Source organism: Eulemur rufifrons, chromosome 2 (genome assembly GCF_041146395.1).
Source record: "Eulemur rufifrons isolate Redbay chromosome 2, OSU_ERuf_1, whole genome shotgun sequence".
Lineage (NCBI taxonomy): Eukaryota > Metazoa > Chordata > Mammalia > Primates > Lemuridae > Eulemur > Eulemur rufifrons.
In genome coordinates, this window is record NC_090984.1 from 91,779,919 (window position 1) to 91,901,406 (window position 121,488).

Below are 121,488 nucleotides of genomic sequence, written 5' to 3' on the forward strand. Positions count from 1 at the left end.
TACATGGCATGATTTGACATGGGCAATAGCCAGAGGCTGAGTGCAGGTGGCCTCACAGATGAAAAATGCAGAAACATGAGCATCCCTGATGGTGATGACTCACTCTTCTCCCTAGGGAGGGATGGTTCCAGTCCAGACCAGTCCTAGGACAGCCTGTTCAGTTTCAGCAGTACCCCAGTTGATCGTGAGGTTTAGGCCAGTGACAGATTTGGGTCAGAACCCCTAAAACTACATGGCCCCTCCTGATTCACATCATACCCCCCACCAGTAGAGGCCAGACTTCCCCATTAGCTCCAGAAAGGGCTTTCTCTGAGTGGAGGTGATGCATGACTAGGCTGGGCATCCTGGAATCATCAGAATCACAGCACATCTCACATTCCTAAGACTGGAGTCAAAACAATCTCCTACACAGAGACTAATCCAGAATCAGAGTATCTCATCCAATTGCATTACTTCCTTAGTAACTTTTAGTTTCAAGAAAGAAAGAAAGAAGAAAAAAAAAGAAAGCCAAAAAAGAAAGGAGAGAGAGAGAGAGGTGAAAAGACTTGTTTCTTTTATTAAAGTTGCAATAAAACTGGAAGCAACCAAAGGAGTCAGAATTTTATGCAAAAATGCCTTGTTGGTATTTGGGGAAATTCATGGGAAGCCAAAGCTCAGAGAACAAGAGGGAACCAAGGAAATAAGATCTCTTGGAAAAAGCAAAAAATATCACCTAACAAGATTTCACCACATATTGGTGAGTTTGTGTAGACTTGGTGCTTGAGGTAAACCAAATAATTAATGGCTATGTAACCAGCACTCAATCATTTATGGGGCCCAAGATCCAAAACCACAAGCAGCTGGTTAAGGATATTTTAGTGAATGGTCCTCATACCACTTCTAAATTTATACCTGTAAACCTTTGGAATTAAAGTATATTCTTGACCATTCTACCTGGGCAAGTAATCATAATTCTGGGGACTCATGGACCTATAAGAACAATGCTGAGTTGTCTTGATATTTTTTTTAAGATTCTGTTATTTTGGTTCAGGCCAGTTTTTTAATATTTAAAAAGATTTATTCTCACATGGACAATGTGATCCACATAATTATCAAGTTGAGGTACTAAATTTTAACTGTTTTGTCATTTTTAATAGGCTGTCTCCAAATTTTTTCTCCATGAATATTCAATTTGTGGGCTAGTAAACAGTGACGAAACAAGTTTATTTTAAGAAATAAAGCCAGCATTCTCAATGGCCATAACCCATGTTCACGTACAATCCAATCTGGCAGCTTTGAGTTAGAGGTAAAGGACCCATAACTAGCTGCTTCAAGCCTCTTGAACATCTCAATTCATGGTCCATATAGTGATCAGAATGGGTTTAAATATCTGTGTCTGATGGCACAAGCTTTAGATTACATACAAATGTAAAAATTTCCCCTTAATCCAATTTCTCAATTTTTGCTTATGGTGGGGCATGTTTGTAGTGTAGAAATACAGGCTTTCAGTTGACCAGGATGAGCAGGCGTATTTTAGAACTCCCTGAATGGAGTACTGTGCCACATTTATCACCCAATCTTAGGGACAAGGTCAAAGGAAGAACCCCCTCCAGGTTCTGCCAAACACATTTCATCACATTACATTCACTGTGCTCAAAGTGATCTTGTTCATCTTCAGGATGAGGTTCTCAACACTGCCAGTCACTCTCTTGCCTGCAAAGACATGTTTGGCTGCTACCTTCATACTCACGCCCGTTTTCTAGAAGTAAAACACAAGTTTTCAAATTGCAATTTTATTATCACATGGTCTAGGTGTTCCAGGCAGACTAAATGAGAATAAAATTACATAAATCACATGTAGTCATAAATGTCTTCAAATGCTCTCAAATGGAACTGATAATAAATAATTCATCTTTCATACTGCATATTGCAAATATAAACTCAACTAAGCTATCTCTGGTTGCCATGGAGGCCGCTGACCAATATTGTGTTCCCTCCTTCCCAGAGCATGGTAGGATTATGCTGACTTTCCTGCTGACCCCAGCATGGGCAGGTAACTTTCTGTGGCCAATGAATATGACCAAAAGGATCACTTCCAGGAAGAAACTCTCAATGCCTCTTCAACACATCTGTTTCTTCCTCTGCCACAGTGACCATCAGTGTTCTCAATGTGACTGTGCCATTAGCTTCAATCGCTGAATAAAGATGACAACACAATACACAATACACACTAGAGATACAATATGAGCAAGAAGTACACTTATTATTTTAAATCATTGAGCTTTGGGGATTGTTTGTTACTGCAACATAACCTAGCTGAAACACCATAATCTGATTAAAACATCATCACTTCATAGGAAAGAAATACTGGGACACTGAGCACTACAGTTAATGTTACTATAAACCAAAACAGAAGAAATTTGGGACTATATTATTGGTGGCATACATATATGTATATATGATATGTGGATATATATATTGTTTTTTTATGTCTTTTTTTTATTTCAGCTTATTATGGGGGTACAAAAGTTCAAGTTATATATATTGCCCATGTACCACCCAGCCTCCCGAGTCAGAGCTTCAAGCCTGTCCATTCCCCAGACAGTGCGCACTGCACTCATCATGTAGGTATACACCCATCCCCTCCCTGGATATATATATTGTTGATAACCACTTAGTAAAACAGACTTCTCTCCTACCTTCCCCCCTAAGCACCCCCTCAAAAAAATTCTCAAAGCAATTGGACAATCTGAATTCTTCAAAATCAGTGCTCAAGAAAAGAAAAACAGAGTTCCCCCATTTGGACCCCTTTGTCAAAAATCATTTGCAGAGTTCCACTTCTTTTCTAAGACCACATACATTAATCAAATACAGAGCTTCAAAGGGGCTTCATTTTGAGTGACCCAACAGACAAATAAATTAGCTGTCAAGGGCTCCTTTGTAATTGAAAGGGGCCAGGCTGACCCAAGGGGAGAGGACAAAATCAAAAAGGGAACCATCCAAGCAAAAACAGCATCGAGGACCTTAAACAAACCAGAAAGCCGTCTTACACCCTCTCATTTCCAAGGGTGTTAAGTCTGAGCCAAGCACATGTGTGTTTATTTACTAATAAGAGCATGCAAATGTCCCCCATCTGATTGATTTCTTATGTGCTACAACCGTAACACATGTTTGTGTGCAGACTACACATTTGAGTGTTAAGCTCAAACGTGGCCGCTTATAAACCTGATCACACATATCATACCTATGACCTAAAAAAAATTTTCCCTTTGAAACAATGTAACTCAGGAAGGTTTGCTTCTTTATTGCAGGAAAGAATCCCTTAAAGTTTCTCATCTGAGTAAAGAACTGTTCGTTTTTAATTTGCAGAGCGTTTAACTGGTGACTCAGTGAGGGATGATGTCATGTTATCCTACGATTGCTGGTGTGGTTCTCTGCTCACTCAAACCATTCCCTTGTTTCTGTGGCAGACAGTACTGCCCAGCTTTCCATGCTCTCGTCAGCTTCTTCCCTCCTTCCCAGCCAGCCAGGAGCAAACAGCTTCACAAGCAGCAGATGAAACAGGAAGTCTGACAGCTTGAGTCTGCAGTGGGACCCCTAGTGTTTTCCCACTCCATGTCCTGGCATCGTTCCCCAGAAGTACAAACACACACACACAGAGCTCCCATTGTTGCAGCCTTCCCCAGCCCACTGATCCTAATATGGAATGCAGCAGGAAACCCATGATTTCCTGACACTCCGCGAGCTGGAGGAAGCGAGGGGAAAAAGCTCCATTAAAAAGCCCAGCTTTCCTCCATGTTAGATGTGCATTGGAAAATGGGGAAGATTTAATAAAATTCCTTCGTGTCTTCAGCCAGGCTGGAAAGGGGGAGAGCAGAGTAAAACCCTCAGGCTGCTGAAATTTCTAGACTGCCAGGAAGCCCCTAGAATTCTGTGAAAATGAGGGTTTCTTAACTCAAACTGATAGGGGAAAGGGACAGGACCCTTTTTATAATTCCTCCCAAGTGTATGTTACCTTTCTTTGCCAGCATGGTAAGCGACAGGGCATATCCCAGCCTCGGACATGTCTGTATGAGCCAAGGTACCAAAAGTAAGGCAGAGTAAACTCAAGCCTGGCACTGGCTTCCCGCCGCTGCATGTGCTTTGGAAGAAGCGAGAGAAGCAGCAGCAGCAGCCCCAGCAGCTGGAGCCGCAAGAATGAACTGCAAAGAGGGAGCTGACAGCAGCTGTGGCTGCGGTGGCGACGACGACGAGAGGAAGATGCTGAAGTGTGTGGTCGTTGGGGACGGTGCCGTGGGGAAAACCTGCCTGCTAATGAGCTACGCCAATGACGCCTTCCCAGAGGAGTACGTGCCCACGGTGTTTGACCATTATGCAGGTAAGAAAAAGTGGGAAACTCTCTCTGCATCCAGATGGACAGCGCGGGAGGCGATACCCCAAGTTCAGAGGGGCCTGGTTTATTTCTAATGTCAGTATTGGGTGCTGGCTTGGCAGTAACCAGGGAGCGTAGAATAACATACAACCAAGGACTTGGCTGGAATTGTTGGGAGAACAATCTATGCCTCAATTTGTACTATAACACCTTTTCCCCTTAAAGCAAATCCCTAACGCTGGGAAAATATCCTGAACTGCCCTCTAGATTTGGGGACAGAGATTTTATTCACCATTTGCTTGAAGATCATTAACTTTTTATTAGGAACATTTTTAAATGCAGGGTAATTGCAACACATTTGTTTTCTACAAAAAAAAAAAAAATCACCACTAGACACACAAGAAATTAAATGTTCTTGCCACTTTTCACATATTCACCTCATGCTATCCATAAATGAAAGTGCTAAGATTAATCAATAAAACAATCATTTTTTCCTATAACAATTGGTGCCAGAATACTATACTTTCCTTTTCCCAGGGCTGTAGATTGGGCGGGAAGTAGTTAAAACTATTAGGCAATCTGTCTGTCAGGTTAAAAGATACATTTTTCATTAATATGTTTTAAAAGTAAAAATACAAATAAAATCTGAATCATTTTAAACTATGTCCTAAAAGGGCAAAATGACCATAAAATGTTTTAAAGCATAACAGTTAAGATACTGTAGCCACAACTTAATTCGTTCAGTGGAACTTGATTTTTTTTGTTCTAAAGTTTGTGGGTGAACTTGTCGTTGTGAGATAGCATTATTCAAATGTTTCTGATTGACTCTTACTTTTTTTCCTCTTACTTCCCAAAACAAATATTATTAAGTTTATCAAATGCAAGTGTATGAAATTCTTCAAGTTTACAGTACCCTAAATTTTATGGCTTTCTTGAACATAGTGATTGGCACAGTGAGTTATCAAGAGATTTGAGATTTTGTAAGAGGAAAGTTTCTTTTCTTTCCCCTTGGCTTTGGGACAGGTTCAGCAAAGGGGAAATGGCTCACAGGAAACCAGTGTGAGTGTTTGCTTTGCTATGTAGCCATTTGAAATCCTCCTTCTATAGGAAGTAGCTTCTTTTCCAGAGCCAAACCATCACCTAAGTCCCCGCTTCCTCCTACATTTACATGATTTATGACAATATTACGTAGCAGACAGGAAGAGAACCACAGTGAATATAGTACGCATTTCCCAGCAGGTTTTTCTATATTTGTAGAAATTAAAGAGCAAATTTTCATGCTGGCTCCCTTAAGCCTTTCTGAAAATATAATGACTATGGCCAGAGAAGAACATTTTAATGAGAACAGAATAAAGAGAAGAACAGGTTGACTTCCATCTTGAGAAAAAACTAATTATAAAATTTGTGGGTCTGTGCCTTGAGAAAGTTACTCAGATTCTTGTCCTGAAAACATCTTAGCATAAGTTATTTATGCTACACCTTCTTTCTGCCAAGAAAGGGAAAGTGGCTAGTACCTTATTTCAAAAACTTTGAGATCAAAGGTAGAACCCAAAATCTAAAGAAGGAGGCTTCAAATGCTCATGAAAATTATGTATCCAAATCCCCACCTATTGGATAAACCAATTACAGTGTGGTGTCAGGAAGAAACAGGATAAAACCATCTTTAAAGATAAAGTCAGCCATTAAAAAAAACACACACACATCAGAGATCAAACAAAGGCTGAGCCACAGCTAGATTCCAGTAGGGTCAAATTATTTTATAGCTCAATTCTACATATTTACTCTAGTTTGAGCATTAAAGCATCTTAAAGATTTTGGCTAGTGTATTATTTTAGCTCCCAAGAAATCACAGCCACTGTACCCAGAGCAATACTTTGTACATAGTGAGTTGCTTTGATTTATACTTTGTACTTCTTTAAGTATATAATCATCTCCTATGCTTTCAGTAAGGTTAAAAAGGAAATGAAGACATGCGCCACATACATCTAAGATCGTAATGAAGTGATCATTTCTATAAGCAGAGGGGTCTTCTCTCCTCCACTGCAAAGACTGGAGCTGTTTTTACCACTACCCTCCTCATATGTGACCTGGTTGAACATAAATCCTTAGGCAGTCACAAGAGAATCTACAACCAATTGTAAAATAACTAAGTGCCCTTTTCTCCATTTGGATCCAGTATCGAGTTCCTGGGTCTCATGGACCCACTCTAAAATGACAATATGCAAATAAGTTACCAAGTCTTTAGAAAATTACAATTTTAAGTCATAAAGAACCTATTCTTTCAAGATTTTTCACTAATAACTGCCCACCCAAGGAAAATAGAGATGTAAAAGTAAGGATGAAAGTACAACATATGCTCAAGATGGTGAGCTCTGAAGCCAAAAAAGCCCAGTTCTAATACTGGCTCTGGCATTTACTCTGTGGCCTGGAGCACGTTACTTAACCTCTCTGTGCCTCAGTTATAACAAATGAAAAACAGGGACAATAAAAGCATTCGAATTGTTTTCAAGAACACAATGAATTAATGTATGTACATTTTATAGAACAAGATCTCATATGTGACAAGAGTTAGGTACCTGGTAGCTATTATTATTAAGAATAAGGTCTCGACACTTGCACATCACTATGGAAGGGAACTAAGATGTAATTAAAGATAAGAACCACAAGAAAAAAAATATAATTCCAAGAACATCCTCCAGGAGAGTAGAGTGTGATGGAGTATATGTATTGTCCTTATAAAACAGTTACCATGTATATTGATAATTGACAAATATGTCTATGTGAAGTAATAGTAGTGGGATGTTAACTTGGGAGGGGGAATATTAGTTTTGCGTGACTGATTGCAGAAAAATCAACAACCAACTAGAAAAAAAATTATTTTAAGTTGTATGAATCCTGATTTTATCCCTTCATCCTACCTACTAGAATCCAAAAGTACATCTTCTCCATGTAATTTTCCTTGACTCCTCAAGAAGAGTTCCTTGCTCCATCTTCAGTCCAGCTCCAGAAATTTGTTTATATCTCTAGGATACATCTTCCACCACTGAATAGTAATTTATATGTTTCCTTATCTTCCCATCCTCCACTGTGCTGTGAGCTCCTTAAGGGAATGGGTCATATGTTACCAAATCCAATGGTCAGTTCTCAGTCCTCATCTTGATCTCTTGGGAGATTTTTTTATGGTTTATTATTCTCCTTCTTAAAACACTTTCCTGGCTTGGTTTCTGGGATACCACCTTCCCCTGGTTTTTATTCCAATCACAGCAAATCTCTCTCCGTCTCTTCTGCCACCTCCTCATCTCTTCCCCACCACTAAATGCTGGCATACCTCCCTTGGTCCTCTTCTTTACTTACACTCATGTCCTGGTTGATTGTATCTAGTTTCATAGCTTTAAATGTAATTTATATACTGATAACTCCCAAATTTGTATCTCCACCCCCAAAACCCCTGAGACTCAGACTCATATATCCAACTGCCCATTTGAATATTTAACAGGCATCTCAAACTTGTCCAAACAGGTTTTTTAATTTCCCCAATCTACTCTCCCCTAGTCTTCCCCACATAAGAAAATAACCACTATTTTCCACCCAGTTGCTGAGAACAAAGACTTTGGTATTGACTCCTTTCTTGCTTTGACAACACCCCCTTCCCCTCCATTCAAATCATTAGTTATTGTCCCTTCCTCCTACCAATCAGCTCAACATTCAAAATATACCCCAAACCTGATGACTTAGCATCATCTCCATTGCCTTCTCTCTTGTCCAAGGCACCATTATCTCTCATCCAAACTACTAGAATCAACTCACAATTCCCTACTTCTAATCTGATCCCCTGTAGTCAATTGTCCACAAAGCTGGCAGAGGGACTGGCCTCGACCCCAACTCCTCCAATCACTTCCCTTAACACTCAGACCCTGTCCTTTACCATGGTGTACAAGGCACTCCATGACTTGGTCCCTGTTATCTCTCCAACCTCATCTCCTGACACTCTCCTCTTCAATATTTTTGCTGTGGCCACACTTGCCATCTTGCCATTCCTCAAACACAACAAACTCCTTCCTTCCTTGAAGAGTCTGCATTTGCTTTTACCTCAGCTTCATAAAACAGAGCTTAACATATAGTAGACTCTCAATAGATAATCACTGAATAAATTAATTAGTATGTCAATCATCTCAGTCCCTCCAGCATTTAGGTAGTTCCTGGTCCATTAAAACTCTGATGAATAAATGAACAGATTGCTGGTTCTGTACATATCTCTTTAGGAATGAATACAAAATAACTTATTAAATTCATTATATTTTTGAACTATTTCATTCACACTTTAAATAATCATTTTATATCCACTGTAATTGTAATACAGCATTGAATTTTCTTGACCTACAATGTCACATGTATCAAATAGTGTAACTCTCTAATGTGTCAATGTCACTTGGGCTGCCTCTGTTTGCATCACATTCAAAAGCTGACCTAAATTTGGGGAGGCCCACTCAAATGGTTGTAGTTTTTATACACAGCATGCTCCAGAGTAAGCCCAAGTTTGTCGGAGGGCCAGGAAGAGTAGTGGCAATAAGATGAAGGTGGAAAGGGTCAATTGTGTTTGTTACAACTGTACCTAAGAAATATTTCTGGGCCCTTCTTCCTACTCCCTTCCAGGGATGATTCAAGATGTCCTAACAACATTTAGAGTTCTCAAAGCTTACCATGGAATATTCCTTCTCCCATCCTGTCTGTACCCTATCATTAGCTTTGAGTTTTGTAACAGATCCCTTACTGGTAAAATATTCTTACCAATTAATGTTTTATATGACATAAGGCTAAGACTTCCAATTTGATTAGGTTACAGGTACACTAAAAGCCCTGACTTCACGACAATACAATTCATCCATGCAACAAAAAACCACTTGTACCCCCTAAATCTATTGGGAAAAAAAAAAAAAAACTTCCAGTTTGAGTTTAGTTAGACTGTGTGCATGGTTTGTAGGTTTGGGTGCACGAGTGTGCAAAATAAGCAGATTCCAGCTGAAACCCGTTTATGATGTACCTGCTTCACCATTTCCATCACCATCTGTATTAAACTTTATTTTGCCTATGGATCTTTCTTCCTTCACCCATCCCTCCTAGAGTTTCTTTGTCAAAAGCCATCAAATTTGGAAAATCACTTTAAGCCACTATTTGCAAACCCAGGCTGCCTATATAGGAAATTAACACAATTCATGGAAAGAAGGAAAATACAGTTACTCTATCAGCTGAGTGAGATGTAAAAGGAATTTGTTTTCACAAAAAGCTAAAAGTCGGTCCTAATTTTTTCCATCTAATTATATGGTACTCGGCCCAAGGTAGACTCAGTCACAATCTTAATGGCTGGAGGGCGGGGTGGGGGCAGAGGGGAACCATGTCCAATCCACAGGGGGAAAAAATAACATAAAAATAATGAATAAATTTTAAAAAACGTCCCAGGCCTATAAAGGGTTGTGACATGGTTCTGCCCATTTAGGAAAATTTACTCAGGAGTTTCCCTTTTGGTCTTTCTAAAGACACTTGAGAGTCTCTGAAGAATGGATGAGATTCTTTTTTTTTTTTATTTCAGCTTATTATGGGGGTACAAAAGTTCACGTTATATATCTTGCCCATGCCCCCCGCCCCCATATCCCCGAGTCTCAGCTTCAAGCATGGTGTGAGATTCATTTTTTGTAAGCCATAGGAAACCTAAAGCAACCCTCATGGGGCTATGAAATAAATCACCAGGTTCCTAATCGTAGACAGAAACATAAAAGAAGTTATGAAAAAGAAAACTAGAATGGGCCAGTTGAATCACTCACTCTGTTCCTTCTAAATGCAATGATACTCCAACATCTCATGGGTACCCAATCACCCAGCATCACTTTTTGGGGCAATGTGATGTGTGTCTGATGCTTTTTCTGTATTCTGTGAGGCCACACTAAAGACACAATGACAGAAATCCTATGTATAGTTCTTTCCACAGTCTACATTGTGATACTTACAGGAGCAAGTTCACTCAGAGGCTTCAAGGATGGAAGTTGCACACAGAAAGCTAAAATGTACTGTGGAGATGGTTGTGAGCTGCTTCCCTTAGGAGTAAGAACAAAAGAATAATACAATAGAAGAGGGAGAAAGAAAAGTAAGTATCTGTGACCAGGGTAGCATAAGAAAACCATGCTCCCAGGGTTGGAAGCTGCATCTGCCTCCATGACCCTCCTGCTCTCCAGCTTTACCCGACAACAAACCAAAGACTCTCACCAGTCGGGCCTCAGTGGCCAGGCTGCCTGTGAGCAAGACGTTCAGGTCCACACAGCCTGCCTCCCTTCACTGTCCAGGCTAGGAAATGCTTCATATATTTTACTGCCTACCTGCCCATTGAAGTTGGGCTTCAGATAAACAGTATTTTATTTCTAGGATAGCTTTTTCAAAATCTTTCATCTCTCTCTCTTCTTGTGGGGTAAATAGCGAATTTACCTCAGAGATGACTCAGTCCACAAGACGCCTGTTTGGGAATGTGGTTGTTCTGTTCTACAAAGCAGCATGAAGGTGCACAACACACATAAGGTGGCTCAGGAAAGGGCAGGTAGAAAACCTCAGCAGAAACCATCTCCCTCATTAATCCTGAGCACAAGGTCCACAGGATCTATGGAGGTCCTACCCTCTGTGTAATTCAGGTTCTGATTTGGCCGAATATTTACTTTCCCGTAAACAAAAATCCATGACACCTCTTGAGTGAGTTAGCAGAAGCCAAACAGTTAATTTTCTGGGGTTAACCCAGTCAGGATAAATTCCATTGTGAACTCAGTAGGAGCCAACTCTGAGTCACAGAGTGGCCTGGCATTGTTCCTGAATACTCAGAAGTCCACCAGCTTGCTGGATGCGCCCAATTTTCACAAAACAAAAGGACCTGATTCATGTGTATTCACTTAGCACTTTGTCTTAGTTCACAGCACAGCTTTCATCCGTGGTGCTCGTCATTCCCCGTCTCAGCATGAACTTCATTACGGCCATGTGTGAGCCTACAAGCAGTGTGGTGGCATTCACTACGCAACTAGAAGGCCGCTGGAGTACATGCTAACAACAGGAACAAGAGCACACACTTACATGGTTCTTTCTGTGACTCAGGCACATGTGAAGTGTTTCCATCCATCCATTCATTGTCTCCTGACAATCATCCTATAAGATGCTATGATTTTATTTTTAATTTTAATGTTTTATGAGTACAAAATAGTTGTACATATTTATTTCTGGGGAACATGTGCTATTTTGATACAAGCCTATAATGTGTGATGATCAAATCTGGGTAATTGGGATACCCATCATCTCAAACATTTATCTTTACTTTGTATTGGGAACATTTCCAAATCGACTCTTCTAGTTATTTTGAAATATACAATAAATTATTATTAACAATAGACATCTTATTGTGCTACTGAACACTAGATCTTTTTCCTTCTAACTGTATTTGTGTACCCATTAACCAACCCCTCTTTATCACAAGATGCTATAATATTATCTTCTCAATTTTACTCATGAAAAAACCAGGGTACAAAGATATTAATCAATTTTCCTAAGGTTAAATCACTTAAGATGGAGTAAGTGGAGGCCGTGGAATAGTAAACAATATAAGCAGCATACAGGTTTATAGCTAATAACAATCAAAAAGCCACTGTTAGGGCATACTAACCTTCTGTAACAAATAGACCCCAACATGGAAGGGATTAACTCAATAGCAAGGTATTCCTCACTAATATTATGCTCCTGGGCAGGTATTCAGGTCAGTAGGGTTACGTTCCTCTACATGGTCATTTAGGAATCCAGGCTCCTTCCACCTTGTGACCCTGCCACCCTCTAGGATTCCATAGTTATCTGCATCCACCCAGCTTCATGAAAAAGAACATGGAGAAACTTGAATGGGCCAGGCCTGGAGGTGACAGACATCATTTCCAGTCACACTTCATAGGAGGTAACTTACTCACAAGACCACATCTCACTCAAAGTGAGAGAGCCCACTTATGTGCCCCAAAGAGAGAAGAATGGATTTTGATGGAAACTAGCAATTTCTGCCTGTATCAGATTCTCTGGCCACCAAATATCCTTGCACGCTTTTTCCCACATATAAAACAAACTCACTCTTTTCCCAAGAGGGACCGCCCGGAGTCCCATTCTGCCACCTCAACCAGGTCAGAGACTGGCATCTGTAAGTGAAGCACTGTCCTCTCCATTTTGTCCAGATGTTGCCCCTTCTGGTCCAATAAAACACAAATTATCTGCCCCATAAACACAGTCACCCCTTGTACAATGGTGGAACAGGAATGGGGTAACCAAAATATTCAAACCCTTTCAGGAAGGGAGGAATGGGAGTCACAGAGCAATAATGGAATTCTGGTGACAATCTTGATTGTATCTCCTATTATTGGAATCCAGAAACAATCAATTTTCCAACTCTATAAGGTCATTAAACTCTGTATTCTATCAATTGCTGCCTAAAAATCAACCAATTCAGTTCTTCCCTTTCTTGTAACACCTTGCTAAACACATAAAGTAACAATATATACTAACATTCTGTTATTTTCCAATCTTTTCACAGAGTAGTATGGACTCAGTAGGAACTAGGTTTACCTTCTAGGTTTCACAGACGATAGTTTTACAAAACAGTTTGCCACACTTTAACATAGATCTTCGTCTTTCCAACCTGCTCTGTTTTCTCACCATCTGCCATCCAACAGCTAAGCCAACAGCACACCTTTTTTTAGGGTTTTGTAATGATGGCACCACTCTACTAGATAAGCCAGGGTGCTGTAACAAATAGACCCAAATATACAATGGTTTAAACTATTAGAATCCTAATTTTTGATCATATAAGAGGCCTTGGCAGGTGTTCAGGTTGGTGAAATATTTGTGTCCCATGTGGTCATTCAAGGATCTTTTTTTTTCCATCCTGTGACTTTACCATCAGCTAGGGCTCTGTGGTGCTCTGTATCTAGGCAGCGGAAGATGGAAGGCTATGGAGAAGTGAGGGCAGGGAGTGTGGTGTGGGCCAGGCCCACAAGTGGCACGCATCACTTCTGTCCACATTTCCTGGAGAAAATATAGACTGTAGGCCACACGTAACTGCAAGGAAGGCTAGCTATGTGCCCAAACAAGGGATAAACAGATTTTAATATGTACTTAGTAATCTTCACCACAGCCACTAGATGGAAATTGCTTTTATCAAGCATAACAGTCACAGATAATATAAACTGCCCTAGCACCATATTTAATTAACTATTTATTCAACTACAAATGACATTCCTATATTTTCCAAACTTGCCTGGTCATAAAAAAAAAGCCTGGTTTTTAAAAATGCAGATTCTTAAGTGCATGCCAGGGCTGCTGAACCAGACCCATTGAGAGAAAGAGCTGTGAATATGAGTTTCAACAGCATCCTCTGTATTTCTTATTAGGTGGAACCTGTAACACTGCCATTTTATAATTCAAAACCATTTGAATATCTCAAATTCATATCACTTAAGCTAATGTAATTTAGCAAGTTCAGGAAACCCTTCTTTATGCTGTAAAGGTGCCTATAAATCAAGCCAAAAGGAGCAACTCTGTAATCAACCATCAATCAGTAAAAAGCAATTTAGACACAGATACGCATGTAAAATTTCTTGACTTGGGAGTTTCTAACAGATTGTGTCAAACAGAAGAGGCCTTTAGAGGCTCTTAGAAATAGCTAGCAAATTCTTAAATGAGGAATCAGGGTGCTCTCAAAAAAGATATGTACCCGTGGCAGGGACATAGAGAGACTCTGGAAGAAGGAGAATACAGAAGGCTGCGAACCTGAAAGTACTGGGAGAGGGCTGGCGCAGGGGCAGAGAAGCCCCAGAGATTCAGAGCAGAGGCAGGTGCGAATTAGAAAGCGTAGCGGTAAGGAGTCTAACCAAGCAGGCGTGGGTGGACTGAGTCCCAGCTGCTGGGAGAAAAACCTTGAGCTTGGGCACGATCTGCAGAGTTGCATATGTGTGAATCTCTCTGCCCATAAAATAATCAACAAGACTGTAAGACCTTTGGAGGGACCACTGAGGGAAATTAGAGAATACTTACTCTCATGGGAAGAAGCAAAGGAGTCTTAAAAAACAGGAAAGAGCCTGGGATCTTTGGGGTGGTTTTGGTGTGGTTCTGTCTTGGAAGCTATTATTGTTCCCCCATATCCATCCAGCCCTGTGATTACGAAATAACCAGTAAACATCTGTTTCCCCTCTGCAAATCCTTCTGTTCTTCTTCATGCTTTGACCTAATATTTGGGGAAAAGGAGAAAAACACAAAAACAGAAAACCTCCTACAAATACAAGTTCTCTGGGTCCAAAAAGACCTCTGCTCAGGCTAGATTCCGGTTCCTGAGAGACAACACATAAATTTTGGGAGGGGCATAAATCTTGTAACTGGAACTCAGCTGCCCTTATCTGGTTGACAAGCACTTCTGCTAGCAGGGACCAAGCTGTCCTTTGGAGTCTCTACAGCTGTTTTAATACAAATTGGTACATCATGCCTCAGAACGTGATTCTACTTGCCAACAAGAGAGAAACAAGACTATGTGGCCTGAGCAGAATGTGCTATAATGAAAATTGGTTCCTGATCTTTTTGCAGTAATAAGTACCAAATTAGCTAGTATTAAGTAGCTGAGTATTTACTGCGTCCAGTCCTGTGTCACCTTTGTGATCTCACCTAAGCCTCACATTATCTCTAGATCGTAGGTATCCTCATTTCTCAGGTGAGAAAATTGAAGCTCAGAGAAGTAATCTGCCCAGCATCACACCACTAGGAAGTGGCAGAATTGAGATTCAAATCTATCAGTTCAAATGTCACCTCCTCAGTGAGGTCAGACCACCCTGATTAAATCAGGGTCCCTTTCAAATAAACCTGTTTATTTCCTCTGTAGTTATTATCTTCTTTATTTGATTGTTCATTGCTTTTCTCCTTCTAGAACATATACTTCCTGAAAGCAAGGTTCTCTCTGTCTTGTTTACTTTTATGTCCCCAATGCCTGGGAAGGAGCCTACAACACAATAGGCGCCCAGAAATGTTTATTGGGTGATTGAATGAATCAATGAATGAATGGCATCCAAGAGTCTCTCAGTCTTAACCACTGTACTGCCCTGAAGTAGCTCCTTATGGGAACAGTCAGGATAATTTTCTATGTCAAAATTATTTTATTCTCCTCTATCCTAAAAGGATATATCCTAAACAACATTGAATGTATATTCAAAAAGATTGTATCAGCCTTATTTAAAACTTGTAAAAAAAAAATTAGTTTTCTAGGAAAAAAATGCCAAAAGGTTTTGTTTCCAGCCAAATGTCAAGCATATGAGTTCTGAGTGAGTTAGCTAGGCATAGAGTTGTTTTCCTAATTACACTACGGATTTCTGTTCTATCTCTATTTTTTTGATACTATATCTGAGAGGCAAAAGGCAAAACTTAATTACTTAAAGTGTGTGCCACATAAAATGTTTTCAGATAATGAGATTAATTAAGAGGAAAATTAATAAGCAAGTAGTTTCCTTAATATATTCTAGGTATAAACCTCCTAAGAATTATGAAGGATGGTTATAAAATGCAACTATTCATCTCTTAGAAAGTGTCCCAATTTTCAGCTGGGGTGCTTGCAAGAGACTCAGTGAACATGTTCATATTCATTAATAACAGGGCACTTTATACTTGTCAAAGTAAGAGTTATTAGGGAAAAAAAGGCTACGCTCTCTCTCAAGTTTCCTTCTCTCTGCTCAGGTTGAATTAGCTTGCACTGGAAGTACTAAATGCTTTTTTCCTCAACTAAAATGAATTTCACATGACATTTACAATAGTTCAAGCTGGTAAATAAGAGCCTTAAGAGTTTTCAATAGTAAACATGCTTTTAACCAAACTTTCCAAAAGAGACAGAGAGTGCATGTTAAATCTTAAGTGTCAATATTAGACATAAGCTTTGCTGTAGAGCTTCTCCTCTATTCGTTTTGTTCATTTATCCTCTTAATATTATAACTCTGCATACCAAGTTCTTTCTTTTGGATAAAGCAAATCTATCAGGCTGCAGGTCAAAGCCATTCTCTTTCCCTCGGGCTCAGTAAAGATGGAGAAAGGCTCCTTATCATCCTCAGAATAATTGCTCTTAATGTATTTGAAGACCAAGCAAGTTTTCATCCTTGTCATCCTCAGACAGTACACCCAGATCCTTCCAACTCTCTTCATAGCTATTTGACTATTCGTGCTCCCCTTTTTTTAGTGGGTTGCTTCTCACATATCTCTTCAAGTCAGTCATGAACAACTTGCATTTCAAATTCACAGCCAGCACGCAGTTGCTCTTGCAACTTTTTGGTAGCAATGAATATCTTGTCAACATGGCTAGGTGTAGTCCTAACAGGTTGTAGAAGCCTAAATAATCTTCTAGAACAGCAGTTCCTTTTTGGCACCAGGAGCCGTTTTCATGGAAAGCAATTTTTCCATGAACCAGCGAGGGGAGGGATGGTTTGGGGATGATTCAAATGCATTACATTTATTGTATACTTTATTTCTATTATTATTACATTGTGATATATAATGAAATAATTATACAACTCACCATAGCTGGGGACTCCTGTTCTAGATCACCTCTATCTTTTGTTTTTTACCCTTTGGTACTCAAATTGATTTGGGTCAACCTAACTAAATGTAGAGAGCTGAAGTCAACAATATGAGAGTACTACATTTCTCTTCCAACATTTAGTAAATGTCCATTAAATTATCCCCAGCTTTATCTACATTATAATATCATGTTAAGGCTTTCAAAAGATAGGGTTTCTTTGGATCCTAGAAGTCATATAATTACAGGATCTTCATATAAGTTCAAGGGGCTACATACAGCACATGGAAGAGCTACTCAATCTTGGCTCCTTAGATCGACACACTTTTTCCGTATTATGGGAGACATTTTGGTCTCTGTGTTACCATGGACCTCTACGTTTTATAGTAATGATACTCTACTATTTTAATAGATATTCTAGTCTTACTAGATGTAGATTACAAATCATCCTGAGTTACTCATGCTTCATTCACTTCCCACAGGTTAACACATTAAAAGCTTCTAAAGAGTAGTTAGTCAGCCAAAGATCCTACTTAGCAACCTCACTAACTACTACAGATTGAATTCCAGCTTCACGGAAGACATTTTATACCAGAGTGATCTAGAATTCAGTGCATTTATCTGGACAGGAAGAAAGCTTAGTGTCCAAGTAGTAGACAAACCCCAAGGCAACTACAAGAAACCATGAGTTATTTTGGATCCTATGCCATCACTAACTAACCTTAAGTATAGTAATATACATAGCAGAAGAAATTACTTCCCATTGTGTCCGTTTCTATATGTGGTTCCTCAAGTGATGTCCCAAAACTTTAACTGAAGTCCAAGTGCTAGCACTTGCGGCAGTAGGGAAAGAGTAGAAGGGAGTTGGGAGTATAGATAAATAGACACAGAGCTTTCAATGCATCCATGTGACATTTGGGGAAAACAAACATTTTATTTGCCTTCAATGTCACAAGGAGCTAGTAAACTCACCATAGTTTTTCTTTCTGATGACATCAACAGTTCAGATTTCCTAACTTTCACCATCTCATAGAGCAGTTTAGAAGCCTGTTCCCTGTGAAATGAGGAAGAGAATTCTATTGTGTTGACAGAGGCACTTAGCTCCACTTTTATAGCCAACGTCTGGTTACTCCCACAAACCCTGCAATTAACTCAGAGCCCAGAGAAGAAGAGAACCAAGTAAAGAATTTTGAGAGTGATAAGAATCAGCCACAGAAGGATCCATTGGTCCAGTAAAAGATGATAGTATTTTTCTATTTCTTTGTAAATGGGCACTAACAACCTTTGAACAAAGAAACTCATAATTGTGACTTCAGAGGATTAAATCCGTGGTTCTTAAAATCAATAACCTGCTAATGAAGAAAACTTGTATTTGTTCTTATTTAGTCTTGCTGTGTTCTCCTACTTCCTTTGGTATGGGCATTAAGAGTTTTCCTCCCCCTCTGAGGTACCTCTGTTTGGTGAATTCTATATGGAGGGGAATACCCATCTTCTAAGAGAAAAGCAATGGTATATTAACTTGACAAGCAGCTCCCAAGAAGTCAAATTTCATGCTAATGCTATTTAGATGTTATCCTTTATTAGGGAATAAAAAGACAAAAATATTTTAATGCTATATGTAAGAATCATAGAAATTTAGTTATGGAAATTATGCTGTGATTCAAGGGGAATGAAGGACTGCATATTTCTTCTCTGGTGAATTAATCAGAGAAATAATGCAAGTCTGCCCCTGAGCAATGTCTATCAAATCTATGGAAAGAGAAAGTTAAGTAAAATTTTTCTCTGTGATTCAAGGGCAAGATTCTTTCAGCCCCAAACTCTTGGTATTTTTTCCACCAGGATCCTTTCTTTGGTGCAGACAGTGATCTCCTCTATTACTCCCCAAACTTCTGCTCTTTTCTCATTTTAATATCAAGTCTCAGAAACGAGAAGATGCCACATGTTCTAGGGAGGAAGACAAGCACAGGAACTACCCAGCCCCCAGAATCCCTGGCTGGGTGACTCCATCCCACTGCCCAGGAGAGGTGGTTTTAAGAGCAGGATCTTCCTGGAACCCTGTTCCATTACGTCACAGTAAACACTAACGTGAGCGAGCTGGATATTCTTAGAAAAGACCCAAGTGTTTCCTGAAATACAAAAGACTATAACTTTAACTTGACTTCCTAAACTCCTTCCTCCGTCTTACACCCTCCACTTCAATGGCTAAAGATACATAAATTCAAAAAGCAAAAGTATAATTGTTTTTACTGGAGAATCTGCCATTATGCTCAGTCTCTAAATATCTATATTGCTGTGCTTGGTCTCTTGAGACAGTAAGACCTCCCACGCTTTCCTACTTCTCCTTCTCTGTTGTCTCTAAGCTATGTGATACCCCCTTTACAACAGCTGCTTTTAGGAGGATGGGTTAAGCCCAGGAGTTTGAGGTTACAGTGAGGTATGATGACTCCACTCTAGCCCAGGTGACAGAATGAGACTCTATCTCAAAACAAACAAATAAATAAAAAAAAATGGCTGTTTTTATGCTCTCTGCCAGCCTGTTCCTCCTAATGAGGCAAGCCTCTTTCTTCCTGTCACACATGGGCTTATAGTAGGCACTTGGTAATATAATCAGCATTATATATGAATGCTGTCACCATTCTCTGGTGTTAGAAATGTAATCAGCATTATATATGATCATAGAAATATAGACAGCATCATATATGAAAGGATATAACACCTTTTCCAAAGTCAGGAACATAATGGATGCCCCCAGTGATGAGAACTGTGTTATATAATACGTTTCCCATGGACATGCCCAAGGAGATCATCTTCACCTACAAATGAGGAATTTAAACTGGACAGGTTTAGACATGACATCGCTGTACAATTTCCAAAGTGGTTGTGGCATCTCCCTTCAGAGGCTCTGAGAAGATTTCGGTGTGAGTGGCTTCACTACATAAAGGGAGCAGCATGGCGTCCTGTTGGGTCTGAATGCTGAGAGAACAAAGACAGAAGAATGCAACTTTAAAAAAAGCAATTTGTTTATTGCCCTCCTCAACTCTGGAGAACACAAAGGAGCCAGGGAAGGGGGAAGGAAGGACACAGAATAGCTCCTCCTGCTCTCAACTCACCTATCATTGCTGCATGACAAGTGATAACAATGAGTCAGAGCAGAGTTTGAGGCTCATAAACGAATCAGTAGACTTTGAATTCGTTCCTCACAGAATGCAGAAGTGTAAATCATTTGTGTTCTACCTAGGCACTTCCTCCAGGTTTTATCCATTCTGTTGGGTATGGCTGAAAAGTAAGAAATGGTGGTCAGCAATCTGGACTATTGGTTCTGGCAGGACCTAGGTCTAGGAAAGAGGTCCCATCATCCCCTGTCTCTAGAGCCCCACCCACCTTCTCTGTGCCGAACCCCCACATTGACAGATGGCTCTTCCTTAGTGTTACTGGTCACGTCTCTCATCTTCATCCCAGTTCCCTCTATGTGACATGTTTAACAGTTACTCCACTCTGCCGTCATCTCAGGTGATCCCCAAAGGTGCACAGAAGAGGGGGGCACATTCAGTGAGTTGAGTATTGCCCAAAAATCTCATTCTACCACCTCCTGTATCAGTGTTTCTCTTACAAGGAGGTTACTATCTGCAGAGTTTCATGGAAAAGTTATGAAATGTTTACAGAAGCTTAACTTCCATACCTATCTCATTGGTGCTGGAAAGAATGTTTTCAGTGTGAATATTCCAACCTTGAATTTCATGGACACCTCTGGAAGACTGAAATAAGTACAGTCCGATTCATTACTGTTCCTGATTGGTGGTGTGTGTGTGTGTGTATGTGACAGAGAAAGAGAAAGAGAGACAGAGACAGAGAGACACAGAGACTTCAACTCTCTTGTTCAACTCTCTTGATGGAACAAGAAGGAAGGCGATATATTAATATATTCCTCAGGTATTGCCCTCTAATGCCCCTACACAACACTGTTTTCCAGAATAGAGTTCAACCTCATTCTTGAAAGATGATTTCAACATGTTTTAATTTTTTTAAAAAAAGATGGTATTATCCATAAAAGCTCTTTAAAAGTTTTTATAGTCTCACTTTATAGTCCGATTTCACTCAACCCTGAGAGCCTCTAAAAATATCTCATTGAGAAAATTTATTACTACACTCTCTCTAATATATAATTTTATATTGAAACCAGGTCTCTAAAAAATAACCTGTCTTCCTGATAACATAATGCTCCAGGGGCCCCCAGGCAACTAATCCGTATTAGCCAAATACCCCTAAGAGATCACAAATTATAGCATGCACATGAAAGCATTCTGTGTGCTGCAAAGCACTATATGTTATTATTTCTTGTTAGTAATAAATCGCTTTATTTATTAAATGTGCCATGAGTTGGAGAATGACATAGAGGTAATTAGCCACAAGGTACGGCAAAATCATAGAACCAAAGACATCCTCTTTCCCCAACACTGCATCTCTAAGAATGCATTAATCTTGATTTCTTTCTTCACACATGCATAAGCAATATGAATACATGAGTGCCAGAAACAGGGCTCAGAACTGGAGGTCTCTGTTTCATGTTCTGTAACTCATGTGCACGGTCCTCTTGTTCCTTTTATGGGTAGAAATGCCTCCGAGCTGCTGGCATCCTCTCAGCAGCGGCTGGGGGAGGGGGATCTCCACAGCCCAGATCCCTCCGCTGCAGTAGCAGAAGAATCACTGCTAATCAAGCATGTAAATCCACTTGTATGACCTTAGAAAAACTCACAATAAGAACATTTGGATATTAAAACACTCTATTCTAAAGACATAATTGTAATTGTGCTGTGTACTGTTGATACTGTACCTCAAACAATTCATTGCCTAGTGAAAAATCTAGGCCTGCTTTATGCCAAATTCACAGAGTAGTTAATAAGTACTATTAGTCCCTACTAGGATAGATCCAGAATTTAGTTATCTGGAAGATTTTGTTTGTTCCTTTCCTGATGTTCCTAGTATTCTCTGGCTTGTGAAGTTAATGCTCACTTTTATCCCACACCCCGGTTTGGGGGGGGGGGGCTCTTGCTAATCCCCAGCCACATTCCTCAGCCTCACAATTACAACACCACAACTTCAGAAGTGAACCACGTCAATCTGTAAGGAAAGTCATGAAGTCTATCGCTTAATTAATGCTTCTCACTTACATGACTATCATTTCTGCATTTTTAAACTATAATTAGAAGTTATGGGGGGAGAAAAATGTTCCCTTTGAGCAATATAAATTGCCACTCACTTTCCAGGGAAAAGGTTATATGTTTGCTATCAAAGAAAAGAAGAGAAAGTCACTTGTAAATAATCTCATCCCTATTCCCATAAATACTGAAAATCTTTCATTTCTCAAGTAATTTCAACACTAAAATGTCTATTGAACGTTTGTAAAAATCTATATTTACTTCTGTAAAAATAATGTTTCATTGAAACTTCTGATATGACCATGATTGTATAAATCCAATTTTTTTCTCTTCTATTCCTATAAACAATTCAAAAGAAATGGAAAACAAAAACGCAAACTATATTTTCAGTAAAACTGGGACATAGACTCTAAAGTGCTTTGAAAATGATACCAAAAAAACAGTAGAATTCACAGAAGAGACAATGGCAGGAGGCAGGAAGACACTAAGGATAACAAGCCCAGTGGTGACAGGTCTCAGAAACTGCCAAAAAAATATACTGTTTTGAAGGTGAGAGACACACCTGAAGGGAAAAAGAACCATATCCCATGTGCGTGAAGGAGGTATAGAAAAGAGATTAATCTTGCAGGTATCAGAAGCCTCCATAGACCTGGTTCCCATCACAGAAACTAAGAGCTTCAGGGAGAATAATGCAGATAAAGCCATATTTACCAGAAGATGTAGGTCTTTGTAACAATTGGAAATACAAGCCTTTCCATTGTAAAAACTGGCCAGCCTGGAATACTACTTTGCCCCTTCTCAGCAACCATTTACAATAGCTTATACAGGGAAATTCACCTCTTTATATAATAATCAATTTTTAAAAGAAAAGTAGCATTGCACTTAAAGACACCAAAGGAAATAAAGAGGGGAAAGAGCAACCGATGAGACTCATTCTCAGGAAAAATAATGGCATATGGTGGATGGATATTGTGAACAAACATTTTGCTGTGACTTAGAAAAACTTAAATCACCTCTGTGAAGAAAGAATACAAAGCAAAAATGCAAGAAGGCAAGTAGAGATGGCAAGACAGCTGGAGAAAGTGGAATGTGGGCTAGCAAAGCCCAGGAAAGAATTAGAGGAAAAATAAGATCATCAGAGAAATGAAGATAAAATTGGAAAAATCACAGAAACAAAAAGACCCTGCAGAACCACAGTAAGGGATATGAGGATAGAAATATGAGAAGTAAACAAGATATAATATAAATAGTCTTAAAGGACTAGAGGGAAAATAAAGGCAGAAGAACGACTCAGCTGAGCCCAGTCAACCCACAGAAATGTGAGCGATAATAAGATGATTGTTGTTTTAAGTCACTACATTCTGGTGGAGTTTCTTATGCAGTAATAGACAACTTAAACATATAGGCATTTTCTTGATATATCAATCAATCCAAAAATCAGTATTATCTTAAAAAGAAAGGCTAAAAGTATTCCCACTAAAGTCAGGAATAAGACAAGGGCTCACATATTACCATTATTATCTAACATTTATGGGAGGTACAAGATGATGAAATTAGATAAGAGAGAGATAATACAGGTATAAAAAAGTTTAAGGAAGAGCTAAAACTCATCACTGTTTGCAGACAGTATACCTGGAAAAGTCACATGAAGTGCTACTAAAAATGTTTAAATTAGGGAACATAAAACAAAATTTATAAGTAAAAATCAATGTTTCATATATAAAAATCATTTAGGAAATATAATAAATTATTCCATTTATAATAGCAACAAAAAGGATTAGCTATCTGAAAATAATGTGTAAGATCCTTATAAAGAAAACATATATTTCTAAAGGACACTAAAACAATTTGAACAAATGGAAATACATACCAATAGAACAAAGATGTACTCCTCCCTAAGTATTTATATATTTAACACAGTCATAATAAAATTCTCGTTAAAGTTTATATAGAAAAGCAAAGCAAACTGGAATAGCCAAGAAAAATCTTAAGAACCAAAAAAACAATAGCCCTACCAGACATGAAAACAGATTATAAAATCTCTAATTAAAACAGTGTGGGGCTGACAAAGGAATAGACTGACAATTCAGAATGGTATAGCATAGAAAGTTGAAACACAGACAAATACTAATGGGACTTTGGTGGACGAAAAACAAATTATTCAACAAATACTTTTGATAATACTGGATCTGACAATGATCCAAGTTTAATAACACATTCAACTGGCAGAAATGTAGAGACATGAACACTAAAGGCAGATTTATGGGGAAGCTAATGGAGATTAAGTTTCAGGACCCCTCATTTGCAGGGACACCTTCCAAGGTCCAGGAATGACTCTAGAAGGGTACTCATATGGCCGTATGCTTCTGTAACATTTGTAGAGGATATTCTGTAAGCTATGTTAAGTGTTATTGGTAAAATAGCTCTTTTTCCACTCCAGCATAGTGTTCCTCTTATCCTTGAAATGGTGGGCATTTTGGGAATCTGGTCAGGGAAAGCTGGGTTGCAGATGAATTAGTTTGGATTAAGTCATGTCTGTGCATGGTTCAGCACTTTCATACACAGTTATCACTAGCCTTCCCAAGATAGGAATGACTTCCAAGAATACTCCTAAGGTCCACATACCAACTCCCCTAGTGCTGTAATACAAAGGTGAAGGGCCTCTATTGCCATATGAGCATATAGAAGCACCTGGCACCAGAAGCATAAATTGTGGAGCTGATACAAAGCTTGATGTGTTATGATTTTTTCTTTCTCATTCTAAATAAAAATATGCTTTCATACTAATTTTGTAGTTCTAACTTTTTCATTATCTTTCTTAAAGAAAGCTCATCCATTGACGGTGGGAATGTAAATTGAGAGTAGATTTATCAAAATTCCAAATGCATACCCGTTTGACCCAGCTATCCCTACTTCTAAGATTTTGTCCTACAGATGTGCTTGTACATATACAGAATGACTTATGAGCTTGTTCTTGGCAGTGTTGCTTGTAAGAACAAACAATTGGAAATAATCCAACTATCTAAGGCCAGGAGACTGACTCAATAAAGTATGGCGTACCCATATAATGGAATAGCATGCAGTTGTCAAAAATAATGAAGTACTTCAAGAATTGATACATAAAGATCTTAAGATAAATTGTCATTTGAAAAAAATCAAGCTACAGAAAAATGTGTATAGTACTCTTCCATGTATGTAAAAAAAAGATTAAGACAGAATAGAAACATAATTGCAATGTACGCACACTTTAAAAATATGGAAAAATAAACAGAACACTAAGACACAAGTTATCTATTGGAGTTAGCAAACTGGATGAATGAGAAACATGGGTGGAAAGTACACTAGCTGCTGTATGCATTTTATACATTTATACATTTTAACTCATGAATGTCATTATATATTCAAATTACATAATTTTTAAAGGACCTCATGGCAACATTATCTTCCAAGTTTCTTCCAAAGGCCTTTCAGAGCCCTCAGTGAGGATTGCCTGCCCTTCCAACAAGCTCCCATATCACCTTCTTCTGACCTGTCAAAGCACCTACCATGCTGCATTATGGCGGCCTATTTACTGAGGTGACTCCACTAAAACAGAAGCTCCACAAGAAGAGGAACTATGTCTCCAAGCATCTGGCACAGTGCCTGCTTCATACTAGGTGTACAAAATGCTTGCCAAAAAAAGCCAATACGAAATGAGGTGCTTCCTTTTAGAAGTAAAATGCTCAACGACAACATTTGCTTAGACAGTATATCTACAAACTTTATCCAAATGATTTGCGCCCAAATAACTGCTTTAAGCACAAAAGAGAGGGAAGAATGTTAGTTTAAATTTAACTTGTTTTAGTATTGTGTATTAGTTTTCTATTGCTGTAGAGCAAAACTATCACAATCATAGTGGCTTAAAACAACACTCATTTATTAGTTCATAATTGTGTGTATATCAGATGTCCACCAGGCATGAATAGGTTCTCTGGGCATCATAAGGCCAAAATTAAGTTGTCAGCCTTACTGGCTCTTATCTGGAGGCTCTGGAGAAAAATCTGCTTCTAGGCTCATTCTTCTTTTTCACAAAACTCAGTTCCTTGTGGTTGTAGGACTGAGGTTCCTGTTACCTTGCTAGCCATCAGCCAATGGCTGTTCGCAGGTTCTAGAAGCCACTCACAGTCTTTGATACAGGGCCCCCTCCATCTGCAAAGCAAGCAACGAAGAACTACTTTCATATCAAATTCCTCTCGTGTTTCAAATCTCTCACTTCCTCTTCTGCCATGAGCTGGAGAAAACTCTCTGCTTTCAAAGGGATCATGTGATTAAGTCAGCTCCACCCAGATAATGTCCTTATTTTAAGGGCAGCTGAGTAGTATCCTTAATTACGTCTGCAAAATCTCCTTTGTCAGGTAACAATAACATAATCAAGGGAGTAATACCAGGGGTTAGAGATCATGGGGAATACAGCTTAGAACTCTCCACCATACTGTGTCGACTTTTGGCATGTCAGCACTGATCATCCCCAGGAGACAGTTACCCAAAGTTACTCTAGGCAGCAAAGAATGTTCTCCTTTCTCCACATATTTCTCCCTGCTTTCAATTCCTGGGATTTAATGACCTGAGAATACCAGCTAGTGTTTCTCAAGATTGCTTCAACCACCGTTACAGAAAAACAGGGTGTAGGAGGGGAGAATGGGGGGAGAGATGGTGATGGAAGCAAAGGTATGTGTGTATAGACAAGCTTAAAAATAGTTACAGGAAAGTGAACAACAAACAAAGTTAAAAAAAAAAAAAAAAGAACTGGGGCATGTAATTTATATAGGTATCCAAGATGAACCAAGATATAGAGGGAAATTCTCCTTACCTAAATGGTAAGGAGACCATACTGCCTGACAAATTGGAAGTACATAACAATTCCTTGGATAAGTGAAAACAGGGATTATTTGAATATTGTCAACATTACTAAAAAAGCATCCTTTCACTTCAATATAAAATACCTGATATAAAAGAGATATGTTTTATTGGTATTAGTAATAGTAATGCCATTTTGTGGTCATTCAGATCTAAAGCCGATGGGTAAGAAATACACACACACACACACACACACACACACACATATAAATACATATACAAACCCACATAATTATATGGACTTTAATTTTGAACATGAAAGCATTTTAAACAGATAAACCATTAACATGAGATAACAATTTTTCTCACTTCTGACTTTTCACATATATTTTTTCCAAAAAATATATATGAACTTGTACATACGAAAAAAAGGTGAAGTTCCCTGTCCCCACAGATCTCCATCCACATTATTGTGCAGATAACTCTTTTTTTTAACCACAATTTCTTGTGTAAGCCCCACACCAAAATTCCCAATCCTTTGCTAAACATATCCACTGAGGAATGATGACCTGTTAAGAAATCAGTTCCCTTTCTTTTGATTTTAAAATATCTAAAATCCAGTAAACTCAGAAACATTGTGATCCCAAAATACTATTGTGTTTCCTGCCAAATTCCTTCTGTCTAATCTAAATCTCCTGGGGTTTCTATGTTAGTATGAAAGCACTTTGGTGACTATCCTTTTACTAATAAATCAAACAAAGTTCTCAGGGTTCTTCTTTCGTGACTCTAACTTATCAAAAGGCATATCAAAGCTATTACTGCTTCCAGAATATAATACATTCCAAAAGAAAACTTATCTGGACTCCAAAAAAAAGGCAATATCATAGGGAGGGGAAAAGGGGGAAGAGACTGTTCCAGGTTAAATGCTGTTTTAACCTGATTGGATCCTGATTTTTTTTTTAAGGTATTAAAGACATTTGCAGGCAATTAAGGACATTTAAATATGGAATCATTTAGATCAATGGTCTACAACCTTTTTGGCACCAGGGACCAGTTTCATGGAAGAGAATTTTTCCACGGACCAGGGTTGGGGGAAGGTTTCGGGATGATTCAAGCGCATTCCATTTATTGTGCAGTCAACCTCTCTGCTAATGATAATCTGTATTTGCAGCCGCTCCCCAGCGCTAGCGTCACCGCCTCAGCTCCACCTCAGATCATCAGGCATTAGATTCTCATTAGGAGCATGCAACCTAGATCCCTCGCATGCACAGTTTACAGTAGGGTTCATACTCCCATGAGAATCTAATGCTGCCTCCAATCTGACAGGAGGCAGAGCTCAGTGATGAGAATGATGTGGAGCAGCTGTAAATACAGATGAAGCGTCTCTGGCTCAACCGCTGCTCACCTCCTGCTGTGCAGCCTGGTTCCTGTCAGGCCATGGACCAGTACCAGTCCACAGTCCAGGGGTTGGGGACCACAGATTTGGATTATATTAGGAAATAAATGTTAATTTTCTTGGGCTTGATAATGCTTTGTTGCTGTATTTTAAAAAGTTCTTATTCTTAGGAAATGCTGCTGAAGTATTTATGGGTAAAATGTTCCATGTCTACAATTTACTTTCAGATAGTTCGGGGGGAAAATTGCATGCATATAGAGAGAAAAAGAAAGTATTTGTGGCAAAATGTTAATATTGTTGAATCTAGGTGGGGGGTATATGGCATTCCTATCATTCTTTCAACTTTTCAGTATATTTCGAAAATTTTTTAATGCAAATTTAGAATAAAATCCTCTTTGAATATTTTTTAAAATAATAACCGTTTCCTATGCTGCAACACACACTTTTTCAAATTGAGAAGGTCATTTGGTATTAGAAATAAAATTTGTTGTTGGTAATTGATAGTATAGAGATGCCCATGCTGTTTCTGATTAATAACTCTGGAACTGGGTTTAAATCAGAAAATTGAATTCCCTAATCCTATTCTAGAACTTATCAAAAGACTTGAGGCCATAATTATTCTCTCCTAGAGAAGAAATATCAAAATGTAAGTTTGTAACTTTCTCTAATAAATGTGTTTTTGCTTGAACAAGTATTTCCCAGGAGAAAAATGTGCACATGCAAACACGTGGAAGAAATTCCCCTTCATAAATTCATTTTTCCATTATTTCAATGTTTTAAAAGCTAAACATACCAAACACAAAAGTTTTAATTGTTTTTTGGTTTTCCCACATATATCAAATCTTCCCTTCTACAACCTCGTTTCTTACCCTAACCCTACAGAGTTTTTTCATATGGCCAGCAACTCTGAGAGAGGTTACAGGTTCTAACAGAGGGCTTTGTAAATCACATGACATACTCCCTTTTCTTTGAACAAAGCCTCTTCAACAGAGCCTGCTGTGTGAATCAGCTGCAGTGGTAGATGACCTAGCTGATTGCCTTCTGGAATAGTCTTTCTAAAGTCTGTATGGGACATGGAATGTTTTCTAGTAGCCAACAGGCTGTGAAGGGTCCAAAATTCTCTCTCGATGAGAAGAGGTTTAAAACACACACACACACACACACACACACACACACATACCCCACACACACCCCACACACAAAATCATGCAGTAGTATCCATGGGGGATTGGTTCCAGGACCCCCCACTGATAACAAACTCCACAGATGCTTAAGCCTCTTATAAATAATGGCATAGTATTTGCATATAACCTTTGGACATCCTCCTGTATACTTTAAATCATCTCTAGATTACTTATAATACCTAATACAATGTAAATAGTTGTTATACGGTATCGTTTGGGTAATAGTAACAAGAAAAAACAGTCTGAACATGCTCAGTACAGACACAACCATCCTCGTGCCCCTCGCTCTAATATTTTGGATCTGCATTTGGTTGAATTTGCGAATGTGAGGGTCGACTGCATACTGTGGGGAACATTATTTCAAAGGATCTTGAGTAGACAAGAGAGGATGCTTCATGAGAGATAGCTTGCCTATAGAAATAAAAGAAGACATGAGTAAGAGAGAAAAAAAATCAGTTTACTCATTGTTTAAGAAAGAGTTTGGCCCTCGTAGGAAACAAGATGACATAACCTAGAAAGCATGACCTGACAGAACATTAACCAGCTCAGTTTAGCTCATGGGAAAAAACTTTAAAACTTACAGAGAATGATTTTCTTTAGTTTCCAAAGTGCTCTGCACAACACTTGAAATAGTCTGAATGTCAGGTCAATTGCAGTTCCTGGAAGTTTTTAAATTTTAAACATTAAAAAATATCTGCTCTTGAGAGTCATTATCATTTCTTAAATCCCCCCGACTTCCTTCGTAGGACAATGACGGGAGAGTGGTATGTGACATGCACTCTGTTAGCCATGAGTCAAAAACTCCAATTACACACTCGTAAAGTCCCAGTTAACTTAAAATTTTACAGCTCCAAATGGCAATTTCTTCTTCTGGTTTTCCAAATATGGTGGACACAAGAGATAGAACTGAGAAATGCTGATGAAAACTTGGCTATACATTTTTATAAGTTTGATTTTATTATGAATTTCTACTATATTCGAAGGTCAGATGGAATTAATTGCCGTAGATCATCAGACTATCTCCGTCCCACCTGGTCTTGTTATCACAGCACAGCAAGATAAAGGGATTTTTCACATGCTTCTCATTCTTTAGCAAGTACAACTTAGGTGTGAAAGGAATTTTTCTTGCCACTTCAGCCTGGCTGTTCTCCCGCCCTGCTGGTCCTGCTCGTGCTGCGGCTGCCAAGCATTGGCAAGCTTCAGGCTACATCCCCACACTCTGGATTCACTCGAATGAGTTCATCTCTTGGCCTTGGTTTGCACCAGCAAGAGATATCATGGCTTAACATGACTAATCTTTCATGTAGGGAAAAAATTTTTCTTGATATCTCCTAAGTGAGAAATAAGAAAAAAAAATTGTAGATTTCAGGTATATTTAGAAAGCTGAAGTCAAATTCATTTTAAGAATACGTTTAGAGGTAAATCTCTGTATTTAGCTTGCTTTCCTCAGGCATAAGAGAAAAACGTAGTTCAGACCAGACCACTGTTAGGAAGCTGGGTAAACTGTGGATGCAACAGTCATTCATCGCCAGCTTGGTATAAAACTGGTTTTACAAAAATCAGGGTGAGAAGAAATTCCTGAGCTATGCAATTTCAGTGATGTGTAAGACAAGAATACGGCCAGCGTGGAGATTACAGAGCTCTGTTCCTGCTTCAGAAACTGTGAGAGGGAGCTTCATATTTATCGGTATATATTTCTGGGAATCCTGGGAGGTCACTGTGATTCCTCATTTCTGGGAATGAGGACAATGCAACACAATTCAGAAATGTGTCCCTGGTCCCATCAGGCAGGAGGAAGCAGCAGAGTTGGAATCCCATCCCACACTCCCAAGCTTAAACCACACTGCTGTGTCACACGTAACCCCTGGTTTCTCTAGGCTATTACACACTGCTGAGCATAACTTCTTTGAATGAATAACAAATCATTTTAAAGTGGAAATGGAAATGAGAGTTCATGCAACAAATTTGACCCATATTACCAGGGAAACTTCAGGGGAGCCCCATAGACTTTCTGTGGTTTCTGTATCATTCTACAAACGTTAGAAGTCAGGAGTCCACATGCTTTTACTGACTCCTTTGGGAAATTAAAAATGACTTCAAGCTGTTTCTGAAAGTAGCTTTGACTAGAACCACTAACTTAGTTGTCAGGACCTGACTTGACCGACCGGCCTCACCTGACAAGGGCTTTTTCTGTATCTCAGGGGTTAAGGAAGTCAAGTCACGGTACCTTGGCTGTCATTTTTCTGATAGCCGCTGCTATCTGCTTGCAGGACAGAGGTATAGGAAAGCAGACTTCTCTTAAGACGATTAGAAGAAGGGAAAGAGAAGGTTCTTTACCAATCAATGTGTGATATTTTCTGAAAATTAACACATTAACTGCCATGTGAGTTGTATTTAACTCACGCTAGTTTTGAGCCCGGAGCCTTGTGAAGCATATGTAACTCACAGGTTTCTTTACCTTGATTCATGTGAACTATTTTTCAAGTTGCATATAACTCACTCATAGAAAACAATAAAAAATAACAAACTTTTCATTAAATTAGAAAGGATCATTTTGTTTTCAAAGTTTTTATTCTATTAATATTTTCATAATAAAACACCATGGCCCTAGGGGAAAAAAAATTTCTTTTCTAGTGTGGTAGTCAATGTGTTAAGGGCAGACGAAAAGTGAGGTTATGGGGCTATGGGGTTATGCTAGAAGTCCAGAGATGAAACTCTGAAGAACTGTAACAGAACCCATTGTGGATATCTGAACCTCACTATTTCCAATCCTCAGGAGTAATGGCTTTAAATTGCATTTCCTTTATAAAGTACCGCAGAATTTTAGGTTTTATTTCCTATGGTAAGTACTCTATAAATATGATAGAATGATAAAATAATTCAAAACATTAAAAATAGGGCCTTTGAGAAAATCCTTAAAAAGTTGCATTTGGTTAATAGGAAGAAGGAAAGGCTGAGAGGTAACTCATAAATAAACAAAAACATTAAAATTTCTAATAGTAAGAACATGTGAATACACTTTCTTTCTGGACTAGCGTAAGTATAGATGTGTTTAAAAGAAAGAAGGTAAAGATCCCATCCTTTTCTAAGACATACATTTATTATTGTCATCAAAACCATTAAATGCTTTTTGGCATAAGATATTACCCTATTAGTTGCTCTACAGAGCAATTTGGACCAAAACGTTCCCCATTCCTTTAGGAATTATAACCTAATGCCTGCAGAGCCTGTGAAAGCACAATATAACAAATACTTGCTGGTTGATTGATCTAGAGAAGGCAAAAAAAAAAAAAAAAGATACGGCTAAAAATGTGGAGTGCTCCAGGCAGCAGAAGAGGAATAGTGAGGAGAGAGAGATACTAAAATATGTGTGGTAGAAGTGGCGAGGGAAGAAGTGGATGATCAATGCCCAAAAGAAGCTGTCAATAAAAAAAAAAAATCAAGCCCCAAACTATAGGACCATTTCTTTTATAACCCTGTTGCTAAGTCACACAGTAGATACTTCATAAATACCTACTACCTTTACAGAACAAGTAAAGAATATAATGAAATCAAGTTATATCATAATTTTCCCCATGAAATAAGGTTTTTCAAGGAAAATTATTCAACTCATTTAATGTAACAAAGACATTTATAACAGAAGTCCACTGTAATTTTTTCCTATTTTTTATAATGGTTCCCTGAAATGGCAACTATAATTCACTAAGAATGTGTTCAACAGTGGATTAAGTATTGAAAGCTTTTGATTTCAAATTTAACCCACAGCAAGTCCTAGGAAGAAATCAATTTCTTCCCAGAAAGTTCATGAGAAATAATGACTGATATAGTATAAATGCAAGATATAGTATAAATGCAAGATATTACCCAGAAAGTTCCTATGAGGTTATCATTAGTTCTAGAGTGGCTCATAAAATGCAACTCAGGGAAAAGTCAAGTGCAGTGAGAGGGCACATCATACATGCATTCATTCCATGGTCATGGGAAGTCTACTTTTTTTGAAATGCGGGTTTTAAGCACAAGTCAAAAATGCAATGCCAACCTAATTGTACTCATCATCTATCCTCTAAGTTTTCTGGGAAAGAAAGCATCAAAAATCATTTGCATCCTCTCAAGTCTTTGCTACAGCCATAAATAAGCAAGAGGCACTCGAACAAGGAGAGAGGAAGAGATCACTAATCCTATCAACAACTTGCCAGTTTTATTTTTATATTTTAAACAAATAACTTGTTCCTCTGTCTCTGGGCACACATTCAGAAGAATGACTTGCCAATAGTTTTTGGTGGCTTCAAGGGAAGGCTTGAGATTTATTGACATAGACGAAAGGAAGTACAAGCAAAACTCATATTAACTACCTTTATGTGCTTTCTGCAGCTTTGCAGATGACAGGGACATCAATATCCAGTTGACTGTGTAGAGCAGTTAGTTATGGTATTAAGAGGTTAAGAGGAAAAAGTGCAGGCTGGCACTCAGGGCCAACTGGGAAGTCAGCCTGAGGCCTGCAGGGTATCTGCAGGAGCAAAGCCTCTGTTGGCACTGGTTGATTCAGTGGCTAAATGTCAAGCTAATTTACATTCAGGCAAGGAGATTCCATGGAAAAAAGATAAATGAATAAATGGTATGAGGATGCCATTTTTAAAGACTATATTACTCTCAAGTGAATTTGGTCATGGGTGAAATCACCAGTGCCTTGAAATTTTCCACCAAATGTAGTCCTTTAGTGGAAAATGACTACAAAGTACACCCTTTGGTGATAAATCCAAAGCAAGCTGAGTGATTTGAACATGGGGGGAAGGGAAGAGGGAATGCATGGAAGTGTACCCAGCAGTGTCAAATACAAAATTTCTTCTTCTTTTTTTTTTTAGAGATAGGGTCTTGCTGTCACCCAGGCTGGAGTGCAGTAACCCAATCAGAGCTCACTGCAACCTCAAACTCCTGGGCTCAAGTGATCCTCTTGCTTCAGCCTCCCAAAATGCTGGGATTTCAGGCATAAGCCACCACAACCAGCCCAAAATTTCCTTAAAATTCCATGTTTTGCCTTTAGTATCCTTGTGAATTTGGCATTCTATCCCATAACACACCCTTGTTTAGTGTGAAAATGAAGCACTGCTATTTAGCTGCTGTTGCAAAAAGAAGCACCCTTCTCTATGCCTCACACGCAAACCCAATTTCAAAGCCTGGTTCTGATGGGACAGCACACATTAGCAATTGCCATAAGTTTCTTTGCCAAGATTCTCTTTAAATAAGCCATTCCCCACTCCCATGTTGTGAGAAAAATCCATAAGCTCTTATCCAAACCAAATACCACTGTCAACAGACCTATACAAGCAGTTAAGGGTGACAATTCAAAGATATAAAACAAAGTGGCCACAATTTTTTGGTACAAGTGGTATTTTTTATATCAATGAAAAACTCTGACAAATGATTCAAAAATAAAGGTTCCATTTCCTATTGAGTTTTATAGTTTAAATCAATATGTTGTGTCATCCACATCATCAAATATAAGGAACCCACTGGATTCCAGAGGGACTAGGAGTGTGTATTGTGGGCATAGAAATATTCAAAATGAGAAAGTGGTCAAATGGAGAACTATAGTACTTGCACCTTCTCATTTTTTTTTTTTAATTGAAATCAAAAACAAATTGAGGCCAGGCACAGTGGCTTACACCTGTAATCCCAGCACTCTGGGAGGCCCAGGTAAGAGGATCGCTTGAGGTCAGGAGTCCAAGTTGAGCCTGAAAAACAGCAAGACCCCATCTCTACAAAAAATAGAAAAATTAGCTGTGCGTGGTGGCACACACCTGTCATCCCAGCTACTCAGGAGGCTGAGGCAGGAGGATTGCCTGAACCCAAGAGTTTGAGGTTGTGGTGAGCTATGATGACACCACTGCACTCCAGCCTCCCCATCTCCTATCTGTATAAGCTCTTCTAAAAGGCAAGAGGGGCCGGACATGGTGGCTCATGCCTGTAATCCTAGCATTCTGGGAGGCTGAGGTGGGAGGTTCGCTCAAGGTCAGGAGTTTGAGACCAGCCTGAGCAAGAGCGAGAGCCCGTCTCTACTAAAAATAGAAAGAAATTATCTGGACAACTAAAAATATATAGAAAAAATTAGCCAGGCATGGTGGTGCATGCCTGTAGTCTCAGCTACTCCAGAGGCTGAGGCAGAAGGATTACTTAAGCCCAGGAGTTTGAGGTTGCTGTGAGCTAGGCTGACGCCACGGCACTCTAGCCAGGGCAAAAGAGCGAGACTCTGTCTCCAAAAAAAAAAAAAAAAAAAGGCAAGAGGAAAAAAAGTATTTCTCCTTTTCTGCCTTGAGGTAACCCAGCTGTCATCATTAACTGGCCTCTCAGTTGGAGTGATGGGCTCATGAGCACCAAGGCCAGCCCCTTTGATTCCCTTGCTCTTTGGAATAGCACGATGACATAAAACTTGGTATTTCTGATGCACCAGGAATGACTGGACCCAAGGACCAGTATCATATTTTGCCTAAATGGCAAGGGTATCCTGAAACATGTTGCCATGAAACGACTCCCCAGAAAGTGAGGAAGGCTTAACTCATGACTCCTTTAAACATGACATCAGAAACACAAGAACAGTAACTACTCTGAAATGGTGATCTTTTTTTTTTGAATGAGGCTGTGAGGGTTTGTATGCTCTCTTCCAAGGCAAGTAGCAGTCTTTTACATAGTTGTGCAAAAGACACTGTCTCTGATTTGACGCCAAAAAGGGTAACATCATGAATAGCATATTTTATAGATGAACTTCTATAACTGACTAACATTAATTGATTAACAGTATATATTCATACGCAGAACAAGCACACCTTTCATGTCTGAAACAGACAGTTCTATTCACTTCTCAGCTTCAGTCTCATCAGCTCTAAGATGGAGATGATTGAGATCTGATTACATAAGTTTGTTGGGAAGAACACGAAAGATACAACATGCTCAGAGAAAGTGCTTGGCAGTCAGCATATCACAAGAAGGCAATAAATTTTAGCTGCTATAATTGCTATTACTGCTGTTCAGCTATTAGGGACATTATCAAGGTAATACTTGGTCAAAAATGATCAGCTTTGGAAATTAATAATGGCTACCATTTTTGAACACCCATCAAATCTCAAGCATTACATTGGTGATATTTATATATACTATCCCTAGCCCTTACGACAATAAGACAAAAGTATTAAAATCTGAATTTCAAAAACAAGGAAACTGAGATGCAAATACATTAAATAATTTTCCCAAGGCCCTAGAACTACTTAAAAATTAATTTTCAACAAATAAATAAAGGAGTTTTCGGGTAAGCAAAGGCTTAGCTTTGATGTCATTATACGTGTCTCTGATTCTGTCCACGCACACATGGGTATTTGTGTGTAGATGTGTGTGCTCACACGCTGCAAAAGCAGCACAGCATATTGAAAACAGCATGACTTTGGAGTCAGACACACATGAATTTAAATACAGTGTCCAGGATATTTACTGGCTGTGTGATCCTCTCTGTATATCAGTGCCCTTAACTATAAAAGTCCCTGTGTAACTAAAAACAAACATTTCCGCATCACCTCAATCACATTTTTGAAAATAATAACCCAAAGTGTTTCCAACTTGTTCTAAAGATCTCTGTATGCATCAAGGTACTGAAGCAACTTGAACTCTTTCAGTGCTGTTATTTCTGAGCATGACTTTGCCTCACCTTTGAGTTGTCACAGTACAAACTCAATAATGGAAAAAAGTCCAAGACTGGCTTGCTTCATTAAAAAGAATGTCAGAAAACACAACTGGCTACTTCAATACATAGGGCTTATTGCTTAGGAAAAAAAAATCTTTTAACTGTACAAATCTGACCTAAGTATAGACACCAGTGTATAAATCTGGAACTATGATCTCTTTGTGGGTGAACGCTTACAAACTGAAGGGTCTGAGACACATCTAAAATCCGCAGCTACCCACGAGAGGGACCTCATAGAAGTCTACAAGCACAGTGGCTCAGACCATCAGAGTCATCAAAAGAAGGGAGTGATTAAAGCCCAGACTTTAAACACAAACAGACCTGAATTCTAGCCCTGGTTCTGTCACCTATTATCCGTGTAACTAATTTATTGTTAGATGATTTATGATCTTTTCATAAACCCAAAGGAGACCCCATAGTGCAAGGATTCCTGATGTTTCAAAGACTCGGCTTAGGAGAGGTTCACGATTCCCTCCCCCACCCTGGCTCTCTCCTGGCAACAGCCAAGGGAACTGGGCCGGGCTCCAGGGAAGGGCACAACCCCATGTCTGCTTCCCATCACCTTCAAGTACGTCCTTGCTCCTCCTTCCTTCTCTTGTTCTTACTACTCACCACTCTTCTCTAACCCCCTACCTTTCACCTCAGTCTTCAGAACGTTTCTCTTTCGGTCTCAGGCAATCTCCTCGTCTCCCATTTCACGTGTAAGTAAACAGCACAACCTGCAATAACAACAAAGTTAAAAATTAAAGTCTTTGGTGTTTAGGGAAATTGGGTTTAATAACAATCTGGTGACATCAAAAACTTTGTAGGTATCCAGAGATTCCTTCAGAATCTCTACAGATACCACATGGTAGGAAAAGCCTGGGCTTTGAAACCAGACAAACCTGTTTCTATGCCCAGCTCAAATTCTTACCACTTGTGTGTTCCTAGAAAAATTACAAAACAGAAGATTCCTTTTTCCTTTACTGTTAAAGTGAGAAATTAAATAATTCACATAAAGCAATTAGCACAGTACCTACATGGCAAGTATACAGTGAATGTTAGCTATTATTAATATTGCTCTCTCTCTCTCCTCCTATTTCTTGCACCTTGCTTTTCTTTTACCAATGGGATTCAAGACGTTGGATTTACGCTGCACTGTGGTAGCCCAGCCTAAGAACCTACACACTGACGTGGGGAAGGTGGACAAAGAAATGTATTCCAAGTTCCAAATGCAGCTTGACAAACTAGATCACAAGCTGTTTACAGGTCTATGAGAGAAGGCTTCAGAGTCAGCCCCAAGTGGAAATAGAGCTTTAGTTCATTGATTCATTCATTTTAAGTATTCCCTGGGTCCCTACCCAGCTCCATTTTATAGGTTTTGACATGGAACTGGAAGGGAATGCAGAACAAGTCTGGAATCGGAAAGAACTGGAACTAGTCAGGGAGGCTTCTAGGAGACCTAGGAACATTGGCTTCTATCTCTGGTGAAGAATGGCGTAGCCAGATCAAAGACTAAGCAAAAGTTGGTGGAATTGTGTTGAAATAATACACAGGTTTTCTCAGGGTAGACACTCAGTATTATGTAAGCTCCTTAGACCTTCAGTAAGTCTCTTAAGCAGTGGACTGGGAAGGGCACAGTTCTAGAGCAGCATCTCCAGTGGTGGTTACCTGCTCACCAAACATACCTGAATTTTCAAAGCATAAAATTCGAAATTAAAACCTTTCCCCTTTGCAGACTCTACCATCCTCTTCCCTGTAGCCCTAGAATCTAGTGTGTTCTAGTAGGTGAAAAAAAGAAAAAAAAAAATCAAGAAATTATAATCTTACAGGAAGAAATGATGAAAATTTTCGTTATAAATTGTCTGGGAAAAGACTAACAAGCTTCTATTAAAAATGCAAACTATCCTTATTCCCACTTATAAAAGTGAATTGTTTCTCTCTCATATTTGAATGTGTTCTTGGGTAAAATATTTATAGAGATTTCATCATGACTTTTGGTAGGACTTCTTTATTTTGCCTTCTTCTCACCTATTTGTTATGTATGAAATAAGATAGACACCTTATATAATGTACGACCTCCAATAAAGTATCATATTAATAAATTATGATATGATCTTTGACTAGGTATGTTAGTCTTGAGTAGTTTACCAAAACACGTACATATTTTCTTTCATGATCCACTGATTCCACAAATTCAAATATGGGCAAAATTTTGATAATTGATGTCAAGGTAAATGTGATGAAATGAAGTAGAACATTTGTAGAACTAAGGAAATGATAAAATGCTTAAGTTTGGGAACTCACTGACTTACATGCCTTAAATCTGAGTCAGACTTCCCTTGATACTAGTGTTACAGAAAAACAATTTGCTCCCTCCCCTCCGTGCCAGTGTCAGATCTATTATTTATTACAGCTCTTTTCCATTTTAGCTCCTTTTGTCATTCCAAGGTATTCAGGAGGGAATTCCACACTTTACTATTTTTAGTAGATTTCAGAGTCAGAAAAATTATAGGAGTTTGGTCCTACAATTACATAAACTCAATACTGATTTATACTTCCTAACATTGCTCTCTTTCCTCTGTTTACCATTCATTCATTTAACAAACGTTTACTGGCATACTAGAGCCACAGCATAAACGAGGCATACACAACCCCTATACCATTGCAAGTTACAGGGGTCCTCCTACCTCCAGATGAAGCTTCGTACATTATTCACACAACGTCTTTCAGCCCTCCTTTTTCAGCATTGGCTCCATTCTTGGACGGATTTCTTTTCACAGGTCCAAGATGGCTGCAAGCAGCTCCTGGAGCTACCTCCTTCCTCATGTCCACTAAAGTTTCTGTCCTTACAGAGCTAAAAGCCTCTGAAGAGTTGGCAGGATGATGGGAACTCATCAACCCAACACATACATGAATCATTTCTGATAGATGAGGGCTAACAAGTGTGTGCAGTCCTGGGAATCTTCCCATGGCAACAGGATATAGGCCGAGTGTTCTGTTTAAAACCAGCACTGAGCAGCCACCATATGCTCAAAACTGTGGCCTCTGGCAGCGATTCAGAGGTGAAACATCTCTTGCCTAATTAGCTGGCACTTTGATTCATGCAGTGCGTCAGAACTCACCTTTATTTATAAAGTTCAGGATTTCAGATAAATTTGCAAGAGCTGCTGAAAGTTAAGCATTTGCAAGAATGTTAGTTTCCTTGGTTAATCATAATTTAATTGTCCCCATGTAGCGCTGGTTAGAGAAAAATGAAAATAGCTCCATTCAAACCTCATGTTAGTAGAAATGTTCCTTCTCCACTTTGATTTCCACCTTGAATGCTGGATTTAATTCTAACCTCACATACCTCACCATCAATCTAATGCTCTATGTCAGTGGTTCTAAACCTTGGCCACACAATGGAATCACTTGGAGAGCTTTAGAAAAGACCAATACCCAAGTATCAACCCCAAAATATCAATGGTTAGATCTCAACAGATTCTGTTGTCATTGGTCCAGGGTACAGCCAAGCTCAAGAACCACTGCTCTAAGTAGAACCACATTAGAAATGAAGATATGTCTCCTAGGAAACATGCTCAATTTGTGTAAGCAACTAATTTAAATTGCTATAGCCAATCAGTTAGGAAACAGTTAAAGTTGACCTAAGAGTAAATCAAATTCAGAAATAGGGAGAAATGTTCCCCACATCAACAACAAGCCACCCATCTGTGGGTGCTTCTGCCCCACCATAGACACATCTCCCACCTCACCCACATCTCCCACATCTCTGCTGCCACCACCTGGTCTAAGCCACCATCACCGTGTCCCTGGGCCACTGCAATAAGCTCCCAAGCTGTGCAAGCTCTCCAGGCCATTGCCTGTTCACTCCTCCTCATTCACTATACTCCAGCCACATTGACCTTTCTTTTCCTCCACATCTTTCCCACCTCAGGGCCTCTGTATGCATTGCTCCCTCTACCCAGAATGTTCTACACACACACCCTTGACTTCTTCCCACTATACACACAAACACTCTTGGCCTTGCCCACTCTACTTATTGCCCAGGGCCCAGCTTCAATGTCCCTTCCTCAGAGAGGTTATCTCTGACCCCTAATCCAAAGTGAGCCTCCTGTTTTATATATGCTTAGTGGCTAGGTTTTATATTTTCCTAGTGAGGGGTTATTTGTACAATATCTGGCTCCCCCTTCAAACTATAAGTTACCTGAAGACAAGGACAATTCTGCTCACCCATGTATGCCCTGGCACTCAGCCTTACCTTGGCCCATAGTAGATGCTCAATAAATAATTATTCAGTGTAAATAAAAGAATTGTGTTTTACTGTACCATTTCCTTAAACTGAGGGATACTGTAAGAAATAGCTTATGAAGTGTATAGCCATATTTACTCAAAATGATGTTTAGAACCCTGGTCACTACATTATACAAGTATTCTCTTTACAAAACCCATAGAAAAGGGTTTTGACAATCTCAGTTCTAATAGTAGTTATGGTTTCCCTGAAAGAGAAACCTTTTACCTCTAAGCTTCAACAAGCTCTCTGCAGACAGGGCCAAAGAGAAAGGGGCAGGGGCTGACCAATGCACACCTAGTTACCTCTCCCGAATTTACCAACCAGATCATTCTCTCCACTCCCATGGGGGAAGTCAGGCCAAGCATGTTAACTAAGTGATGCCCTCACATGGAAACATTAAGTCAAGGGAAAATGTTCTCTACCCCCAAATATCATTGACTTAGTAACATTCATTTCCTATAGTAAGTATTTTATATTATAACATAAAAGCAGTGTATTAGCTTCCTATTGCTGCTATAACAAATCACCACAAACTTATTATCTTACAGTTCTGGAGTCAGAAGTTGGAAATGTGTTTCACTAGGCTAAAACAAGTTACCGGCAGAGCTGCATTCCTATGGGGTCTAGGGGAGAATCCATTCCTTGCCTTTCCAGCTGCTAGAGGCTGCCCACATTCCTTGGCTCCTGGCCCCCTCCACATCACTTCAACCTCTGCTTCTGTTCTGACATCTTCTCTGACTCTGAGACTCCTGCCTCCCTCTCTCCTTTATAAGGACCCTTGTGATTATATCCGGCCTGCCAGCTAATCCACGATAATCTCCCAAACTCAAAATCCTTAACTTAATCATACCTGAAAGGTCCTGGGAATTAGGACACAGACATCTTTGGAGAATCATTAGTCCACCTACCACAGTTACCTAAATAATTAGAGGTCTATGGACATGCCAAAGTATGAATCTGAGATATGGTTAAAACCATATTAAAGAACTAAACCCAGTATCCAGTGCCATCCATTCAAACCAGTTCATGAATTCAAACACTTCAGCCCAAAGGTAATGATATAACATACTCTTCACCCTGAAAAAGTAGCCCAGGGACATTTCCAAATGTTGATTTGAAAGAAAAAAAAAGTTGATTTTAACCCTAAGAAAAACATCACTGATTCCTAATCAATAGTCCTCTAGCTGTGATGACAGCTCTTTTGTTATTCCTCCTGCCTGGAATGCACCACCCTCTCAGTGGTGCCCCAATGTGTCCCTGTCCTCTCACTCCTGGCCATCTCCCTACCACCTCCCTTCACTCCTCCATGCTCACCCAAAACTGCAAGAACACCAGAACAGAGACATGGGACATGAAGATGAGCTATGAAGCCACTCTTAAGAAGAGGAACACGAAGATGAGACAATGTCTAATAGACAAATTAGGAAATTCCCCATAACTACTTAGGAAGGGATCTGCTGGATTTTTAGACAATTTTCTAGCTCTCCCTCTAGCTTTAGATTTTTATATATATTAATTGTTTATTCTTCTTGCCTTTCCTTTCTTTCTTATAACCTCTTAAATGTCAAGGCCTTTATCATTCTCAAGGTCATGCAAAGGGTCATTTAGGTCATTCAACAGACACATGTCTGTGATTAACCATGAGTCCCAGGCTGCCATTTGCACATGCCAATTCATAATTCCCCCATCTGCTAAAAGTATGCATCCCTGAATACTTTGAAAGCATGTAGGTTTTAGATAATATTTTAAGTCATTTGCTCAGTGTTTTCTTCTACTTCTTCTTGCCTATCTCTGCTTTCCTCCAGCCATTTCTGTTTTAGGTGAGGTCAGCACTCATGGATTTTTCAAGCTACTCTCTCCTTACTGTTTCTGAGATCATATAACAAAAACAACCAGTTGCAAATGCTATATCTCGTGGTGAGCTAGAGGACCTGATCCTTGGATCACAGTCAAAAAGAGAAAACTTTTTACTGACTGTTGAAGGGTCAACCAATGTAATAGTTAAAAACACAATTTGAATTTGTCTCAAAAGCTATGGTTACTTTCCATTTATTTGCACTAATTTTTTTTTTTTTTTTTTTTTTTGAAGTCTGTAACAATTAGCAGGTGTGCTCTGCTACTTTTCTCTCTGCTTCTTGGCTGGGAATCAGATTTGGAAGCAGAGTCTCGGCAGCTTTAGCCCTGTCCCCATGGTGCTCCTGGACAGCATGGGCAGCATGGTGGCTGGAGTGATGGTGGAGCCAGCCCCTTGCAGAGGCTGGGGTCAAGGGCTTGGGCTGCTCCCCTCAGGTCCTGAAATCGACACCCTCAATGGCTGCCTTATGTCATGCAAGACCGGATCAGAGTTGTCTGGGCTGTCAGTGCTGGGAACTGGCCAAACACTCCATCACTGTCTATCTTGGAGTGAGCCCAAGCCATGGGCTCAATAGCCTTCCTTGTTTTCTAGAATTGATCAGTTTCAATTCAACAACTGTGACTCCTGGCATCCACACCAGAAAGTATCACCAGGGCCTTCTGCTGTGATTTCCTGAGTGCTGGGAAGTCTGCAAGACTCTACAAACTCCCCTCCAGTCTACCAGATGCTCCTGAGATCCCTCTTAGAGCTTTATCAGTTTGATGTGATTCCCTTTGAAATGTGCGCCCTCTTGGTGGAGGGGGGGCATTTGAGCTATCCATTCATTAAATAAATCCCTGTTCATTGAATACCCTTTACTTGCAAGGCACTGTACTGGGCCCTAGAAGTTTCTCTTTCTCTGTAAGGAGTTCACAGTATTAACCATTATTAGCCAGTTATTAACCATTTGTAGTATTTCAGTGTGTGGAAAAAAGAAACCAGGGTCGAGTTTGGTAAAGGAGAAGGGAAAAGCAATATACCAATCACCAGGGCCAGAGAGTGGGCAGTGGGGAGAGGGGAGCTCACCCAGAGAAGATAAACTTGTCTGACTTCCCCAGCTGCTTCCAAAGCCACATCCACACAGGCCACCAAAGTGGACAGAGGGACAGATGGACAGACAGGTGCAGAAGCACACCTTTAGAATTAGGTCACAGAACTTCAAAAAGACACTTGAAGTCCTGGTATAGAAGAAAACACATTGGTTTTTACAGTGATCTAAGCTGCCGGTCCAATCTACTGAAATACTGAAATAAACAGCAGAAAAGCAGCCCTTTTCACAGCCTTCTTAGCCCACAACTCTTGCCTCCCTCCCTTTACTTATGCTCTCAAATTTCGAGGCCATCGTCCCCTCAGAGATGACCCAAGGGAATGAGACAAAATTTTCCAAGCCCCAAGATTACTTCTTTGTAATTTCATCTCTTTCATCTCTTTTTGGCCACAGTCCCTTCCATGCCTCAAATCCCCACCGAGGAGACCAGCAGCCCTCTGGGGAAGCGCCCCCCAACAGCAGCCCCTGTGGTCTCTGCAGGGCTGTCTCAGGACCGCACCCCCACCCTCTTAGTGTCTAAAGACCAGCCTCCTTTCTGCATTTCCTCTGTGGAATATGCTTCATACCTACCTGTCAACCACCTGAGGGGCTCAGAGAAGCCACATTTAAGGGAAGGATGAGAGACTTGTCGCCTGAAGTATGGCCTGCAGACCAGTAGCAAGGGCACCACCCAGGAGCTTGTTAGAACTGTAGATTCTCAGGCCCCACCAGACCAACTGAATCAGAACCAGCACATTAACAAGAACCACCGCCCCCACCCGACCGACCCGTGTCCCCCTGCCGCACCCTCCCGCCATGCCCCTGCTATCTTTTTCCATCTCCATTTTGGAACCACATTGCTTAAGGCCTGAAGCAGCAGCTCTCGCCTTGACTTCACCAAGAATGCCTCCTCCACCATTAACGGAAGGCTGCTCTGTGTCAGCGGCGACCAAGGCGTTTGCAAATCATCTCGTCACCTTTATCCTACATTCATCATCCTCATGCTTCTACAGCCCATGCCCTGTGTCACTTGCTCCCTGTGCTATACACCAGCTAGGGGCTGGCATTGGCTCTCACCTAACAAGCTCTGTGACTAAAAATATTCTTTTATTTATTATCCATCTGTTGAATCCCTGTAGTGAGCCAAATACCCTGCTAGACATTTGTCCTCTAGGTAAGAGCTGGTGGATCAGACTGCTCCGTCCTACCATATAGCCCTCGCTGGAGGTTTGTGGTTGGAGGGGACAGAGAGGCATACACTTCACAAGGCAGGGAGCCAGAGCTACAGGTAACAGGTGCGTTATGGCAGCCGTCCTGACCACACCAACACCTGGCTCTTCCGTAATGTCCTTTGTCTAACCTTGTCCCTTTACCAGTGTCCTCTGGGAGGACAGGGCTCAGTAATATAAGAGTCCACCCAGAAAGAACAGGCCAAACTAAGAGACAAGAGTCTCTTTATCGGCTCTCCCCATCCCAGTCCCAGCACCCCTAACCAATACCCAGTCGAAAGCCAACCCCAGGCCAAGGCCCAGACACCCTTCCAGCCATAGCCAACTTAAATGAAGAGTTTAAGAATCCTCCAGAATTCATTTGGGTTTTCCCAGCTGAAAGGTCATAGGTCAAGACTGAGGGAAGTACAGAGAGGCCACAAGTCAGAGAGCTGTTGGGTGACCAGGTCAGTTTAGGGCGACAATGAAGATTTCATGAATGCTGTAAGCCAGGCCCAAACAGCCTAGAAAAGTGGATTCAACCAGCTCCTTGAACCTGCCCAGGAGTGGGGCCCACACCAGGGCTTCCAAAGATTGATTCAGATTAGAGTAACCCACCCCCTCCCCAAGTCCCTCTTCCTTTCTCTCCATCTTCTTTGCCCACCCCACCCCCATCCTTCTCCCCAACAAACTTGACTTTTTTTCTCCTTGAATATTTCACAAGGCCGTCATTTCTCTGTAGTCACTGGCAAAACCACTGAATACCACCTGTCCCCAGCCTCACTGCCATGCCAGCCCCTGAATGCCTTGCTGCACAAGGACAGGGTGGAGGACAATTTCACACCCCTGCACACCGGGAAAGTCCCCATCCCTCATCCACATGGGTCGACAGGCGCAACCTCATTTGGCCTCTAAACCATTAGTGACTGGCTCTAAGGGGGCCATTATCTTATTCTAATTCCCCTTTCCACCTTTGAGTCTTCAACCTCTGTTCCAGGAGAGATTGCAGTTCCAGCCACCCATGCTGGCCTTGACAACGTAGTAATTTAGACTGCTGAGTGCCTATGTGTTCCAAGAGAAAGACCTAGGTTAGTATAAGAGAGTTTAGCAACTGACCCCTAGACCTATGGGGGTGGGGGGAAACCCTGTATTATAAACATGTTGGGAATACAAGAAAGAGTATTAAACTTTAAAAGTTTATCATCTTTCCCCTCCTCCTTCCGCTGAGGGGAGAAAGTACCCATGGCCACTCAGCTTTCCTGTCCCCAGAACCGAAGGGAGAGCATGAGAGTTGGCACCAGCCCACGCCCTGGGCTTTCTTGTGTTGTCAGAAAGGAAATTAAAACATTCACAGAAGGTGGACTGGTGAGGAACAGAGGGGAAAGCCAAGCCTCAAGGCTGTGGCAGGCTATGAGAAATACCAAGAAGATGGTTTGAACAAGTAGTGCTATGATTTGAATCCCGCTTTAATGTCTTTATCTTTCAGGAAAGATCAAAATGGTTTACAAGCACTTTTGGCTGTTGGTGCTGTTTCCTTGAATGTGAAACCACCTTGAGACTGTACTACGTGGTTCCCACTTATATTTGAGTTACATATTTTTTCCTTTTTTATTTTTAATAGATCTAGGGAGCATATGTTGAATTCTGTTATATGTATATATTGTATAGTGGAGGAGTCTGGCCTTTTGGTGTACCCATCCCCTGACTAGGGTACATTATACCTGTAGGTAATTTTTCATTCCTCTGCCCCCATCCTCCCCGCTTATGAGTCTCCGATGACCATTTTACCACTCTGTGTACCCTTGTGTAGCCATAGTTTAGCTCTCACTTACAAGAGAGAACGTGTGACATTTATTTTTCTGTTCCTGAGTTACTTCATTTAGGATAATGGCCTCCAGTTCCATCCAAGTTGCTGCAAAAGACATTATTTCATTCTTTCTTATCGCTCAGTAGTACTCCATGTGAGTTACATTTTTTAAATGCCTTTAAATGCACAGAAACTCTAGCGGATTAATTGTACCTTACCTAAGCCTGACAAAAAAGCATTGGCAAAACCAAGAAAAACAAGTAAAGCCTCAGATTACCAATCCAGTAACTCAGTTCATCCCAGATGCCAAACGTTGCACAGGTGTCTTCCTAGCTTGAGTGACAATGCATACCACAGGTTCTGATGGGAAACAACATCAAGTGCATCTCTTTACTGGCTTTGAACCTGTCCTTAATAGGATGATTAGCCATGCACTTTATGTTGCTTATAAGAATCCCCAGAATTATAATTTTTAACTGGTTTGAGGGAAAACAGTTACGAAAAATATGTAAACAAGAACATAAAAGTGGTAGATGTTACCTTACACAAACTTTGAGAAAATAGTTAAATAAAATTACAAGTGAAAGATGGCCTAATATATATTTATTGCAGGAAGGATCCATGAACTGTTTTATCTCAAACTGTACACACACACACACATACACACAGACACACATATATCCTTCTTTGATCATAACTTGCCATCAAATGTTAATCAGCAGATATTAATATTTCTTGACAGATATTAAAAGTAAAAAATAAAGCTACCTTATTTTTACCTGTAAAGATCCCATAGTCTAGCTGGGGATATTAAGCAAGGATAAGTGAAATAAAGGAAAACAAAAAACAAATGCATAAAATTCTAGGACTTTGAATAACAAAAAGGCAGACAAGTAAATATAATCTTAGGACAACCACCATGCACAAAAGTAGAAAACAGAAAAATCGCTTCATGTTCTCCAAACTATCTGGTAATAGTTTGGAAAATAAGAGACTGAGAGCAGAAGCACACTCTCTGAATATTCACTTGGCTAGTTTGTCTCACTATGCCTAGACATTGTCAATAAAGGGTTATATTTAGAACAAATTTACTATTGTTGTCTTTACAGCTCATATACTTCTTTTGGTTTACAACTAATACATTTTGGCAGATTCCAGCACTCTCAAATGCACAATATTTTCCTGGTACCTTCAAAAAGCAAGTAGAAGTAGAGCATCAGTGGTTCATCATAATTCTCTGAAAAAGACGAGTTGCTCCACAATACACAGTTTATAAACCTCCACTGTAGCAGACCTATTCATCACACATTCTATTGGTAAAATTATAAGCTTCGTCCTACAGCCTAGAATAAATCTGGATAAGCCTAAGACAAAACCTTCCAAGAGTGAACCTAGAATAAATAATAGAATTTAAGTAATGGGAGGTAACTCAGATGATGTTTAATGTAGTGTGTACATAGAGTAATAACGACAGCACAATAACTATGATTGTTGAGCACCCAAATGCTATTTCTTCTGATTGTTTTACACAGTCACAGTAGCAAAGTGTGGGAAAACAAAGCATTTTCTATGCATATTTTAGAGATGCATTGTAGAATTTTATCTCCTTCTATCTAGATATTATATTTTCAATATTTACCCAACTCCTCATTATTTTTTAAAAGGTTCCATCATGAGAGTGCTCTGCAATGTTGAGGACCAACACCCGGTTGTTAAGTGTTTAGGTTGTTTCCAACCATCAGCTGTTACAAATGCTTTGGTGATGAATATTCTTGTATGTATATATTTTTGTGCACCTGTATGATTATTTTGGGGGATACACTGCAGAAACAGGATTGATGAGTCAGAGGTGAAAAAAATGTTTCATGTTTAGGCTTTTGATCTATATTGCCAAATGGTTTTCTAGAAAACTTGAGCAATAAATTTGCATTTCCTCCAGCAGTATATGAGTGCCCACATCTTTACGCACTCACCAGCACCGGGTGTCTCGTTCTCTTCATCATTGGCCAATTTGATAGACCAAAGATCGCGTCTTTGTTTGAATTTTTTTGACTCCAATATTCATTGGCTTGTTATATTTATTTCTTCATAAATTATATTCTTTCCTTATTTTCTTTTGGGTTAATCATTATTGTTTAGAAAGCACACTTATATATCAAAGATATAACCTTCTTTAACTGTTATAGATTGTGATCATTTTTCCTAGTACATTTACTGTTCTTTTTTTTTTTTTTTTTTTTTTTGGAGACAGAGTCTCACTTTGTTCCCCGGGGTAGAGTGAGTGCTGTGGTATCAGCCTAGCTCACAGCAACCTCAAACTCCTGGGCTTAAGCGATCCTCCTGCCTCAGCCTCCCGAGTAACTGGGACTACAAGCATGCGCCACCATGCCCGGCTAATTTTTTCTACGTATATTTTTAGTTGGCCAGATAATTTCTTTCTATTTTTAGTAGAGACGGGGTCTCGCTCTTGCTCAGGCTGGTCTCGAACTCCTGACCTCGAGCGATCTACCCGCCTCGGCCTCCCAGAGTGCTAGGATTACAGGCGTGGGCCACCGCGCCCGGGCTTACTGTTCTTTTTTTTAACATCAAATATATCAATCTCTTTCTTTACAGTTTTCTTCTTTTGCTTTTCTATTCTCAAAGTCCTTTTTATCTCCAAATAGTAACCAACTGGCTACATACAATATATTAAATACAACCTTGTTTCCTCCTGATTTGAAGTGCCGTTTGTCAATAGTGAAACCTTACATCTGTAGCATGGGCACAGGCTGAGAATCCTGTTCTGTTTCCTTGATTCTCGTGCGGGAGTTATGCTGCTTTAATTTGCATGACTTTATAATACACATTCACATGTATATTATGCCATATAACATTTGTTAACATATATATTGTGTCCTTATTTTTTAATTATTAGCTATTCTCACCAGTTCAAGTTTTCATATGGCCACTAATCATTTTGTCATGCTCACAACTCAGACCTCCCCCTATTGAAATCTTTTGATTTCAATAGGGGGAGGTCTGACATCTTTACAATATGGTTTCCCGCCCAAGAACATGAGCTATTTCTCCATTTGTCTTCTTTTAGGTATCTCAGCAAAGTGTCGAGCTTTTTTTTTTTTTTTTTTTTTTTTTTCCATAAAATGTCTTCCACATTCCTGGACACTTTATAGCTTTTGTTGTTATTGTGAAAGGATATTTTCCATCACATTTTCCAACGAGGTACAGCTGGCAGCTGATAGAATTTTTATGAGCTTAATAATTCCTTAAAAACTCTTGACAGGAGTGCACTATTCCACTTTTATCATCACCTCAGTGTTTGAATTTCCTTAGCAACTATTTGTAGACAAGGAGAGGAGAGTACTGTCCCATACAGACTGCCTTGTTCCTGTGCTGTGTGTCAGATGTGATCAAAAGTATCACATCTATATGTATAGCACTTTATGCATTTTAATTTTTTCCCCTTATATTACATCATCTAATTTTCACACAACCTTTCTAAAGTGGACAGGACATTCTAGCATAAAAGAGTTATTATTATTCTCATCTTATAGATGAGGGAACGGAGGTTCAGGTCTACATCACTGGCCTGGAGAGCTTGGTAAAAATGTGGACTTCTGGGCCCCACCCAGACCTATTTCCTCAGAATCTTAGGGGCAGGGTGTGACACCAAGGAAACTGTGTTTTCACCTAGCTCCCCCTGGTGACTGCTAGGAAACATTTAGATCACCAAAGTCAAGGCTAAAATAGAAAGTTTCTGCCTCTAAATTAGGTATTTATTCCACCACACCTCAATGACAACTTCATGATTTTGAGTTTCCAGCAATGTATGAATGTGACTAAAGGAGCTGTCATGTCTTTTTTTAAAGTATCTCTTTATCCAGGGGCTCCTACAAAAAGCACACTCTGGTGTGTGGGCCCCGGTCTCACTGTATACAGATTTCACTTCACTTATAACTGAGTCACTTCTTCCTGAAGTCATACTTAGAAAACAACTTCCTTGTACTCTGTGGCTAATGCCAGGCTGGCCTGGCTTCACTGGGAACCTCGGACGTCTTGGCAGTGGTCCTGCCCCCTGGCCCAGAGTCTAGCAGCCCTCTCACTGGAGAAAGGTGACTGAGAAAGTGGAGGAGTGTCACAAGCACAGATTCCACCCAGCAGAGCCACTATCCACGGCATCCCCTCCCAGCCAGTGGCCCAACTCTAGTGTGAGACATCATTGCAAGTGACCCAGTCTGCCACTGAGTGTCCAGAAAAGCTCATGGGCGACCCTTTGGGAAATGCCAAAGTCTCATCTGGAGAAAACAGACAACTCAAAGAAAACCCTCAATTCCACTGGAGTATAATGTACTTTTCAGTCTCCCAACCAATATTTATGGAGCCACGTGCTCAGTCTACGTCAAACCCTGGGGCGTGAGAATAAATAATACGTGACCTCTTATGACCCGAGGGATGGGTAAGCACATAAACAGGCTTAAGATATTTGGGGGCATCAAGAAGGGATTATGAAAGTGAGTTTCCCAGGTTGTGGGAGTTTTCCAGGCTGACAAATATGGGGAAAGCATTCCAGGATTTCTTTTCCAGAATTCCAGAGGGAACAGTTTAAGCAAAGGCATCATGGGTACAACAGATTGGGTTGTAAGAGGGTAAAACAGAAAAGGGAGCTGGGAAGGTAAACCAGGGGCCAGATTACAAGGACTCTGCATGCTTACGGAAGGCATTTGAATTTTCTCTTGAAGATGGTTGGGAGCCACAGCTGCACTATCTCTGGTTAAGGAGAAGGAAGCACAGAAGATGGAGCGTGGAAAAGGGGATGTGGATTAGGAGGCTTTTGCAATTGATGTGGTGGAGCCGTGGGCTGTGTGAGGGCAGCTAAGAGGATGGTAAAGAAGAGTCTGATTCTACAGATACTTAGCAGGTAGAACTGGCAGGATGTGGAGATGAAATGAGTGTGAGGAAGGAAGGGCAAGGCCACATGAGACTGAAATTCCAGGATGTGGATGTCTTGGAACCGTGGCTCTGTCTTTGATTTGGCTTCATCCCCAGTCTGCTCCAAGAATCCTGGAACTGAGTAAGGTCCTCCCACTCCTCCTCCTTGTCCACCTCTTTCTCCTCTTCCTCCTCCTCCGTCATCAAACAAGTGCTGATAAGGGCAGATCTTTCCTGAACATCCACCTACCACCCCAGAACCAGGGCAACTTCCTTCCAGGATGCTCTGGTACCAGAGGTATCGTTAATTAAGAATCCATTTGCTCAGTGATTCTACCTTACATTATGTAAGCTTTGGTGTACAAAATCCTCATATTCACGATCTCCTTTGCTGCTCAAATAAACCTCATTTTGCCAATAAGAAAACTGAGGCCTAGAGAAGTTGTGGCTTGCTCTAGGTCCAGGGGTCATTCACAGTGAGTCTGGGGCTCCAGCTGGGTCTTCTGCACTAAACTTCAGGGAGGCTACAAATCGGTGCAATTACAAACCAAATCACTGGCCACTACTGGCATACCTAAAGGAGAAATAAACATGAACAGAGCTGGAAGATGTATGGCAGCTTCACGTTACCCTCATCAAACAGAACTCTCAGTATTGTAGGATGAATATACGGTCCTAAGAAAAGAAAGCTCTCAGCTCAGAATCCTATTAAACTCTCGAGAAACCTGTTTGGTTTTTCTGCTCAGTCTTTGTTTCTACAGAAACAGGACCTCATGTCAGCATATCAAATAAGAGACTTCCCTGAGTGACTTTTATTTCACAGACACACGAATCTTGGGATTCATCATGTATTCATAGGGTATAGATGGGTATAAAGCATTTCTAACAGCATTACAAGGAATACGTATGTTGGAAGGATGAAACCCCACCAGGAAGGAACTTACCGCCACTCATATTTATGAAACTTTATTGTTTGTTTTTAGCTTCCCTACTAACTGCCTCTGACTTATTTTGTTTTGGGGGGTGGGATTTAATCCCTGGTGCTTCTGAGTTTATTCCTTATAAAATGTGCTTGTGTATCTGTGAGGCTTAAAACAGGTCGCAAACACACACAAGCCGCCCTTGGAGTGGACACTGGAGCCGGTAAGTCACTGTCCCAGACAGGATCTTACAGAACACAGAAAAGAGGGCAAGCAGGGTGGGAGGATCAGTTCAGGTGGGAAAGGGACAGGGGATGCTGCAGGAGATACCAGGCGGCATGACGAGCGTCAGAGCTGCCAATTCTCATTTAAATTCCCCATTTCTTGCAGCCCTCTATACACGGACAACCTGTTGGGTTGATGACCCCTGGTTATTCCTCTTTAGGATACACACAGTTTGTTCATTTTCCTGGTGAGACAGAAGTCTAGTGACTATTTGCCCAACATTTTGCCAAGTGAGCAGCAAAATGGACTTGAATTCAGACATTAAAAAACTATTTGAAAGTTGGATATAAGGCCAAGAGCATTCAATGTGTCCATTCGATGTCATCCTGGCAGGGTTCAGCACCCCTGCCTCCAAGGATTAATTATCTAGAGGAATGTACCTTTGTTTTACCCTGCCATTAACTAAAAGCTTAGACTTTATGAAGTACAGATTAACTTGTAAGTCTTGTTGGGTAGAAAATAGTTCCTGTTTAGCAGAAAAGAGAATATCAACGGATTATCTTTTCTATAGGACAATGACTAGTTTTCTGTTGAACCTAACCATCCTACACTAACATGGCTTTTTAAGTACCTATAAATGCCTAGTTCCTCAAAATGCTCTTTGAACAAGATTTACCATCTTACTGGTTCACTCATTAATGAGTTAATAAATCTTTGACATGTGCTTATCCTATATTTGCATGACAGCCATGTTTTTTAACTTTCTTAAAATTCTGTTTCTTGCTATGTCTATAATCTAGTGTTTCTTCCTCCAAAAATAGCACCTTTGTGGCACTATATACACCACATAGTCAGGCATGCCTCATCCTACCCACCAAATACAGTACGCTGGACATAAGTGAAACAGATACTGGCCATGTGCTAGCTAGTTTGCCCATAACTGACCTGGCATTTCCGCCATTAGAGTTCTCTCGGGATTCATCATATATTCATCATATCGACTTTGAACGACTGCTCTTGGCAGCTGAGCTGGCCAGCCCACCATCCAACAAGGCAGGGGCTTTGAACCGGCTTTCCTGTGGGGCTGATGGGCTGGACTGACCACTTTAAACTGGCTTACAGGGTGTGACCAACACTTCCTCACTCAGGTTTGCAAATGATAGACCATTTTACAAGATGATTGAAATGCTGACGGAAGTAGGTTTAGGTACTGCCTGGAATATTTTTTCTCTAGGTGAAACTGATCCTCAAGAGAGGAAGCCCATGACTCAGACTTCATTAGCATCTCACACCAACTCACAAAATTCACTCCAAGAAGAAATAGGAGGCAAAGAGTTTAATGGGTTTGGGGAAGAAGCCCTTCATTTTACTTACTTAACAGGTCACTGACAACTTTTCACACCTTACTGAGAGAATCATCTGAGCCATTAGCAGGTCATTTGACCCACTTTCTTTAAAACCTCTCTAAACTCAAAAAACAACTCTAATAGCTCCAAGAATAGAAGGTGATGTGGGATTTTAGGCTGACCACTGTCTGCCAAGCAGATTTGCTGGCTACAGGCACTTCCCAGCAGTTAGTCTCCTGCCAGGGAGCTTCAAGATGCAGCTCTGCACATTTTGAAGAACTTTCTTCTGCCGCTGGTGAGTTGCCCCTGGTACACCGTTTTCATACTGTGTATTCAGCATCTACTATGTATGCCAGGAGCTGGGCTGTGTACTGTGGGGTATATTGGATATGGAGATTCTGCCCTAAGGGGCCTTCCTGTCTAGTGGGGGATGAAGACAGATCTAAATAGCTTTCATATAGGGTAGAAAGTGACTGGTAATTCACAAATATTAATATCCCACTACATGCCAATTAATGTGCACTGGGTATTCAGTGGAGAGCAAGACAGACTAGTCCTTGTCCTTAGAATGGGTTTGTTAACTGAAAAAAATAATAATAATAACGAGGTTTGTATTATAATTTGGAAAGGGAGAGCTTTTTTTCCTCATCAAGTTTTCAGGCTACAGGGGCCATTCCAGCAGGCAGGGAAACAGCTCCCGGCTACAAGCCAGGAACACGCGCCTTGGAGGGTGGGGGGAGACAAAGAAACAGGATTTTATACTGAGTCAGGTGGCTAAACATACATATTTAACAAGCTATAGGGGGAGTCATGAATATTTATGAAAAGGAAACTGCGCCTGCGCAGTGGGGCTTTCTGGCCTTTCAGGGGGTCCCTCTTTAAACGTGGCAGCCCTCTGTGTCAAAAAGGTGAATTAAGGACACGAAAAGCCTCTCAGCATGTGTTCTGTAGGACGTTAAAACCACTTCATTGTTGGTCTTTTATCAGGAAAGAATGTTGGCCTGGCCTGCAGGAAATAAAGCCTGATGGCCGTTGGCAAGGGAAGGGTAAAACCGTGAGCGTCTGATCTCCCATCCTGTCATGGCTGGGAACTCAGTTTTAAGGTTTTTCTGGGGTTCTGTTGGCTGAGAGGGTCCAGTTCAGTTGGTGGGGGGCTTAGGATTTTATGTTTGGTTCACAGGCTCACTGTGCATTTACTGAAAGAGGGAAAATAGCAATTATTCAGCACCCACCAGAGGCCAAGCTATGTGCCAGGCATTTTCTCATTTAATTTCCCCCTCACGAGGACTCTCTGTGGTAGGTGTTGTTATCCTCATTTCTAACAGATAAGGAAAGAGGGGCTCAGAGATGTTGAGTGACTTTCCCAAGGTCACTCAAATAGTAAATAACAAAGATGGAATCCAAATGCAGAATTATCTGACTTGAAAGATCCTGCTCTTTCAACCTCCCTACAGTTACCATTAGCATTTCATGGCAATACCTTCCTGCTGTGCAGTTGTGACTGATTTGTTTCCAAACTGAGGAGCCTCATAGGACATAGGTGGGCAAGCAGTAAGTCATCCACTGCTAGTCCAAGATAAGGACTCACAAAGCCATGACTTGTATAATCCACAACGTTTGATTGACACTTGGATCTGTCTCTGGCTGGCCCTTGATGTCCTCCGGCATAAACTGTGTGATCCACTTATCTTCTTCCCAATAGAATGACAGAACAAAAGCACAGAGAAGAGGAAATATAGCCACTTCCAGAGTTAGGGACCAAGCTCTGCCCGCTCCTCCAGCAGGGCTGGCCCCACACACAGAGCAGGCAGCCACTACACACAGCAAAGCTGAAATTCCAACATGGCTTCCACACCAAAAATGATAGCCTCCCTCCCTCCACCATTTTTCTTAACCCAAGGAAATTATTTTAATTCCTTCTCTTTTGCTCTTTTGGGGGAACAGAAGAATTCAGGACTTTCATAGTTTAACATAACCTTCCGAAAGAAGTTAGTGAGCCAGGGCAGCCCTGCCCTGTGTGCCCACCTTTCAGCACCATCTCCCCCAGTGCAGCCTGGGTAGCTTGTGATCCGCAGCTGTTTGTTCCTCCCCCAGTGCACCCTGGGCAATTCCTGGCCATCCTCAGGGACTCAGTTCAGACAGCTCCTCCTCCAGAAAGCCCTCTCTGACTGAGCTCCAGCAGTGCATGTGCCCAGCGCATGCCTATGCAGTAGTGCTGCTGTGCGCCCCCACCCCTCCACACTGCCCCTGGCATAGCATCTGCCACACTGCACTGTGCCCAGGCTTTGCCAATAAACCGCTTGTCTCCACACTCCACAGCAGGAGGAGTTGTGTCTGGTCTTTCTACTCCTGATACCGAGTCCAGCCCAGGAACCCAATAGACCTTGAAGAAGAGAAGAACGGAGGGAAGAGAAGGCTATGCCCAGACTCTCAGCCCACCACCTAACCTTGCTGAGCTCACCCTCACCTCAGACCTGGTGAAATCCCCTGGGGTCAAAGCTGTTCAGGGAAAAAAGGGTGAGGCCCGAGGAAAAGCAGACTATAGGGAATTACTGTTCTCTGGGAAAATGGAAAATCTGAGCAGGTGCTTCAGGGCTCCAGTGACAAAGTTCAGAGCCATTGCTTAGGAACATGTGCCCTGAGTTGGCTTCTAGTGCTCGCTCCACAGATGGCCCCGAGCCTGTGTGTCATGGAGCAGTCTAAGGGGTCTCGGGAACAGCTGCTCCTGACCTGCATGTACTGGGCTTGCTAGAGGCAGGAAATTCCATGTTGTAATAGCTGGATTTCTTCCCTTCATTCCTAATCCATGACAAGGTAGTGAATTGGTCATTAATGAAACTATTTAGGCAGTTTTCAGGAACATCTGACTGGGCTCTCTTCTGCCAGCGTGCATGAAGAGAAGAAGAAAACAGGACCAAAAGCTCTGGGTCACACAGTCTCACCTTCATTTCCATTGCTAGCCTGACTTACAAAAGAAGTAAAATAATATTTAAATGTTTAAATGCACTTCTTCTGTCAGTGTCGTAATCAAGGATGGATGGAGCTGGGTTCACTATTTAAAAACACACATTTAAAAGCTCACTTGAGTGGCTGCGGCCACGTCATCAAGCTGAACACATGTTGATCTGAGTAGATTAGAAAAATAGTATCTGGGCAGGGGTGCTTTTAAACAAGTGCTTGCCAAAGAACGAGCTATCAAGAAGCACTTTGCATACATGTAGCCCATGAACCTAAAGACAAATAAAAGTCAAGTCAGTACCACGTCAGCAACTCCGAGCAGCAGGCTACAGAATGTGGCTGGCGTAAGTTAGAGATATGGTTATAAAAGATTGTTATTCGGTGTATCTTTCATTTCCTTCACAGCTAATGAGAGAAAGAATCAAAAAGTATCTTTACAATGCATTTGCACATTTTTTAATCAACTAAGGGGAAACTCACACTTTTCTTCATATTTTATTTACATTTTCTAAAAAGAGATTCAATATATTTTTTTTGGAAATGTAAATTTGCTTTTTCCATTCACCAAGAGAATTCTATGACTCCTGCATTCAATCTGTTCAATCTCGGTTTAGTTTCAAGTTGGGATTTTATTTCATTTCCAGACACGTACAGAGTGGTTGGTATCCCTGTATTACTTCTCACTTCCGGGCGCAATCGCTCGGCAAGGCAGTCAGCCTGCTGGGTACATCAAACTGGCTACTTGGCACTCTCTATACACCCTTTGGGTACGTGAAACTGAATCCATACGGCATCTCCTTCTGCAACTGAGGCTCAAAATCCTAATGAATCAGTTGAGCACAGGAATATTTAATTTAAAAAAAAAAAAACTTTTTAAAAATAAATCCTAAGTCCTTATTTAATTATTTGCTATGCTTCCTAGACTATAAAATATGCAGGTGGATTACTATTCTTTTTTTTTTCAAGGGTTAATTAACATTTCAAAGACAGATAAAAGGAGAGAGATTTCTCACAAAGAAATTGCTTCCACAATGCTGTACTCTGAAAGGTAAGACAATAAGCTAACAAGAAAAGGGTCCAGCATCTTTTTCCTTCAGAAGCTTGGTATTCTAGAGCCTAATATGGCTCAATGGGAAGCCTGCAGAGTGTCTTAGTGGCACCAGTAATATTCATCTCTGTTGAGAAATTTGGACTTGGCTCAGACCATCTGCTGTCACTGCAGCCCAAGGTTACCTTTCATTTGGAAATCAGGCTGTCAACTTGGTTTAGGATATACATGGGCGAGGCATATGCTTCTCCTTGCTGCCTAAGGAGACGCTGGCATGGAGAAATGTGAAGCCTCCCGACTGAAGCTTGTGTTTATAAACTCTGTTCTCTTCTCTTCTCCCCCAGTTACTGTGACAGTGGGTGGCAAGCAACACTTGCTCGGACTGTATGACACCGCAGGACAGGTACATTTTTATTATCTTGATTCATTAAGGGGTGGGGAGGTGTAGGGGAAAGAATGATCTATTTGACTAGGCACGTGGGGACTAATAGCATAGATATTACCCATTCTGATCATTTGGGGCCAATTTATTATCCACCTGAATGACAACTAAAAGCATATTCTTGGTATTTCACAAACACTTATTACTGCGAAAAACTATTTTGTTATCTTATTCAAGGTATTTACAGGTAAATAATGATTCAGTCATTGACCGATGACCATCAATAACCAAAATAACATTTGACCATGAGTTTCAATTTCCTCCTACAGAAACCTATTCCAGATCCAGCATTAATGGGTCAGTTTCATAAATTTTAGTCCCACCTCCACTTTTTTCATGTTATTTTCTTTGCCCACCTTTTATCTGAGCTGTGAAAAGGTCCAAAAAGAAATTGGTGAGCGGGAAGGGAGGAGGCAGGGAGAAGATGGATTAAGTGTTGGAAGGAAGAAAAGCCAGCGTCCTAGATGTTTTCCAAAACTGAGTGACCCTGAACAACTGGAAATTGACTCTAAATTCTCTAGGATTCTTGAAATATTGTCAGAAACGTTTCAAGTTGAAGAACCCGGCCAACCAATAATGTAAGGCAATGGACTAGAACTCTCAATACTTAATCAGTTAACCCATGCTCTAGTTGGGTGAAAATACCACCTTATCTGTCTTTCCTAGCTCCCCACACGCTGTAAAAAGTTTCTAATGTTACAAGTTCACAGACTGGTGGAGGGGAAGTGGTTAAGCAATTTATGGCTGTGGCCCAATTTCTTGGATAGCGCTTTTGTTACCATATGTCTTGAGTCATTTATTTAGGTCACAATCAGCGGGTTGTTCAGTCTGTCCAAATTCATACATCTTAAGTCCCTTGGAGTGAACATTTACCATGCTATTTCCCACCGTGAGTTTCCTGGTAATTGTTATTTGTAGTTATGCTCTTGTCTAGGCCTTTTTTCACAATTATCTGGAAATATGTCATTTTGCTCAACTTGAAAGCTCTTTACTAGAAAATAAATAAATGGAATCCTCCTTGGGGGTTTCTGTGCACATCTGCCAGGACCACTGTACAGCTGTGTGTGGAACATCAAAGACTGGTGTCGGGCAGGCTAGGAGGGGGGACCTGGAACATCTAGCACCCTACTCAAGGCCCCTGAAACCATCCAGTTTCCCCTCACTGGCAGATGGCTACTTGACCAACTACCATCAGGATCTGGGGAGTGAAGGAGACCTCTCACATCCATAGCAAGACATGTGGCCAGGAAAGGATGCCCCCTCCCCTACCCCTACTCAGGGCCCAGATGGAAAAATCAGTTTGGCTCCTCTGAGCTGGGGTACAAGGGCCTCAGTACACACAGCTCACACCCTCCAACAGAAAGCATTCCAGCATCAGAAGTACACTGCTTTGGGGGCTACAGTTGCCTACTCTAATTCAAGCTTATAATCACTGGGGTGTCCCCATTCATCAGGAACTCACAGCCTGTAAGAGAGGAGTTTACACCCTCCTCCCTCATAGTCAAATTTTATGAATATAATCCAGTTTGAAAATTTCAATACAGCAATGACTATTTCATGCTTCTGAAACCTCTCTGTGTTTCCCTTGCCTTCTAAAAAAGCTCTCCATGCCCCCATTCAGTTCTCCACTCTTCCCTGGCAATCCACGACAATTGCTGGCTCCTGTGCACCAACTGCCCCGGGAACAACCTCCACAGGCCTCTATTTAATTTCAAATCCAATAAAACGGTTTAAAAGCTCTTATAGAGTTTAATTATTCTTTCCCACTGCTCTGCCCCTTTTTAAAAAATTTGAAATAATACTAGTATGAGAGTTAATGCTATAAGCCAGTGTAAAAATATCTTTAAACTCCAAATCAAAGGAAGCAGAATGGCCCAAACCTCTGACACAGAAGTGACGAATACTGACAAAATCTTACAACAAATGGGTTACAGATATTTCTGCAACTAACTTTCACTTTAATGCTTTCCACTCAGAGGTGAACAAGGTTGATAAAGCAGCATAAAGCATGGGGGAAAGGAATCAGAATGTATTTTAAGGTTCCTTCTAGGCCTAAAATTCTATGATTAGGACCTTTAAAGGATAACTTTAAGAAAGGCTGATAGAACTGGAGTAATTAGGCAACAGGATCTGGGGCTAGACCCACGAGAGAACTTTCAGCAGTAAAAGATTGTTAAATATTGAAATGTATTAAATTAAAGATAACCTGTAATTCATTTTCCAGAACAGTGATTCTCAAACTTGAGCATGCACTGGAGTCACCTGTGGGGTCTGTTAAAACTCAGCCACTGGGCGGGCCCCAGTCTCAGAATTTCTGATTCTGCAAGGCTGACATCAGGCCCAAGAATTTGCATTTCTGACAGGTTTTCTGGTGATGCTGCTGCTGGTCCATACTCCATACTTTGCGAACCACTGTTCTAGAACACTGCCACTCCAAGTGTGCTCCATGGACCAGCAGCATTGGCATCACCAGGCGCTGTGTTAGAAATGCAGAACCTCAGGCCCCATCTCCAGCCTCCTGAACTTGACAGTTCATTTTAAGAAGATCCCCAGGTGACTCATGTGCACATTCAATGTTGAAAATCACTACTCTGGAAGTTTTTGGTGGTTGGAGCAGTGTTCCCAAAGTTAGGAGGATGCAATGGAAAATAAACATTCCCCCAATTGATTCCCATGTTTTTACAATTCAGCCAATTGTAACAAATTTAATTTAGAAGCACTGTCCCAGAACTTCCACTCCCAGTCCTAGGTAGGATAACCCACTCCTCCGCAGCTATATTCTAGTTGCTGAGGTCACATGGGTAGGAACATCTATAACTAATTCAAAAATACTCAACTGGCCAGTTACTAAGAAGGAAAGAGAGATGACCTCAAAACCGATTAATTAATCCCTGAACCACAAAAAGGAAATGAGTCTGTGAATCTGGCTAGAGAGTTTCATCTCGCTTAAATAATCAAATTTTTATACATGCATAAACCAAGAAGCAGTGCCCTCCTCTTTGTCTTGAGCTAACCGGAGGTCAGAGTTAACAAAAAAACAACCTCAATAAGCAAGGATGTTCTCAAAGGCACAAGTGATAGGAACTCATTCTCTCTGCCCTCAACTTCAGCCCTGAACGGAATCATTTGACCCAGTTCTTCTCTACCGTGAGGCACCTAGTCTGCCCTAGACCTGGCTGCAGCCCCACCAGCCCCAGCCTGAGACACTCCCGCCCCTCCACAACTCAGCCAACCATTTGCCAAAGACGGTTCATAACGAAGTCACATTGTATGCATACACTGCCAACTATTAAACATTAGCTCCCTCCTCCACACCCCTGAAACAAATGAACATTTGGACTTTGGTAGAGTCCTTTGAAGATACAATATTCAGAACGCTGGCTCCTCTGTTAGGTAGAACTCCAACCATTCGGTTAGGCAATGAAGTGAGGAGTTTTTCTCAGGGTGACTGCATGTTACTCCTGAGATCACATGAGGGAGGCAAGAAGGCCAGCCAGTCCTGTAAGCCAAATCCATTTAGCCTGTGCGAACTCATCCTGTACGGCACGTGTCCCCAGCAAGGTGTTACTGAAAGTCTCTCTTAAAGGGATTTCCAGAGCTCAGGTCTTTGGCTCACCTACGAAAGCGTCCCAGAGCTGACTTTTCCATGACATCCTTGCAGGCCAGTTTGTTCAGAGAGTGACATGAGAGAACGAGTGGGCAGCAGGGTGCTGGGGTAGGGATCCTACAGCCAACCCTGGGCATCCACCAGCTGAGGACCCCCGGTCTGGGAGAGGGTCTTTCCCAGGTCATGGCTCAGAGCCAGCTGTCCTCCCTTCCCACTGCCAGCCATCTACGATGGAGCCACCCATGCCAGCTATGGCACTAAGATGTCTTACCTCCTTCTCTCAGTGGGCAAAGCGCTGCTCAGATAGTGGTCTCTCTGGCCAAACTTCAGGATGGACGCATCTCAAAGACAACATTTGCACAAATGGCAGTTAGCAGCACTGCTGGGAGGAATGAACATCTCCTGGTGTCACGAGCCAGGTGCAACCCGCTAGTCAGCCTGGCCAGGCACCTGGTTTCTCAGAAGGGCAGACCCACGAGTTCCCCATATAACCGGGGTCTGTCACTGAGAAACCACAGCCCACAGCAGCTCAAGTGTCAACGGGGACCATGGGAGTGTGGAAGCAAGGAAAGCCCTGAGCCGAGGCCCTCACTCCCCCAGGGCTGCAAGCTACACATCTTCACTGGGCGCTGATTGCTGAAGCCTCAATTTCCCCAAGGGCTGAAGAAGCACACACCAGGCAGGGAGGCAGCGCAGCTGGGGTTCATTAATGGCAACCCAAGGTCCACTTGGAAGGACACACGCAAGCCTTCCTCTTTGCTACTGGCTGACCCAATGGGGCCATCTGGAGCACAGGACCTGGCATCAACCCTCTATGGAAAGTTTGCCTAAAACTCAGAACAAATGTTTTCCCCCAATCAGCAACTCCAACTTTCTTGATCACATGCATCTTAATGTTTCTTTTTTTCAGGAGTATGCAATTTGGAGGATTAGGGAGAAATTTGCCCGTGTGATATGTTGTTGGTAAAAGTAGCCTTAGGACACAAGCTTACTTCTCCCCAAACTACGAAAAATAGAGCTGTAGGAACATTGAGAGATGCAATCAGAGTTTGCAAACATTTGGGTTTCATTACTCAGAAAAAGTTAATTTCAGTTTCAGCCCTTGTATTCTATGAGGGTAGGGAAACTGTTCCAGGACCGGCAGCTGTCGTTGACATGGGATGAAGGACAGACCTTTTACTGGACACTAACGTACTTACCGTGTTCAGAGCAGTGTTCTAAGTGGTCTACAAACATTAACTCAGTTTACTCTCATAACAGCCCTAGGAGGCCAGCACTATTAACTTCATTTTACAGTTAAGGAAACTGAGGCAGGGAGCACTTACCCAAGATCACACCATAGTCACGGCCAGAGTGGGGACTGGAACCCAGAGAATTTGTATGTACGGCCCATTCTCTTAAGCACTATACATGGTACCTACATTTTCCAAACCAAGCCTGACTTATGGGAGAATATGAAAAAAACAAGTCTTGTACTGGAAAATTTGGTATGTCACCAAACCCAGGAAGACGTGGAAGCAGAATTCTATTTCCAATTTAATTTAATTTAATTGGGGGGGGGTGTTCAATGCCATTCTCCTTGCTACTCAAGGTGTGGTCCCTGGACTAGCACCGTCCACGTCACCTGGGAACTTGTTAGAAATGCAGATTCTCAGGCTTCACTGCTTACCTGCTTCTGAATAAGAATGAGCACTTTACCAAGGTCCCCAGGTGACTCAAATGTATGTAAAGTATAACAAGTGCTATTGTAATGGTTTCACTTACCTGCCACCTGTATCATCATGATGCAGCTGTTCCCAAATATATTTAGGACCCAAGTGTTGGTCCATTTGATGCTGAGGCTTTCTCTGAACTTGTCTTTTTAAATAATCCCCCACAGTCGCCCCAGAGCATGCGATCTGCCTTCAGGGTGAGGTTGGTGGAAAGCACTCAACAGCGTATCTTGCCCGCATCTGTCCTACCCCCACCCCAGCCCCTTTGTCTACCTTACACTCCAAAGCCCCGCTCTTTTAGATTAAAACATTTCTCTTTAAGAAGCACACAAGCACTGTCTTTCATTCTCAATTTCAACATTAGAAGGGGCCTGAAATACCAGCTAGACCAGTATCCACTCCTCGTAGCCACTTCACATCATCTCCACATGAGATCATCCAGTCTAGATTCAAAGAACGCTCCGCTGCAAACGCCTAAGTTATCAGCCAGTACAAATTCAAATCCCCCACACACACCCCTCCCAGGCCCCCGTCCCACGGGGACAGTTCCTGTTATTAATCCAGACCCCCCCCCCCCGCCATGTTTCATGGCTGCAGCCAATGGTGAGCCCCCAACACCCCAGGCATGGGTCTTCTTGAAAGGTATTTTTGCTCTCTCATCCCAGTTAAATCACTCAATCTGTCTAGACCTTGATTTCTTAAACTATAAAACTGGCTGGCGGGAGAGGGAAGAGTAACATGTGATTCTGGAATTGAGCTGATCAGAATCACCTGGAAGGCAGCGCCGCCCCCAGAGCCTGCGCTTCAGGAGAGCTGTGTGGCACCTGAGAACGTGCATCTCCAACAAGCTCCCAGGTGAGGCCAGTGATGCTGGTGCAGGAACCATACTTGGGAAACCACTGCACCGACTGATCTCTAAGGCCTCTTCCAACCTTGAAATTGCATTTTCCCAATTCAGATAAATAGACATTATTCTATTATCAGACTAGCTAACAACGAGCAGGAGAAACTTCACCTGTCTCACGTCTACATAAATCTAATCGTCTCAAGTATTTTTATTTTCTTTCCCCAAATGGATTGCCAATTCTTGCTCACCTTGTATAGTTCATACAACATCCTTAACAGTGCTATATATTCAGTAGGCATTAAATCCTTCTAAATGGAGTTACACAGCAGGACTAAGGTACCCACAGAAGACAGATGCAAAATCCCGAGGGTACGGTGAAGCCCAGTGACAGACACCACACGAAATCCCTGACGAGAGGGAAAATGGTCAGAAACACAAAACTTCTCTCACCTCCCCGCCTGCAGTCAGACCGGCAACCCGTGGTCTTGCTAATTTTTCCATAATGTAAACAGAAATCCTTTGATGGCCGCTGGGTAAAGGATCGAATAAACACAATCCTTTCAGACTACCAGTTATTTGTTCCTACTTTACCTACGTGTGACATTTCTCCAGATTGGGTTTTGTTGTGGTTGTTGGCTGTGAGGTTTTAAATATACAGTGTCTGCTGCCATCTGGTGGTAATTTTAAGCAAATGCAGTCCATCAAATAGTAACACACCCCGCGGTCTAAACAGTTCTTAGGTTCCTGGGTAACTAACGTATGAGTGGATATTCAGATTCCTGGATACTTAAGTTTTTCAAAAAGTGCTTAATCTGTCACTTAAAATTCCCTAGCTGCAGTAAATAGCATGGTCACAATTAAGAGCTACAGCTGCATTAGGGCTAAACGGCCTATCCTGGTATTTACTAACTCTGTGGCATTGGTCCATTATGGAACTTCTCTAAACCTTAACTTCCTCTTCTATGAAATGCGGATGTTGATAGTACTGTCTTTCTAGTGCCATTGTCAGGATTCGATGAGAATGCATGTAAATGCTTGAAACAATGCCTGAGCTTTAGTAATAAGCCCTCGGACACACCCTCAGTTCATTAACTGGTAAATGACTAAAGGATAGATCAATGCATGCCCACCAACCAGAGATAACCACGCTTAACATCCTAAGGGACTTCCTTCCAGCCACAGTGGTGATGGTGATGTAAATCAGTTGCTCTCAACTCCAAGCCCGCGCCAGACCAATAAAATCAGAATTCCCAGATACCCAGGCACGCTCTCCAGAGATTCTGATTGAAGTGGTCCCAGAGTAGGGAGGCGGGCAGGACAGGTAGTTGATTAGCAGGCCCTCAGAGTGTTGGATGAGCTCCCCAGGTGATTCCAATGAAAGCCACTGCAGTAAATGGCCCACAGAAGAGCCAGGTGTTCATCTGCACATCACTGTGGATTCCATTTCTTCCAGCCAGTCAACAGCATTTATTGAATATTTTCTGTGGAAAGAGTACAAGCAGGGGATGATGAAAAAATCAGCAGGGTCCCTGCTCCATTTATGACAATCCAGAAGGGAGGATGCAGTGGCAGAGGGCAGGTGGTGTCACGAACAGTTGTAGATTACAGTCTGGGAAGGAGATTTCTTGGCTCATGGGCCTTATAGCTGCTCTTTGAGGGAACACTCCAGAGAGAAAGGAGAGAGGTGGAAAGACCACGGGAGAGAAGGTTTGGTTATCAGGGCCAGCTGTGTAGAGAGGAGAGGGTGGTGCCAGAGATGAGCTATCCCCTTCCTCTCTGCCTCCCCCTACACACACACACACACACACACACACACACACGCACAACTCGGCTGAGGTGCAACCAGTAGGCCTGGCCCAACATCGCAGTATAACCAATGTTTATTCAGCTATGCACCCAGCTCCCAATTATTTGCTTTAATAGAAATGTGGTACATGAGCCACAATCATGTTTTTTAGTTTTCTAGTTTCCTTTCTAGGATTCTACTTTTCAGCATCCTTGCCATCTTGCATTACATTTTGCTTGGGTACCTAAAACTTTTGCTTAATTTTTAATAGTAGTAGCAGCAGTAACAGTAGCAACCATGGACGGTGAGCCCTGTGTTCTGGGTACTCTGAGTAGCTAACAGATGGACCAATGCATGCCCCCAACCAGAGATGACCACACTTAACATTCTAAGGGACTTCCCTCTTGTCACATGTGTATACATATATGTGCACGTGTGTGTACTCACTTCTTATAAAGATCAGTGGAAAGATAGCAAGGTTGATATTAATATTAAAAATATACCTATGACATATGAAGTTTTAAAAAAGCAGCATAACAATATGAACTATATAATCAATTCATGTTTTTAAGCTAAACTTGTATATACTATATCCATAAATAAATATAAAATGTTTGGAAGGACAATGTTAAGCAGTAGCTTGCTTCAGAGAGAGAAAAAAACAATTACAGATCACATCAGGGATGGAAACAAACGTTTACTTCCACTCTGTGTGCTTCTGTAATGTTTGCATTTTTGCAATGAGCACGTATGTGTTTCATAATTTTATGAAATGTTAGGAAGAGTAGTCATGGCCCTAATAAATGATATATCACCTATCTCTATGAACATGTGTATGTGATAATTGTGAACATATAAGTTTGGTTGCACATATAGTATATGCACAAATATGGCGTGTATACATATATGAATTATGTACGGTATGTGTGCACACATATATCATGTTGTGGTAGTGAAGTATGTATAAATATGGTGTGTGTGCCTGCACACACATACACAAAGTTACTTTTGGCTTATATGTTACTAAATTCTATGACGATATGTAAAATTTTCTATTGAAATAGCAGATTTTCCCTTGGAACCTCCTAAAATATTTGACATACATAGCTAACAGACGGATCAATGCATGCCCCTCAACCAGAGATGACTGGTGTCTCTGGGGAGGTATCTGCTGACATTTTCCCAAAGTTGATATGATGCAATATCTTACTTTGTTTTATCACCTCCCACTAAAACAGCAGATACATAAATATCTTACATAACCAGAAACTCTTCAACCAGAGCATATTCTGATCTGAAAAGTCTTTGGGAAGAAAATAATCTGGGATTTTATTTATTTGGCCACACTGTGGCCTTTAGGTAAACTTAGAAACAAATTCCAAGTTCTTGGCTCTAAACCCCCACCCAACATATTTCTTCAAACATTGTGGTGTCGGATTGGGCAGGACTCTTTGTTCCCTGTGTGTGTTAGCTTACTCTAAATTAAATTTGGATACAACTTTTTTAATTGTATAAGGGGGGCGTTTCTGTGCCTTGGCCAATGCCCCACTAATTTAAATACGGTGTATTCAATACAACACTATTCCAACGTAACAGAAGGATTTCAATAATCCTTATTGAATTATGCACTTTAAATGGTGAACTTTTGAATACATAGAAATAGAGGTAGAACAGTTGCTACCAGGAGAGGGGAGGGGCAGGAGATGGGGAAATGTTGGGCGAGGGTACGGTTGCCATTACATATGATGAGTAAGTCTAGAGGTCTGCTGTACAGCATGATGACTGTAGTTAATAACACTGTATTATATACTGGAAATTTGCCAACAGAGTAGATTTCTGGTGCTCTCACCATAAAATTTTTTTTTAAAAAAGAGCTATGTGTGCAATCTCTGTGGAAAGCAATACGGAGGTACCTTAAAAAGATACAAGTAGATCTACCATTTGATCCAGCAATCCCATTACTGGCCATCTACCCGAAAGAACAAAAGACATTCTATAAAAAAGACACCTTCACTAGAATGTTTATAGCAGCACAATTCACAGTTGCAAAGATGTGGAAACAACCCAAGTGCCCATCAATACATGAGTGGATTAATAAAATGTGCTATATATATATATACCATGGAGTACCACTCAGCTATAAGAAACAATGGTGATATAGCACTTCTTGTATTCTCCTGAATAGAGTTGGAACCCATTCTACTAACTGAAGTATCCCAAGAATGGAAAAATAAGCACCACATGTACTCACCATCAAATTGGTTTCAGTGATCAACACCTAAGAGCACATATAGGAATAACATTAATCGGTGTCGGGCAGATGCAGGGGGGAGGAGGGGATGGGTATATACATACATAATGAGTGCCATGCGTACCGTCTAGGGGATGGACACGCTTGAAGCTCTGATGGAGGGGGGACAAGAGCAATATACCTAACCTAAACATTTGTACCCCCATAATATGCTGAAATAAAAAAAAAAGAGCTATGTGAGAAGAAGGCTATGCTACTTTGCTTGACTGTAATATGTATATCAAAACATCATGTCACACACCTTAAATATATACACTAAAAAATAAAAATAAATAAATGCTACTTTATAATAAATAAATAAATGCTAAAAATAAATAAATGAACTTTATGGTATGTAAAGTACATCTCAATAAAGCTATTAAAAATTTTTTTAAGTTCATCTTAAGAGGGGGCAATATGTAATCTCTATCCACCACAAAAAGGTGTTTTCCTGACTGGTAGCCCTCTTATTTCTAGTATGTAGAGAACCACAGATTCCAGAGCAGGGGAGGAACCGGATCACAGCACACTGCGGTGGCCTCGCACCCTGGATCTTACTCTGGAGCCACCAGGGACCCACCCCCCTTACCCAGGCTATACGAACTCTTGTCTGCTCTTCCCGCAGGAGGACTACAACCAGCTGAGGCCGCTCTCCTACCCCAACACGGATGTGTTTTTGATCTGCTTCTCCGTCGTAAATCCTGCCTCTTACCACAATGTCCAGGAGGAATGGGTCCCCGAACTCAAGGACTGCATGCCTCACGTGCCTTACGTCCTCATAGGGACCCAGGTTAAAATGTGGGCGATGGCAGGGCGGGGTGGGCTGCGAAAAAAGAAAGACCCTTTAGGTACCTCGCGAACATCGTATATTGCCAAACACTACGGCAAAGCATCTCAGACAGATAAATCCTGTGGTCAGAAGTTCCGAAGGTGTGCGTGATTATTTAGCCCACAGTTTCAAAGACAATAGAGCTATTTAACACGAAGCAAGAAGTTTTGATATGGCCTTTAAAAGTTAACCTCTCAGTTTTTTTTTAAATAACAAAGTGGATGAGTGTAGTAGCACAGGCCTATACTTACAGTCCCAGCTATTTGAGAGGCTGAGGATCCCTAGAGCACAGGAGTTCAAGTCTAGCCTGAGCAAGATAGTGAGACGCCATCTGGAAAGAAAGACAGGAAAGAGAAAGAAACAGAGAGAAAGAACTAACAAACGAAAGAGAGAGAGGAAGGGAGGGAGGGAGGGAAAGAAAGGAGAAAAGAAAAAAGCAAAGAAAAGAAATAATAGTGACTTTTTTAAGTAGACATCCTTCTCCAGGCCTGAAGCAGAGTAATGAGGTGAGGATGTCAATTGCACCCATTATCTAATATCTTTTATATCTGAAATCCACAGTTGTTTTAAAATCACAAAATAGGTGTGAGTGTCAAAACGACCCCAGCAACCAGACGGGCATATGATGACAAGAACTCCTTAATAACACTCCTGGGGAAGGAAGACTCCAGAAGAAATTACTGTTCTCTGTTCCCTTTAAAGCCCTTGGTCTCCCAGATCCTAAGACAAGAAGTTAAAACAAGTATACCAGATAAACAAACCCGTGATCATAAAAGACTTTATAGTGTTTTGAAAGCCAACAAAGTCCAATAGTTTGAATTTCCAACAGTAAGGCAATTTCACCAATGTATTAAAAATTGTTCTTATGTTTTATAGTTTTAAATGGGTCTTGTTCTTAGTCATTTTAAAAATCTAAACTACTATCCCAAAGACAAAGGAATGTAATGCTACTGGAGGGCTTTATTGTTATCTGTTTCATATAATGTTTCTTTCTATGTTTAATTTACATTCTGTTTGACAAAGAAAAAATTTTTTAAAACATAAAGGAAAGAAAAGTATTTCCTAAAAAAGATGTGGACAGATACATATATATGTATTTACTTAACCAAAGTAGAAGAATTCACATATCCATAAATCAGAGTATGCTTTCACTCTGAAAGATATTTATTTGTGTAAATGAAGTCTTTTGCCTTAAATTCCAGATGATAATGTTTGCCCATATTTTTTTTTTTTCTTTTTTTGAGACAGAGTCTTGCTTTGTTGCCCGGGCTAGAGTGAGTGCCGTGGCGTCAGCCTAGCTCACAGCAACCTCAAACTCCTGGGCTTAAGCGATCCTCCTGCCTCAGCCTCCCAAGTAGCTGGGACTACAGGCATGTGCCACCATGCCCAGCTAATTTTTTCTATATATATTTTTAGTTGGCCAGATAATTTCTTTCTATTTTTAGTAGAGACGGGCTCTCGCTCTTGCTCAGGCTGGTCTCAAACTCCTGATCTCGAGTGATCCACCTGCCTCGGCCTCCCAGAGTGCTAGGACTATAGGCGTGAGCCACGGCGCCCGGCCTCTTTGCCCACATTGATGGAGCCTGAATCCCTGCTGCCCAATGTGTGACAGGACATTCAGTCACCTTTGTGAGTGATCTGAGCTGATTTTATAACAGCTGGGCACTAAATTGAACAGTTAGGGCCAAACACACAGATGAGCAGAGCTGGGCGGCGTGATTGTCAATGGAACCCTAACATACAGATATACTCGTCTTTCAAAACATCGGCCCCTGTGTGCCCACGTTCACACCTGTTTGTATACGCATGTGTTCATGTACACAGGGAGAGTTTAAAGCAACCAAAATCTTTAGTTATCCAACCTAATCCAGATGTATATGCTCTCTTCATAATAATTCCTACCTTTGAAAAGATTGATGCTTATTCCTGGACAAACCCTTTGAAAATTTCTCTTTGCTAAGAACCTGGTGAGGTCCTCAGAAAAAAAGAAAAATTTAAATTAAAGAAAGAAAGAAAGAAAATTTCTCTTTGGGACTTGCCTTCCAGAGCTTGCAACATTTTGTTAGAATATCCTCACAGGTAGCAAATCATCTTTATTCCTTTGACGATGAAGATTTTATTTGGAAAAGGAAAAAAAAGATGAATTCAGAGCTAGGAAATAAACTATTAAATAATGAGTAACATAATCTGGGACCCAATGAGGCATCATATAAAGTAATAAGACTGGTTATCTTGTATGCCCTGTAAGAGGAATGTAGAAATGAATAGAAAATTTCAAAAGCATCTGAGACGGCAACAGCCTCACTGGAGTGAGTCTTGGCTCCCCGGGTACCTGCTTTGAAGGGGAAAATGAAAGGAAAGCCTGCTGTATACATTTACAAAGAAATCACTTTACATTTTCAGACATAACATGGGCGGGTATGTGTACTTCCTTAAAATTCAACAACTTCAAAGACGTTAATGGGAAAAAAGACTATTCTCTCACAGTTTAAAACCTGGTAAGGCCTGAAAAAAATAAATGAGTTTTGCATATGTGTGTTTTTTGCCAGATCGATCTCCGTGATGACCCCAAAACTTTGGCCCGTCTGCTGTATATGAAAGAGAAACCTCTCACTTACGAGCACGGGGTGAAGCTTGCAAAAGCGGTACAGTCCGGTTTGAATTTAATTTTAAATGTGTGCTGAGAGAAGAGGGTGTTGTATGCTTTGGAATGGGCGCCCAACGCAGGGTTTTGTTTTAAAGTGCCATGTGCCTCTGTCTGCTCTATGCCCCCTCCTCTGCTCTGGTCGGGCTGGCAGGGCCATTTGGTTCACCTTCTTGGCAGCCAGCATCGTCTGGTTTTCGTTAAGAAAGAAACTTGGTGAATTGGAACAGCTAAAGCACTTATCATTTGATTTAGCAACCTCTGCAACATCTACTTGCCATATTTATTGTGAATAAAGGGGGTCATTAGAGGCATATTTGTAACTCTCACTACTTATTATCGATGTAACTCATTTCAGTGACCCCGTAAAAGGCATTTTGTGATTTTCTTGAGACTTGGATTAGCATCTGGAAGGGTTATATTTGTTCAGTATTTCTTGCCATATAATGAATAGCTGCTTAGAGAGCCTGGATTGTGTCACGAACGGCATCTGGAGAAATAACATACACCAAAAAGTAACTTTGCTCAGAGCTGGAACCAATTTTGTGGACTTTTTTTTTTTTTTTTTTTTTGAGACAACAGGGTCTTGCTCTGTTGCCTGGGCTAGAGTGCGGTGGCATCATCATAGCTCACAGCAACCTCAAACTCCTGGGCTCAAGTGATCCTCCTGCCTTAGCCTCCTGAGTAGCTGGGACTACAGGCACATGTCACCACACCCAGCTAATTTTTCTATTTTCTGTAGAGACAGAGGGTCTCACTATGTTGCTCAGGCTGGCCTCAAGCAATCAACCCCCTTCGGCCTCCCAGTGAGCCACCGCACCTGGCCCTTCCTTCATTCTTCAGAGCTTAACATGAATAGATATTTCATTAGGGAAATGCTTTAGAAAGTATTTGCCAGATACCAAATCTCTGCCTCCCTATAACCAAGATGTGTGCAAAACAGCCACTAAAATGGACACAAGAGGGTGGAAGTATTTTACGCCAGAGGAGGCTTATAAATCACATTTCCATAACTTGAATCTGATTCCTCATTCATTTAGTCACAAATCCATCGACCCCAGCCAGAGATTTTAAAAATTTCCATTTTCTTTCTAAGTAACTAACCCAGCAAAATGTATGCCCTAGGCAGAATTAGAAGTCACCCTCTTTAAGCCAGTCAAGAATATATTAACTACGAGTTCTTCATTTACAAAAACATATGTATTTCTCTTACTAAAATTTGCTTATAAAGCCAGGTATAGTGGCTCATGCCTGTAATCCCAACACTCAGAAGCCCAGGTGGGAGGATCACTTGAGGCCAGGAGTTCGAGACCAGCCTGGGTAGCATAGCAAGACTCCGTCTTTACAAAAAATAAAAATTAAAAAAATTAGCTAGGTATGGTGACATGTGTCTGTAGTCCTAGCTACATGGGAGGCTGAAGCAGGAGGATCACTTGAGCCCAGAAGTTCAAGGCTACAATGAGCTATAATTGAGCCACTGCACTCCAGCCTGGGCAACACAGCCAGACCCCATCTCTATTTAAAAAAAAAAAAAAAAAAAAAAAAAAACTTGCTTATAGACACCAAAACTAAGTATGATACACTTAACTAAAAATGAATTCAATAAGATTATGTTTTTTACAGGTGCCATGCATGAGAACATCTCATAAATACTCGATTGAGATACTGAACTCTTCCTACTTCTGTGCACAGTAAAGTCAATACTAATTAGTACCAGACATTCACGGAGTTCTTAGGATGCTAAACATTTGACAGCCTCAGGATAACCCTCTCAAGCAGATAGTGTTTGTCACCCTTACAGATGAGGAAACAGAGTCTTAGGGAGACAAGCACGTTTGATTCACACAGCTCACAATAACAAAGTCAAAAACTCTAATCCCCCTCCGTGGACATCACCGCCACCAGCACCTGATCACTGTGCAAACTAGCTCCTCTCCAACCATATATTTTTCGTCTGGGAAAATGGGTACATGTCTATAGCTTAGTCTCCCTTCTCCTCAAATGCTTTCATTAAGATACATAAATATGTAGCTCCATAAACAACTGTATGTGAGTCCCTGCTACACACTTTCACAACCAGGAGGTCCCCATCGGCCCGCACCGGCTTTCTTCCGAGTCTTGTTTTCTGTGTCCCTTGCCGCTAAGCCTATCTCCCACCTGCAGGTGGTCAGCTTCCTAGCCTCACTTCTCACTTGGGAAGCTGTTTTCTCCCTCCGCAGAGGAGTCATTCCGGAAGCTTCTCATCTCATTTCAGACTTATTTTAAGAACAATGGCTGAGTTCACCACTTTGTTGCCTTTTGCCAGTTTCTCCTAGCAACTGCTCTCAGATACAGAGAGAAACATGTTTAGCTTACAAAATCCAATTTAGAAGAAAATCAAGCAAGATTTTAACTTGTTTTTATCACAATTCCTGTAATTATAGAGATGCTTTAAGTTTCTCTACTCTCTGACTGTTCTGTCAAGTAGTTTATAATAACAACTAGCATTTATGGAGTGTTTATAACGTGCTAGGCTAGGTGCCAAGCACTTACACGCCTTGTCTTAATTAATCCTCACAGCAACCCCCTGAGGTGTGTATATTATTCTCTTTACTTTCCTACGGGAAACTGAGGCTCAGGGGTGAAGATCACACAGCTAGGAAGTGGCAGAGCTAGGATACAAACTGCCTTACCCACCCCCTCTTCTACCTCCCTCCTGTGATCTGAAAAGAAACCCTTAGGTTTGAGGCTTTTTTTTTTTTTTAATATGCTGAAGACTCGTATTTTAATGTGCAAATTCTCCACATCACATAAAAGGCTTTGCAAGTTTAGATTTTTCATATCTGATTCCTTTTGTCCAATACTTTTCAATTTCCACAGCATTGTTTAATCTACCTTCTTTTTGGTCTCAAAGGGTATATTATTTTTAAAGGACATTTTCATATCACATGTATTTACAATTCTTTATACTCCAAAGTCAACCACATTTACATAAACATTTTGTATTAATTTATAATAAATATTCACTGTTATCCCTTTACTTGTTTTATCCTCCCTTTCCTTTCCTTATTGTGTTTTTTAATCCTCAGCCTACTTTTCCCATTCTTTACACATTTGTAAATGTCCATATTCTCGCTAGATTTATTTGACGGTAGTTGATTAAACACCTAATGTGTGCCAGGTGCTATGCTGGATGTTACACTTTAGCTCTAAGATTGTATTAATAATTCTTTGTGCATTCTCTTTCCCAATTCCATCTGGTACAACCTAAACATGATCTTGTAAGTTCAGACTTCCTAAGGTATTTTTGGATACAATGCTTTAGCATTTTTCTTTTTTCACTCTTTGGCCTCTTTCTGCCCTCTCCTGCCATCTTCTGAACACTGTGCCTTTTGTTGTTGTCACTCTTTAACTTAGCACTTGCTAAGTTTCCTGCTGGGATCTTAACATGCACAGATGGGATTTAAAGCAGTAAAATTGCTGCAAAAATCCTGTAATCAATGTTCAGTCATGTTAATCAACTGGAGTGTTTAATACCCTCCTCCTGACTAAAGGAGTCACTGGTACCTGCCTTGTTTTGTGTGCTGGTCATTTCCTTTTTCTCCCATGGTCATTGAAAGTCAGTCAGATCACCATTGGCATCTGGGTGACAAAGACCCACGGGCCAGAAGAGGAGGGAGACAGGTAGACAAAAGCATGCCACCCGAATGAGCACAGAAACAGGCATCTGGGCGACGTACCAAGGTATCAGAGAGGAAAGAGACTAACACATTCAGGGAAGGAGGACTGAGAAGATTTCTTAAAGTAGTTGACACCTGAATCAGGTTTGAAGGCTGAGGATAAGTTTGTCAGGTGGAGAAAGGGGACTGGGGACAAAGATTCTGGACCGGGAGACCAGTATGTGCAAAGACATCCTTTAAAGCACAGGGAGCAAGCTGACACTGATAGGCCACATTTTACCCACAAATGTTTTGCTCAGTCTACACGGGCATTTTTAGTGCCATTTAGTGACCAACATTGAACACTTTAGAAACATTGCATAAATATACACATTTCTGGCTTCTAAAAAAAAATTCAGAAGGTCTGGCCACTCAAGGCCAGCATTCCTCATCCAGTGAACCTTCGAGACAGACTTCCAGATGCGCTGAGTATCCTTCGGTCTGCCACAGTCCCACCACTCCATGGCCTCCTGTCCTCAAGCAGCACCTTCCGTTGCCCACCGTGGAGCTGGCATCTTTGCTTGACAGGCCTCAGATCAGCAGCAAGTCCGTCCAGCCCAGACGCCCCTTTCCTCTTTCAGAAATTCGATCATAATGCTGATTTGTCGAGAGAGAATTTCTCTCACAAGCCATTTGGTTCTTTTTCCTGTTCTTAGCTCACTGTTTGTCCCCTCTGCGTGACTCTCCTCATTCTCAGATGAGGAGTAAAGAACTTCCCGACTACTGGCCGTCTGCTTAGATGCCGGCTGACTTCATTCCACCATCTTCTCACTGACAGGAAATGCCTTCCTTTCCTTCCCTTCTCTCATCACCCTCCCTACGCCCATAGCAGCTTGTCCCACGTGTTCATTCGTTGGCTCTTTCACCCCCATTTGTTTGTTTGTTTGTTTGTTACATTTTCTAGAGACAGCCGGGCAGAGTGGTTAAACCTCAGGTCAGGAAAAAACAAATTTGAATCTCTGCCATTTTCTTAGTTGTGTAGCACAGAGAGGTGACTTCAGGTTCGTGAGCCGTAGAGCGAGGGTGGTGATGGACTCTCCTCATAAGGTTCCCGTGACGATGAAACGAGCCGTGTGCCACAAGGCCCGACTCACTGACCTACGGCTGTTGTTGAATTTCTGTGCCCTCTCGGACACGTCCACAGCCAGCAGCCCTCTCTGCCTGTATTCTTCCTGGTCGCTTTCTCTCTTATTCCGTAACATGTCCTGCCACCACTAGGACAGCCGGGAAGAAGTACCAGGTTTTCTTCCACGTGATTAGTCATTGTGAGTTTGTTTATTTATTTGTTTTTTAATTTCTTCTTGTCAGAGCCTTATGTCTTCTGTGACGGCTCTGATAAACTTCCCAGCTTTTGAGACAATAAGTTTTAACTATTATAAAATGATCATAAAAGCGTTCTCTCGGTTTACAACCTCAATTTCTGCTTTTTTCATGACAAGACGTCACGGGGAAAGCATGTTCTGTGTTGCTTACATACGTATCCAAACAAGAATCCTCAAATCCTGAGCTCCCACAGATGGATTCTAAATACTTGGCCGTGAAGGTCATTTTATTCCAAGAAGCAGAGGAAGTTGCTGCTAGAAGAAAAGCCATCTTTCCTTAAGACAGTTTTCCATTTCCCGTCTCTGAGAGCACAGATGATTTCTTTTTCACAATTGCTCTAACATGGCTGTGCCTTTTCCCTGAACCAGAATGAATTCTTTTCTCAGAGCGCTTGACACATGGCAACAATACCTACCCTTAACTGTTGTTTCTCACACGTATTCCCCAAATCACACCCATAATCTGTTGGCTACTTTTCCTGGAACTACTAGTTCAACACAATGTTATATTAACTCCATTACACAATAATGCCTTTATCTGCTGTTTCACTATCTTCAGAATTGTCTGAATTGAGAGAGACAAGTTAGGGCTCCTCCAGCCCCACCAAAAGTCAAACCCTCACACACAGCACAATCAGGGGAGAAGCAGGGTGGGTGCCCTGCCCACCCTGCCGGACTCCAAGTGTGAGCAAGCTCAGCCCAGCTCTCCTGGAATTTCCAGAATCAGTCAGAGGCTTGCCATCGTTAGTCAGGGGGGTATTCCAGGTAGAACAGCACCACAGCACTTTCTAGGTATTTTTTCAGCATGACTGACAAGAGCCATCACATTACAATCGGTCAAGTCATTCAGACGGCACCTTCATTAGACTAGTGTGCTTTTCAAATGTGTTTGAATCCAGCATTGAACACAATCCCAAAATGCAACAGATGATGTCATGACATTATTAGGAAAATTTCCTCTGCCCTTTCTTCCTCTCTTGTATCTATTTTTAATTTTATACATACACACACATATGTATGTATATACATATAAAAAAATTATGTCCTAAAGGCCAAACCATGGTCAAAAGAAAAGCCATAAAATAGATTTTCAACATCCAACATCTTTTCTTTTGGCATTTTCCTTTGGCTCATACAGTAACCATTCTTGTCAGGGGGGAAAAAAGTACATAATATCTGTTAGAGAAGCTAGGAAATACTTTCTGGGCCCAACCAACTCTATTTCATGCTAAGTTTTCATATCTGTGGCCAGTAGCTTATCCAAATGTTGGGCATAACTCGAATTAGTGAGCAACTCATTTCATTAATTGTCACCTTGGCCAGCTTCTTGCAGAGCTGAGTGATTGATAAGGGTCACAGTTAATGTCATGGAACAAGGAAAAGAACACATATAAGAGACCCAGATTCTAAGTCTAGTACTTTCATTATCTCATTGAATGTTATTAATTCATTTTACCTTTCTGGGGCTGTTCCCACTCTATTCTAAACTAAACCACAAGTTCCTTTAGTCTACACGTTGCAAACTGGTTGCTGCCAAATAAATCCCATATCAGTGTCTTGCTTGGCCCACAGAGTATTTTAAAACTTGGTAAACAGTAAATAAAAATCCAAATTTCCAACTCTTCTTGAAAAATACAAAAATGGGCAATAGTGAACCAACATTCCCACTTAGCAGCTGGGTAAGACTGGCCACTCCAGAGGGAGCATGTACTCTATGGTGCGCCGCAATCCCCACCTCTCCTTATTGTCTTGCACTAACCCCGCTTTACTTATTTACATAAGCTTCCAGCCGTAATAGGCATATTATTTGACTATCCTGTTTTAGACATTTATCTGCTGGTTTCTAGCTCACCTCTAGCCAAACTCTTCCAAATCTGCTTTAATTTTTCAAAGTTGTTCTTATGATATGAAGCAAAAACTAGAATCATTTCTTCAGATGTCCTTAATAGTAAAAGGCCCACATCATATTGTTGGCTCATACTGAGCTTGTGAGCAATTAAAACCCCAGATCTCCTTCACAAGAAGCTGACTGCCAAACGTGGTCTGTACAGTCTATGATTTTTTTTTTTAATGAGAATCTATGATTCTAGCCTGAATTTCTATATGTCTCATAGGGATTTTGTGATTATCATATCCATCATAGTATCAAATCACCAAAAGCTTTGAAATAAAGCCCTAGGCAAGTACAAAATACTTTATCACTTAAAAGTCCAGACTATACACTGACAAAGAGGCTATTGATAGCAGTAAATGCATTTTGCGATTTTTATTTTTATTTGTTTTGGAGTTTTTTAACTATTTAAAATAGGCCTTTTATAGTATATTAAAACTGAACTGAATTTCCTAATAATGACATAAAATGTCAGCTGCTGCCTTTTGGGATTGTGTTCAATGCTTGATTCAACCATGTGAAAATACCAATTAGATAATACCTTGCTGAGAGATACCTTATCACAAGTGCATTTTAATACAGAATGACCTATAAAACCATATCGCCCACTCTCTTTCTATATACTTTATCAACCAAGCTGACACTTTGCCTTATCCCTACTGAAGGAGATAACGTTTCACTTGTATGTGATTTGCACATTCTGCGTACAAATGAGAGGATACTAAAAACAACATCATGCAGCCCTGTTCTTCACAAAATATACTTCAACTATATCACTGGTTCTGAATTCTCTCCCAATTTTTTATATTTTTATAATTTTTATATTCTTGTGTTAGGAATAAATGCCTATGGAGCATGTTCAGAATTTATTGTTCTCCAAAAGTGGTCCATAACCATTTATTGCTAATCTAAGAATATAAAAAATATAAAAATACCAAAAAAATTAGGATAGCACCGCAAATTGAAATGCAAAAGAGAGAACATAATCCAAACCAACCCACAGGCTATTTGTGGGACAAGAAGTAAGTACTTGGCTGGGCCCGGGGTTGATACCCTTTGCTTCTCTCTTTTCTTTCTCTCAAAAGTTTCTTTTTTGTGTTTAAGATCGGAGCACAGTGCTACTTGGAATGCTCCGCCCTGACTCAGAAAGGTCTCAAAGCAGTTTTTGATGAAGCAATTCTCACCATTTTCCACCCCAAGAAAAAGAAGAAACGCTGCTCTGAGGGTCACAGCTGCTGTTCGATTATCTGAGGTTGCTTGAGACCCGCCTCCTCCCCACCTAAGGGTGAGAATGGCAGCCCATCTCCGCGACCACGCTCCAGCCAAAAAGGAGGGCGCGAACCGAAAGGAATTCCCTTCCCGCAGAGGCTTGCCCCACCACCCCGCGAGCCCTCCCAAGGACAGCACACTAGTCCGCCAATCGCCTCGTACGTCCTCCCTGCCAGCCGGAAGCATCCACACTGCAGACTCCGAGAACGCTGAGCCCGGATTTCAGACGGTGCCACTGCCGAACACGTTGGAAACAAAGTCAAAGGCCATCTTGCATTTTTGTATCTCTCCTGCCCGTGAACATGAAGTTGATAGGAAATCATCACAGAAAAACTAAGAGACGAACTCGGTTCCTATATTGGTGGCCTTACTTGATGTCTTTTACAAAACATGGGACTACAATACTAACCTTTTTTTCCTGAATCTCCTGTTCCACCCATGTGTCTCACATTCGTTTGTATTATGTCAAGAAATTGACTAATTTCCAGTTACTCAGGCATGACAAATCCATACCAAATTAGCCTAAAGACGAGGCGTTTTATATCCATTTCTATTTTCAGCATGTTTCTACCAAAGCTATTAGAACCAACACATACCTCTGAATGCCTGATCACAAGAAGACACAAGCAAACTAAACTTTAAGAAATTGACAGAGCCATGATTTTTGAACCTGGTTGAACGCAAACATCATCTGAATTGGTGCAGGTCCACGTTTTTTGCCAAAGATTCACACTCTACGAATGCTTAAATTGATAGGTAGCTTGATTTTCTTCCATATTATATTGCCACAGCAAACTAAAAATGAACTGTTTACAAAAGTAGTTTTTCTGGTTTTCATCCAAATTGATTGGGGGAAGAATATAGCAGGACCCATCTTCTAAAATATTGTTCACTCAGCAAAGTGGACCTTCCTGCTTCCTCCCTTCACTGCATGCCCTTTTCCTCCCTTGATTTCGCACTTTCTCCCATGCCCAGATCCTTTTGTTCTCCCCAGTTATCACCTAAACTAAAAGAAGGATCTGGCCATTGGGCATGAAAAAGCAAGTGTTTAAAAATACCTAAGGTCAAGGAAAGTGCCTCCGTTGTTCTACTTGCTTCAAATGAAAGTGCTTTCCAGCTTGCCCCAAGTAAGCTCCCGTTCCATTTCCGTGACATTTTCCAGTTACAACTGTTACTAAAATACTGCCTCTTTCCTTACTCATCCTCCCAAATGTCTATTTAGGGGCCAGATCTGTGGGTATCAAGCTCTGAATCTGTTTGTCCCCTGCCTTCCAGAATGATGTGCTACATAGAACAGGGACTTGGGCCCCATAGAAGCAAAAGCTCCCAGTAAGGAATCACGTGCCCAATCATGTGCGACAATTCCAAACATCCGGGAACTTTTGCATCATAGAGTGAGTTACTTTCTTTTAATGAGAGGCTATGAGAGCTTCTCATTAGTCTTATTTACTTATAAATGCCCTGGAATTACCCAGGTAGGCACTTAATTTTTCATTTTAATTGCATAAGCAACATACATCTTTGCAGTATGAAATTACACCAATTTTAAGACTTTTCAGACTCAAGCTCCCTCCATTGTCAAAAGCCAGTCTTTCCAGTACCTTCTGCTACTGGAGGAAGCACATAAGGAAAGAAGTGTGTGGTGTGAGTCTTTTCTATTAAGACCTTCCATGACAACTCCTCAGTTTGGGGGAGTTTGTTGGTTTGTTTGGAATTTCTGAAAGGTGTTTTCCCTTCTTGTACATTTCAAGTACTATTTCCCTTCCCTCCCATCTAATTGCTAAACATTTTTTTTAAAATACGCACACACATTTCACATAAGAGAAAACGGGAGTTTTGTAAGTCAAAGCTTGACATTTAGAGAAGAGGACTTTCTGCCTTTGTAAGTGGAAATCAACTGTGTTTAAACTGTAACTCTGCAGAGGTTATGAATTCACCCTTTACAAAAAATGATGAGCATTTAGCCCCATAATAAATGAAGTGCTATTAGCCAGTTTTGTTACATTATTGCCTAGTTACGTCTTGCTAAAGGGCCACTCCTCACTTCTCATTGATGTGGATGAAAAATGGAGAGCATTATGTTTCCAAATGTGTGCACTGAACAGGCAAATAGCTCCCCAGGTCATCGCCTCCCTAATGGACCACAGGGATTAACTTGTTCGTGGTAGGAAGATCATTCTTTCCCCTAGAATTGGATAGAGACTGTTAGTGTCTGGAAAGAGCAGACTCCCAGAGGTCCTAGGAGCTAATAACTGAATAAAACAATGTAGAACAAAGCAACCTAAATGAGTTATTTCATGCTGCCAAACTAATCATTTATTCCTTGTTTCATGGCAAGATCTAGCTCATTTCACTAAAAAGTGTTTTCTGACATAAGACTGAATAAAACTATGTTCTGAAACCAAAGACAAGAAGAGACATAGAAATTTGAAGGATCCTTTAATTATCCACACCATCTTCCAAAGTCATGAAGTGGCAGCTGATCTCCATTTCAGAGTAGTGTCTTAACACTTCAGAGCTAGAAATGGCCTCAGAAATGATAGTCTGTGAACAAAAGTTCTCTGAAAAGGAATTTGGAGGAAAGAGACTATTTCAGTGAACAGTTTGCCAACCAGGAAGATGCAGACTCTTGTGTAAAAGGAAGGAGCATTCCAGAGAACAAAAGGAGGGTTTGAGTTTTATAGCAGAAGCTCCCACCCATGTTCCCAATCAGGTCCATTTATGCAAATGAAGGATTGAAATTCACTTGATTCAGGTTAGCCCTGATTGGCTGAGGCAGGTGAGCTCTGATTGGTTGGTTCAGGTGAGCTCTGGAGTCCCAAAGTTGAACAGAGGTGTGAGTTTTGGGGGGATTCAAAGTACACGCATGTGACTTCTAGTCAGCAAATGGCCACATGGCTCTATTTAAAATTCAGGTCCAGTTAGCCACATCCATTTTGGAGGACTGGCTCTTTCAGGTTCACATTTGTTCACAAGTCCAATCCCTCATTGTACATATAAGAAATTCAGGCCTAGATGGGTTAAGAAAGGTGTGTTGTGGCCGTGCTGGGACAGAGCTCAGCTTTTCTGCTTCCTATGCGATGCCCTTCAATGTAATACTATAATTTATTCATTATCACACATATTAAGTTGGAGTTTTGTAGGTGTATTATTGGAGTTGCATCTGTTTATCCTATAGATTCCAGCCACTTTAAACACATAATTCCATGTAGTTAGGCCACCATAAATAAAGTAATCCATCAAACTAATAATAAATTAGAGATGAGAATTTGACCTACGGACTAATATGCCTGGAATCCACAGTATACAGCAACATAATCCTAATCTATTGGCTCAATCCAGTAACTAGTTTGACAGATTTTTTTTTTTTCCACTCAAATGATTGGTTGGAAGAATTAATGGAATCCTTGGGTTATTTCTGGAACACAAAAGGACTAAAACACAAGTCAAAGCCATGTCCACAGTAAGAAATCTGGGCTAATTTCTGCAAAGAAAAGTTATAGTCAAAGAACAATTACTGAAGAAAATAACCACAGTAACCCTAAACCAGGAAGTACTAAGCCAGAAAATCAAAAAATAAGTCATACACATACGACAAGGAGGGAGGTTTGGTCTTGAGACTTTAATAAAAACATATCCAAGCATGATATGCAAAGAACCATTTGGAAGATTTCTGATTTATCAGAGAAGTACTAAATGAAGTGGGTGTAACCATACACAATTTTCACAGGACCACCAGTAAGGAAATAGTATTACATAGTAGGTAAAAGAGCAATCACAACTACACTAACAATTTTAGGAGAAAATAAATCTAAATCCAGACTTTGAAACCAACAAAAATGTCATTATTTAGGGTATAAGTTCCCATGAGCGGTACCTTGCAAAGTAGAGCATCTTCGAGAAGAAATATTTGACTTGAGGTAAGTCTTTCTAGATGCCATATTATTACATTCATAAAGGCAAATGCATTCATGAGACCAAAGTAATGGAAGATTAGAAATTGAGGTTTTTGCTTTAAGGAATGTTTGACATCATGCTAGAGATTATTATATAAGTAGTTATGTGTTTGTTTTTAAATCCATCCCTGTGTTTAGCTGCCAAAATGCAAAACATGCATTCTCTCTCAACAGAGAGAACCATAGGTCACCAGCTACTCCCCTGAGAGTCTTTGAGTAGGCTGCCCAAGTGCAAATAAGGAAACTCAACAAACTTTTCATTTCAAGGACCATTAGAAACAGAAGGGAAAAGAGGTCAGGGAGACTTAGTTTCTAACAAAGGAAGTTAGGCTCTTTGAAAAAAGAAACATTTAGAGAATGGACAAGAAGCTAAAACCAAACACAAGGCAAAAACACACACCTGAAAATTCTCCCAGAGAGTTGCTAACTTCTGCCTGGTCCCTAGAAGCACATGGAAGAAAAGAGGACGGTTAACAGGAAGAGGATTCCATGGTTCTGGGTATTGAAGCAGAGTCAGTCAACAGGGCTTGTCGTGTGATAATCTAGATAATTCTATCTCATGATTCACTAAAAATGAGTGGAATCCTGGACAGTGTTTTTGGGTCTTAATAGCAATGTGGGGCATTACCCTCTCTGCTTACATAGAACAGGCAGTCATTGGAAACTTACCAAGAAATATGAGTGAATAAATGATTTTGAAAGTTTCCTTGAGCATGAACATGACTTTAGGCCTGAAAAGGATGACTTTGGGATAGCTGGAAAGAAAATTACTTGTATGAATAATATTTATTCATCTTCAGCGGGATATTTCTAAATAGAAAGATTGCATTTAAAATGCACAACCACAATAACAGAACACAAAAATATGAGATAAAGCAATAACTCATGGAGCTTCAATGGTCAACAAAGACCAGAAAAAAAAAAAAAAATTAAAGCACCAAGCTCTCTGCTCAACAGCACTTCAGCCATCAGCAGCTCAGCTGTGCTTGTTTAGAGCTCTCTTTGGGTTAAGGGAGGAATGAGTCAAAGAAGGTTTGGCTCATCTGTGAAATGGTGGGATGGAAGTGCAACAACAGTTCTTGGCTTTGAAATTCCACGACAGGAAATTAGAGTAAAAGCTGCATGATTAATCTTGGTCACCATCTATTTTTTTCCTCCTTAGGGGATATTATGTCAAAAACACTAGAGTTGATTTGGTGCGTATGTGTTTTAAACATGCTGTACTTTGGCAATTTCATTTTGTTCTATGAGTTCTGTGGTGACTCAGAAGCTTTGTGATACTATAGCTGGAGTAATTTTGTTGTATTTTTAGCCTTGTCCTCCAAGCCTCCCAGTGTATCTGTAGTGATCTTTGCTGAACAGGATCTGATCAGTGTTATAGAGGGTATAAGGTCTGGGGTACTACAAGGAGAGGGTGCCTAGGGCCCACACCTGAGTCTTGCTTTGAAACAGCCTTAGCACACTTATTCTCCCAGTGACACTGCACAAGTCAATCTTTTGAGTTTATGTTAGTTCTTTAGGGAAAAAATACAAACACTTTCCAAGTAGGGAAGTATGTTTAGGGGCAGCATTGTAAATACACATTTCAAATTACCTCCATCTGCCATTTTTGAAATCAATTTTTTTAAGCAATCAGATTGTTTTCTCCTAGAGGAACCTTGGGAAAGAAAGTTAACAAATTCTACATTCTTCTCATCACCTGGTTTAATTTGTTTTTATGCTCTGCGTAAACAGTAATTACTGTCTAAGTACATCTCAGCAGAATTTTATCCCACCTCCAACCGTTCATGTTCCTCCCGGCATAATCTCTGCAGAGGAAATGATCGTCCAGGGAAGTATGCTCACCTGCTCATGGGATGGTGCTTTACCAGCCACATCTTATGTAATGGCGATTCTGTGTACCTTTTTCATAATTAATGGAATGTTATTTCATGTACTCTTAAACCTTGCCATTTATTTTGTGCCATGTTCTGACTTTTGTGTCATTAAATTGCCTTTTTCCTACTCTTATTTCTGGGTCATATGTGGGTGTCTCCATCTGCCACTCAGTATATCCTTGCCCAGGCCACTGTTAGAACAGGAAATTGTCAGCCCCTTGCTACTCAAAGCGTGGCCCAAGGACCAGCAGCATCGGCATTACCTGGGAGCTAGTAGAACTGTGGAATCTCAAGCCCAGTCCAGACCTACTGAATCAGAATTTACATCTTAACAGGACCCCCCAAGTGACTTGTGTGCACATTAAAATTGGGGGAGTTTTGGTCTATGAGACAACCAAATTCATCATCAGTCTTTATATCCAAACATATAGCTACCTGATGAAGAAACCATCACCTTAGCCAATCTCTCAGACGCTAGCTTTTGGGTATTCCTTAGGCTGATATTTGAGTTGTTCATATTTACTAGAGGAATAAAGCACTCTCAGAAGTCTTTTTCCTGTCATGTGCTACCCAGCTGCAGTAAAGAAATATGCATATTTTAGAATCAAAAGCAGAAAAGCAGCATCTGGTTTGAAAGATCTACTAAATCTAAAGTACTTCTGTTCCGAAAGTCTTTTTGGTGTTTATGAGGAAGAGAAAAAATGCCCCCCAAAATTATTTTCCATGAAGAAAGAGTCATATCACATGAGTTATAAGCTTACAAAATGAAGATAAAACAAATTTCTGAGGCATAAAACATCTGGTGAAGCTTCCATCTTCATTGCTTAAGACATGGAGCTCTAGATGGCAGAGGAAGGATTGTTTACAAACAACTTGTCCTCTAACCAGGATATAGATTCCCTCCACAGACTTACATTTTTATTGTCTTAAGCATAGACCAGAGTTTTATTCACTTATTCAGTGTTTTTTGGTAAACCTCACTGAGGACCGTGTTAGTTCTTCCTGCCGACATCCCACCCTGTGTACAAAGGCCCTTAAAAAATTGTTTTTCCATTCTTGGGATCCTTCACTTAATAGAATGGGTTCCAACTCTCTCCAGGAGAACCAAAGAGATGCCATATCACCGTTATTTCTTATAGCTGAGTAATACTCCATGGTATACATATACCACAATTTACTAATCCATTCATGAACTGATGGGCATTTGGGTTGTTGACACCAATTGGGTATCAGACTGAGGTGGGGGGTGGGGGGAGGGGATGGGTGTATACCTACATGGTGAGTGCAATGTGCACTATCTGGGGAATGGACGCGCTTGAAGCTCTGACTCGGGGGAATGGGCGGTACATGGGCAATATATATAACCTGAACTTTTGTACCCCCATAATAAGCTGAAATAAAAATAAATTAATTAATTAATTTAAAAAAATTGTACACGCATGCACTAAAGCCTATCATTTCATTCAAGTCCTGTTGTTGCGGAAGGAGTTCTGAAGGCGAATCAAAACCTACCTTCAAACAAATCAAAAAAGAGCACAAGGATCACCACTTGCTTTGTACCTGCAAAGGGCCCGGCTAATTTTCTGGCTAGGATGTCAGTGATCTGTTCCCATCTCCAGGAGATGTCATTGTGCAAGTGCCGTCGTTAGGGGCCCACCCCCTCTCGGAAGGACGGACCACCTTCCTCCTCCTGCCCAGGGCTCCCTTTACACTGCAGGCACGGGTCTGACGTTAGGACTCTCAATCAGGTGTCCTTCATGCTCTAAGCAGCAGGAACCCACCCTGTGTCCCAAGAGTACTCTTCAACCGAAAGGCTGGTAAGCTGGGACAGCTTTCACCTCTGGAAGCAGCCTGGCTAGCCAAAGCGGCTAACGTTCTTGGAAGGGTTTGATCAAATCCAAAATCAGAATCTGACCAAATGTAAGATTTTTAAATCTGACATTTTTTCAAAGTTTCTTGCAAATGTATCCCTGATGTCTTGATTGGAACCACTGATGCAAGCTGCCAAAAGTACTCCCTCCACCAGGGACAGCCTGTCTTCCTACAGCCTGCCACAGCCCGGCATCCCCACCCAGCCACTTCCTTCCCCAGGCCACAAAGTAAAGTCTATTTCATCCTCTTCATAAGAAACTATTAATAATCAGAGGAGAAAAATGGCATCAACACTCATTTTCTGTTCAAGAATCCATTTGCTTGTAATTTTAAGATGTGTGATTCCTAGTGCCTTTACTGCAACAGTAAAATAAATTCCCATTCCAAGCCAACTAAAGGCCTCTCTTTATTTGAATAAAAATATTTCTACTGAATTAGGCACATTGAAACAATCCAATGCTGAAGACGAGAAACCCCCCTGATCAGAGCCCACTCCCTTCTCCACTTGTCTGCAGCTTGCAGAGTAGAGGTTGACGTGGATAAACTTATGGTACATTAGTTCCTTTCTGCTTTGTCCTGAAGTTGGCTCAGATGTTGTTAATGCTGAAATCTGCAGCCAATTTCAACTGCACTTTGTTTCTCATTAAGGGGTTGATGTTTCAATGGGGAGATGTTTCAGCATTAGTTTCTTGAGCTTGCTCAAGCAGGAGCCAAAAGCTGAACAAAATCTTCCTCTTAAAAACATTTCTAACATATTTTTAAATGCTGGATATTTTAATTCCACTCAGTAAAACTGGTCCCCCTGAATACTTTAATTTTGATACGCAGATTCCAAGAGGAGATGGAAGATGGAAGTTCAAAATAGCCTAGAGCTTAGACTGTCTGAGTTTGATGGCCCCCTCTCCACGCCAGGTCATCTTAGGAATCTTTACATGAACAACATAGTAAAGCCAAGAAAACATGATCTGTTCATATGTTTCATGTAGAAAGAACTTGTAAACTAACAGGATTAAATTTCTATTTTAAGTGCATAATTCTGCATGTATATTTCCTCAAGATAATGACTATTGATAATTCATCAATATCCTTTATCATGTATATATACAGTTTATTTTCAGTAAGTAAATGTTCTTCCAAATGATTTTAACTTATAACTTGGGGATATTCACATTTATTCCTTGCTTGTAATCCTATCTTGAACTTCTGAAAGAAAATTACCATTCTTGGTATTATTGATTTTCTTTGTTAAAGCAATTGGAGAACCATCTGTTTGTTTAGATTTGTGGGGAGCTCAGAGGGTTGTTTGTATTTTGGGCTTTGCATGACTTTCCAAAAGCCCCAATGACTCACAATCAAGGGCAAAGCATATAACTTATCCTGTGTATCAGGAAGCCTCTTTAAAAAAAAAAAATTAATATGCTAAAGAAATTGTACAGCTGGAGGAAATGAGGGTCAATATAAAGCCAAAGACCTTAGAAAAGATTTACTTTACTTCTGATAATGAGGACCCGGAAAAGGGAACAGAATAATCCCTCTAAATTTCTTAACATTGGAGACAAGTCTCTGCCTTACATTGCCAATTACAGTGCTTCGCACCTGCTCCCCTTGTTTTCCCATCCCTTCCCTATTTCTTGTTCCAGAAATCACCTGCTCAGAGGGCTTCAGCACCCTCTCCAGACACTCCAAGATCACAAGCCACTAAGCCCTCTAGACTTCCTGTAAACAGTTCCAAACGATCCCATTCATTAAACCAAAGGGAGATCACTGTAAAAGAAATGACAGAAGACTCACCTTGCAAATGAGGATAATTCTTCTAATCCAGCAAACAGTCTCACTAGAAGTTGTTAACAGAAAATGAAATTTGCAAAAGAATGGCTTAAAAGTTATTCCTTTTTTTATTTCAGAATATTATGGGGGTACAAATACTTTGGTTGCAAGTAATGCCTTTGCCTGGTCCAAGACAGGGCTAGAAGCGTGCCCTTCCCCCCATACAGTATGCTCCGTCTCCATTAGTTGTGAATTTACCCATCCCCAACCCCCACCTGACTGGCACCCAGTGAATATTACTAACATGTGAGCACCTTAGTGTTGATCAGTTAGTACCAATTTGATGGCGAGTACATGTGGTGCTTGTTTTTCCATTCTTATGATACCTCACTTCGAAGGCTCAATCTCTATCCAGGATAATATAAGAGGTGCTAGATCACCATTGTTTTTTGTAGTTAAGTAGTATTCCATGGTATACATATACCACATAATTTATGAAGAAGAACCCCAAAGCAATCACAGCAGCAACAAAAATAAATAAATGGGACCTGATCGAATTAAAAAGCCTCTACACAGCCAAGGAAAGTATCCTTAGAGCGAATAGACAACCTACAGAATGGGAGAAAATATTTGCTTTCTACACATCCAATAAGGGGCTGATAACAAGAATCTATATAGAACTTAAGAAAATCAACAAGAAAAAATCAAAAACCTGATCAATAAATGGGCAAAGGACATGAACAGCAACTTTTCAAAAGAAGACAGAATGGTGGCCAGCAAACATATAAAAAAGTGCTCAACATCTCTAATCATTAGGGAAATGCAAATCAAAACCACAGTGAGATATCACCTAACTCCAGTGAGAATGGCCCTTATCAAAAAGTCCCAAAACAACAAATGCTGGCATGGATGTGGAGAGACTGGAACACTCTTACACTGCTGGTGGGACTGCAAATTAGTACAACCCCTGTGGAAAGTAATTTGGAGATACCTCAAAGAGCTAAAAATAGAAATACCATTTGATCCAGCAATCCCACTACTAGGCATCTACCAAAGGAAAAAAAAGACATTCTGTAATAAAGACATCTGCACTCGAATGTTTATAGCAGCATAATTTACAATTGCAAAGATATGGAAACAACCCAAGTGCCTATCAATACATGAGTGGATTAATAAAAAGTTATTTCTTAATAGTTTGCTTAATGTCTTGAGGAAGGGAGCTAAAGAGGAGAAGGTGCACATTACTTTGAAGAAAACATCTCCTGAGGAATAAGACAAGCCATCCTCTTGGAAAACTTTATGAAATACAATTTGTTTTATCAATGCTGCATTATTTCAACTAGATGCATAGTTCATTTATTCTCGGAAATGATTTTATTACATTAAAAATCTAATTAATTTGAAGAGTTAATTGGGTCACTACCGAAGAATTTGGTATTATACTTTCCTAGTGGTTCATTCATTTCCTAACCAATGGAAGAAGAGAAGCACGAATGACTGTGTTTCAATCAATAGATCTAATAAATCCAGAAGTGGAAGGAGCTGTTTAAGAAGTTATATTCTTCATTCAAAAATGTTCCCATGGAAAAATAAAATTCCAGGAAATTCCTCCGCTTCTTTCCTTTCATTAACTACAAAATAGACATATCTCCAAGAGTAAGGACTTGCTGAGAGTTTGTGCACCGGTGTCAGTTCCCCTGGACCACTTTTCCATTGCCTAGGAAACGGGTTTAGAGCATACGGCCTTCATCTCCACAGCAGTCTCTCTGAATTCCCCTTTGAGGGTCTGCTTCTTTTCCCTCTCAGTCTCTTCTGTTGTAAGCTTTGATTTGAGTTGCAGCAAAACATTATCTTCCTAGAGGTTATATGTGAAACTAGAGAAAAATTCTAATCTCCATAAAACAACCTGACCTTGCATTGAGCCACTTCCCGGAGAGCCTGAAAATGCTAATCAACGGTGAGAGACAGTCTGACAATAAACTCAAAGACTTCCCCAAGCAGGAATGACTTGGAAGAAGCATTCCAAAAAGTCATCATACTCTGGTGGAAAAGGTTTGGTTCTGGTTCAGAGAAACTGGGCATGTGCAGGTTATTAGCTCTGTGACCTTGGGCAAGTTACTTGACCTCTCAGAGCTTCGGTTTCATCATCTGTAAAGTGGTAATGGTAAAACGACAATAACAATGCATACTAGCATGGTTGACACAAGAATTGAGAAGAATTAATATAAAGCGTCCTGCTTGTAGTAAGAGATCCATAAATGGTAATAATATTTATATCTTTATTTCCCAAACACAGTGCCTTGCACAAAATTAGTTAATATTTGTGGAAAGGAGGAAGGGAGGGAGGAAAAAGGAAGAGGGAGATTTGAAAAAGATTCAAGTTTAGTGCTGGTATAAATGCTGAGAAATGGCTTCTTTTCCATTAATAACTTTTCTGACTATAATATGTATCTATCGGAGAAATTTTTTGAATATCATGGACTAATAGCCAGCACCACAGATCCTGCACGTCAGAGCCCTCTGGTTGCCATTGCAGCTTTGCTGCCTGTTAACAGCAGTTATGTGCACCTTGCCTCTTATGGCTGCATGTCACCAAGTGGTCGCTGCTATCCCAGACCCCACCACCTCTGCTGACACCATGAGCCCAATTCCACGGCAGCTTCCCCTGGCATCAACCTCAGCCTACAAAAGACAGCCACCATCCAGCTTTTTGATGATGCAGGTGCCCGTCACTAGTGCATTCCTTTTTCTTTAGTGAAGCGAGTGTCCATTAAACATAGCCAGCTGGGGAGTTCTCGGGTCTTCTGTAATAAATCCGTTCTGGCAGGCCCACCTCTCTGAGCCTTTTGTTTCTCAGTACTCTGCCAGGACAGTTCTGGCATTTTTTTCATCATTAATATAAGCCACCACTTTCCCCAAGCTTGAAGAAGCCATCCCAACAGCACATTGGGATCAGATCCAGATGCCTTTATGATGACGTTAAATGTCGAGAATGCCCCCATATGGATAAGCTCTTCTTACCTAGTCTTATATTCTACCCTCCTCCTCGCATCCAAGTCTGAAACCCTCAAGATCCATTGCCAAACACATTCTACCAATTCTTTCTGGTTTACATCTTCAAGTCCTGAAGCTTCTTGAGTGGAGAATCCCATTCCTCTCACAGGCAAGTCTTTCCCCAGCCAGATCATCCTGAGACTTGACCTTAATTATCCCCCTAGAATAATACAGGGTTGTGGGCATTATTTGACGAGGGCAAGTATCATATAAAGTTTCCTCCTGGGCATAGTCCCCAAGCAAAGAAGTCCGCTTTTCTTGCAAGGAGGAGTAGGAAGGTCCCTTCTGCAGGGAAACCTCAAGGCCCCTCCCCCCCAATTGTTTCCATTCCGGGTCTCTGTGTCCCACTTTTGCCCTATTAGGACCTTGACTTATGTGTGGGAGACTTGCCAGGCTGGTAGATTCGGCCTTTGAATAATTCAGTTGCTCTCGCAACTAGTATTAGGCCTGATGTTCAGCCCCCAGATGCATCAGAAGAGTCTCTTCAAACGCAGCTTTCGGACCATACCCCGAGGGCTTTGATTGCACTTAACCGCCAACTAATCCCACAGTCCTTGTAATTACCAGTGTCCTCATATCTCCTAACTGGTATAGATATTGTATTAGCCAGTGCATGCCTTTCCATGTGTAGCCCATACCAATTCATCACCGGGGAGTCTTGGCACAGGTATGCACCACATAATAGCATTTCAATCAATGATGGACAGCATATACGATGTGGTTCCATAAGATTAAGATTACAATGGAACCTTTTTTATGTTTAGATAAATATCTACTGCTGTGTTACAGTTGCCTACAGTATTCAGTAAGTAACATGCTGCGCAGGTTTGTAGCATAGGAGCAATGGGCTATACAATATAGCCTAGGTGTGCAGTAAGCTGTACCTTCTGGGTTTGTGTAAGTACGACATTGCCTAATGATGTGCTTCTCAGAAGGTGTCCTTGTAGTTAAGCAACGCGTGACTGTAATTGTGATGCTACAGCATGTCTTATTGCCCTCACAGCCTACTGCATTACAGCTGAGCTTCCCAAAAGGTAGCTAAGCTGGATTTTATCCATTTATCCCCTAAGATCCACTCTCCACCTTCCTTCAACCTGCTGCGTGAGAGGCCAACATTTACAGACTGAATCAACGGGTTTCCTCACTCTCTGCCTTCCCCTTTGACTCCCATCTGAGTTAACAGAGGGGTGGGGGAAGAGAGCCAGAAGGACAATGAGATGTTTGCTCCCCCACCTCCCTCCCTACCAGGCCTCAGTTTGGTGATGGCTGCCTCCTCCTACCAAGGGCTGCGGCTCCTGTCAAGGGTCCCACTCCTACAGTTCTCTTTGGGGTCTGGTAACACCCCCTCTTCTTGTTCCTTCAGCCTAGGGTTGCCCATTGCTTCTAAGCCAGAAGGGTTTCGCCTCCCATTTGTGGTTTCCTTAATTCTGCCCACATGTTTATATCAATAAATAGTCTCTTCATTAAATTCTCCTCAACATCGCACTACAGTGTATCATCTGTGTCCTGCCCAGGACCCTTACTGATGCTGTGATCATCTTTTCTTAAATTCCAGCAAGCCCTTAGTGCCTCAGAAAATCCCAACGGAGCTTCTTAGGAATGAGCTGAAAACACTCAAGTGGTGCTACCCAGTATCACCCCTAATCGTCCCCACCACCCTGCAGAGACCCCAGGCGCTGAATTCCTTGTTATGTTAGAGTTACTTCCTTTCCTACCCACAGATCTGCTCAGGGTCAAGGTAGATTTTGCCCAGGCCCCTTGTCCCGAGATGTTCACCAGCATCCCAGTGCGTGACCATCAAGCCCAGCATTTGCTTTACTGTTTTTATGAGGACTCACTGATTCCTCGTTCCTCCTAGCTGTGCTATGCCAGGGGTCTGTACGTGCAGATTATGCCACCTTCGTGACACAGGCTACCCAGAGTCATCTGTCTGTGTCCCGTGCTAAACACGGCATCCCAAATTAATGCTTAGTGAAAATAACCTTGTAGTTTATTTTATGTGTGCTTCTTCCTGTTCTTCCAAGTGTATTAAAGACTAAAAAGACTTTTATAAAAGTTTTCATGAATTCAAAAGACAGAGGACATGCTTTATTGGCATTAATATAGATGTTCCTAGCATATTATGGAAAAGGAACAAGGTTAAATTCAACCCCCCAAAAATGCCAGAATTAAAGACATTTGCATAACATTAGAGTTTTTAAAAAGTCACAGAATGAGCTGCTGTAGGATCTTGGAGAGGGCAAGAGCGACATAATCACAGACTTTTTCTCTGAGCCAGCAGTGCAGTTTTACCCCTAAAAACCTGTACAATTTCTGGGTTTAATAGATTATAATATAAATTTAAAATATGCTGAATGGGGAAGAATACTTGTGAGCGACCATTTTGCCATAGCATTGGGAGGGCTCTAAAAACAGGAGTTTAATTTCATCAGCTTTTAAGGCTAAATGATAGCTTCTAGTTACATATTTTATTTCTGAGGTTTTTTAATCACCAGGTAGCCTCTTTAATAAGGATCTTAAGGGAGTTCAGGGAATTTTGCTTGGAAAAAGAATTACCCAAATCCAAACATCTTTTAATTTGAGCTACTCTCTTTATAAATCTGAGCAGTGTCTCTTTCTTGTGCAGATAACTGCTCAGTTAAAAGGGGAAGGGAACATTTTCTCTAAGGAAGCTTGCAGTTGGATTTCCTTTGGGGTAAGGAAAACTAGTACATTGGTTTTGTTAATTTCTAGCCCTTTAATCACAAGCCCAGTTGGAGATCAGCAGTTAACCAGAATGTGAGAATTTGAAGACTTTCCAGCCCTGTTTCCTAATTACATTCAATGCATTTAAATCATTGGCATATTATAAGTCCAAATTAGTGGAGGATTGTGATACATAAATTATGTTCCAAGACTCAAGGCAAAGAAAAATTAATTTGCACGTGTATGAACCAGAAAAATTATTTTGGAGAAGGCACAAATATTGTTTTGCATTTTTAACATAAGTATGCTGCCTCTGGGCCTTGTGCCTGAGCTGGACCCAAGGGGAGACAGGTAACCTCCTCCACAGGTACGGTCAAGATTAAACAGTCTTGCATCCAGGGGGTAGAGCTGCTTGCGCTGCCTGCACAGGTGGGTCTGTGAGGCTCACGGCCGCCAGCTGCGTTCTGCAGACCACGCCAGCCTCAGATGGTCTCACACTCCGTGGTGGCAGTGGAGCAGGCCCCGCAGTCACAGCGGACAGCCACGGGGTAGGTGTAGAAGGGGTCGACTCCCGGGGCACAGCTGGGCAGCTTGACGGTCACCTGCTTGGTCTCGTTGTAGGTACAGACTCGATGATGGGCTTCAATGTAGGGGGGTTCCAGAATGGGCTTCTGTCCCCACAGGTAGAAAATGGAATTCGTTAGAACATACCATCCTGCTTCATTTTCTTGGTATCATTTATCACAAGCAGAAATTAACCTGTTATTCATTTGTGTATTTGTTGCTCTGTCTCCTCCCAGTAGAAAGCAAACTGACGCAGGCAGGAAGCTGATTTTGTTCACTACCATATCCTGAGCTCCCAGAAGAGTCCACGGCACACAGCAAGTGCTCGATAAATATTTAGCCAATGAATAATCTTGATCATTGCAAACACCTTCTATCTAGTCTCCCCTCTTCCACTGTTACTCCCTACACTCTATTTGCAACACAGCGGCCCGAGTGATCCTTTTAAAACATAAATCAGATCATGTTACCTCTCTGCTCAAAGCCCCAGTGACGTCCCATCTCACTCAGAGCAAAACTCAAAGCTGTGAGCTCACCCGCAAGACCCCACTTCACTTCCCTCACCTTTCCCTTCTGGTATGTCTACAACGATCCCCACCCTTCTGACTTTCTCACTAGGCCGCAGCCACGGTGCTCTCCTCATTGTTCCTCAGACCCACTGGGAACAGCTCCAGCTCAGGGGCTTTGCACTTGCTGTTCCTTCTGCCTGGAACATTCTTCTCCCATACGATTCACTCTGTCACCAACCTTGGGTTTCGGTTCAGACGTCCCCCTCAGGGAAGCATTTCCTCACTATCCCGGGTAAAACTGCAACACCCCATCTCCACAGCTGGAAACCTCCCATCACTTTTCCAAAGTGCTTGTCAGTACCACGTGACATATTTTATCGTTTATTCGTTTGTGTGATATTTCTCCCACTCTAGAAAGTACGCTCCTTCAGGACAGGGATTTTGCCTGTGTGCTCACTGCTGTGCCCCCAGTATGTAGAATGGTACCCAAGAGGTTCTCGATAACTATTTGTTGTTGAATCCATGAAAGAAAACAGAGCAAGGCAGGTTCCTGAATGGCCCATGCCCTGTTCTTATAATCACCTTCTATGAATCTTGAATTCCGAGACAATTTTGATAATCAGAGCACATAGATCAGAAAAAAAAATCAGCATAAGGTAGTCGTTAAAAGTCTCGAACCCTGCGGTCAGAACTATTGAGCTTGAGTCCCTGTCCTGCCACTTGCTACAGTCCTTGGAAAATCTACTTACCTTCTCAGAGCCTCAGTTTCCTCATCTGTAAAACAAATTATCTACCTCATAGTATTGCTTGGGAGGTAAGGTAAGACGATATATACAAGGCACAAGGCCTAGCACAAAATAAGAGTTCAATAAATGTAAGACATTGTTCATATTAGAGCAATTATTATAAGGAAGTAATAGTGAAAACAGTAACAATGAGCTTTCAAAGGAACTGCCTTCACTTGTTCTGAGGAAAAAAGAAATAAATCTGTATGGAATAAATATATATAATAAGTATATGTACATATGCAAGCCCAAGATGAAGCTCTTGTGTAATGTCATGAAAATAGCAGCCGTGCCTTTGACAAGGACCATGCAGAAGAGCTGAGTCTGTCCTCAACTGTTTCCTCCTACCTTCCCCGGTTTGCTTTGTGTCCTGTGACCCTCAGGTACCCCTGGAACCGAGGCAGACCAGACACCCAATAAAATTTCAATTTCAGATAAATCATTTTTAGTATAAAGCTGTCCTATGCAATATTTGGGACACACACTAAAAAAATTATTTGTTGTTCATCTGTAATTTTAATTTATCTGGGTGTGATTTTCTTGTTTTGTTTCAGTTTGGATTTTTTTTTAGGGAGTCTTGAGTGGGGAGGGGGTTGGTTGTTTTGTTCTGTTTGTTTGTCTGCTAAATCTGGCCACTCTGAACCCAGGTCATGAGAAATAGCTATTTTCAGCAACAATTCCACCTTCAAAAGTAAATCCAGCCACTTTGTCATCATGAACATCCTTATTTTCAGACATGTTCCCCAGTTAAATTACAAAAAAAAAAAAAAAAAAAGTGCTTTATATCTCAGAAACTTTCAGATTGCTGGTAAAACCTTACTCTTTTATTTATGTTCTATGCATAACCTCCCTTTTCATAACACAGTAAAGACATAAATAAAAGCTGGCTAAAATTAGGCAGAATTTTGTTCTTTAATGGTCTTAGTGCTTCCATTTCTCCAGTGCGAGCACAGTCCCTGACCTCCTATGGTGACCATGATCCAATTAAAGACATTCATCAATTTTTAAAAGAAGATGAGCTGAATTGAGAGGAAACATAAGTTTGAGAATTTGACAGAGAAAGAGCTCCAAATAGCCCAGATACTGCCGGCCCAAGCCCTAAATAGGAAAATGTGCCAAAACTTTTTGAGTAAGCTTGCTGTCAGCTGACGGACAGGGTCCACTTAGCAAAACTGAATTTTCATTTGACTAGTAGGTCTCAAGCCCCTGAACGATGCAAAAATAAAACTAATTTAGCGAAGTAGTTTCATTTAATTTGGACATTTCAACAGCCATAACCCAATTCCGTTCACAGGGCCATAATCGTATCTAAGCAAGAGCAGGTTGCTCTGAGTCCCCGAAGAGAAGGACATTTTTGCTGCGGCAGCGTCAGCTCGTGGTGCTCAGGTGCTTGTCGGCTGTCTGCCATCAGGGAAGAGGATATATGACTCCAGGGAGAGGTCACTCCCATTCAATCCAAAAAATATGTGTTGACTGCCTCGCTCGTACATGACACTTTGCAAAAGCTGTGAAAGTCACAAGACTGAACTTCTGCCCTCAAAAACTTAAAATCACGCGTGTGGTGGGCAAGGAAGTAAGAGCATAGTCAAGGGCCTGTGGGAGTGAGAAGAGGCTCAGCGAAGGAGCTGGCGCCAAGATGGGCATCAAGGAACAATTATGCTAACGCAGGTGGAAATGACAAGGGATATGAGAAAAGGACCAAAATGAGATTTCATGAGGCTATTTAATAATAATACCTTTAAAAGGCAGTTACCAAGGCCAGAACTAAGGAAGTGTGTCGCCGCTGGGAAAGCAGGCAGGTGCCCTGACGCTGGGACCTTGAAAGTCAGTTATTGAATCTGCAGTAGGGGTGTCGTTAGAGGTTGCTGAGCTAGGAGTCGGGCTCAAGCGCCCGGCCTGGAAGGCACTGCCATCTGCACCTGTCTTAGCGACTCACCTCCCAAGTCTCACAACGACCCCAGCAAGCATCCGTGGTGATCCGAAGGCCCCTGCAGCCTGGCTTCTTGGCCAGGAAAGTAAACTCCCTCACGGCACAGCCCACGAAGGTGCGCAGGTTCCCGCTGGAGGTGCTGAGGACACAGGCGCCGCCAGCCAGGAGCAGGAGGGCCACCGGGCCGAGGAAGAGGTGCGCCAGCTTCATGCCGCTCCTCCACAGAGGGGAAGGAAAGAGAGTTTACCAGGTCCAGTGGCCCTCAGTGGCCACTGTTAAAAGGGACCTGGCCCTGAGTGTCCCAGGGAAAATGAGCCAAGAAATTGTAAATGCCCACAGACTCCATCACAGGTGCCCAAAGTGTCCTGTAACTCGTGCCAGTGTGGATTCTGTGGACCTCTCTAGACACCCAACCCTCCAACTGCTTTCTCAGGCTTTTCCGTGTGATGCCCAACTGCTGCAGGTGACTCGCGTGTTAAAGAAGTTTGTCCCTGTGGTCACTTCAAAATGGACACAAACTATGAGCAACGCCAAAAGTAATACATATCCTAACATAATACGTGAATACACATAAATTATTTTTGTTCGAGTCCAGGGTATTTGGGTGCCATGTTATATATTTTACTCAAAATTATATTTTCAGTGTCATGGATGGGGAATGAATGAGTGGGTAGATAATATTAATAATAGTTATCCCTATATGTATTGCTACTAACCCGACCTGTCACAAAACGGATAAGCAGAAGATGTTATGAAACCTGGTACCTGACTCGGTGACCATTTATAAAAATGTGTCCTACTCCCTACAAACTGCCTCTGCTCTATGCTTCTGCTGTAATAAGCACCTAGTTGTGATTCATTTAAATCCCAATGATGGGAAGCGTAGGGGGTATTTAAAACATAATCCCAGTCTACTGTCAAGTCCATTCTCTCTTGGGCTTGGTCAATCCCTGTGCTCTTTCGGGATCCAGAATCTCCCCTTCGTGCTTGGCCCAGTGGAAAGATGCGCTGGGTAATGAAGTAAGGGGGACATTGCCCTTATGGCCCCACCACCACCACCACCACCAAATTCACTATGGCTTAAGATGGGCTGCCAAGTTCCTTATCTCCAAATCTGATCTCACAGTTCCTACTTCTGACCTGTCACTGCGAGGCTCTGCGGGCTTCCCTCAGCTGGAGTGAAGTTATGAATATGGAGCAGCACTTACCTGTTCTTGCTGGACCTTCTTTTAGAGCTGAAACTTGCACCCAAGATTTCAGTAACTCACAAGGAGTGGTAGAGGTTTGCTCTGAGTAAACGTCTCTACCTTCTGTTACTGGGCTGCTTGACTGCTCAAATATATAGGAAAGGTCTTGTCAATCAAAACAAAAGAGAGGCAAATCCTTACAGGAACTACTCAACACATCAAAGCCGTGGAATATAAAGCCAGTCTCTATTTTCCAAAACTGATTAACTTAAAGGGTGTTGTTTTGTTGCTTAACATCACCTACTGAAACAGAAAGTTACCTTGGTGGGAGACATAATCCTAGGGAAATAGTCAGAGGTAGTTCACCTGGTTCTAAGGAGAACAAATGCACCGGGGCAAGATGGATTAGATTTTCCTTCATGGTAACCACGAGTTTCCTTTGAAACAAGAGTAAGTCACCAGCAGCTCAGTGCAAACTCTTTCCTTTAATTCACAGAGTTTCAATACATTGAAAAATAACAAAACAATAATTCTTATTGGAAAGAACACAGCATCACTAACTGAAAGAATGGAAATCACAGTGAGAAGAAACATGTCAAAAGTCTTAAAATTAGTTAAGTATTAGATAATATTAATAACACCTTAAAATGAATCATTTAGGAAAAAAATACCAAGATGTTCAAAGTGATTATCTTCCAGCATGGGAATTAAAAACAACTTTTCATTTCTTTTATGTAGCTTTCAATATTTTTCACATTTTCTACATTGGCAGTCTTTTATAATAGAAATTCAATTAATATTAATATTGTTAAACCACTTGGTATGCATTTTTACTGAATGTAAGGACATTCAATGCTGCTGTAATGGAGATGATTCATTATATTTTTAGTCTTAAAATGTTAAAATAAGAACAAAATAATATTTCTATGAGTATGGGACACAGTTTATATTCCAATCTGTAATAACAGCATACAAATAGACTAAAAATGTCCTTGTTCATGGCATTTTTCCTTGTGCTCTAAAAAGTAAATGAAGCAGGCATCATCTTTGCCCTTAGGAGTTTACATATCATAGCAAATAATGACATAGCCAGAGATATTTAACATGCATGTTAAATAAGTAGTGAAACTAAAAAAAAAGATAAAGTATTTCCATTTTCTACAAAGAAAGGTGTTCTTTAAATAAATGTACTACTCATTAAAGGTCTGATTTTTCAAAACATAGAGCAACACTCAGTAAATCCATCCATCTACCGCCCCAGCTCTAGATTTGGATTATTATATGTGTTTAATAGAAAATTGAACTAGGCCTGGAATAAAAGACTTTTCTTCAGCCCTTCAGCCTGTGAGTAGCATAACCGGAACTGGGTTCTCTGGGGACAGACTGCTTACCTGGTGTGATCTTCCTCACTTGCTGGGCCGAGAGCTAGCCAGTCAGCAGTGAGCTGCCCCCCTAAGCTGCTTCTCTGAAGAGGGCTGCTCAACCCTTTTTAGAGCTGAAACATATTTGCATCTGCAGTATCACAAAATAAAGACAGACAACAAAAGACCAAGAGCACCTTTCTTTCACAATCTCCAACTTCCTCATAATGCAGAGCTGTGGCATCGTGCCTTCCACCCCATCAGCGTTAACCTTATGATAATGGCATTTATAGTCACTAAGCAACTACTACGTACCAGGCACCAAGGAATCTGCAGGGTTCTTATATGTGTTATCTCTAAGCCTTACAACAATTGTGTAAATCAATTATCATTTTCTCCTTTTTACACTGGGAGGAATGGAGGCCCTATCCTTTTGTCACCTGCCTACTTCCAAAGCCTTCAACAACACTGGGAATTGCAGATGGGTCTATTTCATCCCTGTAACCAACTACAGTCAATTGGAAGTGTCTCCCTGGAGCTCTGTGTTAAGAAGGCAATGAAGCCAGTCCACGTGCAAAGGGCAGTGGCCCATCACCTTCAGCATGGGTGTAGGAACGGGGAATGGTGTATGGATGCCACTTTCTGCAGTCCGTGCACTACGCCATGTCACTTGCCTCTCTCTAGGCAGAGTGGGAGGTTGCAGCGTGATTCCAAAGGCTAATTAGAGCCCTGACACCTGCAGCATACCTCTGCATCACAGTCTATGCGTCTGCCACCTTCCCTTCGATCTTCATGGACATTCCCACCATCAAAGTCACTCTCTTGAGGTAGCAAGCGAAGATGTGAGCAATGTCCCCAAGCACTGGCCCTGCAGAATCTTCTCTCATTTTGTTCTGTCATCTTCACATGGATTCACTGTCACCTAAGAGGATGAAGCACAAGATACAGGTTTTCTAGGGGCAAGGAGAAGGGTGAAGAGATGCATGTGAGCAATCCTCTTGAGTTCTGGGGGTAGCATGACACCAGAGGAATGAGCCAAGTGTCAGCACCTTGCAGGGGAGACTGAGCAACGGAGGCCTGTTGGGGAGGGAGCCCCAGGTGGGGAGGACCTAGGGTGCACACATGGAGCACGCTCTTCCCTTGCTCAGCCATGTGCATTCTCAGCGACACAACTTCCTTTGTGACTACCTGGAGCAAGTCACTTCTCTCAGCCTCAGTTTCCTCATCTGTAACACAGGAGGTTGGACCCTATGACTCCTAAGGTCCTTCCCAGCTCCAGAGTTAAGGATTCAAAAACTATTTCATGAAGAGAACAAGCTGAGAACAAGTCAGACGGAGAATCCAGAGGGTCACGCTACAATAAAGTCAGCCACGTTTGCCTTCGAACCTTGACTCTGATACTTGCCAACTTGTGATCCTGGACAAGTCTCACAACTCCCTGAGTCTCAGCTTCCCACGAAATTGAAAATGTCGCCTGAATAGGGGTCGTGTGAGGATTCTGCAAAATAATGTCTATAAATTGCACATCACAGTGCTTGGTAGGTCATAGGCAGGCAAGAAATGTTGTTTCTCTTTCCTTCCCCCCAAATTGCATCCTTATTGTGTGTACCACTAATAAATAAAAAGCTACCAATAAAAAGTTATGTCACGCCAGCAACGATGAAGCATACCCTGATTTCAGAGTTATGAAATGTGAAAAAAAAAAAAAAAAGGTGAGCGTGAGAAGAATGGAGGCAAAGTCTTTGGGGACGATGAGACCTTGGCAGCATTCTGCGACCAGACACCAACCTGCACTTTGATCCGACATGACAATTAACAACATATTTTTCAGTAGGAGAAAAAGCCTGAAGTGTTAGCCTTGATTTTTAAGGTCTAAATCTCATATTTTGGAGGTACAAACTTTACCATAGTTGTAAAATTCACTATATTAATAAATCTTCGTAAGTACTCTCAAATAATTTCAAATCTGACGGAAAATGGAGTCAAACTAACTAAGCTAAACAATGCTTAGTGAGCACCTACTCGGGCACACGGGTACTAAACGTGGGCCCACAGGAACTAAGCCATTTGCTGCATCACTTAAAACGAGCTCTTAAGATTTCACAAAAGATGTGCATGCGCCAATATGTTTTTCCCCACCGTGTTCTCAAAACACACCAGGCTCTGCCCCAGGGTCATATTAATTAGCATCATGCCTCCCACAGGGGAATAAAAAAGCCACAAACGAAGCTACGAGTTTGAAGGAACTAATAGAATTAATGATACAAGAAAGATCAGCCTTGGATCTTACAAAGTTGTATGTTGCTTTTAATATCTCTTGTTTACGGGGCAGGGGGAATTCTGGGCTTACAAATGAAGACAAATGGTGAAGACTTAGAAGAAATTAATTTTGTTGAAAAGTCATTTCTTCCTCTCAAAGCACTGGGTATTTGTGGGTCAGCTCCTCATGTTATTGACTTAAAGAGATAACATTTGCCCTAGATGATGGTGCAGTTGCTATGGTAACATTTTTTTAACGAGACTAAAAATAATGAAGCCTGTGTGTCTGATTTACTAGGACAAGTCAAGCCTTTCTCCACAACTGTCTGAAAGAAGTACCTGTCAGTTGTCACAGATTTATTTCAAATTAAGGGCACATGGTTTAGGCGCTGAAGGGAAATGTTTTTATTTCTCCCTGACTCCTTCACTTTTGAATGTCATAGCTTTGCAGGGCACGGCAGACACATGCCTAATAGAGAGGAACAGAGCGGAGTCTAATGAGTCACAAAGAGGCATTCTTTATTTCAAGTGCATCTTGTATTCTCACTGGAATGAATCCACAAAGCTGCTGGGTCCCCAAACCCTTCATTTGTAATTCCCCAGGCAGTCACACAGACAAGGCCAAGGTGGTTGCTAGCGAGCTTCGAAGCCACAGCCCCTCATTGGTTAGCTATTGACTTTGTTCCGGAAAAGATTCCTAGGACCCCAGAGCATGCACGAGTGTGCCCAGGCCTGTGCTCTGCCATGGGGCGGGGTGATGGGAGGATGGAGGGGGAGAGCTGTTCCACTCTCCAGAGATTCCACCACATCATTCAACAGATATTTATTAAGCAACTACTCTGTGCCGGGCACTGTCTCACACTGGGGTCCCTGGGTTCATTAAAAAATTAAAAGATAATGATGTTAGGAGGTATAGGGCTGGGAATAGCTAATGTATGACAGTAATAGAAGATTTCTTTCCTCCTCTTTTTCCCTTTCTTTCGCCTTCTCCTTCCTTCTTTCTGGGCTTCCATACTTTATTGAGTGTTTCATTGAGTGTTACCATATGCTGGATACATACCAAGCACAAATACAAATAGAGCTAAGAATCTGACCTCAAAGTGTCAATTGTGTAGTGAGGATGATAAATAAACCGACATATATGCAACCTAGAAATTGCATTCTCGGTCATTTATTCCAGAGAAATGAAAATTTATGGTCACATAAAAATCTATACATGTGCAAAGAAGGCTTATTCATAGTAGCCCAAAACTGGAAACAACTCAAGCATCCTTCTATAGGTAAATGGTTAAACAAACTGGCACACCCATAACGTGCAATGTTACTCAGCAATAAAAGGGAATGAACGCACAACAAGGTAGATGAATCTCCAGAGAATTATGCTGAGTGAAAAAAGCCAATCCTGAAAGGTGACAAACTATATGATTCCATTTAAGTAACATTCTCCAAATGACAAAGTTATAGAAAGGAGAACGGACCAGCACTTGCCAGGGGTTAAGGAGGGTCCGAGGTAGGAGGGAAGTCGTGTGGTTATAAAAAGGAAAACATGAAGGGTTTTTGTGATGATAGAATTATTCTATCTCTTGACTGTGGTGGTGGATACAAGAAGGAAACATGCAATAAAATTGCATAGAACACACGCAAATACATGTAAAATGGGAAATCTGAACAAGATCAGCATGTCAGTGTCAATACCCTGGTTGCCATATTGTATTATAGTTTTGCAAGATGTTAGCATTGAGGGAAACTGGGGAAAGGGTCCAGGGATCTCTCTGTATTCTTATAACTGCATATGAATCCACAATTTTCTCAAAATAAAACGTTTGATTTTTAAAAATCAACATAACATTAAGCATGATAAGTGCTATGATAAAAATGAAAATAGGAAGTTATAGGAGCTGAGACTATGGGATGTGGCGGGGTGTTGTTAGGAGAGACTAGTTCCTAGAGAGGTAGTTTTCATTGGTTAGTGGAAGGAGAGACCAAGAGAGAGAATTCATTTCAGGCAGAGGAAACCACAGAGAGAGCAAGGTCTTTGTCTGTCTCGTTTACTGCTCCTTCCCCAGTGCTTAGAACACTGCCTGGTTCACAGTTCATTACCAAAAACTGTTTGCTAAATGAATAACTAAAGACAAGAAAGAGGGTGTGGTGGGCTCTTAGTTCATCCTGGCTGAGTTTGGAGTGTGTTCAGGAAGACAAACAGAGACAAGGGTGGTAGCAGCAGGTGAGGTGCAGGTCAAACACTCTGAAAGACCCTGTGGGCAGAGTGAGGAGACAGACTGGAGCAGAGACCAGCCGGGGAGCTTGCTGCGTTGATCCAGGTGAGCACTTCGCCTATAACTTGTGATGTTGGAAGCCCTTCCTGATAAGTTCTATGTCTAAAGCAGCGGTGTCCAATAGAGAGAGAATTCAAGCCATATACGTAATGTTAAATATTCTAGTAATCACGTTTAAAAAGTAAAAAGAAACAGGTGAAATTAATTTAAATAATTAATCCCAGTGTGATATGTGCTAGAAATAGATTTTATTTAACCCAACATTATCTAACTTTTTGTTTGTTTGTTTGTTTTTTGTTTGTTTGTTTGTTTGTGAGACAAGGGCTCACTCTCTCACCTGGGCTAGAGTGCAGTGGCATCATCATAGCTCACTGCAGCCTCAAACTCCTGGGCTCAAGCCATCCTCCCATCTTAGCCTCCCAAGTAGCTGGGGCTACAGGTGCTTACCACCACACCCGGCTAATTTTTTAATTTTTTGTAGAGATGGGGTCTCGAAATACTGCTCAGGCTGGTCTCTAACTCTTGGCCTCAAGTGATCCTCCCACCTTGGCCTCCCAAAGTGTTGGGATTACAGGCACGAGGCACTGGCCAACATCTTTCTTTTATATTAAGTCTTTAAAGTCTGATCTTCATTGATAGCACATATAATTGACAGCACATTTCATTCAAAATAGCCACATTTCAAGTGTCAGAAGCTACATGGGATGGCTACCATACTGGACAGTGCCGCTGCTCCTCAGAGGCAAAGAGTAACTATTTAAACTCCTTCTAGAACCTTTTTATGTGGCATATCTATTAATTCCAGCAGCAACAACAATTCTGTGAAGTGTTATTATTATACCTATACTTTATGACGAGGAAACTGAGACCCAAAGAAGTTAAATGAATTAACCATGGCCTTCCAGCTAATCAGTGATGGAGCTAGGATTTGAATTCCACTCTAACGGATTTTTACTGTATCAGCCTGCTTTAGCCACTTTGTTAGACTGTTCCAGCGAGAAACCTTGGCCTACATGAGGGGATCATTAGATCAACCTTATAGAAATAGCTGAGCCTTCACCAGCTGAGCCCACACAGTTGATGTATGTGAAATTTCAAAGCTTAAAGCAGCAAGGAGTCCATAAAAGAGAATTTTTTCCCAGAACTTATCAAAATGCTTATTTATCCAGGACCACAATTTCTGACCTGCTGAGCCTAATTACTTGATTTTGAGAGTCTCAATCTTTGGAATTGTACCTGTTTCCCCGAATTAATCACTGCTTCTTATCTGAACACTGCTGAAGAGCCCGCATCAAAATGAATTACCCAGGAAAATTTCTCCTAAGTAGAGACGACCCTGACATTCAGTGAATGATGAAGCCACAAACGGTAATCACGTCCAGAGAGGGAAAACCAATATAATCAAAGAGAAGAAGGAATTTAATAATAAAGAATAAAAGTGGGGGAAAAAAATCACCAAGCCAGGCTGCACAGGCAAAGGCTGAGGGGAAGGAAAACGCAATAAAGATCTTGTAGCCCTGACAGCGTGAGTGTATTAAACCGCACCATTTTTAAGACATATAAGACCCAGTTCTGTCTGCAGCTGTGGCTCCTGGGTCCTGGGTGTCTCTCGGAATCAGGGCTCATCCTCGCAAGACCCCGGCCAAAGATTAGAGATGTAGTTGGAGACTTAAGAGCTGAGTAAAGTAAAAACCTGAAATCATGATTCTGAGTTAACGAGCCATGAATAGAAAACAAACCCGGCCCAGCACAGAAAGCTGACACAGCCTGGATCGTCAGCATATAAACACCTCATGCCATGCGTTGATTTCCTCACTGGCTACTTGATCGGCTTGTTTGGATGTCACAGAAACATCCCAATCTCATTATGTCCCAAAGTTCGTTATTCTCTCCGGGCTCTTTCCCCACCCCCTTTGCCTGTGTGTCCCATCTCTGTAGATGACACCACCTGAGATCCTATGTCCCGTATCCCATCCACCCACCCGCCCCACACACACACAATTCTGTCAGTTTTCTCTCCCAGACACCTGTGCCTTCCAAATTCAGAGCCCTAGAAGACTCTTCCTACTGATGCTTCTGACTCCTTCCTCTCTGTTCACCGGAGCTGGAAAGGTCTTTTGTAAAAATGTAAACCTAATCCTGACTTGTACATTCCGGTTGAAACTCTTCACTGCTCCCCATGGTACTCAGGAGAAAATACAAAGCCCTCGGCCAAGTTCCCTTCTCAGCCTCTCTCCCTCTCCTCCCAGCCCTCCGCATTCTCACCATCCTCTCTCCTCTGTCCTCCATGTGTGCTCTTCCCTCTCCTGGGCTCCCACCGCTGCTTCACCCCATATTCATCCTCTGGGACCTGGCCTCGCTGCCGCCTCCTTCAGGAAGTCCTCCCTGATTCTGCCTCTATGAGTCTGAGGTGGGTGCCCCTGCCGTGTGCTCCCACCATGCCAGGTCCCTCCTCTGTGGCAGTTCCTTCCACATGGCATCGTCATCGGCAGTTCACTTGTCTCCAGCCGCTTCTAGGTCATTGGCTCCAAGAAGCTGTGCGGCAACTCTCCTGCCCACCCTTACATGCCCAGTACCTGCACACGGTAGGCAATAAACAAGTAAATGACTTCATGATGGAGGAGAACACTGAATATCACTTATTCCCATTTTCTCCTGACTCAAAATTTTGTCAGTCTCCATTAAAGTCTGGCAAATATTTCCAGAAGAGCAAATGGTCAATCCAAAAAAGACTGGCCTTCCCACACCTAAGTGAGAGCTCAGTGGCAGCGCAGGCGTCACCACGAAATGCCGAGAGGTTTGTGTTGGTGCAGGGTGGGGCCCACACAAGGGCTGTGAATTCGCCCAGGCAGCAGGGTCGGCACCCACTTCCCCGGGATCTGCTTTCCCATCACGGGACACGAAACCTGACCCCTGTGACCCCTGCCACCCCTGCGACCCCTGCCAATTTGAACAGATTCCTCCAAGTGAGCTGTCAACGTACACATCTGCTTCTTGGTGCTCCTTGGCACTTTGCTCTGTTGGATTGAGTTTTATGATACTAACTTCAATTACTTGGCAGGGGGAGGGGGACAAACAACCAAAAGTTTTCGCTCTTTGCAGCTTGAAATAGCTCATCCAAGAAATGTGGAGAGTATAGAAATTTGATTTGATTGACAGCTATTTGCTTCGATCACTTCGGCTATTCTGTAGCTTTCTTTGGAAAAAAGAGTTTGGGCTTTTCTGACAGTCTGATGGGCAATGACATGATTTTAATAATCCTCTCCCCTCAGGGGCAAAAAAAAAGAAGGAAACTTTATAAATGAAATTACTGTGCCTCAAAGATGTAGTCACTAGATTCAGCCTTTTTGCATTGTTCATGTCCAGGGCTCTGGAAACAAGACGTGTATTTCAGGCATGCCTAACACTTGTTCATGCTCTATTTTCTGAACTGCCTTGAAGATAGATGCGGCCTGCAGCAGACAGGGCCAAAAGCATGGAGCTTTAGAAATATGATTAGAATACACACACACACACACACACACACACTCAGCTCAACTCCGCCCATCACATAACATTATGGATTCAATTCCTCAATTAAAACAATTACAAAATCCTTTCATTTTTAGATTCCAGTCTAACCTTTTTCTTCTAGTGCTATGCTCGGGGTTGGTAGGGGGCAGGGTTGCTGATCTCCAGTCTCACTTTCCCACGGCACGCAAGAAGGAGACGCCTCAATGAAATACTTGTGGCCTCTGTCTCTCTACTCCACGCTCCCACCCCAAGTCTCTTATCTGATCGGTGAGATCAGAAAATAAACATAGTTACTCCACATCCTGGAGATTTAGAGTTCAGGTAGATTTATCAGTTAGGATGGTTTTGGCTGCAAGTAACAAGTGCAAGCCACTGAGGTGGCATAAACTTACTTAAGTGTAAGTAACAGGAAGCCCAGGGTCAGGGAGATCTGGTGTTGGTGTTGCTGCTCAACAATGACACCAAGGACCCATTGTGCTTCCCTTTGGCCTTCTCTGCCATCTTCAGCATGCTGGCATGTCTGCCCAGCTCCAAACTTACTGTCCTGAAGCAAACATGTTAAAAACAAAAAAAGTGGGGGCAAATCAAGAAAGGAGGGTAACGTGTCCCAAGTATCTCTCTTTGAAGAGAGGGAAAGTCTTACAGAAGTTTCTCGCAGAGTTCCCCGTTAGTCACATTGGCCAGAACTGGGTCGCATGATCATGTCACTGTGAGAAAGGCTGAAAACGAGAGTCCCAGGCATTTTCATCCTCTATAGCTGGAGACCAGCCCTGCTGGCGAGGGACAAAAGCAGGGATCAGCTGCAGGGCAGATAACCACCAGTGTCGGTCAAATGTGTAGCTTCAATTCAGAGCAAAGGCCATTTGAGTACATAACAAGCAGTACTCTAATTTAACTTCAGTACAAAAGTCAATATTTTTATCTCCTACTGTCAGATTCATGCATCTTATTTTTCAATTAGTTCCAAGCTCAGAGCAAAGAGAGGGACATGATTACTTATCTCCCTAAACACTAACAATTACCACCAGCAGCACTGTTGACTGTAGGAAAATCAACCACCACCCGCCTCTGGGCTGCAATTTCATGATCTGTAAAGCAAGGGGCTGGGTGAGAGTCTCTCCAACACTCCTTCCAGCCCTGACAGCGTATGATCCCATGACTGTGCATTCAAATGTCTCCAAGCAGTGAATCAAATCACAAGTAGCCTAAAAAATGCTATGAAAGGAGGAAATTTGACTCACATTGACTCACATTGGTCTTGGGAATCAAAAATAGTAAATAACCATGAACTTTGAAGCCAGCCTCAGTTTAATAAACATAAGAACTTGTCAATGTTGCCCAGGCAGATTATTGAAGGTAGCCATGTAATGGGCTTACAAGAGTTTAGGAAAATTGCTGCTCCCTTGAAAATGAGTTCTATAAGGCAAGCAGACTAACAAGGCACTAAAGTGGATTTCTCCTTCATCTCTGTGTTGGAGTAATCTCTCCTGTCTACAGGGTACAGCCCAAACACCTTGACAGAGCTTCTATAAAGTCCTTCCAGCCAAGCATCAGCCTATATCCACACATACTCAATAATAATAACAGCAGCTAATATTTTTATATTACTTTGTGCTGAATACATATGAAGCATTTGACATTGCACTGTCTCTTTTAATCTTCACAATATTATTATAATATTATCTCCATTTTACAGATAAAGAAACTGAAGTTAGACAACTTGCCCAAGATCATATAGCTAAAAGTGGTGGAGCCAGAATTTGAACGTAGGCAGTCTGTGTCCAGAGCCCATGCTCTTAACCACTATGTTATAATATATTGCTCTGATAGTGCTTAAATATTATTTTTTAAATTTCTTTTTATATTTTTATTTCTACCACTAATCTATATGGAGACATTATCTTCATCCCCTAGTATTGTATCTGACGGCTAATAGAAACTCATTAAGTAATGAATGAATAAATGAATGACTTTCTGTGCAGACTTTTCACTCTTGTTTAAACGAACACTGCTTTAGTTTACTGCCGAGCCCTAGCTTACACTGCTCACTCTACCCGGAAGAATGTGTTCAAATGTCATAGCCGTCCTATGTTCTTCACATGGAAAACAAGTCGCATACAAAGCAACTATTAATAGAATCAGAATGACATAGGACTTACTTATTTATCAGGGTCAGCCAAAAACGACCCCAAAATCTCAATAACTTAAAATGATAAACTTACTCACAGTCAGCAGAAGCAGCAGGCAGACCCCTGCAATCATTAAAACACAAAGGACTCATCTTGTGTGGTGTCACTATCTCCACGATGTGGTCTATAAGACCTCCATGGAAGGGGGAGAGAAGCCTGGAGAATTATGTACACTTGAAAGTACGCACATCACTTGCACCCACATTATGTTGGCCATAACTAAGCCTTATGGCCCTGACATCACTGCAAATAAGGCTGAGGAATAAAGTTGTCCTGCATACCAAAGAAGAGGATAAAATAAATTTGATGGACACACAGTATTCTTCTCATCCTAGCTTCTTCACAATAATAGGGAGCAATGCCTGCAAAATTCTAATGAAAATGATTTTCATCTTCAAATTCTATAGCCAGCCAAACTTTCAATAAAGCATGAGAGTAGAATAAAGAAATAATCAGACATGCAAGATCTCAAAAATCATATACTCCACACACCCTTTTTCAGGAAGCTACCAAATAATGTAAATAAAGGAAGAAAAATGTCTAATCTAGGAATCAGGGATCCAATGTAGGAAAGAGTTGAAGAGAAGTCCAGAAATAATAGCTGTGTAGTAGGCCTGGCCAGCAACAAATCCAACAGGAGAGGAGGGAACTGCATGTGAAGGGTGGGGAAAGGGAAAATGGGCTGCTGGTCTGTTACAGCACCATGTCTTAGCTTATACTGCTTCCTCATCTACCATAGTAGGGAGTCAATAAATAATGCCTAAAATGTATAAACCTATAAATAGCAGTATAGGCCTATGACTTGGGTATGGAGAAATAAATTACAGAAGAAATAGCTAAAAAGACCTGAAAATGGCTTCTCCATGACAGCTGAACTTGGAGGTCGGGGTGGGGTACAGACGGGTACATTCTTCATTGTAATTCTTGGTATAGTATGTGATTTTTTAACCATGTGATGTATTTTTTTTTTTTTTTTGCTAAAAATGTTGCATGTTTTTAAATAAAGTTGAAAGAAGGAGAAAGAAGTTTTTATAATTTTTTCCTTTGTCCTACCCAAAGGTCTCATCTCAAAAAGTCAAGGAGAGAAGAAGGGGACAGGGCAAATGTGCTCATACATGACATCTTTTTTGAACTCCAAGCAGAATATTTTCTCCTTCATCCAATTCTTTTAAAAAAATACTTGTCAATGGCCCCACCTTCCTAAAGTTCAAAGGAAAAGAAAGGGCTGGGCTGGGAACAACAGATCAGGCCACAAATAGAGCCCCAGGAATATCAGTAGTGACCGCCACATACGTGGGACCTCTCCTCCATTGTACAAAAAAAAAAAGTATAGTAAGACATTTTATGCATTTTTCTGAAATCAAGATGCACTATATCCTTCTCATCTAGGAGCTTCATAAACCTCTCAAAAAAACTTTTTTTAGTTCAACATGACTTTTTGGTGAGCTCATGTTGATCGTCAATGAATATTGACTCCTTAAGTGCTCATACACCTATCAAGCTTACCTTTCTAATTTCCATAATTCATCTTTTGATTTTTTTTTAACTTGGGCAACATCTGTTGACATCTTGGCTCTCTTGCTGTGCTCCATGCTTCTGAAAGTTCACCAGCAATAGTTCTGCTGTCATTCCTGTAAGATCTATTAGAATGTCATTTGCTTGGTCCTAGATAATTGACCACGTTCATTGAATGTGACGGTTTCATTGCCTCTTTCAACAACATTCATCCTGTAGTCATTTACTGACCATCATTCTAGGTACTGGGGATAGAGGTGTATCACACAGTAATAGTTCTAGCCATTCAGGAGCTCTTAGTCTAGAGGAACAGACTGAAAAATAAGCCAGCATTTACAATGATAAATGTGTGATAGAGATATGCACGGGGAGCTAAGGGTTAGAAGTGGTACTTCACCCAGCCTGGAGGAGGGACAGGCTTTCTGGGATGAAGTGTCCTTTGCACATGTGAAGGACTTAGGAACAAATGTGTCAAGAAAAGGAAAGGGGCATTCTGGGCAGAGGAAAGTGCACATTCAAAGGCTCAGAAGTGAGAGAGAACACAGAAGGGTCAGGGAATTTAAAGTCATTTGGGCATAGGGAGAAGTGACAGGAGATGAAAGCCACCTCCAGAGGTGAGCAGGAGCCAGGTTCTACTGGGAAGATACTAGAGGATTTTATTCAGAGAAGTATTATGATCACATAGGAGTTTAAAGAGATCCGTCCAACCCAGAGGACTAAAGTGGGGGTGGGGGGGAGAGGGGGAGATTGGAGAAAGAGACTCTATGAGCAGACATGAGACCATCAAGTTCATGAGGGGAGATATCTTGAGAGTGTGGACTAAGACAATGGATGTGTGGATAAAAGAGAAGAGAGAGCAATCAAAATCTATTTGGGAGGTCGACTCAGCAGGATCTAGTTATAAAGGATGACGGAGGAAGAGGTGTCTCAGGTGGCCCATCTGGCTTTGCTGACTGGATGGGTGTTTGCACCATTGGCCAGCAGGGGAATTGGGGGAATGGGCTGGGGGAAGGTGCGTTCCCTTGTGTCAGCTTTGAAATATTTACCAGACATTTGAGTAGAAATGTGTACTTACAGGTAGACGGGTAGGTCTGCACTCGAGAGAGAGTCGGGGCAAGAGAAAACAACTGTTTCATCAGCACACAGGGGTGGTGGAAGCACTTGGGATGAGCAAGATCTCCCAGGAAAGAAGTGTAGTAAAGAAAAAGGGCAAGAATCAAATAAGGAGCCCTAGAGCTTAGGACTCAGCTAATGTAGACCCAAGTGTTTATCTCCTCAGGGCTCCCACAGCACCTTGGGTAACAACAATTATTTTTAAGTTCATGTATTTTTTCCCCCACATTAGGCACAATTAATTCAAAGGTTTAAAGGTAGGGACAAAGTCTTACTTGATTCAGTATCCCAGGATCAAACACACAATTAAGAATACCTACATGTCCAATATATGTTTATTAAACAATGCTTGTATATTCATACAGTTTATTGACAAGTTAGAAAAACAGCAAGTTTGACAAGCTTCAAATTCAGGAAAGTACCAATCTCTAACACATCACTCAAAAAGAATTATTATCTAAGAACACACCTCTTCTCTCTCCCCCTTCTTTCTCTTTACTCACTTCAGAGCAGACAGCTGGTTTCTGGACTCTACCATTTGCTTCCTTTCCTCACCATGAAAACAGGAATTAATCCAATTAATCCTCCTCTGAGCCCCTGACAACGGGGTGAGATCAGCCTCCCTCCTGCAGGCACCACCTCTGGGAGAATCCCAGTTGGAGGAAAAGAGAGCATGATTATTCTATATGAGGCTTTTGTAATCAGAACCTCTCCCTGGGGACAGTTTATTGACATTGGAAATTCATCATGGTTACAAAGTGCTTTGATTTCACAAAAATAAGACGTCTTCTCTGCTAAGGTGGCAAGTGGTGTTTTGTTTTTTACAGATTAACTAGGCAAGAGCCACAAGTTCAGTGTCAAAGAGCCAAGATTTTTCTCTTCTCACTAAGCCGGCTACCAATCTACTCAGAAGATAGTGATATGTGTTTGTACCGTGAAATTAGAGCGTTAGAGAGGAAGTAAAGATGGAGAGCTTCCTGTCCTTGGGAGGAGCCCACCAGAGCAGGCTCTTGCTCCATCTGCCTGTAGACTCTCACGTGGCCCAGCCATTATGTCTTGCTTGGTAACTACCTGTAAGCACATGCGGTTAAGGCTTTGTGCTTAGCCTATTGTAAGAGGTCAATAACATTAACTAAAAAGCAAAACAAAAAAGGTGAGAAAGTCTGAGTTCGGGGATTGGGCTTCCGTCAGTATAATACAACCAAGAGTTGGGGCCCGGGCCCCATTCAGAGTTCAGGACTAACTCCTACTACACCTGAGAAATGACAGTGACTACATCAACTCTGGACTCTCAGTGAGATGGTCAGCACTGAGAAAGGGAAGTTCTATCCTCATTGCCCCACCCTTGAGACTGGAGACTAAATGTTTATGGTGCCATTTTATACCTAATAACAGAAAAAAATATATAAGTAACACCCAATACTGACAAGGATGTTATGCAAATAATGTACCCAAATTCTAGAGGCCTTGTAAATTGGTGCAAATCTTTTGGAAAATAATTTACCCATATGTCTCAAAACTCACAGAAACCTAGGGGGAAGGGCACATCTCTAGCCCTGGCTTGGGTGAGCCAAAGTCATTACTTGTAACCAAAATGGTTGTACCCCCACAATATACTGAAATTTTTTTAAAAAAACAAATATAAAAAAAAACTCATAGAAAGTTTTCTATTCTTCTACTCCTGGCAATTTATCCTAAGGGGAAAAAAACCTAAAATGAAAATACAACTTATGTAAAATACATTTATTGTAGCATTATTTTACAAAAATAGCAATAGGAAACATCCTAATCAGGTAAGGATAGGAAATTATTAAATTATGGTCCATCCACACAATGGAATGGTATTTATCAATTATAATTATTATAAAGACTATAGCATGTGGAAAAGCATTTGACATAAGGTTGGGGGGAAAATCAGAATGCAAAATTATGCATTATAAATGGTATAACTACATCTGTTTAACAATTATACAAGCCTATGGAAAAAAACTGGAAAGTCATGTGGAAAAAGATCATTGATTTTTTTAAGGTGAGTAGATTAGGTTAACCATAAAAATTTAATTATTTCAAACCTTCAAGGAAAGAAAATTATGACACTATTTAAACAATCCCAGAGAAGAAAACATCCCCATTTCTTTTTATAATACAAAGACATTAATGCTAAAACTAGAATAAGAGAGCACAGAAAAGAAAGCTATAATCTTATTTCTCTTATGAGTACTGATGTCAAAATGATAAATAAAATATTAGCAAATTGAATTCAGCAAAATATTATATATAATATACCACGATCGAGTTGGGCTTATTCCAGAAATGCAAGGATGATTCAGTAACAGAAAATATGTTCATGTAATTCTCCATATTATTAGATCAAAGGAGGAAAAACACATGATGTCATCTCAATAGAGGCTGCAAAAGCATATAATAAAATAAATACAACAGTTATTTCTGACTTAAAATCTTTAAATTCCTACTACAATAGGAAAAATAGGTACTTTCCCAATATTTATTTCTGTACATACATATGTGTGTATGTACATAGTTATACTGAATTCTAATTATTCAAAACTATAAAAACTCAGCAACAGTTTATTGGTCCCACGAATCCCCTGGAGACTAAAGAGGCATAATGACCACTCAAAGGCTCAAAGCAGACTCTGCTATCAGAGAGTGCCTCGATCTTCCCAGATTTTATCTTCAGGTCCAACTTACTTTATTTCTGTACTCATTAGGATGCTTTGGGCTGCAAAGAACTCCCATTCGCAATATTCTCCAGTAGCCTCCCATCACACAAACAGAGGATTCCTGGTTCCCACCCCGGCCTCTAAGGACCATCCATGTATTCCCACCTCTGCCTCCCTCTTACGGATGATATCCATCGCACTGTCCCAGCCTCCTGGTTTTTCCTAAAAACACCAAGCACATTCCTGCGTTGGGACCTCTAAACTCATTTTTTTCTTCCCAATAAAGTTCTGTCATCAGATGTTTTAGTGGCTCACTCTCTCACTTTATTCACCTCCCTGACTACACTGTCTCAAACAGCATGCCTCTCACACATATGAGCCTCACCAACTCTCCCTATCTCCTCACCCCTCTTCACTACCTGACCTCATATTATACCTTCATCTCTGTGTTGTTTTCTTTGCTATCAGAAAGTAAGACTCACGAGGACAAACACTTTGACCACATTGTCCACTGCTGCATACGCAGTACGTAGGACGGCACCTGGCATAGTGGACACACACTGATTATGTCATTGGAGCACGAGAAAGCCTGACTCATACAGGCTTAAACAATTAGGAAATTTACTATCTCACATAGCAAATCCCAGAGGTAGTCAAGGAAAGAGCAGAGCTTTGCCTCTTTTTCTCTGACGTTCTCTCTGTTCCTCCCTGTTTATCATGTCAGCTTTGTTCTCATGTGATCACAAATGGCTGCAGCAGCAGCAACTGGAGCAAGGTGCTTTCTTTTTCTCGTCCATTGAGAGAGAATGACAGTCTCCCTCTGTGGTGGAATAAAAGTCACTCCCTTCAGTCTGATTGGGCCTCCCTTGGTTCATGTTCCCACCCTTGAACCAAAATCACCGGCAGGCAGGAGGGAACCTGCCTGATTGGCTCGCATGACTCAAGACCTACCTATCCCTAGAGAAGGGCAGAAGTCAGCCTCGGCTCCCTCACGTGGGTTGCATGAGGAGGGCGTGGGTGGATGTCTGTGGAAATGGGAAGTGGAGGAAATGGATAGTGGACAGACGACAAACCACGGGCACTACAATCTCTGACTCCAAAGCAACTCATCAAGCCCAGGGAACTTTCTGCTGGAGTAAGTGGCCTCTTGGGATCTTGAAACACAATCATTTTCTTGAGATATTTCTTGAGTTAAATACCACTCTTCTGGGAGCTACCTCAAAAGTTTTCCTCCTGGGAGGGCCTAAGCACTGGGAGAAAAGGAGCTAAATGCATTCCTTTCTTGGGAGGGTGAAAGAGATGGAAACAGCAATTCAAAACACATGTCACATAGTGCAGTTTTTGCAAACTGGTATCAAAACACAAAGTATCTACAAAGTAAAATAGTCCTCCATAGAAATTAAAGGTCATTTAATTCATATTCAGGCAATGTGAATAACGGCAGCAATTCAGCACAGGAGAAAATATTTTGTCATCAAAATGAGCAAGGCTATAAATTACTGAAAACATGTCACCAGCCAGACACTAAACCTGCGGTCCCCACACCCCAGGCCGTGGACTGGTCTGGGTCCCCAGCCGCCAGGAACCAGGACGCACTGCAGGAGGCCAGCGACGGACGAGCGAGACCGGGGCCCATAGCCGCTCCTGGTCGGACGCGTCACCGCCTGAGCCCGCCCCACTCAGATCAGCGGAGGCATCAGCCCCTCACAGCAGTGCAAACCCCACTGCAAACTGCGCATGCGAGGGATCCAGGTTGCGGGCTCCCCATGAGAATCCAACACGTGATTCTCTGAGGTGACCAACCCCACCCCCCGACCTGTCCGTGGAAAAAATGTCTTCCTCGAAACCAGTCCCTGGTGTCAAAAAGGTTGGAGACCGCTGCCCTAGTAGTTTGACTAACACGTTGCTCTAAGCACAACTCTTGCATTAGGGTGCTTTACTAAAGAATAGAGCCAGAGGGAGACATTGAAAATGGCCTGAAGTACTGTCTGCCCTTTGAAAAATATTACAATATCCTGTTTCACCTGTTAAAAAAAATACAAGCTAACTTCTAATGTATCATCCCTGAAAGCGATCTAGTCATCTTGTTACACCCTGACTCTTTCACTGAGATGCTTTAAATCCCATGTGACTATTTCTTTTTAATTAGCTGTAGAGGTGTCACTTACTACACTGAGACGTTTTGGGGTGGATATTTCACATACTTTGAAAATGCTCCTTTTCTCAAAGTTAGATACATCAACACTGTACATGGTGGCCCCCTCCCCAGCCCCAATGCTAGAGGCTACACACAACACAGCAAAGGCAAGTCTTTTGTTTCCAACAGAAAAGAAAGAACTTTGAGTATAACCTTTTTACTTCTTTCTCATTACCCTGCAAGGGTATCTTCTTCAAAGGACAGTTTCTGTACCACAAGTTCAGATTTAGGTTTTTTTTTTTTTTTAAGGGGTGGAGGTTTCTGGTATTTACATGACACGAGCTCCAACATTATCTAGCATTTATAAGAACTTTCATGAAAAACAGCTACTGATTTTGCAATAAATGAGAGGGAATAGCAGAAGATTTGAAGATGCACTGTATTGTATTACTAGCCAAGAAAGTAGCTACGTGTTGCTCCAGAACACACAGCCAGCCAGGACCAGAGTTGGGAGTAGACTGTAGGTGCAAGACCCCCAGCCCAGGGCTCCTTCCGCTATGACAATGCTCCTGATCCCCCCTGAGCCAGGCAGTCAAGCCCCTTTCTGGAGTGCTTGCTGTAGACACAGTTGACATCTGTTCTTATGCTAGAGTAAAGCACAGATTCAACTCTGGGGTTCCTTTTATCCGAAGGAAAATTCTGGTGAAGATTTAAATATCCATAAGTGATATAAATGAGATTATATAGATTAGATTAGATATAGGTATGGATATATGTGAAATAGACATATATTTCATCTAATATATATGAAATAAAGTTGCTCAAAAGAATCACAGGAATTCCTGGTCCTGAGACCTGAGGGAACTTTCTCCCATTGTCCCTCACTAAGCATGTGATGTAGTCAACAGTGGTCCCCACACCATCTCCGTAGACAGCACAAGATTAAGTACTGAGGAGGTCTCATGTTGCTTTTCATAGACTATTAATGGCACTGTACCAAAGCAGGGTCCAATAAAAGAGCAGATGAGTTTGCCAG

The 121,488-nt window shown here is 41.2% G+C and overlaps 2 protein-coding genes across 2 annotated transcripts; one reads left to right on the top strand and one right to left on the bottom strand.

The window, feature by feature from the left end:
• Window positions 1-3,818: 3,818 nt before the first annotated feature.
• On the top strand, window positions 3,819-81,252 carry RHOJ (ras homolog family member J). Its single transcript, XM_069465045.1, has 5 exons — window positions 3,819-4,357; window positions 59,227-59,285; window positions 70,192-70,356; window positions 72,945-73,040; window positions 81,055-81,252. The coding sequence occupies exons 1-5, from the start codon at window positions 4,177-4,179 to the stop codon at window positions 81,199-81,201; spliced, it is 648 nt and encodes a 215-aa protein (XP_069321146.1). The 5' UTR covers window positions 3,819-4,176; the 3' UTR covers window positions 81,202-81,252.
• Window positions 81,253-96,912: 15,660 nt separating this feature from the next.
• Window positions 96,913-100,428, bottom strand: GPHB5 (glycoprotein hormone subunit beta 5). The gene is made up of 2 exons (XM_069465046.1): window positions 100,225-100,428; window positions 96,913-97,101 (listed from the first exon to the last, which is right to left on the bottom strand). The coding sequence occupies exons 1-2, from the start codon at window positions 100,426-100,428 to the stop codon at window positions 96,913-96,915; spliced, it is 393 nt and encodes a 130-aa protein (XP_069321147.1).
• Between the last annotated feature and the right edge of the window lie 21,060 nt (window positions 100,429-121,488).

Excerpts from the sequence above, each read along its gene's own strand:
- RHOJ (XM_069465045.1), top strand. The coding sequence starts at position 4,177 with ATGAACTGCAAAGAGGGAGCTGACAGCAGCTGTGGCTGCGGTGGCGAC. Across the intron at positions 4,358-59,226 it reads GGTGTTTGACCATTATGCAG|TTACTGTGACAGTGGGTGGC; the intron begins GTAAGAAAAAGT and ends CTTCTCCCCCAG. Across the intron at positions 70,357-72,944 it reads ACGTCCTCATAGGGACCCAG|ATCGATCTCCGTGATGACCC; the intron begins GTTAAAATGTGG and ends GTTTTTTGCCAG.
- GPHB5 (XM_069465046.1), bottom strand. The coding sequence starts at position 100,428 with ATGAAGCTGGCGCACCTCTTCCTCGGCCCGGTGGCCCTCCTGCTCCTG. Across the intron at positions 97,102-100,224 it reads GTCGTTGTGAGACTTGGGAG|AAGCCCATTCTGGAACCCCC; the intron begins GTGAGTCGCTAA and ends CTGTGGGGACAG.